This window comes from Pyrus communis, chromosome 7 (assembly GCF_963583255.1).
Source record: "Pyrus communis chromosome 7, drPyrComm1.1, whole genome shotgun sequence".
Lineage (NCBI taxonomy): Eukaryota > Viridiplantae > Streptophyta > Magnoliopsida > Rosales > Rosaceae > Pyrus > Pyrus communis.
In genome coordinates, this window is record NC_084809.1 from 24,921,654 (window position 1) to 25,064,979 (window position 143,326).

A 143,326-nucleotide genomic window follows, 5' to 3' on the forward strand; every position below is an offset into this window, starting at 1 on the left:
GAGAGCTTGTAGATGCTTTCTCTGCCGAGCTGAGGAGACGTCAATTTCACATCGGTCCAACCCTGAGACACATAAAAGATACGCATCTCAATTAATCAGAAGAGAGAGAGAGAGAGAGAGAGAGAGAGAGAGAGAGAGAGAGAGACTCACCCAGGCCCAACTATCAGGCTTGAGAGGTTGGTAAAGTGGTTTGACAATGGCGAAGAAACGGGCGTTGGTGCTGAGTACAAGGCCTGCATTGGGTCTCTCCAGAATTAGGTAACCTCCAGTCAACAACACCTTCCCTGGAGCTGAAGCAACTCTGTAATTCAACAAGAAGCAATTTCCAAATCAACCAATCAATCAATCAACTTCCTTTCTTTCTTTCTAATTCACAAAAATTCATACAAGAACAAATATTTGATTCAAAATCCAAAACTTACACGGCCTCCATTGCAATTGCAAACTCAGATTCTCTCTCTCTAGCTCTCAAGTGTGAAGTAGGTTTCTTGTTCTCTCTCAGCTATGAGTTGTTGGGATCTGAATTTTCAGTTGCTGCTGAATGAGATTAAAGAAAATAAATATTTCAAAATATTTGGGTAGAAATTCAAACAAAAGCCCAAACGGTTCTACTGATACTAAAATGCCTCCGTCTTCCATGGAAGAAATTGAAAATTTAAACAACCCATCAAAGCAGAAAATTACGAGGGAGAAAATCAAATAGTTACCTGAGACCCGAGGAGAGAGATGCAGAGAGACTCGGGAGAGTGCGAGAAGATCAAGTTCTAAAGTTGCTGGCAGGGAAGGTCGGTGGTGTGCGCGAGGGGAGAGTGAGTTTTTTCTTTTTTCCTTCTTACTTTCAAAAACACTGGCATATACCCCACCTTCTGTGTAAAAATAATTTTTATTTTTATTTTAAAATGGGAAGAAGAAAAGGAGAAAAAAAGAAATTATATTTTTACTTTTTTTTAATTGACAAAGAAAATTTTATTAATGTAGTTTAGATTATAAACCGAAAAAGACATAATTAGACCATTTTCAAAGATAATACCAAATCCTAGTGAAACATATGTAAAAAAGTTTGCAAATAACAATAAATTATAATCGATATGTCAATTTTACGTGAGTTAACATATAATTGACGTAATTAAATTTAAAAAATACAAAAAATAGTCAAGTGAGCTTACTTTGACTAGCATGAAGCAAGTGGAGATGTGAAAAATCGCGGTACCTCTTTTTGTTCTGTTTTGATTTGCCTTGTTTTGCTTTGAGAGCCCTCCAAAGCTGACCAAGTTTCGATGGTTAGGTTAGGTATCAATATTCGTTTTCAACAAAAATAATAATAAAATGAAGGGTATATTCATCGCAGTAGAATTTAGAGAGGGAAATGCACCTTTTATTTATAATCTTCCCCCACTAGTAAATAGATGGTACAGATGTACTCAAGTCTAAACATTTAAGAGATAAGTGGTGAGTCTTATCTAGGATGTTGATACATAATATTGGATCGATTTTGGACCAACTTAGATTCGGCCTTGAATCGCACAAACACATTAGAATACAAAATCTTTCGCGGTTCATCCCAAATTGAGGTTATGTCAACATTGGTATATGTATGTATCCACATTGTAAATATGAATTACATTGTACAAGAGGTTGTTGCCAAGACTTGAACAACCAAACAAAAGCATTAGGGGATGAAGGCACGAGGAAGAAAAGTTGCTTTGTAATCCATGGGTAGTGACGGGTTACAAATACCATTGTACTATGCACTTGAATTCGAGATTAGGAATCCAGTCCGTGTGACAATTTTTCTTTTCAAACATGGGCTGGGTTACAAGTCCAATTTAATTGCACGAATGAAGCATATAGCATACCATACTTTTTCGTTAAGTATGTCATGGCAAATGTAGCATCTCCAAATTCATTGTACTTGTATGTGTCTAAATACATTTCTTAATCGACTTTCTTCATTAAATCAAGGGTTTTTATCACAAATGGTCCTTGAAATTGATCATCACCATCAAGATGGTCTATGAACTTGAAAATCAATCAATGTAGTTCATGAAAATAGGTGTCGCAAATCAATGTGGTCCTTCTATCACAATTATGTTAAAAATTATGTTAAGGGTTGATGTGGCACATAAATGGGCCTTACAAGGTTTACGAATTTTTATCACAAATGGTATTTGAAATTGACCCACATCATCCAAATTGTCCCTGAAATTGACCCATACTATCAAGATAGTCTCTGAAATTGAAAATTGATCAATATTATCCTTAAAAATAGATGTCGCAAATCAATATAATCATTCTACCACAATTTTGTAAAAAAATTTATTATATGCTGATGCGGGTTTAATAATTAATTAAAAAAAGTAGTCTAAGTACCTTTTAGCACAATGATTATTTTTTTTCTTATAGTAGGGCCTACTACTAAGAGAAATAAATTCTCAAAGGCATAAAGGCTTAACCAAGGCCTAAGAGAGGGTGTGGAAATAGTTTTCAACCAACAATAGACGCACCTCGGTTATAACCTCATTATCTCAAGGAAGACTTTGTCGTTCTTTGTATCACCAAACTATCAGGGAAGCACCGAACAAACTCTCCAAGATTAAGGTTGTGAGGATGTTGATCACTTAAATGTTAAACGGTGATGTCCCAGAAGTTGTTGCCAATCGGCCAAGGCATCACCACAGGTGATCTCGATCCTGGTTCAGTTCGGTGAAGGGTGTCGAAGTGTATAAAGATGGGTGTATTAAATTTTTTCTTTGAGAGAATAGAGAGGGTAGAGAAATGTGGAATGAGATCGGAGGTGATTGTAGGACTAGGTTTTTAGGTTGACAACTTTTTTATTAACTATTGAATTATTAAGCCTATTTGTAATTTTTTAAAAATTTAATTAGACTTGTGTGACCCATTTACATGTCATATTAGCACATAATAGATTTTTGACAAAATTGTGACGGAATTACTACATTAATTTAAAACACTTGCTTGAGGAACTACATTGATTATTTTCAATTTCAGGGGTTATTTTGATGTCGCATGTCAATTTTAGGGACTTTTATGATGTTGTGGGTCACTTTCAAAGACCTTTTGTGAGAAAAAGTGACTAATGGGGTCATTTATGTGTCACATCAGTACTTAACAGAATTTTTAACTGAATTGTGACGAAAGGACCAAATTGATTTGCGACATCTATTTTCAAGGACTACATTGATTGATTTTCAATTTTATGGATCATCTTGACATTAAGAGTCAATTTCAAAGACCATTTATGATAAAAATCCTTAAACCAATAGCATAGTAAAAATTTGAATTTTGAGCCTGCATTCAAAAAAATGAAAGGTTTGTGATCAATTCAGAGACTTCCTACCTATAGTCGGAATTGCCCATTTTATATAACACTTGACAAAAATTATTTCTATTAAAAGTCAATAAATACCAATGTCGTTTAATCAATCTACTATTAGTAAATAGATAAGTAAGTTATAATACATGTATCAATTTTTTTTATATCTTTTTATATAGTTTAATAAACAAACGATCTTAGATTTCTAGAATTTGTACAATTATATCTGTCCGTCGGATGATGATACTAATAAATACTCATCTTTCTTCTTGTTTTCTTTCATTGGATCTCATCGATTCTAGTCAAACACAAAGTCGAGGGTTTTTCTTGCCAATTCCGCCGAACCTTGCAAAATTTCAAATACTCAAAGGTCCCAACTTGTGTTGCATCCGAAACAAACAGAATGGCGGTTTCACTCTCAAGAACTCCTCAACCCTGTGTTGGACAAATCTCAATCATGAACAAGTTTCACACCATCTCATCCAAAACCCTCCGCAGTTGCAATCCCCTTTTCAAGCCCTGCACTCAAACCCTCTTCCTCAGCTCCCAAAAACCCAAAACCAATCTCCAATATCCTCCTCGCAACACAATGCGATGCCTTTTCACCGGCATCGTCGAGGAAATGGGCCGAGTCAAGCAACTGGGCACCGCCCAAAACGGCGGTTTCGACATGAAAATCGGCGCCAAAACCGTTCTGGAGGGCGTTCACCTCGGGGATAGCATTGCCGTCAACGGAACGTGCCTGACCGTGACTGAATTCGATACCCAGTTGTCGGATTTCACAGTCGGGCTGTCGCCCGAGACGCTTAGGAAGACGTCTCTGATCGAGCTCGAATCGGGATCACTTGTGAATTTGGAGCGGGCGGTGCAGCCCACGAGCCGAATGGGCGGGCACTTTGTGCAGGGTCATGTGGATGGCACAGGGGAGATAGTGTCCATGGAGCCCGAGGGCGATTCGCTGTGGATCAAGGTAAAGGCATCGAAGGAGGTGTTGAAATATGTGGTGCCGAAAGGGTTTATAGCAGTAGATGGAACTAGTTTGACTGTGGTGGATGTGTTTGATAAAGAAGAGTGCTTTAATTTCATGTTGGTGGCTTACACTCAGCAGAATGTGGTGCTTCCGTTGAAGAAGGTCGGGTCGAAGGTTAATTTGGAGGTTGATATACTCGGGAAGTATGTCGAAAGACTTCTCAGTAGTGGGTTTGTTGAGTCAATCAAATCTTCATGACTCATAAGGTACTACTTAGTTGTAGTTTGTTTACTGCAATCCTGAATCCTGATTCGGTTTCGTGTATTATTACATTATGTAATGCATACTTGTTCTTGTATTCTTTCTCGTTCAATAAAAATTGAAAAGGTTATTTGCGTAAGAGATTCAGATTTTAAGTGGTTCGGATTGATTTTTAGTGGGAAGGAATATTGCAGTTGTAAGTTACGAAATGTGTAATATGTAGGAGATCATCTTTAGCGTAAACATGCCTACATTTATCACAACAGGCGAACAAGATTACCCTTGAGGTCAATGAAGATAATTCAAGTGTTGTACTGGTGTTTGAAAACAACGTACTGGATAGTGCATCTTTAACAGATCAGAAGCCACCTGATACAGTTTTGAAATGTGGAGTTCGCTATGTTGAAATCTTTTTTGCTGAAGCTCTGATGGAAATTTGTTCTTTCTTTCTTGTGCTTGGCTCCTAGTCTGTATAAAGCTACTAAATCTCTCTATTTCTGCCAATTTGGTCAATGGTTTCATGTGCGACATCTACAACAATTGTATGAGCTTGGGACAAAAAAAAAGAAAGAAAAAAGGAATGCAGCAATTAATTAGCTTATAAAAAAAATCAATCAATTAGCTTCTTGTGCTTAACTCCTTTAGTGGTATCAAGTGTTTTACTGTTTCCGCTCATTTTCTTTTCAAGGTCATCGCCTCTGTGGGTTGTACACACTTGTGATTGGGATAGTAACTGAACCAACTGGTGGCTGTAGGAATGCTGTTTGGAATTTTGGCCATTTTTAGCTTCTCTTTTTTGTTTTTTTATTGGAAGCGTATTTAGGTAGTGTTGCACTTTGGATAGTTGTTATATCTCGATTTTAAAACTTTGTTGTGTCATTGTTAGAGTTGTATTCTATTGATTGCTCTATATACTAATTGGATTATTATAGTTTTATGAAGTAATAAAAGTTTTGTTGTATCATTTTTAGGGCTTTATTGTACACAGACACATGCATGCCCTCACACGCACATAGATTTTCATTCCTTGTGTTTTCAGCACCAAGGGCAAAACTGTAAGCCTCTGATGGTCCTCAAGTGTCTTTGGGCATCAAATTGCACAGTAGAAAAAACATTCTGCAGTAGTGTGATGAAGATCTCGTTCTTGTATAGCAGTAGGGCATGCGATATAAATTATGTTAGTCGTGTAGCTCCCGTTCTTGTATAGCAGGCTGGTTTGGAATTTTTCTGTGTCAAGCTTTTACTCAAAACCAGTTTTTGATATATCATATACCCTCAAAACTCTCATCTTCCTTTTTTAGAAACTTAAGTATATTGTTCTCTAGTTTTCTCTTTACAGTGATTAGCGGGAGAAATTATTACGTGGTGTTCTGGATTACGGAAAATAGGTGGTTCCACCCAATTAAAATATTGCGTGTGTTTGTTTGAAGCTCAATGGGAGAAAGGTCACCTCTCTGTTGAACGTCAAGGGTTGAGGTAAGTTTTTTTCGTCCTAGTGTGTTGATTTCTTCCATCAGCTGATCTATGCTTTAAGTAGTTTTCAGACACAATCTTAAACACCAGACACGCCTTAGGCTAAAGGTTTGGCTCCATGAGCCAGTAAATCCAAAAGGAATGAATATTGTCTAGTATTTCTTCTACTAGTGGTTCTATTCTCCTTCCTCCCTGAGTACTGAGGTCTGTATCTTGTTCTGCTTTTCCTGCAAATTGAGCACCCAACTCTCGTTCGTAGTGCTTCATGACCAATTTTAGGCCTTTTTTTTTCAAATGAAAAACTTTCTGCTTTTAACATCCTCCAATTCTCTCCTGTCTTGGTCATAATTTTAGGAACAGCAATGGTATTTGTTCCCAGGGGAGTGACTGGCTCTTTATTGTGTTGTAATGGGCCGACGTGCTGTGTAAATTTTTGCAAAAACTACATTTGTGAACAAAGTCTTATGGGACTTGATTTCGAGAGAGTCTGAATAGCAGATCTCGATGTGAAATAGCTCGAACCAAGAATCACCATTGTTAGTGATGGCCTGATGGGGAACGTCGTCATCGCTAACTTTTCTCATAGTAGAGAGCAGACGCAGCTTGCCCAACATCAAGTTGCCAAGTTGGAGGTGGAGGGGACTCAGCTTTCATGGGGATATCATTCTACTTCACTTAGTCCACTTGCACAATTTGCCAAACCAACCACTACATTTCTCCCCATCTCAGCCGAAAGTGAGAAACAATGACAAGTTCATCATTCCAACCAAACAGCCGGTTCTCCTCTTTGTGAGCGTGGACGGATGAGTAATGTGCCAAAGATTCAACATTTCAATATAACATTTAAACAAAGAACGTGCGTGCCATGTGGACATTTGGTACACTTGTACGGTATTTGGTTGAATTGGGCAGGTTAGTCTGACTCCAAATTTAGTGGATATGGTGATCTGATCTCTCTCGTCTCCATGTCGGCAAGACTTTAATTTCTTTTTGTTATCCATACACCGGGGACTTTAAATTTGATTATCTGCTCCATATTTGAATAAAGATAACAAATATATAATTTGTCAAACATTTTGTTGTAAAAAAAATTATCAACGTTCTTTTTTTTTCCCTTCAAAAAAGGAACCACCTGATGATTTCGTTACGAAAATCCACCATTCTAGGAGCCAGAAAGACTCACACAGATATTTCAACATTCTTTTAACCGCCATCGTGTGATTCACAAATAAAAAATTATCAACATTATGCACTTAGGTGCAGCCATAACACCTTACAATCTACTCATGTTACAACACATATTTTATATACCTTAAACAACATTAAACTCGACTATACGTGCAATGGGGGTTGTTATTATTATTATTATTATTTTGGGTGTGCAAGAAACTTTGATAAGGTTGCTCTACAAAGAATTCATACTTTTGTGATAGGTAGCAAACCGACGTTGTAGTCAGCCTTTTCACGACGATGACAATGAAGTGTGGTAATAAAAATGATTGTTGGGGCTAAATTAGTAATTAGAGTCGCAACCTCCAAATTGTCAACCCACTCCGCCACCGCCCACTCTACACATCCCATTCCAAACCCAAAGATATAGGCCTATAATTTACTAGTGAAACAAGTGGCGCTTGCGTGGCACAATCTGGGACGTACACGTGGCCTGGCACAGTTGAGTGCGACTAGAAAAGATCGGCCTATGAGGGCTAACTTCGTCTCCATAACATCAACATCGACGTGCCGAGAAAATACCCAAACATTGAATGACGCATTTACCAACTTGCCCCTCCATTATTCTTGCCTTTCTGGATCGACTTTCCCCCCCTCTTACAAAACTAACCCTATCCTTTCTTTTCTTATGGGGTTTCCTTGATTCTTTTTCCCTTTAAAGTTAATAAAATAATACACACAATATTACATCCTTGATTAACTCTTGTTTTTGTCTCTAATGTAGGATTTTATTTTGGTATTTGTAAATGGATAAGAATAAAAATAAAAACATATTTATCATAATTAGTCGCAAGATCTTATAATTAACACAAAATTAAACATTTAAGTCAATTAGGAGATAATCTTAATCTGCTCCCACAAGAAAGACACCCAACTTATTTGCATATGCATATTCATTTTCGTCAACTCTCGACAGGTAAAAGGTCATGATCTTAATCCCTTAAGCTTGATTTTTCTCTATTGATTAAATTTTATATGAACAATTACATCTTACATCTGAACGTTAAAATGTTCGAACTGTGAAAACATTTACATCCAAGGCTGACGATATTCCAACGATAAGAACCTCCCTAACGAGTGGTCAGGTGCATGTGCAAGTTGGGGTACAGTTGAGGTTGAAGATATACACAACCCAAGTGGTGCAGGTGGAGCCCCTTATTGCTTCTTCCTCGGACCTCAGCGACATGACTTTACACATCGAAAATGTTACCCACGGGAGGGCATTTTAGACAATTGCAAACATCTGAAAAAGAAAGGTAAAGAGGGCAAAATAGGAATTCCAGGCCCAAGTTGGGACATGGTTGCCGCGTAAAGGCTCGAAGTTAACAACGACCAGCAGTAGCAGTTGTATATATGTGCCTGCCGTCGAAGCCCCTCCAACTGCCCACTCAACTTTCTCTCATTCATTTTCCCACCAGACAAACAGTCAGTCTCCCAACTGCCAGGCTCTCCATATCCAATCAACCTTCCAACTAGCTAGCTACCTTATACTCGTCTCTTCCAGTCATGAAGAAGCCAGGCTTTTTAGCGGTCTCATTCGCCGCCGCTTCGGCCACTGCTCTCTCCGTCTCCGCCACTCCTTCTTCTTCTTCTTCAAGCTTTGTGTCTGATTCAACCATGCGATTTTCTCACCAGGTAATTAAATAATCTTAATTTGAATTCATGGGTTCTTTTTGTCTTTTCGTTTTCCATGCTTCGTAGTTAGTATTCAGCTTTAGATGCTCTGCTTCTATTTGCCCTGTTCTGTTTGGCTGCTGAGAAAAAAAAATGGAAAACGACTGAGGTCTGGGATATTTTATTACTTACTAGTTAACCTTAACCAAACGAGTATTAGAGAAACAAAATATACGCTGGTTGTTAATTTCTAATTTTATTCATGAATTTCTGCTATATTTTGCCTACTAGAAATGTTAGGGACTCTCAAAATGAAATTCTTCTTACATATTAACGTTAAACTGTGAAATTGCAGAGAGTTCATAGAGAACTACACTTTTCAGAGTTCCCTCAGTATTTCTCTTGTGTCTACAGCTTGATATTCTTATTTCAATAAAAAAATCTGGACACATTTATCGACATAGTTTCGAATAGAGAGGACTGTATCATTGTTTGTCGACTCCACTTGTCTTAGGAACTGTTTGTTAATTTTGTGTGTTTAAATAATATTATTTGACGTGTTTATACAATACTGTAATTAAGCAGGGATAAATCTATTGATTTTGTAGGAGACTGGGTGCAAGAGAAATCAAGAAAAATCGTCGGCTTCGACCGAGAAATTTGCGCCCAAGTTCGATGGGTTGAGATTTATTGAAACGCTGGTTACTGCTCATAGATAAGATTAGGCGGCCTCTATTTTCTATATGTTGTAATCTAAATATTTTTGTCTCCTTTGATGATTTGATCCAATCTTCCATCTCGAGAAAACAACTTCAAGATTGGATTTCGATCCTTTTGGTAATGGGATGAAGTTAGTACTAAGAACTACTACTTACATGGTACATGAAAAATATTAGGTTGCGTGTCAATAATACATTAGATGAGAATAAATTTATTTTGTATTATTGACATAAAACGTTAAGATGATAATGGGTTTATGCCAAATAAATCCTCTTAGAATTAAAAGAATTGTAACTGTACATTTTCGGGCTGCCCTTATATATTTACGTGGAAATTAATATAATATTTTTGACTTTGTTTTTCTAGTCTTAGTAATTCTAAAGTCATTTTTCCATTTGATTTTTTAATACAAAGATATCCTTACACTAAAAATGAGGGAAATAAAATTGTTATCCAACTCGTTACTTACATAATCAAATTTAAAAAATTTCATTTATTAAAAATTAAAAAAAAAAACTTTTAAATTGAAGTACTAAGTGTCACTAATTGACTAATGATTTGATGTCAAAGGATATGTGGTGTAGCTATTTTGATTTTTAATGAAATGATGTGGCAGAAGATAGTGTATGTATTTATTGGTTGTATTCTTCCCAATTCATCCCATTCTATTTGGATTAAGACACAAACTGTGGGCAAAACATTATCTATATTTTTATCCCCATTGGACATGACTCATATGTCACCATTTCCGGTGCAAGAAATTGCGTCGATCACCATCATTGTGCCCGAAGTATTTATCCATTGGTCCGAAAATTTCAAGTCATTGTTCAACAGCGACTTAAAAAAATAATATGCAACTTTTTCATCTTTAGTTTTGTACTGTTGTGTGAGTGATCATATGTTTTTTTTACATATATACACACAGTAAAATTAGAGAATTTTGAGAAAATTGATCGGACATGTTTATAGTGTGAGTTTACAATTACTCAATATGTTTTTTTGTAATTTTTTTTATTAAGTTCATTGTTGTACAGTGACACTCAAACAGAAAAATTTGACCGGCTAGTTGTTGGAAAATTTGGTCAACCGGTCTAAAAGAAAAGTTGGTAGGTCAAAAAAACGTGGTAGGATTAATTAGTGTTGATCATGTAAATTATTTTGAATTACAGTATGTATAGGATTGTTTTAGTTGACTTTTACATTAGTACCTAAACTAAAAACATAGTATTTTAGCTAAAAAATTTCTTAACCCATAGTCCAAAGCAGCTGTCAAACTAAAACTGAGGAAGTTGTTTTCATGTGATATATATTGGCAAGAATAACACTCTCTTAATATATGGACCACGTATATGCAAAATATGGATGAGATGCATCGTACCAACAAGTGGTGTCATCAATTTCATGTGTTTTAGTATGAATGAACGGTATAAAATTATATTTTAAAGATATATAATTAATAAATAGGATAATATTTGTGTTTCCTTTAGACTAACTCCAATGGTGGGCTAAAAGCCAAATTATCCTCCAAAATTCCCCCCCAAACCTACTCCAACCCAAGGGGAAATTTTGGGCTAAATGCTAAATGCTAAACCAATGCCAAATCCCCCCCAAAATTTAGCCCAGAAATCAAAGTGGACTCCACCCAATATTTATCGGAATTTAAATTTTTTTAGATTAAAATATTCATAAAATTAATTTACGATAGTCTACATATTTATTTAAAAAAAATTAATTTAACAAAAAAAAAAGCCTAAATTCATTCTTTAATAATCCCGGGCTAAAATTTTAGGCTAGAACGGTTGGAGTAGAAAAGCTATTTCTGGGCTAAAAGCTAAATTTTTCGGGCTAAAAAATTTGGTTTTTAGCTCAACCATTAGAGATGGTCTTATAGGGAACTTACTTGTTTTCTGTATATGATTAACATCTCTTCATCGGACAAACATGATAGCATCCATATGGTGGCTATATGTAAAAAAAATATCCATTCATTACGAAGGTTCTCTACCTTAGTAAGGATAGGTGGTGTAGGTTATCGTGCGGCCAATTTTCGTCAAATACTATTTGTGTTTAATTTTAAATAAAAAAAATTCAAATGATTTATGATCTTACGATGCACGATGAACGGTTAGGATGTGAGGATCCCTAGGATCCCCACAAAGAGGATCCTCATCCAATCAGAATCGTTCACTGTCTTTATTATCATCTAAAGATCATATCTGCAAAAACTCATTTAATTTAAAGATTCTTTAGCCATTAATATACATCAAACAGATAATGATCAATCATAAAAAAAGCTATTTGATACCAAAATCGCCAATCTCACAAAACAGGAGCTAATTGCAAAGTGCACCATTAAAATTTGGTGTCACTTTCACAAAAAAGAACACAACTTATTCAACTAGTTGTATATTGATTCATTGAATGACCATTTTTTTTTTTTTGAAACACCATTGAATGACCAATTTAGCGTGAGGTCATGCCACGTTTAGCCAACATTTTCTTTGTGTGAACCCAACAATCCTACCTTTTGGAGATCTGCTTTGCTTATTGCAACTATTAGGTATTTGACCAGGCATGCACCGTCCCATCCGCTTTGCATTATATTTTTAGTATTAAAAAATATTTTTGCACAACTTTTTTTCTTTTTTAATTATTGAATTGAACTGATCAAAGAAAAATTAAAAACAAGCTTTATCAAGCATGTTCTTATTTTAAGAAAATGCAAAGAATTTCTCTTGCTTACTTAGTACAGTTAATTCAACCATCTTATTAAGTCCTTAACACATACAAGAAAAAGAGAAAATAAAAAGCCGTAAGTTTCTATACCAGCGATTTATAGTCTTATTTTAAACTTTTGTTTTAACAAGATCATCCTGGTAAAAAATATGGATAAATGCAAATTAGATATTTAAATAAAAACTCTTGAGCAACTAGTGTGTGATCAAGATGATGTGCTAAAACGGGCATATTGCATTATTTGAAAGTAATTTCATTGACTAATTAATACTGAAGGAAAGTATAATATTGGTTACCACCAAGCACCAAAATCTGTCACCTTTTGGAAGCAAAGGTATAAAGCACTTTAGGTATTGGAGGCTTTGGAGCTAAAGTTTGACATGTAAAGTATATTATTGGTTACTACCAAGCACCAAAATCTGTCACCGTTTGGAAGCAAAGGTATAAAGCACTTTAGGTATTGGAGCTAAAGTTTGACAAGTAGATTAGGGCTGGAAAAAAATCCCAAATTACTTGAACCCGACCGAAAATTCCTGAATTCAAAATCAAAAAATCCTGAAAAGTTCGGTAACCCATATCGAAAAAATCCTATGGATTCGGTACGGGAATTGGGACTTGGTTTGCAGATGTTCGGTAATCCCGAACCGATTTGTATGCATATTATACATTTATTTATCATATATTATATATATTAGAATAAATTGTAACCGTTGGGTAAAAGACCTCACTCTCTCTAATCTTTCAAATGTGTCAGCACTTCCTCTCTCACTCAGACGGCCTGCACTCTTTCTCTAAACTCTCAAATATCTCCGTACTCTCTCCTTTCCTCCTCAGCTATGTCAACAAACTCAACACTCTCTTTAATCTCTCGAATTGTCTCTACATTGTACTCTCCTCCTCCTTCTCCCTTTTTGAGCAGACTCAGCACATCCGACCGACCACCACACCTTTATGACTCCTCCATATTCCAGATCCAGGCTTCCATGGTTCCACCTCGAACGACCTCCAAACCGAAGCTTCTCTAATATGATAATGAAGGTGCCAAGATTCATGAAATTACTGGACCTTGATTTTGATTTGGATTCCAAAATTGAGAAGGTTTTGAACTTTCAATTTGGAGACTTAGAATTAATGAAAATCCCCTTATTTCAATTACTGCTTGATATCTTTGTATTTGGCTTTCTGCTTTTGAATTTTGATCGAGGGCTTCTTCTATCTTTGTATTGTTGACTCTTTGAATTTTTAGGGTGTGTCTGCAAATTTGGGATTTGGGATCTGTGTTGATTCGATCTTCTAAATTAGGACTGCAGTCATTCCCTATCCCGAATCGAAAACTGAAACAATTTCAGGAATCCTGAAATTCGGGAACACCAAAATTTTAGTACGGTTTCGGGTTTAAGAATTGCATCCCGAAAGGAGTTGGTTTGGGATTTGGGCTTTGGGTTTCGGTTCGGGATCCCAACCCGAACCAGTCCTAAAGTAGATGACCAATTTTAGATTTTCGTTGAGGAATTTAGCCCTCACAAAAATATTCCAAACGCAACGATATGCAGTCACCCAAAAAGGATGATGAAAAATTGCACTCGATTTTTTCCACAAATATTTAATTCGTTTTTCTTTTGGTAAGATATTATCTCGAATTCTTGGCATACTTTTATTGAATGCAGACTACACCCAGTTTATGGGGTTTTATTTGACTGGACTAGAACTGGGTTCGACTATTTAATACTAGTCTCTATTTTTTTTTGAACAAACGATATTATCTATAGGCTTAGCTTTACAATGGGCTAGCAATAATGTAGCTTAAATTCACCTTTAGTGAGGATTGAACTTAAGACCGCTCACTTACAAGTGAAGAAGAATACTACTAGACCGTAATACTATATGACATTTAACAATAGCCTTTGAGTCTTGGACTAAGATTAGGTTCATTAACTGTAAGACATATACTCAACCCAGTTCATAGATCACAGATATGCCATTGAATCACGAAATATAAGAACAATGTTGCAATACAAGGATAAGGAGAAAACTTACCTGCAGATCTCATTGCAGAAGACGAAGCCATTGCAGCTTTGAAACTATTAGCCTTCTCCTCTTTGACAAAACACAATTGCTCTCCAAAGAATAGGTCTTTGGAACGAAATAAGCAGAGAGATTGCAAAAGCAGTGCCTAATGTTCATACATATACACATCGAATGTCTTCCTAACATATTCTCCTATTATAATCAGTATAGGAGATAATCTTCCAAAAGATATCAGCACAAGCAAGAACTTCAAACCAAATACAAGGTTAAGTCCGAATCCTGAGACAATTCTCAATACTAGTAATCCCAAATAGAATAGGATTACTGCAAGCTTATCAACAAGACTTTTCCATACACTATAACCGGTCCAATATGTCAAACTCATACTCACACTTTAACATTCTCCCACTTGAGTATGTGAAATGACAACTAGTCCTTGAAAAATGGAAGTGATCACTAAGTCTAAGTTAATCAAAACTTGAACTCACATTCAACTATACCTATGCATCTCAAAGCATGGAGCTCTAGAATCTCATCTGCACATCACATAACTAATTCAAGAACCACAACATACTCAATTTGCATTATGCAATCATGTGAACAAAAAATTCCAGTAATGTCCAAAAGCATTACTTCCACTCATTTAAGCCTATCTCAACACAACAAAGTTAAGACACTAGCTATTAGTAATGAATATCATCAACCAACCAATCTCACAAAAGAACAGAAAAATGATAGCTTGAAAGATGCTTCAACAAAATCACAAATCGATTTTCTAGCAAATAAACTGTCATTCATAAAATCATGTCTTCTTGAAAAAATTAATCACCTCAAAAGGAAAAATTGAATAACTAAAGAAAACCAAAATAAATTAAGCTAGAGAACTGACTAACAAGATTAAACCAGCTTATTAAAAACCATACAATAACTTATCTTCTCAGAACTGGTACTTCTTCAAAAACCATAACATAAGAAGCATCGTCAGCAATCCCAAATCTTCAATAGCTTAATCACTCCCACTGATCAAAAGATTCCAAAACTCCCATCTTGCCAACATGGCCTTTGAATACATTATTTGGAAGTGCCTTGGTTAAGGGATCTACTATCATTAGATTAGTTGATAGAAAAAGTATCTCAATTTCCCATTTCTTTGCAACTTCTTTGACTTTAAGGAACTTCACATCCATCAATCTAGAAACTAAGGTTCTTTTGTTATTCTTCGAGAAGAACACAGCTGCACTATTATTACAAAACATCTTGACAGGTCTCTTCACATATTCTACAATCTTCATCTCGGTGACATAATTCTTGAGCCAAACAGCTTGTTTCATACCTTCAAAACATGCTACAAACTCTACTTCACAATTGTTTGTTTAGCACTTTTCCATGAAATAACCTCTTTAAACAACATGAAAATATAGCCACCAGTTGACTTCCTCTCATCTACATCTCTTGCAAGATCCGAGTCTGTATAGCCTGTTATTTCCAGTGTATCATTTTTGTCATATACCAACATGTCTCTTTATTCTCTGTAAATACCTCAAAACCTTCTTTGCATAAACCCAATAAGCCTCACCTGGATTTGCTTGAAATCTTCCCAACAAACCAAAAATAAAGACTAAGTCAAGTCTGGTACATACATTGGCTTGCATAAGACTACCAACCAATGAAGCATAGGGCTTCATCTTCATTAGTTTAATCTCATGTTCACTTTTAGGACATTGATCTTTACAGAACTTATCACCCTTGTTGCAATTTTCCATATTAAACTTGTTAAGTACCCGATCAATGTAGCCTCTTTGTGACAAACCAAGAAGCTTTATGTTTCTATTTCTCACAATTTCAATTCCTAAAACATAATGAATTTCTCAAGATCTTTCATTTCGAAATTAGCACTAAGAACAACTTTTGTTTCCTTTATAACTGAATATCATAGCTTGCAAGAAGAATGTCATCAACATATAGGATCAGAAAAATGAATTTCGATCCTTTGAACTTGAGGTAGATGCAATCATCCATTTTATTCTCAACAAAGCAATATGCAATCATTACTTGATCAAATTTAAGAAACCATTGTCTTGAAACTTGCTAAAGTCCATAGATTGACTTACTAAGCTTACATACCATACTTTCCTTCCTCCTTTCAACAAATCCAGTAGGTTGAACCATATAGATATCTGCCTGCAATTCTCCATTCAAAATTGCAGTCCAAACATCCATTTGATGCAATTCTAAATTATAAGTGTTATTAAAGCCGTGATAACTCTCATGGAATCCTTGGAAGAAACTGGGAAAAATGTATCATTGAAGTCAATGTCTTCCTTTTGAGTGAAACACTTGGCAACTAATCTTGCTTTGTATCTTTCAATTCTACCTGTAGGATCCCTTTTGGTTTTATAAACCCACTTATAGCCTATAGGTTTAACTATTGAAGATGAAGTCACCAAAGCCCAAAGCTTATTCCTGTACATTGAATTCAGCTTTTCTTCCATTGCTTTCTGCCAGAGAACCATTTGTGCATTTTGCATTGCTTGAGTATAAGTTATAAGGTCATCTATGTCTCCTAAATCAAACTGTCTTTTGTAACTACACATAATCTTGTGAAATAGCCAGCTTCCTAGTTCTACCAGATTTTCTCAATATTGGCTGAAGTAGTGTATGGTTTGGTTCTTAAACTTGTTGCTCTTCATCTTGTATAGGTTGAACATTATTTTGAATAACTGTTTCAGAAGCTGCCAATGAAGTCACAATCTCATCCATCTCATGACCTGAGTCATTATTGGATACTGGTAGATTAGGTAATATTGGAACACATCCATAATCTAGATGTGATGAACTGTCATGTTGGTGATCTATTTCTTCAAAATTGAAACTGTCTTGGACCAAATCAAAAACATCATCTTGCTCAAGGAATGCTGTAGTATGGGTTTCTTAAATTCGAGTGTGTGCTCGAGGACCATAAAATTTGAAGCCCTTTGACTTATCAGAATACCCAATGAAGAAACAAGAATTGGTATTGGAATCGTGTTTTCTTTCATTAGGGTTGTAGAATCTGGCTTTAGCCTTACATCCCCAAACATGGAAATGATTGAAACTAGGTCTTCTTCTAATCCGCAATTCAAATGATGTTTTAGGCACAGCTTTGGAAGGTACTCTATTCAAAATGTAATTGGCAGTCTTCAGTGATTCACCCCAAAAGAAACCAGGTAATTTTGATCTCGAAATCATGTTTTTTACCATCCTTATCAAGGTCCTGTTCCTTCTTTCTGCCACCCATTCTGTTGTGGTGTACCTGGTGTTGTGTATTGGGCCACAATGCCTTGTTGCTCAAGAAAACTAGCAAAAGGCCCCTTCTGTTGACCTACTTTTGTGTACCTGCCAAAGTATTCTCCTCCTTTATCTGATCTAACAATCTTAATTACCAAGTTTAATTGTTTTTCAACTTCACACTTAAAAACCTTAAAACACTTAAGAACTGCAGATTTTTCACTTATAAGGAAAACATGGCTATGTCTAGAGAAGTCATCAATGAAACTCACAAAATATGAATTACCACAAATGGTTTTAATTGGAAAAGGTCCACAAACATCAATGTGTATGATTTCTAGTAGGTTTTGACTTCTTTTAGCATCTAACTTCCTAACATTAGTATTTTTCCTTTTAAACAGTCAACACACTCGGATGCATTTTTGAAATCAACAATAGGAATCAAATTTAGCCTTGACAACTGACAAAATCCTATCTTTTGAAACGTGTCCCAATCTTTTATGCCAAAGAATAAAAGAGTTTTCAAAACCATACATTCTTTTGGTAGTAATGTTCAAAACATGCAGAAGATTTTTCTTTATTGTGCATTGTAACTTCCATAAGTTGTCATTCAAAAAAGCTTTTCCTATTAATGAACCCCTTTTGAAAAACTTAATGCAGGTTTCATCACCAATGAAAACATACTTTTGACTACTTTTGATGCAGAAATCAAATTTCTTCTTATGGTGGGAAAATATAGAACATCATTTAATTGCATTATAAAACCAGTGTCTAATTTGAGTTTAACTACCCCAATAGCTTCAACATGCACTTTTGTTCCTTCCCCAACATAAACATTAAACCACCAAGAATTAGTTATATGGACTAATGAACCATGCAATGAATTAGTTATATGGACTAATGAACCAGTATCAAACCACCAAGAATTGACATGTATTTTAATGAGATTCGACCTCCTCACAAATATAGACATCAGTTCTACCTTTAGCGCTTAACCATTCTTTGAAAATCTCACAATCATTTATATAGTCACAATTGGTTTTACAGTGGTGACATCTAACTTTTTCAATGTTCTTATTTTTCACATTAAGGTTGTTAACACTTAGAGGAGAAAGAATTCTTAGCAGGCATCATAGATTTATCAACAGGTTTAGATTTAGAAGATTTACAAGGATGGAAATTCTTCCCTTTAGCAGATTACACGAAATTGACAAATTTAACTTCCTTGCCCTTCTTTTGTTTTTGTGAACTTTCCTCTTGCACGCATTGAGCTATAAGTTCATCCACTATCCAGCATTTGTCCTGATTGTTATAAGATACTTTTAGCTTACTATACTTCTGAGGTAAGGCTTGCAGGATCATGAAAACCAACTACATTTCACCAATTTTGACATCCATGGAGTTGAGTTTTTCGGCAGCATCTGTCATTCTCATTATGTGATCCCTGATTGAGATTGCTCATTTAAACTTGTAAGTAGTGAGAAGTGTCATATATTGTGCAATCTCATATTTCTGTGACACCTTGAATTTTCCCTTAATTGCCTTGAGATAATCAGATGCTAAGTCACACTTCTTGATGCCTTCACGCACAGTCTCAATCATTCCACTCTCCAAGATTGAGAGTGCAACCTTGTTTGCTCTTTTCCACCTTTCAAATTCAACATTTTCAGCCTTTGTGCTTTTATCATTGAGAGGTGTAGGTTGTGGAGTGTCCATTGCCATATCGTACTCATTAAGTGTCAAAAGTAACTCTATTTCTCTTCTCCACTTCTTATAGTTACTTCCGCTAGTGAGTATTGGCACATAAGACAAATTAATGGATTTGACTGAAACTGTAGAATTCAATAATGAAATCAGCAAATTGAATCTTGAAAGATCGATTTTCTTCCATTTCACCCCAAACTTACACCATGAATCAATTGAACCATATATATGACAATCTCTTTAAGAATACATGTTCAAGAGGATGGCCAAACAATCACATCACATGCAACAAATTCTGTTTAGTTTTTAGCATAATATTTTTCAATAGCAACGGAAGCAATTTTATTAGTTAATAATTGAAAACTTTCAAGTTGATTCAGCAATATTCGTTTGTAATTATGATTTTCCATAACTCACATTTGTCTAAATCTTGCTATCTAACTCAAATCTTTAATATAACAAACACAATATTTGAAAATATAAATTTTATAAAAACATACCTCTCTAAATCAAGCACAAGGATTTTCAGTATCTGATGAGAATCAATGGAAAAGAAGAAGATTTGTAGCATTTCGCAAAGAATGAGAAGCATGAAAACTTCCCAGCCAACACAACTGAAAAGCAAAGAAAGAAGAAAGCAAAGTGCATAGGCTGTTAACAGTAAAAAAATTTAAAATTTTATAATAAGCAACGACTCTTTTAGCAAAATGGTGTCGTTTATATCTTTAATTAAAATGATTTAATTAAATTTTTTATTTTTTATTCTTTTCTTGGGTTTCGACAGTTCATGATGAACACCCATGTATTACTCATCAATTCTTGAACAAATTTTTCGAATTCAATAGCGACTATCAATTAGGCTCTAATATCACATGTAAGACATATACTCAACCCAGTCCATAGATCACAGACATGATATTGAATCACGAAATATAAGAACAATGTTGCAATACAAGGATAAGGAGAAAACTATTAGCCTTCTCCTCTTTGACAAAACACAATTGCTCTCCAAATAATAGGTCTTTGAAACGAAATAAGCAGAGAGATTACAAGAGCAGTGCCTAATGTTCATATATATACACATCGAATCTCTTTCTAACTTATTCTCCTATTAGAATCAATATAGGAGAAAATCTTCCAAAAGATATCAACACAAGCAAGGACTTCAAACCAAATACAAGGTTAAGTCCGAATCCTGAGACAATTCTCAATACCAGTAATCCCAAATAGAATAGGATTACTCTAAGCTTATCAACAATACTTTTTCATACACTATAACCGGTTCAATATGTGAAACTCATACTCACACTTTAACATTAACAACATGTTGAGTTGGGGTTATCTTTCCCTATCTGGGACAATCTGATGTATTAAACGTGCCCTTAAAAGTATAATCGTTTGAGGAAATCAATTAACAAAATGACTATTTAGTTTCCACTTTGATAGTTAAGTGAGTTCTCATTTTTTTGTTGACTTCAACAATTTTGAGTTGACCCCTCGAAGTAACACCCTTACTCTCGACCTGGAATGCAAGAATGCACAATCTCTCGACATGAATGAATTGTATGCACTGATACCATGAAAATAAATTAGGGGAACTTGACGAGGCTGAGAACATTATATATTGTAGTCAAGGATTTACATTCATTATATGAAATATATTCTCAGGACTTGGGGTCCGTTTGGTACACATGATTTGATTGGAATGAAGAACTCTCAAATTTTAACTCATACTGAAGGTGGAAGTGAGTGGTTTTTCATTTGGAGGGGACTAGAGGATGATTAACTATGAAGAAAATCCAATCATATGTACCAAACGAGCCTTTAATGTGATCTCTCGTGGATTAATGGAAGTTAGATTTAAACTTGAGATGTAATTTGGGTTTTTCATATACAATGGCAATTATGCATCCTATAGGAAGCAAAAGAACTTGTTTCATACCAGAATTAGTGATAAACTGCCAAGTATATAACAAAATTATACTATTTGGGCAGTTTTATAATTAGAGATAAACGTTCAAAGCATACAAATTTTGGGGGGGGGGGGGGGTCAGGTAGGGTTCTTTTCACACTTGACTTGACACCAGCTCAGAACCTATAAAAGGATGATAATACAAGCAAGGTAGCAGTTAGTGTTAGCATGATGGAGTGAGTAGCTGATATGTGACTTCTGCTGTTCTTCTGATCAGATTTCGGTGCCTCAGCGGGACATGCGAGACCTTCTTTCCCTTCGCGGCATTGAGATGCAAACAGACCGGGAGGGTACTTCCCGTAAATGTTTATGTAGCTGAACATGGTTGAAGCACAATCATTTTTCAAGTCATTGATTTCATTGGTAAAAGGACAAGCAAAATCCTTCAAAGCATCACAGCAGCTCTTTGCTGGGTAGTTTGGTCCTTTGCACTTGCTTGTAATGATTGTGTAGTTCTGATTCTCAAAGTTCACAGGACAATCTGCAGATAACCCAACAGAATACAAAACAAAAGAATGATGACCGCAACTTATAGAATGCCGATGAGACATGGCATGGATTTTATAATAGTACTAATCCTCATGTGTTGTTAGGTTAAAGAAGGATTATAGTTATGTTTTTAGTGAACCAAGGTTTTAAAATACAAAAAATTGTCAAATTTAAAAAGGAGATAAAAAATGCTTGATGAAATTATTTACGTGAATAGTCAAAAAATTACTAGAGAGTTTGCAACTTGTTTGTATTAGATATATCTATCATCGCGTAATGTTTAACGTACAATTGTTTAAGACCTTCTCCTAACATAAAATTAGGAATGGGAAATAATCCATGAATACAAGATTTGAAAAATCTCTCACTAGCAATATGGTAAGAGCTAGTTTTCATACTCAAACACCGATAATCAACGATTTCAGTGAGATTTTCAAGTTTGCAACGACTCCGATACTAAAAGGAAGAGAGAGATTCTTATTTAAGATTCCAAATAGAACAGATAACAGGACAACTAAAATTCAGTGAGATTTATTTAATGCAACAATGAAGCTAGTGCCAGTCTATTTGTTCTAATTGTATTTTGTTTGATGAATTGTCGTGTGTATTTTGGTTATTAACTAGTTATCTTGATGCGGAGACAAATAATATCACGAATACATACAAAATTGAACGTTTCTTGGTTATGTAATGTTTGTTGAACACAAAAGCATAGTTATTTATGCTTATGTTCCAACCTTATCTTCTGCAATAGACAACCACATTTTCGTAACCTATATATTCAACTAAAATTATGCATGAGGTGACAAGAACTAAGAGAATTAGAACATCCAACTCAAAACCAATACGCAATCAGTTACATTGGTTTCTCCGACGTTGGATAATACTCTTGACAAGACAGACGAAAAATATTAGCAAATTTATCAACGGTCATATACAAACGCATTTTTAGCACATTGAATTGATGGGCATGACGAACAAATTAATTATTTGAAAACTAAAGAAAATATGATAACATAAAATAGGTAATTAAAAGGAGAAATTAATTGTAATTACTTACTTTTTTGGGCCTGAAGAAGGGCACGTCCTCCGGTGGATGATCCACCTGACTCGAAGATATCATCTGCAACATTTATACAAAAATAATTAGATGAAATTGAATTGAATAAGTAGAAAGGAAATGAAAGAAGAAAAAGAAGAAATGAAAGGGGAATTACAAGAGAGAAAGGTGGTGGAGGAGGCAAAACCCAATACAAGGAACAAAAAGAAGAAAAAGGGTTGAGATGAAAACGCCATTGTAATAATAATTTCAGAGACCGCAGCACCAATGACCTATGTCAAGTGGTCGTCGTCGATCTCCTGCCTCTGGCGCCTCTCAGTCTCAAGTCTCAGCCCCACTTTTCCCCCCTTCTTTTTTGGTTGATGGTTTTGGTTCCCTCTATTTCTTTCTCTCTCTAGGTTTGTCTGTTTGTTTAAGGGAAGAGAGAGAGAGAGAATTGGAGGGAGGAGAGAAAAATGCTGCATGAAATTTTGGGGGGGGGGGGGGGGGGGCGCAAAAGTGGCAACATACACCACTTCTATAGGTTGTTTTTTTTGTTGTGACAGTGTTCTTTCCATTAAGGCCATCTCAAACTAGGCCGGTCAAAGGATCATAACCTAAAATATAGCCATTTTGACATAAAATCTCCAATAAAATGCTGGGCTAAAATCCAGCCAAATGGCCACGGGTTGGTCAAAGATAGCCAGCCAGTCAGCCCGAAAAGTTAGGCCTAGCTATGCTGTTAGTTGACGTTATGTAGCTTTTTTTTTAAGACGAAATTAAAAAAAAAAAAAAACAATTAAAATCTTTTTTTTTTTTCCAATAATTACCTAAGCCATTTCTACACCCCTTCTCACATCTTTTTCACCCTTCAATACTATCTTACTTCATTTTAATGTCTAAGTTGTTAAGATGCAAGCAAAATTAAAATATTTATCAACATGAAACTTAAAACAACATTTAGTGATAAGTGACACTCAAAATATGTCCGGAAATCTTATTTTAATATAGTAGTTTAATTCAATTAACCAATAAAATTAAAGAACAAACTTAAAATAATAGAGGGTAAATTACAAAAAACTACCTCAACTATGGGTCGAAAGACAATCTCATACTTCATATTTGAAAAATGACAGTGTCATACCTCATCTTACAAATTCGTTTCAATGTCATACTTCGTTAGTTTTCTGTTAAGTTTGACTGTTAAGTTATGAGCTGGCAGGTGTGGGAACCATATCCTTACCCAACTAAATTAAAAAAATTAATTAAATACTAATATATATATATATATATATATATATCTATATCTATTTCAACAAAAAAAAAAACTAATAAATATAGAAATCATTTAAAAAAATTATTAAGAAAATGTGGGACCCACCCTCATCCCTTACCTTTTCCTGTCCCCTACCTATTTCCTTCGAAGATCTTCGACCTAAACAGAGGCCCAAGACCTCTCTTCCTCCAACACCCCATCCAAACCCTCACCCACTCCTCTTCTGATCCCTGCCAATCCCAAGACTCTTACCACCACTGCTCTCAGCCACCCTTAACTGCATCCCACCTCTGATGCTGACGTCATCCATGTCCTCAGCTATTCCAGTTGGTTTTCGCCGGACCACATCCACCACTGTGAGGTCCAATTCCTCCCGAGTTCTTCGATTCTCAATCCTTTTCGAAAAACCCTAGCCTCTACAAGTACTACCACAACACCATCGTCGCCGAATCCAAGGTCGTCAACCCTTCTCGGAAGCTTACCTTCACAGAGGCCCGCAAGTCTCTAGTTGGCGACATCAGCTTCGTTTAGAAGGGTTTGATCAATTACATTCCTTCTACGCTCAACAAACCCCTCAAGTGGGAGGACAACAGCAAGGCCGCCGATGCTTCTTCTAATGAAGGCGGTGAATCCCCCACCGGCGGTGCCAAGGAAAGCCCCAAGAAAAGGACCTGCAATGGCTGCAAGTCTGTTTGCAGCATTTCCTCAACTATGGAGATTTGAAATTGCCCTAAGAAGAGGACCTGGAATTGAGGTTTTCTGTTTGAAATTGGCTTGGAGATTTGAAATTTAGGGTTAGGGTTTGGGGGGAATTGGGTTTTTCTATTTGAAATTGGGGAATTAGGGTTAGGGTTTGGGTTGAAGAAGAGAGGGGGTTTTGAAACAGAAAGAGGGACAAAGGTAAGGGACAAGACGAGTGCGAGTGGGGAGAGGGACAGAAGAGGGATACCACATCCCAAATGGCTTGTGGGCCCCACTAGACAAGAAAGGGCCAAAGGGCCAACCAAGCGGCCCAAATGAGCTAGCCAACCGGCCCCGAGCTGGGCTAGAATTCAAAAAGCAACGGTCAGTTAGTCGTTATATTTGAATTTTTTATTTTTAAAAAAATTTGTTTAATTATAGGCCTGGAAAGTATGTTTGGTTGAATGTTTGGGTGTTCTTTTTATAGGCTTTAGCCGATGTGGGACTCCCACCCACTTCCTCTTTTTTTTTTTTTTTCTCTCTACTTCATCTCCCACACCCAATGTGGGACTTTCCCACCCACTTCCGTTTTTTTTTCCTACTTCCTTTTTTTTCTCTACTTCATCTCCCACACCTAATGTGGGACACCTAATGTGGGACTCTCCCACCCACTTCCGTTTTTTTTTCCTACTTCCTCTCCCACAGCCTATGTGGGACTCTCCCACCCACTTCCCCTTTTTATTATTATTATTTTTTTATACTCTAAATAAAACCTCTCACATTTGACTTGAAATATATAAGTTGTGTTTTTAAAATTTAAGTTGTTGTAGTTTTTGAATTTAAATAATAAATTATATTTAGCCCTGTAGCTTTTGGTTGGATATAGTTTTTAGTTACAGGGTTAAAACGGGTCATATGACTCTCGGTTGGAGATGGTAAGAAATATGACCATGCACTATTTATTAAAATAGCAACTTCTTGAAGAAGAACTAGAAGGTTAAAACGAGCCATCAGGTTAACCCTCGGTTGGAGATAAACTTTAAGTTTTGCTGTTGGGCCGCTCAAATATGAGAGTATAAAACGGTATTCTCCCTTTCCTATCCCCCGTCATATCATCCAACACTTTCCTTTCATGCCTTACTCAACACACTCCCACATCCGACGTTCATCTCTCTCCAATGTCGATCCACACATTTCTCTCTTCAATGTCGACCATAAATGAATCAATCGCTATATATTCTTCGGCTCCAACTTCATATTGCCGGACGCCGGTCATGTCACGGTGGGTGCGTTGCCGGAATTCATGGGCTTGAGGGCTGACTGCCTCACAAAAAAATCGCTCGCTTCCTCCATTTTCTAAAAGCCCGGCGTAATCCATCAGCTGTCGCCATTGTTTCCCACGCTTAGGACACCACTATCGATGGTAAGCGTCCCCCTCCCCCCGCGCGCGCATTTAAGTTTCCTATTAAAAATGTTGATTCTTTTAGTCGTGTTATTTTGGTTTGATGGTGTGTTATGGTGTTTTGGAAGTAATGTAGCACAATAAAAACAAGAAAGAAAATTGAAAGGGATTTTAGGGATTGATATTAGCTTTATGCGCTGTCGTTTTGCTTGATTGGCTGCATCTTTGCTCCATTGTCCATTCCTAAGCGCTGCTAAATGGACCTTTGACAATTTTATGTCATTATTTCTATGGATAGTTCAATTAAGTGGCCCCTATAAAACATACAAATTATGGGCTGATTATCTGTACCTAAACAAAAATGTCACCCCCATTTCATAAGTTGTAACAATTTTCAATATTTTCACCCTTGCTTCGGACCATAAAGTGGAGCAAGTCGTGATCAAATGAAATATCCGATTGTAAGTGTTATTATCTAAAGTTGATTGCGTTTGAAGAATTTTCCGCTTAATAGTATCAATAGTAAAACAAAATTATGTATCGGGCTTTGATACGAGAGTGTTCTCTTATTATGTTTGATATTATTGTGCAAGTTTCATAATTCCTATCTTTTGACAGATTATGAATGATAAGCTATTTTCAACCCTTGCCAACTTAGGAAGCAAACAGAGTTTGAATACTGATGTATTGTCCCAGTCCTTTTTGTCAAAATTAGTAAATCTAGATAGAGGTGTTTCTATGCATTGGCATTCCTTAATCAACGATAAGTTAATATATATATATATATATGTATGTATGTATGTATTATGCATATATCCTTCTGTCTGTAGAGAATGCAGAAACAGATAAGAAAGGTGCATGTAACCATACGTATTTTTTATGTACTATGCAACCCCCAAACATTCCCCGAACCAGAAAAGGTCTATTTCCATCCTCTGAGATTTGTCTCTTTCCTAAGTTGTAATGGAAATTGCGATAACTCTGTTGTAGGACTTCCTCAATGGCTGAGGCAAGGATCACTTGGGCAAGTTGATGCTCAAAGACCAATTCAAGTCCAACATTTGGGTCAGGCAGGCTGTGGGCCAATCCAACTTACCTTCCTTAGGTTTGTGTCAAATAAGAGTTGCGAAGGTTGGAAATGTGGGCAGGCTGGACTAACAACTTTTATACAAAGTGGATGCTCTCATTGTCCATGAGAAAATATGGGTTTGTTGGTAGAAAACCCCGTGGAACGTATGTCTCCCACTTCGCTAAATGTAAGTATTCTTTATCATTAAATAGTCATGTTTTGGGGTTCCATTTCAATGCTACGTAGCATTAAATGCAACGAGCATTGAATGGTCTGGATTCATGGGACCATAATAAAAGCAATAACCCAAACCAATCCAGGCCATCAAATACTCGTAGCATTTAATGCTACATAGCATGGAAAATTTTCCATGTTTTGATGAAGATGTGCATGCATGTTTTATCACTAAGATGACCATGTTAAGATGACGATGGTGTTTGAGATCATTTAGGATCTTAAAGAGATTAATCCCATTCACTATCTAAGAGAGTCTGTAATAGGGATGGTCCTTCATGCAGGTTGGATTAGGAACAAGCAAACCATTAGATTTTGAGGAACCTTAGTCATTGAGAGTTTAAAGTATATTGTCTGCTTCTTAGAACTGCCAATAAATGAAAGTATCGGTAGAGAAACTGGCCCTAAAATACATACTAGTTAGTACAAACCCACACATAGACAAATGATTATGCTTCCATTTGGCAATTCAGATCTTTCCTTGATGGTTGGTTTAAAGGAAGCATTACATGTAAACTTTTGACGTTCAAATCTGTGTATCCTGTCAAATATACCCTGAAGTTATGACTTCTTAGTTTCATCAACCAACTGGCTTAGTACTTGTGTGATGCATGTGTTTAATGATATTTAAAAACAGCTAGCATATATTATGGTAAATTCCTATTTGATAAGATAAATGTGTACCATTTACATGCTGGAATTTTTTTAAAAATATAATTTCAGTAAATTTTTACATAAAAAATTTAATGTGCAATTGTGCAACATTGATTTAGTATACATATATTTTGTATGTGCGTTTGTGTAGCAGATGCCTTACATTGCTTTTGCAGTTTTTGGAAGGCATTGTATGCAATCGATTTCTCAATTTATCAACTTTCCAGTGGGTGTTTCTAGATGAAAATTTCTTATAAGTTGTGCTGTCTTTGTCCTACTTAATCGGAAGCTTCTTTTGTCAAACATATTTCCTCATTTAAAATCGATAGCCTCCAATCAATTCCCACAATGCAACCTGACAAAAATATTTTCTACCACTGTGCCAAATGCAATAATTACATGTCATCTGGCCTTTATGGTGGTGAAAAGTCATACTTGTTGGGTTTAAAGGACATGAAAGAAGATGCGGTTGGAATTTAATCTCTCGTGATTATTATATATGAGTTTGAAGTCATTTGATCAAGTATTCAAATATATGATGAGTTGTTCTCCATCAAATTTTATCTCATCATTTTTTAACATCTCTTACATCACATTACCACTAAAATCGGAATTGAATTTACCCTTTGAAGTTTTCAGCATCACCTGATCCATCGTAGAAAGTCAGAGATCTCAAATTAATTTTTAAAGGTCTTTAGACTTCAGATGAAGTATATCAATGTGAGGTTTGTCACACGTGATTTGTTTAAAATTGCAAATTTTTACACTAAAATGGTGAATAAATGAAAGAAAGGGTCTCAAATTTATTCATATGTGATTGGAAATGATATTTTGTTCTTATTTGATATAGTGACATGTGGAAAAAAAACTAATACATGTCCTTATATTATTGGCATGGGATGCCATGTGGCGGTGAACCCGTGCCATGCAAGTCCTTCTCCCAAACTTGGCATTCGGAGTGCCCCAACTATCATGATTTTCATCGTCGGTGAGAGAAGGGACACGATAATTGGTGCTGCACCTAAAATCACATTAACTAGCACCATAGAGAAATTTTTGTAGAGCTGGATACGGAAACCCTTTGCAAGATTTCTGTTTGTAGTATTCTTTTCCTGTTGTTTTTCTTGTGATGGTTACTACTTGATTAGTTTTTCAAATTCAGAAGCTTCTTTTATCTCATTTTTTGTTGATTATATTATGTGTGTTGATCATCTGTGTTAGTATGCATCTCAAACTTCTCCAATAATATAGCCTCGCAGAAAAATTCTTACCCCACTAAAGTAGTAGAGATTTTATAGGGTCAAGTTCTGCAACTCTGAAAATCTTCCACATAAGACCCTACTATGACCCGGGTCCTGCCTTTATAAGCTGCTTTTTTCATATTTTCTACAAATCTAGAACTCTTTGAACTTGACTTTTCTTTTGAATCTAGAAGCTAAAACTGAACAGAGACCGTTCTTTTGAGTCATTGTTTATACGCACGCTGATGTCTTTGATCTGAAGACTAAGACTGTTTCTCTTGTATATATAGATTCAATCAAACTGAGGACTTGATTCCTATTGGCAGCTGAATTATAAAGAGGAAATGGGGTGGAAGGAACTAGTTGGTTTGTTCTCTAATATAAGAAACAGGAAAGAAAGTCTATATGAATATGGAAACAACACCAATGTATTGGTCTCTGTTCTTTAATTTCATTTATAGCAGCTATTTTGAGAACTATTTATCCTATTGCAGTCATTTTGTCGTTCATTTGAAAGTCTATAAAACTACAAATATTAATGTCATTTAAATGAACTCAAATCAGGAGTGTTTTCTATGTATGTATGTATTGTGCATGTATCCTTCTGTCTGTAGAGAATGCAGAAACAGATAAGAAAGGTGCATGTAACCATACGTATTTTTTATGTACTATGCAACCCCCAAACATTCCCCGAACCAGAAAAGGTCTATTTCCATCCTCTGAGATTTGTCTCTTTCCTAAGTTGTAATGGAAATTGCGATAACTCTGTTGTAGGACTTTCTCAATGGCTGAGGCAAGGATAACTTGGGCAAGTTGATGCTCAAAGACCAATTCAAGTCCAACATTTGGGTCAGGCAGGCTGTGGGCCAATCCAACTTACCTTCCTTAGGTTTGTGTCAAATAAGAGTTGCGAAGGTTGGAAATAAGTGGATGCTCTCATTGTCCATGAGAAAATATGGGTTTGTTGGTAGAAAACCCCGTGGAACTTATGTCTCCCACTTCGCTAAATGTAAGTATTCTTTCTCATTAAATAGTCATGTTTTGGGTTCCATTTCAATGCTACGAGCATTGAATGGTCTGGATTCATGGGACCATAATAAAAGCAATAACCCAAACCAATCCAGGCCATCAAATGCTCGTAGCATTTAATGCTACATAGCATGGAAAATTTTCCATGTTTTGATGAAGATGTGCATGAACGTTTTATCACTAAGATGACCATGTTAAGATGAAGATGGTGTTTGAGATCATTTAGGATCTTAAAGAGATTAATCCCATTCACTATCCAAGAGAGTCTGTAATAGGGATGGTCCTTCATGCAGGTTGGATTAGGAACAAGCAAACCATTAGATTTTGGGGAACCTTAGTCATTGAGAGTTTAAAGTATATTGTCTGCTTCTTAGAACTGCCAATAAATGAAAGTATCGGTAGAGAAACTGGCCCGAAAATACATACTAGTTAGTACAAACCCACACATAGACAAATGATTCTGCTTCCATTTGGCAATTCAGATCTTTCCTTGATGGTTGGTTTAAAGGAAGCATTACATGTAAACTTTTGACGTTCAAATCTGTGTATTTCAAATATACCCTGAAGTTATGACTTCTTAGTTTCATCAATCAACTGGCTTAGTACTTGTGTGATGCATGTGTTTAATGATATTTAAAAAAAGCTAGCATATATTATGGTAAATTCCTATTTGATAAGATAAATGTGTACCATTTACATGCTGGAATTTTTTTTTTTAAAATATAATTTCAGTAAATTTCTACATAAAAAATTTAATGTGCAATTGTGCATACATTGATTTAGTATACATATATTTTGTATGTGCATTTGTGTAGCAGATGCCTTACATTGCTTTCGCAGTTTTTGGAAGGCATTGTATGCAATCGATTTCTCAATTTATCAACTTTCCAGTGGGTGTTTCTAGATGAAAATTTCTTATAAGTTGTGTTGTCTTTGTCCTACTTAATCGGAAGCTTCTTTTGTCAAACATATTTCCTCATTTAAAATCGATAGCCTCCAATCAATTCCCACAATGCAACCTGACAAAAATATTTTCTACCACTGTGCCAAATGCAATAATTAGCATGTCATCTGGCCTTTATGGTGGTGAAAAGTCATACTTGTTGGGTTTAAAGGACATGAAAGAAGATGCGGTTGGAATTTAATCTCTCGTGATTATTATATATGAGTTTGAAGTCATTTGATCAAGTATTCAAATATATGATGAGTTGTTCTCCATCAAAATTTATCTCATCATTTTTTAACATATCACATCTCTTAAATCACGGTACCAATAAATTCGGAATTGAATTTACCCTTTGAAATTTTCAGCATCACCTGATCCATTGTAGAAAGTCAGAGGTCTCAAATTAATTTTTACAGGTCTTTAGACTTCAGATGAAGTAATGTGAGGTTTGTCACACGTGATTTGTTTAAAATTGCAAATTTTTACACTAAAATGGTGAATAAATGAAAGAAAGGGTCTCAAATTTATTCATATGTGATTGGAAATGATATTTTGTTCTTATTTGATATAGTGACATGTGGAAAAAAACTAATACATGTCCTTATATTATTGGCATGGGACGCCATGTGGCGGTGAACCCGTGCCATGCAAGTCCTTCTCCCAAACATGGCATTCGGAGTGCCCCAACTATCATGATTTTCATCGTCGGTGAGAGAAGGGACACGATAATTGGTGCTGCACCTAAAATCACATTAACTAGCACCATAGAGAAATTTTTGTAGAGCTGGATACGGAAACCCTTTGCAAGATTTCTGTTTGTAGTATTCTTTTCCTGTTGTTTTTCTTGTGATGGTTACTACTTGATTAGTTTGTCAAATTCAGAAGCTTCTTTTATCTCGCTTTTTGTTGATTATATTATGTGTGTTGATCATCTGTGTTAGTATGCATCTCAAACTTCTCCAATAATATAGCCTCGCAGAAAAATTCTTACCCCACTAAAGTAGTGGAGATTTTATAGGGTCAACTTCTGCAACTCTGAAAATTTTCCACATAAGACCCTACTGTGACCCGGGTCCTGCCTTTATAAGCTGCTTTTTTCATATTTTCTACAAATCTAGAACTTTTGAACTTTGACGTTTCTTTTGAATCTAAAAGCTAAAACTGAACAGAGACCGTTCTTTTGAGTCATTGTTTATACGCACGTTGATGTCTTTGATCCGAAGACTAAGACTGTTTCTCTTGTATATGTAGATTCAATCAAACTGAGGACTTGATTCCTATTGGCAGCTGAATTATAAAGAGGAAATGGGGTGGAAGGTACTAGTTGGTTTGTTCTCAAATATAAGAAACAGGAAAGAAAGTCTATATGAATATGGAAACAACACCAATGAATCGGTCTCTGTTATTTAATTTTATTTCTAGCATCTATTTTGAGAACTATTTATCCTATTGCAGTCATTTTGTCGTTCATTTGAAAGTCTATAAAACTACAAATATTAATGTCATTTAAATGAACTAAAATCAGGAGTGTTTTCTATGTATCCCTAACGTGGCGTGCCCGATTCTAATGGAAACATGAGGAACCCTTTCAATTTTTCTATTAGAGTTGGAGACATTGTGTCTGGCACACCAAGCACATTTTGCTAAATAGATTGTGCACAAAACTAGATCGTTCTTTTTATCAAATACTAGCAGGTATGGGTTAGGAAAGGAACATGCATTATTACTTTGTTTTTTCTTTTATTTGTATTTGATCGATTTTCTAATCTAATATATACTGTGGGGAGGGGGATTCGAACTTGGGTGTAGAGAGGGAAGCATATTGTTGTAGCTAACTGTGACTATGGCCAAGTCTTCTATTACTTTGTTTGCTTTGAGTATGCCAAAAGTAGTCAAATGAGTCATATGTAAAATTACTAAGGTGCGCCTTTGTGTGATGATTTAGGGAATTCTGCCATGGATTTTACCAGTGGATTGCTATCATAACTGAGAAGCCATAAGCTGCCTCCTTTTGCTGGAAAGAAGAGGACGTTGTGAATAAATCACAGGTAATAACAAGTTGTTCAATTTTTTTTTCTTTCTCCTCTGGTAATGGGGAGGCATCTCACATATTTGAAAATTGTTTGGGCATACATCACAATCACAGCCAGTCAGCCTTATCTTGAAAGAATTATATAGAGATAATAATAAAAGTAAATCTAACAATGTGGAGACGGCATTGATGTGCCGGAATTAATTAATCGATTGATAATCTTTCCTTTATTAGAATTTTTTAATTGAAACCCCATATCTGAATACGTGCAACTTAAATTGTTGAATGGCATACCTTGTGACATCTTACCAAGTCCAATGTCAGATGACTAAAATGACGTGCGACCTCTAATAATTCTCTATTGATTTTGTTGATTAGTGCATTTAGCCCATATTACTCTTACGAAAAGAACCACTTGGATGTCTTGTCTGTTGATTCTACATAAACTCTAAACAAAATATGAGTGTTGCTGAAGCTCACTCGTTTAATTGGTGGTTTGTGTTTGCAAACCGAGAAAAACTTGTGTAGGGGCAGCCGGTTCACGTATACTGCCCTACTGCAAATTAGAAAACTTTGTGTAGGGGCATCAGACCGTGTGCAAGTCTCACGAAGCACACAATCACTGTATTTTGGTAATCCCATCCGACCTCACTAGTCTCACCCCCTTAAGAGCCGTCCAAATGCGGCAGCCCTACTGAATATTTTCTCGTAAAATCTGGGCTAGATTGATTACATTACTTGCATTTGTAAGTAGCCACTTGGATTGCACAAAACTACAGGCTAGGTTAAATTTCATGGAAAAGATTAGCACTGCTTTCTACTGTTTGAAGCCGCATCCGCTTGTGTATTAGAAAGCCAGCTAACTAGGTAGTAGCACCTTATCTGTTTTTGATATATATACATATACAATGTGTTGTGTGGGGGAAACATTGACAAGCCATGCAAAACCCAAAACCCAAAACCCAAAGAAAAATTAGTTTAACGTCAAGTTGTGAAGTTGTTGATTGGTCTATTCGATTAACCATTTAGAAAGACTAATGCTAGGTCCTATATAACAAGCTAACGTATTTTTTGATATTATGATGCAGATTCACAGTACAATAACGTAACATGTGGACCCATTGAGCACCATAATAGGTTAAATCGTTCGACATGATTATTCGGGATGCTGTGAGTTTGAGGAGGAAGGTCCTATAACCACCAGAGCATTCCACTGCTTGCGATACAAACAGATAGTTGCGTGCAAAAGTTCTTATATTCCGAACGAAAAGATAGAGACAACGTTGTTAACCAACTTTGGAATGAAAGGGAATGAATGATTTTGCAAATCAAGTGACGCTCTTAATCCTATAATAATCACATGATTGTCCATAATTAAGTGACTTATAAATTTATAATTCGATTCAAATACATTCGTATACGCTATGACGTCCCTGGAACTTGGATTGGAGATGTGGCGCTTCATTTTCACCACGCAATGAGCTTATCAGGTCTCACCAATATGTCTTTTTCCAACGAGATTGAGGGATATTTTACATGTTTTAATTACTCTCCACCAAATCCAAAAACTAAAATTCAAACATTTGTTGAAATTAACTTTTAAAACAAAAAGCCACACGGATGGACTCACAAAATGGGAGATAGGAGGCCGGCACCGGCAACGGCAACGGCAACGCACCGGGCCGATGGTAACATTTCATTGTGGTTTTTCCTCTCTTTGTTTACACAACCGATGCTTTATTTATTTTTTTGAAGAGAACTAGTTGGTGGCAAATTTTTTTTTTTTTTTTAAAAATAAAAATAAGTTCTTAAAAATATAAAACTCAAAATAAAACAAAGAAAAAGTTAATAAAGGATCAAAATCAGTATTTAATATTATACCCAACTTTAGTGAAAAATTACTTATTTAGGGATTATAATCTAGTTTCCTAAAAGAGAATCTGAGTTTGTTGCGTTTAATAATGGAGTATGGCAGAAAGGGTATTAACTAATAACTACCGGCCGGTGATGAGTACATTACTGTATTCCTTCACATAATTATATAAATAATCTGCACGTTAAAGAATAATAAAACAATTCCTCAGAGTCAGCCTCAGAGTGCAAGAGAGAGAGGGAGGAGGAAAGGATATTCAGCTGGGTCGGCGGCATAATTTGGGGCGGGAGTGGTGGTGCCACTGCCACCTCCTTTCCCAAGTCCCTACCTCGTGTAAATCCCTGTATAGTAATATTATAGGTGCAGAGAATATGTCCCCATTATCATACATTAGTGAATGAATCATGATTGAGTTGTTTGAAATCAACTTGTGAGTTATGATTAACATGTTAATTAAGTATTAACACATTACAGGCTAAAGACACTTTTTCAAAGTGAGACTCTCTAAGAACTTAATTTCTGCTATCACAGTTTAACATTGCTTTCCGTAGCAATGGTGCAAAAAAAACATAAGGTAACAAAGAGTTCATAAAAAATCTTAATTTTGAAAGAATCTCTTTAGAATTTTTCTTCTATGGAGTCAGTGAATCATGTGAGAATCAGTTTATTATATAATTTATTTAAATGACAATGTTATGTGTTGCATGTTATGGCTGCAGTAATCCGGAATTATTGCTTCCAATTGTCGTTTCGTCCATCCTTGGAGAAATAAATCTTATATTACTATTTACATTATGCATTGAATACAAAATTAATAACCATATATCTAGTTATCCTATCTTTTTCATAGAATTGCGGTCTGGTATTTTTTTTTCTTTACTCATATGTAAAAGGTCTTGCGTACAACTTGCATCAAAGTTAACATATTATATTTACATTGAATTTGAATCTAATCAGAATGAAATAATATGTAAATTTTTCAGTGTAGCATTTCGTAGAATAATCGGTGGGCTGTAGTTAGAGTCTAATTGCATAGTTATCAACAGATGTCGATAACTTTTGAGGAAGTATGTTGACATCTCTCTGAAAAGGTATGTCAACAGCAGCTTACGGATAGGGGCTGCCGGGTCTCAATTAGGAATTTTGTAAAACAACTTATATGCACAACTTGGTTACGAATAAGATAACATTAAAAAAAAAAGGATAGAATAACAATAAGGTACATTTATGAACAAGGCAAATGAAGGAGACAGAAGAGAGACATGGTCTGCAGTTTAATAAAACTTCATGCATGAATGATGGTCTTGGAAACACGACGAGTTTGCATTGCAACCGCAACAAATTATGGGATAATCCGGTTAATTAAGGGAAAATTATAAATAAATGGAATTTCATTCCTCTGGTTTATGCATATTTTAATTAGCTTGAACAATGGCTAGAGAGTTGCAACTTTTTCAAGTCAAACAAGTCAAATCAAGTTGCTCGTGCTAATGCTCTAACAAAACAACGAATATGAATCAAATTGTCTTACGATTCTGAACTCAGCTTGGATACCACTTTAGCGGCGAATGTGTTGAAAATAAATCTCATATCGATAAGATGAGGGATTTTGTATGTGCATATAAGTAGTTGGGCTACTATTTATATTATCATTTGGTTTTATGGTGGAATCTCAACTTTCTTTATGGTATCTGAGTGTGTTGTCACGCATGTGAAACCTAACAACCATACGTACTTGATGTCGCCCGAGTTGACGGCCATACGTACTTCATGTCACCCGAGTTGTGTTATCCACATATTAGGCTTGAAAATTTACCACATATAAAAAGACGTGTTGAGAATGAATCTCACATTGATAAGATGATAGACTTTGCATATGCTTACAAGTACTTGAACTATTCCTTATATTACCAATTAGTTTTATAATAAAACCTCAAATTTTTTAAGAATATGCCAACTATTAGAACATACAACAAGCCTAGTTGACAATGAGTTGATATTAAGGTGTCAGAATCTTTCCGTCAATGTGAGCTCTTGAATAAGACGAGCACGTTGTTCCTAAAATATTTTTCAGTCGGCAATGCCGGATCACTAATGCCGACACCATCCATTCGGCACTGCCGGATTCGGATTAAGAACCTCGAGTTCAGTTGAACAAAACTTACCCGCAATTTTGTTTAGGATGATTTTGGATGATGTAGTTGTCGTTGGGGTTGGTGCTGTTGCAAACAGGTGGGCCCTCGTCAATGCTTTTAGGACCACCACCAGTGTCATGTCCACATGTATTCTTCTAGACTTTCAACTCCAACACACAAAAAGTAACAAATGAGGAGACATTTTTATTTCTGTCTTCCAGAAGGTATTCAAGATTCTCGGCTGATCTCTTGGCACGTGAAACTGACCTCCACTTCTGGAATTGAGGAGCAAAAATTTGTTTCCGGTTGGTTCAAATTAAAGCGATTGTCAATAAATGGTCTGCTCGATCATTAACTTTTGAGTGGTCCCATCTTCTAGAAAGTCTATTTTATTGAAGCAATTTTTCAAATTTGTTTCGTAGTCCCTTTTACTTGGTTAATGTTTCCTTCTACTCCATTTTTTATTTTTATTTTTTTAACAATAAGCGGTATAGTGAATTTGTAACACATCCGGTCCTAGTCTACATTCCCCTACCTTGTTTGTTGTCTTCTCAATACACTTATCTTTACACAGTTCGACACCCTTCATCGAATTGAATTTGAATTGAGATCACCTTTGGTGACGACTTGGCTAATTGGCAACGACTTCTAGGACATCACCATTAGCATTTACGCGATCAAAATTCTCACAACCTTAATCTTAGAGAGCTTGTTCGGTGCTTCATTGGTGATTTGGTGACTTAAAGAATGGAGAGGTCTATCTTGAGATAATGAGGTTATAACCGAGTTGCGTCTATTCTTGGTTGAAAATTATTTCCAAACCACCTCTTTGACATTGGTTAAGCCTTGTGCATTTGAGAATTTATGGAAATGATATCTATACGGAGTAGTTCTTACTATAAGAAAAAAATATTATATTGTGCAAAAAAATATTTAGACAATTTTTTTAATTAATTATCAAACCTACATCAGTACAAAACAATTTTTTTTTTACAGAATTGTAGTGGAAGAATCTTATTGATTTGAGACACCTATTTTCAAGGATTACATTCATCGATTTTCAATTTTTGGGACCATCTTGATGGTGTAGTCAATTTCAGGGACCATTTGTGATAAAAACCCGTAAATCTTGTGGGACCCATTTATGTGCTAATCAGCAATTAACAGAATTTTTAACAGAATTGTGACAGAATGGCCACATTGATTTGCAACACCTATTTTTAGAGACTACATTGATTGATTTTTATTTTCATGGACCATCTTGATGATGAGGGTAAATTTTAAGGACTATTTGTGATCAAAACTCTTATCCAATTGAATTAAAGTTGAGAGATCATTGCTACAATTTATTTCATTTGTAATAAAAATTCGGAAAAGGATCCAGCGATGATCATTTTCCTGGGAATCTCGTGATTGTGTCTGTTTATCATACATCGTGCAGTTAGAAATCATGTAAAATTTAAAATTTAAAATGAAATATAAATAATACTTAACAAAAACTGACCGTATGATATATAATGAATGGACACGATCATTGAATCTTCCGGATTCTAAGAAAAAGAATCCGGCGATGATCATTTTCCTACAAATCCAAAAGAGTCGCTTGTCATGGATCTTTAATTGCCGGATGACCAAGAGACCCATGGACTTTAGCAAACACTGGTGTCGATGCGGTCAATTTGGATCCTCTCTTGAACTAGAGGATCCTCTTGACCAATCATCGTGGGCCGCTGAATTTTTATCCAACGGCTACAAATAGGGAGTTCCTTTAAAGTTATAATGATTGTAATCGTTAAATAAAAATCTAACGGTCCACGATGATTGGTCAGGAGAATTCTCTCTATTAGCTCAGGAAATGATCCAAATCCGTAAGTGACTAGTTGCAGACATGACACATGGTCGTATAAGTCCATCCTACACTATAGCATGGCACCCATTTCCACTTAAATGTAGTGCTTCTTTCTTGGTGATTTCTATTCCCCAGCCACTACCCCAAATTCCAATATTATATATGTCTAAATCATCTAGAAGGGCCAATCACATCTTCACGGATTCCTGTTACCTGTCGTGTTCTTGTATTGGTCTCGGATGTCGGTTGTACTCTGCTGCTACGTGTGGCTGTGATAAATAGGAACTCACTTTAAAATTTATAATAACTTCAACTGTTAGATCAATTTTTAATAATACGAATTTTATAATTTGATGGATTAGGAATTAAGAATCTAAAGAGGATTCCTTTCCCCTTTTTTTTCCTTTTTTTTTTTTTCTCTTCTTGATATCAAATCATGCAACAAAAAGAGTAAAAACCAAAATAGTAAAAAGCGTAAAAAACGTTAGGTGTTCGTTGGACCGTAGATAGAAGTGTAGCTTTTAGGTATTTAGATGGAAAAAAAAAAAAGACAAAATAAAAGTTATCTATTTTTTTTAACAAAAGATAAGGAAATGTGCTTACAATTAAACTGTAGTACAAAACAACAAATGTTATTGATTTTTTATCTAAATAAAAATCATAAATTAAATGAACGCCTAAGCAGATTTAAGTTTGTTTTAATTTTTAAACACCTAAAATGAACCCTCGATAGCTCGCCTAAGTGAAATTTTTTAAAATAATGGTCAAAACCCTTATCAGACAAAAAAGAAAAGAAAAAAAAAAGGACAGAATCGGATAAATAAATAAAAGATAAGGGTAGAGTGGGAATCCCGATTTTCGTGTAGCAGTTACGTTAACGGTTAGCAGCCCCCCTGGTTGGTCTGCGGCTGTGATCTAGCCTCGAGATTTGATCTACGGTCTAGGTTTGGTCATTAAGAATAACACTGTATAAGGGCGAGTCTCACCTCTATTGAGCAATGTATTAAGATTTAGATCGTCTCCATGATATATGCATATCATAAAATTGTAAAAAGAGTCACGTCACAATGTTTAACGTACGTACGTTGAAACCATATCAGTCTTTCTTTTGGTGAATAGATTCAAAGCTCTAATGTTGATAGGGTAATGTGAAATTATTTAGTTGATTAACATTTACGATTTTTGTTTTTAAGGAAAATTAATGAAAAGAGCTTGAAAATTTTAAGTTTTAACGATAATGACAAAATAAATGGTAAAGTGAATAATACAAAGATTAATTTTTTAATGTAAAAATATGATTTATCGTTAAATTGAAAAATACCGAAGCTTTTTAGTAAGGTTCTTTTTCTTTTTTTAATGGCTTTGAGAAAGAGAAACAACGGTATAAAAGGCGTTGTCTTGCTTCCCCGGCCCGATGACATTATATATACACTTAGCACTAGTACTTGGTCATCAACTACTAAAAAACCCCATGCAAAGTAGTCAACTACGTGGAGTTTGCAAATTGTTCAAATTGTTTTCTCTTCTAACCGCGAAAACGATATCACTTGGCGTCCTATTTGATGCAACTGTGCATGCAACATGCAGGCAACAATTGTTCGACTTTATTTCTTAATTTATTTTGTATAGAGGAAAAAAGCATCGTCCGAAATTCCCAGTTGTGCTTTATATCGGTTTAGCGATTTACTCTTTGCGATTCATGCAAAATAATTCATCAACATGGTTGGTTGTACTGCGTATTTAGACTGGTATTTACAAAGTCCATAGACATGGATACGGAAGCTGTTCAATTGGAAGCACTTTAATAAATCCTAAAACTGCTTTTATATATACTTCTTCTTCCTACTCTTCGTGTTTTTCATTTTTTCCTGACCCTACAGGTTGGTCTTGGCCCTTGCCCATTGGGGATTGATGGGTTGTTTGTTTATTTATTTGTTTTGTCCTCAGAGGTGAATGATGATAAAACACTGTAAAAGTATCCGAGAAACTCCTTTGTATACGTACGTATTATTTTATATGTAATAATTTTTCCTTGCTTCTAGATGATCGGTGCTAAAGAAGTCAAGTTCCATTTAATTATTATTACGTCGGTGTACTATAGTTTATTCATACAAATATTAAACTGTTTACCAACTACAAAAGTAAAAAGCTTACGAAATTGAATCCTTGGGAATTAAGAATAATTAATACTGAAACAAATCAAAACTTGAACTTAGTAATATGGTAGATGAGTGGTACCGGCCGAAAGAAAAATTAACATTGTCACATAGATCTTCAAATTTGCATTTGATATTTTTCTTTTAACATCTCCATTGGCCAAAAATATGCCTTTCCTATAATTTTAATGTGCTTAATTGAATTAACGTTTGGATTTAAGTCTCAGACGGATCATTAAGACCAAAAGATGTCATATCCCAACCATTTATAAGGGCTGAAGTTCATATGTGACATTTCTCGTTGACCTAAACCTAATTAATAAATAAAAACTCGTTGACCTAGTCTAAAACAAAAATTAATTAACTCTTGATATATTCCTAGGTACGAAAGATTATATTGATCTAGTTTGTTAAAAAAAAATAAAAAAAAAAGTTTATATTGATCTTAAACTAAATTATTTTTCCCCCTCAAAACAATGAATATCTCAAACAACGATCCGAACGCCAATAGGTTCAAATGCTCTTGTATTTTTCCAAAGGAAGATGGTTTTATTAAGAGCAACTCTAGCATATCAAGGCCCCCTAAGGCAACAGGCAATTGAATAGCCTCCAGTGAACAATAACCACCTTAATGAACAATAATTACCTTTTGTATCTCCACCCCTAAACTGAATAGCCATGACAATATGCAATAAAATATTAGTATTTTTTATTGTCTAAAATAATAAAAAATAATTTTATTTCAAATTTTGGATATGATGTTTAATCGGTCTCATTGTATCACGTTTCATTAAATAAGAAATTACAACCCAAAGTATTTGAGAAAATATAAAATTATGGTGTAAGGTGGAAGATAATGATAAGATATTTATAGAAAAATTAAATTTTTTTCAGATTTTTTTATTAATTGTTTACATTTTTTTAAAATTTTTTTACATTTGACGTCAGCCATGCATCACAATGGCCTTAGGCTCTTGGGCCACCGATTTGAGCCGAGCCTCTCACTCGGGCCCCCCTCCCTCAGTCCAATCGCCCGCATGGGCTGGAGTAGGGAGAGGGAGGCAATTAGATGAAATCCTTGCCGGTCCATCGAGCTATGCACACCGGTGGAGCTGCTCTAAGTACATTTTATTTGAATTATAGGTAGTCTGTTCAAAAGTTTTTCTGTCAAGGAAAATATATCAGCATAAAATATAAAAAATGTGTCAGTTAATACAAGTGAGAAGCCAAATTAAACCGTCATTTAGATGAAACATGCATTTGTTTTCTTTTTAAGAAATATATGCCACGAGGTTTGTAGTTCAGTTGTTTAGTATCCACCTTTGTTTAACAAGGTTTTGGGTATAAGCAACTTTTTGGTGTGTCTAAAACATGATTATGTGATGTTACTATGTCACTCAAATTATAACATGTGTATTTGATTTTATTAATATCTTTAAAAGTGAGACATATTAATTACATCGTCTACTCTTACTATAATACGTAAAATAACATAACACATAACTTGTGTTCATGGTACTCTTACATTTTTTTTCCCGGATTCTCAATCTTCATTTTTGCTTATATCCATACAGCTTCGAGGAACTTTCGGGTCCCAAGAAAATCTACATTAAGAGTTAAAAGTTGAAAGGGATGTGCTATCCACACATCTTATTTTACTTCTCACACATCCCTTAATAATTTATATCCGTTGATCTTCTTCAATTCATCCGATTAGACGGTTGAAAATTAAAAATATATGTGAAAAGTAAAATGAGATGCTATCACACCCCAAGTTGAAAACATGTAGACTCAAGATTTCTTTTGTCACGTTGAATATTCTTCTTCTTCCTTCGTCCGAGTGAGTGGACAACTTTGCCACTTTTGGTAACACAGAGGAAATGCTCAATTGATGTAGACAAATCACCAACACAAGATGATTAAAAAAATAGAAATAAACAGATAAAAATATGCAAGATTACTTTCTTAATTTTAAATTAATAGCTCTAAATGTTAATGAGTTCTTTCGTGATTTTATTAGGGATATTTTGGTCCAGTCAAAACATTCAGCTGCTTTCGAATTGAGTACAATTTCAATTTCATTTGATTTTTTGTTACGTCAGTTTTGATCTTGAAAATAAAATATATTTAAAATTCTTACATTTAAATTTTAAAATTTTAATCTTTAAATGCCTTTATCTACAATAAATCTTATAGAAAAAAAAAATTTTAAAACTCGTTTGCAACAAATCTTGTAAGTTCATCAAAACTTAAAAAGAAACATTGTTTGAGGTAGATAAAAAAAAAAAAGTGTATGTAGTTAGATATTATAATTAATCTATGACAGAGGTAGATTATAAAAGAAATGTGACATAGATAGATCAATAATTTGTGTTACTGGTAGATTATGAACAAAAACATATCATATAGATCTGTACATGAGAGATGGATTATAAAAAAAAATGGTGATATGTAGGTAGCTAAAATACAATAATATGTAATAGATTTAGAATAAAAAAAATATAATGGTAAATTAATAACAAAACAAATTGTGGAAAGGTAGATTAAACCTGTGATGGGGTTAGAATATACAAAAATTAACTAGTTCGAATAAAAATATTTTCCCCTGCACTTATCAAATGATAGTAGTCAACATATAGCAATGATAAAAGAGGAACGACCATCAAAATTAACACAACAAAAACAAAGAAGAAAATTATAGGCCTTCTCAACCGAGTGGATAAGTGTGCAAGCCTTATTCCTCTCGGCTTCATCGGAATTAGCCGACATGTGGTTTCGTTCTCGGAGTAGTTTGGTTTAGCTAATTTTAATTTAGTTTAGTTCTATCGTCTCGCCTAGCAAGGTATTGTGTGGTTGGATATGGTTTTTGCATTTGAGTGATGTGTGATGTGGTGTCGTCTACCTATGATGACTTTATGTGGTTTTGCTTTTGCGATGACTTTATACGGTTCGCTATTTGGCGGTGACCTTTTGCAGTTGCCGATACAAGTCTGTTATACCTACTACCATCTTGTGAGCCTATGACAGTTTTTGTATGGGTGACATGTAAAGTTTTCGTTCATGTGGTAGCCGTTTAGAGGTTTACTATTGTTGTCATGTTTGAGAAAATTCACCTCCAGATTATTTTCTTGGTTAGTGTAATATTATACGCACTTGGCACCTATGTATTGTTTGAGATGATTAATAAAATACCATCCTATCGTTGCTTGTAAAAAAATATAAAAAAATTCTCATCTTCCCAACCGATGAACTCAAACAATCTCTCTCTTCTTCTATGCCATTTCAATACGACATCTTTCTCTATATTTATTTATAGATTCTTGAAGAAATGAGGAATTTGAACCTTTGAACTTGCTTCTTGCTGGAGAATGTTTCATAAATTTTTAATTGTAATTTTCTATGAGAATCTATTCAAAAAGTTGGTCCTCTTATGGCCGCCAATGGCCATATAATCCATGGTTACCGACTGGAGTTTTTACGATTATTGCCTCTGAGTCCATTGGGCATCAGAGATGAGACATGTAGAGAAGAAGAGAGAGAGAGAGAGAGAGAGAGAGAGAGAGAGAGAGAGAGATTGTTTGAGTTCATCATTCATCGTGTTAGGGTTAAGAGAGGTTAGAAAAGAGAGAACAATTTCAACATCTTTACTTTTATTTGAGTGGACCCAAATAAGAATATTAATTGCAGGATAAAAAGGACATGTGTTCAGCAAGACTCGTTTTTGAGACGAGTCTACCTAACATTTCTTTTTAGTGAAACACAATTCATACACAACAAAATTACATTAAACTTGTACATGTAAGATTAGTGTAATATTATAGCGTTGCATGCATATATGATATATCACATATTTATAAAAGTAAATTATGTTTCATATGACTTTTATCCGCAACTTTTCTATTATTATGTGTCACTAAAGCCCTACAATCACACAAAAAACCAAATACTCATATACATTCATATTTTGTTTTGTTTGCAATGCTTATTTCTTTGAAACGACTCAGAAAAAAAAAAACAATGAGTTCAAATTCGAATCACTAAAGAACTACAAACAATAAGACAATAATTTTTATTTTTTCCGTTTGACTAAAGAACGGTAAATTGAGTAAAAAAGCATTGCTTTTGATCTCTTTTATATCTATGACGTTGTTTGAACCAAGAATTGTAATTAATTGCTATGAATAATTCATACATAAATTACAAAATTGCATAAAGGAATATTCAATTTTTTTTTCCCCGGATACTCAATCTTCATTTTTGCTTGTATCCACACAGCTTCGAGGAACTTTCGGATCCCATGAAAATCTACATTAAGAGTTAAAAGTTGAAAACATCTAGACTCAAGAGTTCTTTTTTCACGTTGAATATTCTTCTTCTCCCTTTGTCCGAGTGAGTGGACAACTTTGCCTCCATTGGTAACATAGAGGAAATGCTCAATTGATGTAGACAAGTCACCAACACAAGATGATTAAAAATAAAAATAAAAAAATAAAAATATGCAAGATTACTTTCTTAATTTTAAATTAATAGCTCTAAATGTTAATGAGTTCTTTCGTGATTTTATTAGGGATATTTTGGTCCAGTAGAAAAATTCGGCTGCTTTCGAATTGAGTACAATTTCAATTTCATTTGATTTTTTGTTACGTCAGTTTTGATCTTGAAAAAAATATATTTAAAATCCTTAAATTTAAATTTTTAAATTTTAATCTTTAAATGCCTTTATCTACAATAAATCTTATAGAGAAAAAATAATTTGTGTTACTGGTAGTGTCACATCCCCGCCCGGGTAGGACCGCTTCCCTGACCCGCTCCACCACCGTAGCACGATATTGTCCGCTTTGGGCTTACCATTCCCTCACGGTTTTGTTTTTGGAAACTCACGAGCAACTTCCCAGTGGGTCACCCATCATGGGATTGCTCTAGCCCCCTTCTCGCTTAACTTCGGAGTTCCTACGGAACCCGAAGCCAGTGAGCTCCCAAAAGGCCTCGTGCTAGGTAAGGATGGGAATATACATTTAAGGATCACTCCCCTGGGCGATGTGAGATGTCACAATCCACCCCCCTTAGGGGCCCGACGTCCTCGTCGGCACACCACCGCCAGGGTTAGGCTCTGATACCAAATTGTCACATCCCGGCCCGGGACGGTTCATTTCCCGGGCCCACTCCACCACCGTAGCACGATATTGTCTGCTTTGGGCCCCGACCACGCCCTCACGGTTTTGTTTTTGGGAACTCACGAGCAACTTCCCAGTGGGTCACCCATCATGGGATTGCTCTTAGCCCCCTTCTAACTTAACTTCGGAGTTCCTACGGAATCCGAAGCCAGTGAGCTCCCAAAAGAACTCGTGCTAGGTAGGGATAGGAATATACATTTAAGGATCACTCCCCTGGGCGATGTGGGATGTCACAATCCACCCCCCTTAGGGGCCCGGCATCCTCGTCGGCACACACGCAGCCAGGGTTAGGCTCTAATACCAAATTGTCACATCCCGGCCCTGGTGGGACCACTTCCCGAGCTCGCTCCACCACCGTAGCACAATATTGTCCGCTTTGGGCTTACCATTCCCTCACGGTTTTGTTTTTGGAAACTCACGAGCAACTTCCCAGTGGGTCACCCATCATGGGATTGCTTTAGCCCCTTTCTCGTTTAACTTCGGAGTTCCTACGGAACCCGAAGCCAGTGAGCTCCCAAAAGGTCTCGTGCTAGGTAAGGATGGGAATATACATTTAAGGATCACTTCCCTGGACGATGTGGGATGTCACAGGTAGATTATGAACAAACATTTATCGATATAGATCTACACAAGAGATGGATTATTAAAAAAAAATGGTGATATGTAGGTAGCTAAAATACAATAATATGTAATAGAGGTAGAATAAAAAAAGGTAGTGGTAATTAAATAACAAAAAAAAATGTGGAAAGGAGTGGAATATACAAAAATTAACTAGCTCGAATAAAACTCTTTTTCCCTGCACTTATAAATTATAGTAGTCAACATATAGCAATGTATAAAAGAAGAACGACCGTCAAAATTAACACAACAAAAACAAAGAAGAAAATTATTGGCCTTCTTAACCGAGTGGATAAGTGTGCAAGCGTTATTCCTCTCGGCTTCATCGGAATTAGTCGACATGTTGTTTCGTTTCTGGAGTAGCTTGGTTTAGCTAATTTTAATTTAGTTTAGTTCCGTCATCTTTCCTAACGAGGTATTGTGAGACTGGATATGGTTTTCGCATTTGAGTGATGTGTGATGTGGTGTCGTCTAGCTAGGATGATTTTATGTGGTCTCATTTTTGCAATGATTTTATACGGCCTCACTATTCGACGGTGATCTTTTGCAGTTACCGATACAAGTTTATCATAACTACCATCTTGTGAGCCTGTGATAGTTTGTATGGATGACATGTGAAGTTTTCGTACATGTGGTAGCCGTTTAGAGGTTTACTATTGTTGTCTTGCTTGAGCAAATTCACCTCTAGATCATTTTTTTGGTCAGTGTAATATTATACGCACTTGGCATCTATGTATTATTTGAGATGATTAATAAAAAAACCAACCCATCGTTCGTTGCTTGTAACAATATATATATATATATATATATATATATATATATATATATATATCTCACATCTTCCCAACCGATGAACTCAAACAATCTCTCTCTTCTTCTCTGCCATTTCAATACGACATCTTTCTCTATATTTATTTATAGATTCTTGAAGAAATAAGGAATTTGAACTTTTGAACTTGCTTCTTGCTTCTTGCTGGAGAATGTTGCATAAATTTTTTATTTTAATTTTCTATGAGAATCTATATATTCAAAAAGTTGGTCCTCTTATGGCTGCCAATGGCCATTCAATCCATGGTTACCGACTGGAGTTTTTACGATTGTTGCCTCTGAGTCCATTGGGCAGGAGAGACGAGACATGTAGAGAAGAAGAAGAAGAAGAAGAGAGAGAGAGAGAGAGAGAGAGAGAGAGAGAGAGAGAGAGAGAGAGATTGTTGAGTTCATCATTCATCGTGTTAGGGAGAGAGGTTATAAAAGAGAGAACAATTTCAACATCTTTACTTTTATTTGAGTGGACCCAAATAAGAATATTAATTGCAGGATAAAAAGGACACGTGTTCAGCAAACTCGTTTTTGAGGCGAGTCTGCCTAACATCTCTTTTTAGTGAAACACAATTCATACATAACAAAAGTACATTAAACTTGTGCATGTAAGATTAGTGTAATATTATAGTGTTGCATGCATACATCACATATTTGTAGAAGTAAATTATGTTTCATATACGACTTTTATCCGTAATATTTCTATTATTATGTGTCACTAAAGCACTACAATCACACAAAAGACCAAATACTCATATACATTCATATTTTGTTTTGTTTGCAATGTTTATTTCTTTGAACAACGACTTAGGAAAAAAAAAAAAGACAATGAGTTCAAATTCGAGTCACTAAAGAACTACAAACAATAAGACAATAATTTTTAATTTTTCCATTCCACTAAAGGATGGTAAATTGAGTGAAAAAACATTGTTTTCGATCTTCTTTATATCTAGATCGCTGTCTGGACTAAAAATCGTAATTAGTTGCTATAAATAATTCATACACAAATTACATAATTACGTAAAGGAATATTCAAATTTGAGCTAGAACAGAGAACCAATGCTTTAAGCTAGTTCGACCAAATTCATACACCAACTACAAAACAAGGTTAACAAAAAGAGAAAAACAGACAATAACATAATTCAATGGAAAGAATGAATAATAAAAAAATTAAAAAAATAAAAGAAAAGATTTTTAAAAGAAAAAGAAAAAAAGGATCATGGATGGGTGCCACGTATGTGAGGGAAAGAAGGAAAGGGGAAGGATAAGGGAACCGCGCGTGAAGAGCAAGGTGGCTGGTGGATTTTATAATTTTTTATTATCAAATAATGGTTTCTCGAAGACGCTGTGTTTTGTCTCTATATATATCCCTCTCCCCTCCCTCTTTCCTCCTCATCTTTCACCTTCCCATTCCCTTCATCCTCCCTCCCTCTCCAGTCTCCATATTCCAAGACCCATTACTCGCAGCGCTCTCTCTTCTCTCTCTCTGTTTCTCCATCGACGCTGTGCTTCCAAAAGCTCACAGAGAAAAGAAAAACCTCCAAAAACCACCTCTCGCATCTTGCTGGTATGCACTCAACTTCCCTCTATCTGTTCCTTGTTTTGTTTGTGGGGTTTCCTTCTTTGAATGGTTTTTCCTCTTGGGTTGTTGTGTTTTTGGATTCTCGATCTGATTAATCGCCCAGCGATTTCAGCTCAAGGATCAAAAGGGATTCTGGCCTCTTCTTTTTTGCTTTGGGTTTTTGTTGATTATATGTAAAGCTGGATTCTGGAACTCAATTACTTGTACAAGAAGAGCAAAAAAGTAACACAACTTGCATAAAGCATTAGCTACTTTGATCTGTCGTGTTTTAGGCTGCCTAGTTCACGTGTTTTCTCAAACAAGATTGTCTCTACTAGTCAACCTTAAGCATTGGCCTTTCTGTTCGTTTTCGATTACGATCTGGTTTCTGAACGTTTCTGCTCCATGAACATGGAAAATATTGATTAAATATTGAATAAATATTTGAGAGAGAATTTAAAATGTTTTTGTTGTTTAAACCCTTCTAGAAGGGCTGCAGATAATTGATAAATATACTCGATCTGATCTTACTGTTTGGTTTAACTTTTCTGTACTAATTTGATTATTTATATATTGGTGGTGTTACTTTTGTTTCAACTTTACCCTTTTTTTTTTTTTTTAATTTTTTTATAACTTTTGGTCCAATGGTTTTTAATCGCGTAAATTTTGATGCTTTCTTGCTGCCGTCTCGTTGCCATGATTGATCATTTGAAGTCCTGTTGATTGCATGTGGGCATCTTTCTCTAGCCCTTCGCAAGGACGGCGTTGAACTTTCGTTAGAAGCTGATTTTTAGACCATGTTTCTAACGTTCTTGTTTTTCCATGTCTCAGATTTACGCAGCTCCCAAATACTAGTTTCTCGATCGCTTAAGATGGCTACAGAGCAGCTTTTTCCAGAGGTTGTGGCTCAAGATAACTCCATTGGACAAGATAAATGTTCCTTTGAAAAATGGAATACCGTATCTGATGGAGTCGCGGACTCTGACAACAAATCCTGTGGCACCTTCGACTGCAGCATCTGCTTAGACTCTGTGCAGGATCCAGTGGTCACCCTCTGTGGTCACCTCTACTGCTGGCCTTGCATATACAAGTGGCTTCAGTTCCAAAGCCCGTCTTCTGAAAACCAAGATGAGCAGAAACAGCCCCAGTGCCCTGTATGCAAAGCTGAAGTCTCCGAGTCCTCTCTAGTCCCACTCTACGGCCGAGGACAAACAACCAAACCCCCAAAGCCCTCCAAGGGCAAGGCTCCTCATCTTGGCATAGTGATTCCGAGAAGACCCTTTCGTCCTTGTGGGGTTGACACACCGCGATCAGCCCGTACCCCCACCAGTCAATACGTTACCCCGCAACTTCATCATCGGAGTTCTCCTTACGGTTCACAACCAAACAGTCCCCTACAAGAACCAATGAATAGTCCTGGCATCGCCACAACCGCGATCAATCCAGTAGCTGACATGTTTGGTGAAATGGTATATGCAAGGGTTTTTGGCAACTCGTTAACAAACTGGTATACCAATTCGAATTCGTATAATCTGGCGGGGAGCGGTAGTCCGAGGGTTAGAAGGCATGTAATGCAGGCTGATAAGTCGCTCAGCAGAATATGTTTTTTTCTCTTCTGTTGCTTTATGCTGTGCCTTGTTTTGTTCTGAACAAATTTTTACCTCCCTTGCCTGATTGTACCCCTGTAAAAATGAGTAGAAAGATTATATGAAAGACGTGCGGATTCAACCAGATGAGTGTGTTGCTAATTTCATGTCAATGGTTGAAATAGTTTCTATCTTCTTTTTTTTCTCTCGTCGCACGTTTAGGAGAAACCAGATAGCTCCGGAGTTCCGGGTGTATACGTCTGGTTACAAGGCAGATTCTCTACCGCGTTATTGAATTGTTATGCTCCAACATAAACGCTACAATGTAGATGTCTAATTTGGAATGATTAGATTGCAGTTTTGGTTGGTTTTGTTGTTGTGATGAATGCGGGAAGCTAATTCTTGCTTGATTGGGATTAGCTTTAGCTTCCGGGGAAAGAACGAAAAAGACAGAATATCCAACAAAAATTAACATTTAATTTAACAAATTTATTGTTCAACAAAAAAACATAAAAAGAAAAGAAAAGAAGACAAAATATTATGTAGAAAAGAAGCATTCTAGCCAAGTTTTAACTTGAGCTTGGGAGATTTCTATTGGTGAAAACTACGTGTTCTGACGTGTTCTGATATCCGACTAGAACTTCATTTCTTAACAATTTTTTTTGCACACTTCATTCCTTAACTATTTCTACTGAAACACATACATTATCGATAATATTTGATCATGAATAGTGCGGATTCATTACCTTAAGCACACGTCACTGTATATGAAGACTACAGATCCGCACATTGACTAAGTTATGTACATGTGGTCCATCCAAATGACATAATTCATGAGAATTGTGACCAATTGAGATGGTTAGATTTTCTTATATTAGCTAGTTTATTACCATAATTATGCTTCTTCAAAGTTAGTGTTGGAATTGAGTATTTAGATTGACCTTATAATTTCAATCTATAATAATTTGTGGTGCTTTGGAATATAAAAAATTAACGCTTAAAAACTTAAAATATCTGATACTTAGAAGGATCATAGAAAATCCTCTAACTCTAATCCTTATCCTTATCAAACCATCCGACGAGGCATGTCCTTTTCTTTCCACCACCTCTTTTCAAGTTTTCAAGTTACACATAGGCCCACCCATTTGCAACACAACCTAAAGCAAAACATACATACTCGTGGTGGACCTAAACATCAAGGGTGTTACCAAGAAATTATTTTGGTAGTTTAGTATATCATGTAATATACTGATGTGGTTCATAAGTTTATTAAAATTATAATATATGTACAAACCAAATTCTCATATGAAAAAATTACAGTTACGTCACGTGGTGAATCAGATACATACAAGAATTCTTCCGAGGGATAACCAGGTGGCAGAGAACCCTATAGGAAAAGTAGTCGACTCGTTTTGAAAGCCTTCAGCGACTTTGGGTAAATGACAAATCTACGCTTGGATGGTGCCAAAACCAAAAGGGCCACCAGTGGTTGTGGGCAAGGATATCACGGATGAGCACTTACTACATGCCCAGTAAGATGACAACCAAAATATTAAAAGACTTCTGGATCTAATTTGTGCTCTACAAAAACCAAAAACATAAAAGAGTTTTCTACCAGTGTATATCGAGAAGCCATGATGGCCCAGCGACTTGCTGAAATTCACGTTGAAATACAAAACGTAGAAAATGCTACTCATGATACACGAAGAATGTTAAATTTTATCTAGATGCATCTTTGCTCCGCGAATCTAGCTGTTATTGAAGAAAACAGACGAAACTCACAGAAGAAGACATTAGGCAGATGGGGACGCGAGACCAGCATGCATTGGATCACCATAGCGAAGACGGAATTTTGAAATTCCTTATCCCCACTGAGGGAAGTAGCTAACCTAAACATACGTTTGTCTTCGGAGAAGACATGTCACCTAACAAACTTTTTTAACATCATCAGTGCTTGCATATTACTCTAGAATTATAAGAGAGACGGGGCACAGGTCCACTTTTAGCAACATCGATATTGTTCTTAACTTGTTAATTACCACCTGCACAATTCGTCAGGTACAAAGATATTGTCCTCAACTTGTTAATTACCATCTGCACAATCTGTCAAGTGTGAAGTTTTATCACAAAAAACCTCGGTGTTAGTTGGAGTGATGTTAGGATATTTAAACTATTTTTTTCTCAGAGATACGGTTGATGTGGAATATTTCATCAATTACTAGGTGTGTGATTTTATTACAAAGACCTAAGTGATTCTAGATGCAAATTTTCTTCATGTAACTTGTATGTTGTTTGTTATATCTCCGGTGTGTGGTTATATTCTCCAATACAAGACTATTGTTAATGCATCAATCACATTATTAGTGCTATTTTGTTTTTGGTTCTTGTTTTCGGATGAACAGAATCAAAACCAATTGTGACAATGTGGCATATGAATCATTTTTTTCAGTCCCACCGGGGATAATAGAATTTGAGACTTATGAACAGTTGTTGCATGGTCACCTCAACCAAATTCCAACATAAATCTCTAATATAATTGCAGGCCCAGCTTTGAAGGACAATGATTTCGATTTCTGGCAAATGCAAGGATTTCAATTCAATGCAAAGTGGTTGAGAGGATTAAATCATCCGTTCATCACTTTATTCTTTCCGCAATATGTTATCCGCACATTTCTTTTTATTTTTTATCTGGTTGTTGAATTAAATAAATTAATAAAGATGAAAGGGTAGAAGTTAATATGGATGTGTGAATGGCACTACTATTTTTATTTGACTAATATATGACGTCATTTCTCTTTACATGCAAATTAAAATACAGATACACGCACGCGCGCGCACACACATACTTAAGTTAGTTATTAAAAGTATAAGAAGAGAATGATTGCTCATATGTTTGATTTGTGTGTAAGAAGAAATAAAGAGTCTTAAGTAAAAAGTAGCAATGCAAAAAACATACGTCCCTCAATAATTTTAAAAATGTGTCGACAACATATCCATATTCTTATTTACGACTATATTATTTAAACACAAATCCATTTGATAGCGATCATCAAAAACATCTATTTTAGAAACGTAAGTGGATTGTATAACTGGAGTAAAGAAGTTGAAGTATTTATTGTGACAACAATTTTGAGTCTAGTGGGGTTTGGACCGTTTGATGTGCATTTGGAATCTATGGCGGTTTATGTTGCCATTTTCTCGTTCCCTCATTTGTGTTCGTTGCTTTTTCTAAATGCTATATCAGCCTAGAGTTTTTTTAATAAATCGATAACCTTTTTTAAAAAAAAGTAAAAATTTACACTAAACAGAGAACACTTTACATGCACAGATAGATTATTATGTGATGCTTCGTACCAATAAGAACATGTAGATAAAAAATTCACACATTTTTTTTTATGGCAAGACGTTACCGTAACAGTTTACTCGTGTCATATAAATTTTTCTCCACACAATAGTCCAACTTTAATAAATTAGTATCAAATTTGTTATAAACAAAATTCTAATCTAAAATCTCTGTCTTATAAATAAAAATAAATACGACAAAATGACTGCTTTTGAGTGAGTACACGATGATTAGCCATCCAACACTGATTTCGTCAAATGTCAAAAAATCACATCAATCTTATTTTTTGACTTACTGACCAAATTGCAGACTTTGATCTCCATGCAATAATGCCACTGGACCCGCTCCCCATTATTTCTGAAAGAATTTTACATAATTTCTTAACCCTGTTTTCCTCATCTTCTATGGGCCCCGGTTGTGTTAATTAAATGAAAACCTACGTCCAAGATGTTATTGTAACGGTAGCATAAACCAATAAACGCGGTTTCATGTTAACATGTTAAAGTACACGAATGAGAATCCTCTCCGGATTCTCTTTGTAAGGATCTTGAAAATCTTCAAATCGTATCTGTTTATTGTTGATCGTGCAATCAATTTTCATCAGATACTATTCATATTTAATTTTAAATACGGCGTCCTGCAATAGGCTTAGGACATCGTCTTCCCGGCATACCAGCTTTATATTAGGCACAGATTTATCTGCATCATTGGATATCCGTAGTGACAAACACCTCATATCATTCAGTATTTGCATTCTCTGAATCATTAAATTAAGCGCTATTGTGATTTATCCGAATGCGATTCTAACTTCTGTAAGTTTTAATTACAGAGCATGCATAAGATTATATGTTATAAGAACCAATTACGGACAAGAGGCAATATACGTTGTAAGAACCGATAACGAACAACAGGAAATGACGAAAAGAACAATCCACAGTTCATTTCCTCTTTCGCATTGTTCTTGATGTCAGCTTATTTTAAATTTTTGTGGTTAAATGAAAATCTGTACAAACGTACTTAATGCACCTGAAATACAACGATAACACGAAAGAGAACAAACCTTCCTTTCGCTCTGCTGAAAAAGAAATATGGCGTGGACGTTCGCCTTTTGTTGGTTATAGAACCAAACACCCCCTACAGAATGAAAACTGGTGCTATCAACCCCTCTGCAATAGTAGATTTCATCAAATCCTCCCAGATGACTAACCTCTTTCAATTTATCAATGTCATAACCTTAGATTCATCATAGGTGTAATCTTCAACTTTATCATATGAAGTGGTTGAAAGATGATCACTCCCTGTCAACAATCTCAAAAGTTCTTGTGATACTTCCCCATCTCTTCTATGAAGTTCACCAATAACATACTTATCTAATTTATCACACAAATCAGCTGAAAAATGATCTGTTTCTCTAATTAATCTCAAAAGCTCTTGCGCTACTTCCACGTCTCCCTTCTCTTTCAAGTATTCAAGACATGCAACCAAAGTTAGATGATTGAACTTCCATCCTGCTCGACTTGCTAATATTGCTTTTTTCATTGTTTCCACTGCCTTATCCATTTGACCATTCATATGATATCCGGTTGCCAAACGAGTCCAAATGCTTGCATCCAGCTCCTTACCGCTCTCTTCAAGCCGCTTTATATATAAATCGGCCTTCTCCAAAAGACCTTTCTTGCAGTATGCAGTGATCAGCAAGTTGGGAATTCGAATGTCAAAGAGCTTGGCCACAGATTCCCATTCCTCCACGATCATCTCAGCACTATCAATGTCACCCAGCTTTACTAATGAACTTAGCATACAAAGATAGCCAGAATTGTATAATCCCACCATATTTTTGTACATATTCCAAATACGATAAACCTCATCTTTATTCCCAATAGTAGCATATAAAGTGAGGAGGACTTCATAAGCAAATTTACTTGTTTTATTGCTGATGAGCTGCTCTGATCGCCTAAGCATTGTTGAAGCCTTCTCTAATAAGCCAGCTTTCAAGAACCCATTTGCTGCAATAACATAACCATTCCAGTCTACATTGACCAAAGGATCGGCTTCTATCTTCATTAAAAGCTTTTCCATTCTGTCTATCTCAGAAACGGCTGCATACGAATTCAATAGAATCTTCAATGTGTAACTGTCATAATCAATGCCCTTTTCTTCCATCTCCTTTACTAGAATATCTAGTTTTTCATGTTTACCTATCTGAGAATAGAGGGTCAGCACAGCATTATAAGCTACTGATCCCTTCAAATAACCTAACTCGTTCATCTTCTCGAAAATAATCTCAGCCTTTTCTGAAGATTTATTCTCTACATAGCTGAATAAAAGAGCACCATACACCTTGAAGTTTCTCAGTTGGTCTGGTATGCTATTGAAGTACGCCTCAGCTTGTTGTAGGCCATGAACTTTTGAGATCAAATCTAGCCGAACTGCAATGTCTCCCGGAGTTAGATACTGGTTCCGTGCATCACTCATCCATTCTGAAATCTAAAAGAATAACAGTTCAGGATCTTCCAGTTTTATCATTTATTTTATTATTGGTCACAATTCAGGGTCCTGTTTAATAACATGCAGAACACATACTATCAACTTGAAATGATTTGAGTTGATATTGCTTAAGCAAAAGCTTCCTAAGAATTCACAAGCACATGACCAGAATCATCTACCACGGTCATCAACACACAAGCATTCACTAGCATCCACAAAAGGAACTACATCATTATGGATTTGTGCTTCATATTATTACGTTTTCAAAGCATTGTCTTGAGAAACTTTACAGGCTGAAACGTGTGAATTCTAGTAGAATTGCATTCTTAGCAGAGTGATGACAGTTGAAAGTTATAAATATCACAAAAAGAGAGCATCTATCGGACACAACCCAAGTACACTTGAAAAGTATACTAATGACAACCACCCTAGAGATGATAATACAATCCAAATCTAGCAGTGTAAAACATATGTGCCAGAACAAGGTGTTGCTTTTACGACGCTTGTTCTTTAACCTCTTGCTAAATGGCAGTCTCTTTATTTGATAAGGAAACAAAGTGTTGTTTTAATGAAGCTTGTATTGTGTATACCCTGTATGGTACACGTAAACCGCACTCATCATATCTGCTTCTCCATCCAAACAATGTTATCTTTTGCTAAAAACGATTTAACGAATTCTCCGAAAATGATTATGGGTTATCAAAGTTCATTTCACAATCAATTTTCATGTCAACAACCTGCACTGTATATGCAAATTAGCTCAAACTTGTGAAATTTTATAAATTGGGTTATCTATATTCCATCATAATCTTTTCTATACGAATATTTCTACAAAATTTATTCTCACCGGATTCTGTGACTGAAATCAAAGGCTATGATTGACTCCATTTCACATTCATTCCATTTTCTATGACAATATCATACAAAAACTAGCATAAAATTTAAAAGTTATTTTTCTTTTACCTGGAGAGCGTGTCTGTAGCGGCGATATTTACGGAACAGCTTGATGAAACTCTGGAGTTCCCATTTCTTTACACCTCTCCCTTCTTCCACCCACTGATTGAGAATCGGTACAACGGAAACCCTAGGATTTCCGGCCCGGGAGATCCTAATGTACAAAGGCTCAAATGGGGGTTGGGAGGAGGCCGCGGCCTTAATTGAGCAAAACAGTGCACGAGAACTCCCAGAAATGGCATTGACACGCCGTGGATTTGAACCAAGAAGCTTAATCATCGAGCCCTAATTTCATAGAGGGTTTGGGAGAAATTGGGAATTTATGGGTTTAGGGTTTAGCAGTGGACTATGCTATCTCGACTTTTCTCATGTTTTATGTTTTCATGTTTGAGACTTCACTCCACATTTTACGGTAAACCGTCACTCGGCATATCATGTCAATAATATAACAATGTGTCAATTTTTTTTTTGTTTTTTTTTTTTTAAACAAATGATATTTTATCTACACTAAACGAGTGAGGAAGTATGGGCGTGGGCTAAGCCTTAGGTTAATAATAATGTGATTCAACTTCATCTTGGCAAGAATCGAACATAAAACCTCTCACTTATCAATGAAAATAAATACCACTAGACTGTAGTACTAAGTGACGATAAACTATATTTTTTTTAAAATGACTTGAGAATGAAAAGAAGTATAAAAGCGTATGGTAAATTTTAATGTAAAAATATTATAATTGTGTATAATGACAAAAACAAATATGGTAGTTGGGATGACCACAATGATGGTTGTGGTAATGATGATGGTTACGGTGGTAGGTGGTGGTGGATAACGGTGATGGTTATAGTGGCAATAGCAGTGGCCGTGTAGTGGTAAATTATGGCAGTTGAGAAATCCCCTCATTCGTCAGGCACACCATTTTACAAATGTTGGCTCCACTTCCCGTCACACAACACCGACTCCAATTTATGCTCAGCTCCACGAGGAACTAAGCATCCTTTTTTGGACTCCCCGGCACAAATGGAGATATCACAATCTGTACTTACAGTAAGAAATGTGAAAGTTCATTCAAACTGGCGAGTTTTATGACTGCTGCCATCATTGTTACATTATTTACGATAATACAAACTGTTTCTTCGTATGTCATAGTAAGTGGCAAATCAATTCATTGAATTGTTAAATGGTACTCGTTAAAACCCATTTAATTTAAATCACCATTATATATAAGTGTGGTTGGCAGTGGTGACGATGGTGTAGGTGAAATCAAATTAAATGGGTATTAATGAGTATCCATTAACAATTCAATGAATTGATTTGCCAACAAGCCGCCAGCTTCCAACTGGTTTTCCAGTTTTGTTTTCTCTCAATCGCTTTGACAAGTTAGAAACTCTCTATTTGTTTCTGTTTGAAATAAAACCAACTGATATGCTGGCATGTTATGCAAGTTCGCAATTTCGCTTCCATTTCAGTCTTACCTTGAAAATAATGCGCTTATCCAACTGAAGTGGAAGCGAAACTGCGAAGATGAAATTCATCATTTTAATTGTCAACACAGAGAGAAAAATGCATTCGAAAAACAGAAGATTACACTAATGCACAGGTACTGACAGATAACATCAAGGATTCAAGGTGATATTAGTCACTACCTAGAAAACAATCATAAAGGATTTGCACCAAAACGCTGAGACCTCTAACTTATAAGATCGTAAGTGGGAGTTAAAGATTATACAGTACATTCATATATTCAATTTAGGCGGTTAGCATTGATGTTATTTTTATGAGATTAACTTGCGCTGAGTTGTTTCAGGTGGAGAGAGGTCTGAGAACAGGCATATAAACCAAAACTAATAGATCACCTATAAAGATCAGATTACTTTGACGTCTAACCTGAGTTCATGCACTGCATAATTTATCAGATTACAACAAAACAACTCGAAAGATTTACGATTAGAAAACCTAGAGATTGAAATGCGACCCATCATCAAAGGACAGCAGAAAAGTAGAAAGCAACTAAACTTATTTTTTCTTAAAAAAAAATCAACTATGCTTTCTGTAAGCCATTTGCAGCTTAAAAAAAAATCAACTGTGCTTTCTGTAAGCCATTTGCAGCTACCATGTGAGGAAATAAGTTCTCTACAGGACAACTACTGTAGTTTGTATAGAAAATACAAAAGACAGGTTGGAGTTGAACATAAATTACAACAAAATACTAACATGTAGATTTATAAAACACCGATAAAATTGAAAGGCGTTAACAATTAGGATGACTTACTTGATAATATAACCATAATAGTGAGACCAAGTACAGAATATCCCAACTCTAGTAAAAAAATTGAATTGTTTGACAACATTACTTGATGATCTGCAACCGGCTCGTGTCTTCATGAATTTGATGTGAATGTGAGATCTAGCAAGAAGAAAATTCCCACTGGAGTTGTTTAGCGATTGTTCTAAGGAATTTAAAGTTCTGCTGAATCTTTTGAAACTTCTCCATTTCTCTCACAATGAGAGGAGTTCCAAAAAGCTAACTTGGGCTTGTTTCAATGACCTTATATGCTTCTTCATCAGCAGTAAACCCATCCACTTTCATCTGATCAAGAATTATAGCAACTGATTTTCCAGCTGCAACACTAGCCCTCAGAAGTCTGTGATACAAATCCTCGGACAAAGGACCCAAGTTTTTTAGTAAACTTATTATCTCTTCAATTCCTTCAATATCTCCCTGCCCTTCCAAATAATCCAAACAGGCCGTCAAAGTTGGGGAATGCGGCACCCAGCCTCGCCTACCAACTGAGAGTGCCTTCTTCAACATTTCAACTGCTTTAGGCATTTGCTGCTTCTCTGTATAACCTATTGCTAACACATTCCATGTGCTGGCATAAGGGATTCTTCCTTCCGTGGCCTTGTTTACAACTGATTCTGCCTTATCAAAAAGACCCCTTTTGCAATAGGCAACAAGAAGCCTGTTCAGCACCCGAAAGTCGTATATTTTGCATTGTGACTCCCATTCCTCAAATATCCCTTCAGCCCCCTCAATATCATCCAACTTTGCCAGAGATGAGATCATGCAGCCATATGGTACATCCACTGGTTCATTCGATGGCTTGTATGTATCCCAAACTCTGTAGAGCTCCTCTTTATTGCCAGTACTTGCATAAAGAGTCAGAAGAAATTCTACTGATTTCCTCCCTTGCAGAGGCATCAATCCCTCCAGCATCTTCAGCATTGAAATAGCCTTCTCTGTTAACCCGACTTTTAGATACCCATTTGCTGCCATTGAATATATTTTCCAGTCGACAATTAAGTTTGGGTCTTCCTCCATCCTATTTAGGATAGCTTCCATCCCAGGCATGTCAGATGCTGCAATATATGCCATCATTCGATTTCTCAATGTGTACTTGTCAATTGGAATTCCATTCTCTTCCATTTCTTGCATCAGTATGTTGATCTTCTCATATTGTCCATTTTGGGAGTAAAGATTGATCAACATGTTGTAAGGGAATGAGGTTTTTGCCATACCCATCTTCTTCATCTTCTGCATGGTCGCTTCCGCTTTCTCAACAGACCGCTCTTGCACATAAATGCATAGAAGGGCGCCATATGCGTTAAGCGATTTTAAACTTTTTGACAGATTGTTGAAGTAATTTTCTGCATGGTCTAGTCCATGAACTCTGTGGATTAAGTTCAATCTAGCAGCAGCATCACTTGGAGATAAATCAAAATATCTATGATCCGTCATCCATTGGGATATCTAAATAACAAAAGGATGACACAGAATAATTAGAAGCTGGCAGCCTAAACATATTTTGGAAAGGCTAGATTTAATCTTGAGCACAATTCAACGACTGTGTGGTAAAATTCCAAAACAAACCCTCCATGTTGTTATTTGATAAATACAGAATCGTAAAAATGATTGAACCAAAGATATGTCATCTCATATGACTAAATGAGGAAACTATAAATTCATTTCATCTTAAAGTGACAAACTAGAACAGATTAGAATTGGACAGGTCCTTTCGGTTATTTGGCGACACTGCAATCTATCATTTGTAGCACCCAGTTCAACAAATACATATTGGATCTTGTGGTTCTAAAATTGTCCGAGATTTTAATATCTAGATTGCAGATGCCTTAATTTTCCCCCCCTAAGACAATGCTGACACCTGAACAACATAACATTCGCAATCAGATGACGAAACTTGCAAAACTGCGAGAACTCCGAAAACTTTCATGGACCGGGGTTGTCTACGACCCATTACAGACGAAATTGAAATAAGAAAATGTGATCACTAGGATTAAAATTCTGGAAGTCAAAAGTAAAGGACTGTCACATGCTAAGAGAGTTAATTTTGATTCAACAATTATAGCATTGAATGCAAACAAATGAATATAAACATTGAATTTGAAATCCCAATATTTATGATAAATAATAAAACCTATGGATACATAACAAAACAAGTTGTAGCAACAACAGCAACAACAACAACAACAAAAAATGTCAACAAAAGTAAAAATAAAAAGAAAAGAAAAGAAATTGGGAAGTGGGTAAGTAAGACATGAACCTCAAGAGCGTGATTGAAGCGTCTAAAGTCCTTCAAGAGCCGAACGAGCGACTGAAGCTGCTGCTTCTCAACAGCCTGACCCTCACTGACCCATTGTTCCAGCACCGGCAGAACTGAGGCTTTTGGGTCTCTGATGACCTTTATGCGGTCATGGAGAGAATTCGACCACGAAGGCGAAGGCGAAGAAGAAGAAGAAGAAGGGCGGATTGAATTGAAAAGAGTGTAATTTTTTCGAGGGTTTTGAAGGGAGAAGGAGATGAGCTTGCTCATGCAATTAAGCTTCATTCTCTCTCTGCTAAATGCTACTGGGGAAGTGTGACTTGGGTTTTGGGGGTTTAAGATCCCTTCAGTTTCTGTTCACAGGTTCAGAGGAGTCGGGACAGGAATAAGGGCAGAAGATATCCTCCCTTGATAGGCCGTGGGCTGATGAGCCCAAAATTTTCAATTGATCTTTGTTGCAACTCCAATGACCCAATATTTTTGCTCATCAGCGTCTGATCTGAGAGATGTGAATCATCCAAGCCACATTAGCATGACGTACTTCTTCTGTTTGAACTGGGGTTTGAAACCAAACTTCTACTCAGGAGGATAGATGGGGCGATTCAGATGAGATCCAATGTAGATCCAACTTTCAACAATGAGCCCAGTCATTTATACTATGTTTGAACGAGTAAAATAAACTTAAAATTTGGATAAAAATAAGAATTTATAAAATGACACATGCTAATTCCATTGTTCGGATTAAAATTTCTTCATGGAAAAAAAACTTGGAATTTATGACCTCCAATTCATAAGTTTAAATTTCATGTAAATAGGTGTGTCATTTTTCAATTTCTATGAGTGAGAGTTTAAAAATAAAAAATTATGTATTCAACTTCCATTGTTTTTTTAGATTAACCAAACAAAGAAATTCACAAATTCTACAAAATAAAATCTTATCATTTCAATTTTCGTCATTTTAAAATTCCTTAATAATCTTAAATTTCCTTATCCAAATAAAGTGTTATGGAATTGTTTTTTGTTATTTTCGGAGTGATTTCTATGAATTATTTCCTCGTGAACTCTCCTTTTTATTATTTTATTTTATTTTATTTATTTATTTTTATAACAATGGAGATGGCTAAAGGTCCTAAAGGAAAAAAATGGTCTGATTTGTTAAAAGATTTATCTCTAACCGATGACTGAATCATAATTTTATGGAGTCCACAAAGCCATTATTTGCCCAAAAGGGCATAAGGCTAGCAAAATGTGGCCCCCCTCTTAGCCCTTTTCTTGGGAGTCAACTCCTCAGTTACAATAATTGATTTAAATTTAACGACTAGATTTGAAAGCATCTAACAGTAATTTTATTAAATCAACTAATAAATTTAAAATATAAACATAAAATTAATAAATTATCAAGGGGCTATTTAGCCCCTTCGTGAAGATAAAAAATGAGTATGGCCTGACAATGTTCATATAAAAATAATTTTTTGCAGGCTATAATTCTGGACAATGCTATATTTAGCCCTTTCAATTGAAGATAACCTAAGGAGGAGGTTTGGGGGGGGGGGGGGGGGGGGGAGGGTAGGTTTAGCCTCACAACGGGCTACCAATAATGTGTTTCAAATTCGCTCGTAGCACTAAGTGACATGAAACCTCTCACTTACAAGAAAAAAAATACCATTAGACCGTAGCACCAAGTGACTTTTATTTAAAATCTTTAAATTGAATAAATCATAATAGCAGAATTAGCGTACAAAGGATTTAGGCTACATAATCACGATACATAAATTGGAGTGTGTAAATCATTCCCCCCTCTTTATCAAGAGTAATACAATTTTTTTTTGCAATCAACTTGTCTTATGTTTTTTCTTTTGTTTAAATAGGTGTGTAAATCATACCACTGATGGATACCTCTTCTTTTATGTTGGAGCTCTCAAATACAACTGATACATAAAAGTTTTCACAAAATAGGCAGAGTCATGTTATAAGTTGCAGCCTGGAATAAGTTTGAATAGAGATAGCACAAAATAATACACTACTTGAAACGATGAATGATGAATACATGCCGTTTAATACTTGAAACGTCGATGCTATCTGTTAAATGCAGTACAAAATAACATACATACCTAGATACGAAAACATATATTGAAATTCACTAGTGTCCCCCAAATTGAATACAACATATATATCATTTATGTACCTGTGTTAGCAACAGGTATGTACAACATATCTCATTAAGCAAACTAATCCAAACTATCCACAAAAGCTAACTGTCACCACGCCACCACACCGGAACCCGAAGCCAGTGAGCTCTCAAAAGGTCTCGTGCTAGGTAGAGATGGGAATGTATATATAAGGCTGACAGGATCCACTCCTCTGGGCAATGTGGGATGTTACAACCACCTACGCCTGTCTGTCCACTCCCAAGTCCTACTCATATGAACAACATGAGGCCGAGTGCAAACACACATGCCACCGTGAACTACATACAGCTACATGGTTTCCCAGTATTCTCGGCACCAACTCTATTCAATCTGCTCTGTAGAAACGCAGCAACTTCAACGGTTTCACCTTTTCCTAGCACAAATAAATCGAAAGACTAAAACTTGAATTTTCTATTGACTGTAGTTAATCTCAATTTTAAAAGGAAATCAGGTGCAGTAACCTACAGAAACCTCAATTCCTTCTTCAGATTGGGAAGGGAAGTGAAATCCCGTCGAGCAATTCTCCAACATTTCAGGACTCTTCATCCATGCTCTACGTGCATCACTCACCTTTATCTTATACTTGAATAGCTGTGATACAGACAAAATCTACGGATTAGACTGCTAAGGTCATTTCCCTGCCTAGCTCACTTTGAGAATCATAAGTGAGTTTTCTGAAAAGCTGGATATCACGTGCATGCTCTGTCACATTACAGGCATGAAAAATATAATAGGTTTGGCTTGCCAAAAATTAATAATGAAATCTTTCGTCCTTAATTACCATTCCCCAAAACCAGAGAAGTAGTTTTCATGTATTTCAAACTTTAAGTTAATGTAGAAACTCGAAGGAAGCAAAAAACAAAGGAAAAGTATAATATAGTAGAATTCAACTACGTAATTGTCGTGCAATCTGAATACCTGAGACAAAGGGAGATTTGGTTTCTCCAGGTCATCGTTATCTATTAGGCTACCAGTGCCCTGACACTCTGGGCAGAATACAGAATTCATTTGTGAGCTCAAAGCTATCAACTGATCATCTTTTCCATTGCACTTAGCTGCAGTTTTTCTCCTAGATCTTCTCCTGACTTTTGAACTAGCGGACTGATTCGTGATCATCTCAACTTCACACAAAAGTATCCAGTGTATAAGGCAGGAAGTATGAAACACGTGAAAAGCCTGCATGTGCATAAATAAAAAATGATGCTAACTACTTTCTTTTGAGAAAGAAAGATAAAGAGAAACAAACTCTCTTGCGGAATTAAATACATAGATTTACGATATTAAAAAGATAGTGGGTCAAGATGGGTGGGGGTGTGGAGGACAGGAAGAAAAAGAAGAGGATGCAAGTTGTGGGACTCACCCCATTCACATTTCGACTACTGCAAGCGAGCCTTCCTGTCTTCAAATTTATGAGAGTGGCTACATCTTTCCCAGGAAGCATCTTCTGTTGACAGATATCACACATTCTGCCTGAAGCTAAACGCTGTTGCCGTCTTAACTCTCTCCTTATAGACTTGTTAATAAATCTTGTGTGCAGAAGATCATCATACCGTTCTAAAAGCAATCTTGACGTTGCACCGCTGGAAGCAGATGAATCTTCCCCACATGAATCAAACTGATTACTTAGAGATTCGCTAATATCCTCAGGGTCAGAGAAGAATTTCTTTTTCTTACCGCTGCTGCATTCACCATTCTCTGTTTCTTCTGTAGGACTGGATGAAAGAAGCATCTTTACATCGTCAAGTAATCCCTTCCTACCTAAATCAATATTGTAACTGAAGGTAACGACCGCAAAGTCATGCTCAGGAACCTTGAGCAAAACATTGCTATCTGTCCTTTTCCCCAACCATTCACACCATATTCTACTAATACAATTTGACAGCTCATCCTTCTCGAGGAGCCTTGCAGCAATTTGTCCAAAGCCTACCTGCTTCACTTCTATGTCAGTAATTTCATCCCTAAACAGAATATGAGGAATCGCCACGGAGGAGTTCGCTCCATCAGAATGCTCATTACATTCATGACCATCAGCACCAAAATTCCCATTGCCATTAGATATCAAATTTTCCCCATATTTGACAACAGCAAGATTGTTTTCATTGTCATGAGACTCTATAATCTTACATTTATTGCCATCTGGAACCACCAACTGCTTATCAGTCTCATCTGAATTATGAAAGAAAACCATACCGTCGTTAAAAGGCCACGGGTTTGATTGCAAGAGAGTAACCTTAGCAGCAGCTAACCTGTCATTGTGAAGATTACCCTTCAAGTGATCAAACAGCACCTTATCACTATAACATGGCGCAAGGCACAAAGTGCAGAAGAAAATGAACTTTTTCCCCTTTTCTCGTAGCTCAACATATGTGTGCCCTTGTGACCTCACGTTGCGAAGAATTGTTCTTGTTGCTTGCTCTCTAAGACTACTAGCACTAGTCTTTGGAAATCCAACGTCCCACCTTCCCGCCATCAAAGTCTGCCGAAAACTAAGTTCAACTTCAAATGCAAAACCACCCTCAAAACCACCCAAAATTCAAGCTCAAATTCAAATATATCCACTGGTATCCATAGATGGAGAGCTTTCAACAACCATATGAAACTCGATTAAACTCAAATTACAAGAACTTCTTTATATTCCCAACAACTCAAAATCAAACTTTCCCTAGGGTTACTCAATAGGTAATAGCCCCGGTCAATTGACAATTCTAGTGAAAACCTAAAAAGCTCAAACCAGACAAGAATTTCTAGAAACCCTAGAATTCATATACGAACCTCCGTTCCTCACAAAGATAGACAGAACTTCCAAAAACAAAAAATATCCGAAATTCACCGAAACCCTAGAGTTTCCGTTCCCAATTCTTTAAATTCGAGGTTAAATACAGCAACACAGCAAGTACAACCCTAAAACAAGGAAAATCTAGAAATTAGCAGAAGAAACCCTAAAATTACATATTCGTAGCGTACTCTGTATAGGATCCTTGAGGAAGCGTGGAGTTCGTCGGTCGGATTGAAGCGCGTAACGAGCGATGAAGAGAAGCGAACGAGAGGTGGAGTCCTCCATGGCCATCTCCATTGCAGTCGAAGGTCGAACTTCGTAGCTGTTTGGAGAGGGAGAGAGTGGGGGAAATGGAATGGGAGAGAAGGAGGAGAAGGAAAGCAAGGCTGTTGAGATTTCAATTTCCAGATTAAACTAGTTTTCTGCTTCACGTTATCTTTTTTGAATAATAATTTGTGATGGTATGACATGATTTGTTAAAAATACGAAAGGAGAGGAAATGACAGGAAAGGACAGAGGTATATTCGAATTTCGGACAGAACGTATAAGAGTGAAAATTTTATTCTTTTTTTGTTTGTTTTTTTTTTTTTTCACAAGACGTAATTTGTGGTTAAGATCGTTTTTAATTCTTGAGTTAAAATTTAAAAATAAATTTTCTGCTTCAACTGTTCTGGGTTAAAATTTTAAATTATTAAATAATGAATATAGGATAATTTTCTCTTAAAGTAACTATTGAAAAAAAAATTATGTTAATTTAATTTTTTGAACATTTTAACTTAGAAATATTTAGATTTCAATAAATATTAAAAAGTCATTAAATCGACATTATGAAAATTGTAGAACATTATACAAGAATATGAAACACATTTAAATTTGGACCGTTAGATTATTTTTTTTGAACATTATATTTAATCATATTAGATTTTAGCCGTTAAATTTAATGAATTTATAAATATATAACTAAAAAAACACATATATGATGGGCTGATCCCTAACCCAAAGGGAATTTTGACCTAAATTTGTCCCAAAAATTAGTGTTGGGTTAAAATTCATATTTGGCCCAAGGAATAGAGCAAGTTAGGATAGATTTAGAACCTAATTTGAGTTGGTTTGGTATTAATGTGCTTTGAAAAAAAAACTGCTTTTGTTATGATGTGAGAATAAGCTCATTTTTGCTGCTTCACGTTTTCAGCTTTTTTTATCCAAAACTGTGAAAATAAGTTGTTTTTAAATGTTTACCAAATACCTTTTTGAGCTCAGCTTTTTTTATACCCACTTTTTATAAAAGCACATCAGTACCAAACTAGTACTTACTCTAAGAGTTGGAATAGATGCGTACTTTGTTTGGATTTTTTTATTTTAATTTTAATTTTTATTGCTAATTGCCTGCTTTTTTATTTTATCTCCACAACTTCTCTCCATCTTCCCTGATTTGCTTTGGCCCTTGATTTTTGGTCTCTTTATTTTGAGCCTGTGTTGAGTTTAGTTCAAAGCTTTGTCTTAAGTTTATGTCGGTGTTTGTCCCAGATTTGCGTTTTACGTCCTCATACTCGAATATTGCTTATTGTCATTTGTCACTCCTTTTCAACCATTAACCACTGTCAACATGTGAATTCGGGTTGCGTACGGCCTTTGGGTTTCTTGCTGGGTTTGCTTTCGCTTGATCGCTTTGATATTATTTGTTCTCGGTGCTGCCATCTAGGTTTTCGGCTTAGTAATTCTCTGTGATTTCCATTTTTTTTTTCCTCATCGTCTTCCTTCAAGAAAGAAAAAACGGTTTAGTACGAACGAACATAATGTGCATGTGCTCTTTATACATGAAATTATCAACATATATTTGATATGAAATCATTTTTGGTTATATTTGCCGAAAGTCTTTCAGGAAAAGGATCCTTTTTTCTTTTCTTTTCTTTTTAATAAAAATGAGGATTAGTTGTAAGGTTCACACCACATCGAACTTTAACAATCCAAACTATCTATTTTTCAAATTGTATCTCATAGATCATCCTTACAAAATATTAGCCAAATCGGAAATATTTAATACATCTAATTGAATTCAAAGAAATGAACGAATACTTTGTTATATAAGAAACAATGAAATTTGATCTTGACAATTAAATAAGCAAATGATTTCGAATTGAATTGAATTTTTGCAAGGATGATCTATGAATCAAGACTTACAATACAGATAGTTAGGATCGTTGAAATTCAATGTGGAGTGAGCCCCACACCTAATTCTCATTTTTTTCAAAAAATGGAGTTCCCTTTGCATAAAAGGCCTGTATATTTGATATCAAAATTTGCTTTCTTCTCACACATTCTCTCACTGTTGCTCTAAGAACATTTACAACATACTCTTCAATGCGACACTTGTGGCTTATGTTTTGTTTCTTGGTGCTTTGAGGCTCTCACCAAATCTCTGGTAGTATTGCATTTGCTGTTTACAAACCAATGGAAAATGGAACTTCAATAATCGTGTTACGAAAAAGAAGAAAAAAAAAAAAAAGAAAAAAAAGAAAAAAAAAGGAATTATTTCGTTTAAGGTACTAGGCATATGAAAATCAAACATCGGCACTACTTATCCGTACCTGGTCAGTTACAGATGGTGCCATCTTAGCCAGTGCTTGGTCAAAGTGAGATTCTTTTATCGTCCATGGAGATGCATCTGAACTCCTCTCAGGTAATGTCAATTTCTCTTCAAGAGCAGCCATAGCAGCTTCATTCATCTGCACCACTTGATACGTTAGAGAGAATCTCAATCGCATCTCATCCCCTTTTTTTCCTCCCCGCCAATCAAAGAGAGTCAAGCAAAACTCAACTCCAATTGAAATATTAAACTTAAACATCACAAACAAAAGAAAGAATAGAACAGATATTTAAGCATAGACGAACCAGTGCAGCAAGATCTGCTCCACTAAAATTTTCACATGTTTCCCTTTGTCCAATCTCCCTCAAATCTATACTTTCATCAATAGGCTTCTTCCTTGCAAGAGCTTTTAAGATCAAACCCCTTTCATCTTTTGTGGGAGGGGCAACATAAATAAGTTTACCAAACCTACCAGGCCGCAGAACAGCACGGTCCATTACATCGGGTCTGACACAAGGTATCACATATAAGAGTTGCAGAATGATATTCCTTCATATCAACTAAAACTGAATTATATCAACTAAACCTGAAGAATAAATATATGAGCTTTACCTATTAGTGGCACCAATTACAAATACACCTCGTCGCTGCTCTGCGCCATCTAACTCTATAAGTAGCTGCAATTGTAGGCAGTCAGTTCATTCTATTCATAAATGAATGAAAAACGAATAATTTTCTGGGCAGTCAGTTCCAGACTACCTTTGCAATTAATTTACCTGGTTCAGTAGCCGCTCAACAACCCATCCCCCTTCTTTCCCCCGCTTTGTTGTTAAAGCATCCACCTGTCAATAAGTGAGGGAAAAAGCTTTAAAAGGCTATGAAATGTAGGACATATTTTCCATGTCAAGATACATGAGGACATGAAGTGTAATGCACCTAGTTTCAAACAATCATCTGGATACCTCAGAAATTCAGTGTAATGTGTTCAGAAAGAGTGCTAAAACAAATGAGATATTAAACATCATTAGATAGATCTGTATCCTATATTCCTATATAAAAATTATAATTAAAAAAAACACGCACACATGCATTGTCCTCGTGTCTGATTTTTGTAAGTAGACAAGATGGACATCACATCAGTGTCAACACCCGGCAATAATGTAGATGCTCTCAACAGTATGTAGAAAGTTTAGTTAAATCAGTGAAATTAAAACAACTCCTGCTATTACACACCGTTCTCTCCAAGAAGGTTCCCCTGTAAGTTTTTACAAGAAGCTGCAAACATGTAGGTGAATGACACAAGAAGAACGCCAAATGTTCAGAAGGGTAATGTGCTCAAAAAAATTTCATTTGGTTGACTTCTCAACCAGTTCATTTGGAGGTCAGAATGGAAATATAAATATGGAGAACCACAACCATATCATATAACTTTGTGCAAAAGAAAATTTTCATAATGTCCTGACTCCTGAAATATTCCAAAGGTTTAGCTTTCTCAAATGATATGGTGATGTGAAATGAGGTTCATTCGAGCACTATGTAGGACCAACAGTTGTTAATGACACTCCAACGCAATCCTCTCTACATACAATTGAATCCAACTTCATCATGATAATCCAGTAATCTATTCCTTTATTAATTAAATGTTCAGATGAAATGATACAAGCCTACGGAAGCCGATAGTATTACTAACATTTGTCAATGACAGAATCACAAACCTCGTCAAAGAAAAGTATACACGGTGAGCATGTCCTCGCGCGACTAAACAATGTCCGAACTGCCAATTCACTTTCTCCAACATATTTATTCAAAAGTTCAGGGCCCTAACCAGTTAAAAAAGCCATGTCAACCAAATGGATCCTCTCAAATTATGCAAAAGCATACATTGAATGTCCACTGTTACAGCGACCTACATTAATAACCCAGTATTTCAATAACATTCATCGGGAAAAGTCAATGACCGACCTTAATGTGAATGAAATTTGCTCCTGCTTCATTAGCAACAGCCTTTGCTATCAGTGTTTTACCACATCCAGGAGGCCCATAGAGCAGAAATCCCGTTTCTAAATCTACTCCAAATTCCTGAAAGCACAAATCATTTCAAAATCATAATTAGCCACTTGACAGCAGACTTAAATAAATAGACAAAGGTACATGCAGGAGTATGAAGCAGTGACCCAACAATATATGCCATATAATACTAAATATTCACATATAGCATGTCGTGCGATACATTAATGTCTCAACCGAGGGTAATGTTTTTATTTAAGTTTCTAAAAGTTCAGAGTGTGTTTCAGTAAGAATTACATCAAATTTCTCTGATAGTTCTTCCTGGAGATAGTCATGTTTAAGCGAAGTGTGCAACTTTTTTGATAAAGTTAAAAACAGCTAATGAAAATGTTTGGCATTCTATTCTTTTCCATAGATTAGTAAGTTCTCCAAAACCTTGCCCAAGCAAGCCATTTCACCAATTGAGATATGTTTAAGGTGACATGTTAGGCTCTTTTTACTTGCAATTAGTGAACGGTATTGGCTTACTAAGGAATGTGACGCCATCCTGTAAATATTGTATTTAACTAGCCATAAATGCCGCAGAAAATATGTTCAGAAAGAAAATTGGGGTTAAAAGTACCACATACAGATGAAAAATAATTTTCTACCGAAGTATGCACCATAATCATTGAGCTATGAAGTGTGGAGAGTTGAGCATCATTATTAAAATTTAAAAGCAGAAGAAATGGTTAAGGAGATTCATGTTGATCATCAGTGATTATTTCCTTAGATCTTTTAGATCATAGCAAGCCATTCCAAGGCACAATTTTTTAAATAAAAAATATAACTTTCTTCTACAAACACACAATGTACTAGCCATTCCGAGACAAAGTTTTGAATAAAAGAAACAAACATCTTAATTTGGAAACACATACACAGAGATTAGGAAAAAAAGATAAAACAACAGAAAATGAAAATATGAATTACCTCATAGTTCTCAGGATATTTAACACGCCTAACAATATAGCGATCAAATTCCTGCCTTAAAAGATCTAACCCACCAACATCTTCCCATTTTACATTAGGAATTGCAGAGAACCCTTCTCTTTTGGACGAGGGCTGAACCACTTCAACTGCTTCCTGCAGAAATGAACATGATAACACCATTACCACGAGAAATTTAATGCACAAATAAGAATAACTGGTTTTTACCTCAATAGGTAACTATGTTAGTCAAAACATGGGGAGAAAGGGTAAAGGTAGTTAATTTTGGAATACCTCAAAATCAGCCATAGTAATAGTGAGCTTTTCCATTTCTTCAGGCAACCATGGTTGCATCCACCACTCTTCATTGCATTCTTTGTCCATAGTATCTATAGATATATCAGCCTTCCTCTTGTGTATAATCCTTTTCATGGCAATATTACCGGCCCTGTCAGCCAGGGCTTTCAAATCAGCCCCAACAAACCCTGGTGTAGACCTGGCTATTTTAAGAAGATCAAAAGAACCTTCAAGTTTTAGATTGCGCGTAAGTACAGAAAGAATCTTAACCCTGGCATTTTCATCTGGAACGCCTAAAACAATCTCACGGTCAAATCGGCCAGGTCTCCTTAAAGCATGGTCAACAGCATCAGGCCTATTGGTTGCTCCAATTACAAGAACATAGCCAGACTTGTTATCTGAAATTTGAGAGTTGGAATCTTCATCAGCCGTTTGTACAAGCCTATGAGATTCATCCATACAAGTCATTAGTTGTGTGACAATTCGCCTCTCCATCTCACGCTGCAAACTCTCTCTTTTTGAAGCAATTGCATCAATTTCATCAATAAACACAATTGAAGGGGCAGTTCTGTAAGCTTTAGAAAAAAGATCTCGTATATTTTCTTCAGATGCACCTACAATTTATGATAGCCATGGCAACATATTACAAATTACAATTTTACAACAAAAATTTCACAAACATAAGAACCTTAACAGTACAACATTTTTCAGCTTGAATGATTCAGTCATTGAAACTATGAAGTGAGTAATGCTAAAACCTGAAACACCAGAGACTACTTCGGTGGCAGAAATCTTATAGAAGGGAATGCCGGTTTCATTGGCAATGGCATGAGCTAATTTGGTCTTGCCACACCCGGGCGGGCCATACAACAGAATCCCAGACATTGGCCTAACTCCGAGCCACTGTGGTAGCTCTGGATGGCGAAGCGGCACAATCACCTCCATCTTTAGCTCCTCTATCACCTTCTCCAACCCACCCAAGTCTCTAAACCTCGGCCCCTCACTCCCCTTCACCTCAACATCTCTGGAAACCGATCCCTTAGCTTCAGATTCCCGAAATGTTTCTCGCCCCCCTTGCCCTCCGTTTCCGCTCATCAACTTAACTTTCTCACGACCAGGAAGCTCAATTTCTACATTCTTCTCCTTCTGGTCCTCGGGCGCCTTGGGCTTCAAGGCGCTGTTGGATCCCATATATGATGCTCGGAGGCTCGATTTCATCACATCAAACTCCGGTTCCACTTTCTCGCTATATATGGCGTCGTCCAATGTCGACAACGCCTCCTCCTCATAATCATCATCAGACGATGTAGATGGACGGTCACCATGGCTTTGGCGAATCCTTCTGACGTGCGCAGTCTCTATCCGCTGCAATCTCTCCTCCATCTTATTGGCCCTCCGCCGTCTCTTGGAATTGCTATGGTCCACTTCTTCATCTTCGTCTTCGTCAGCGTCTTCGTCGTCTTCTAGGTCGCTGACATGGATTAGGGTTTTGGATTGCTTGAAGGAAGGCGAATCTAGGGTTTTCTGGACCAACTTGGTGAAAGACTGGAGCTTGATGCGGTGGTAGTCTTTGTAATTAGTGCGAAGTTTGCCGACGATTTCGTCGAGAGAGGAGGAGCGGAGGTGCTTGAAGGTCTCCAGACGACAACGGAGAACCTTCTGCTTTTGGTCGGAGAGGGACATCCCTCCTCCGTCGAACTTTCTTCCCGTCTTCTTCATCTCTACTTTGGCTATGTTGGAACACACACAGTGAACTCGATTGAAACGTGAGGCGCGCTTAATTAGGGTTTATGGGTTTAGGTGGCGATCAAAACGGTGCTGTTTGGTGGTTTTGTTTATATAATTTTTATTTTGACTTATTTTTAACTACGTTTTTGAAATTCGATTTCGGTCTCACTTTAGTTCTTAAAATTCAAAGGTTGTCACTTTTTACTTCCTAAAACTCGATTTTGATCTCATTTTACTCCCTAAAATTTAATAGTCATCACTTTACTTCCTGAAACTTAGAATTTTATTGCCTTGTTTCTATTTTTTTGAAATAAGTTCATTCATTCAAAAATTTATAATTAGTAATTCTTCAAACTTCCCCCTGGAATAAATGAATAGTGAAAATGAACATAAATAATAAGGCCCAATTAGGGTTGGGTTTGGTTCAAAATGGTTCGGTTTTTTGCCATAATCGAAATCAAACAAAAACTTCGGTTTTTCCATGATTTTTATTTTTTATTTTTATTTTTATCTGGAGCTTGAAGCACATGCTTCCCTTCCTTGAGCATCCTCAGTGAGAAATCAACCTGCAACATGCCCTAATCAAAATATTTGAACTTCAACTGAGAAGTCAACTTAACTCATGCTTTTCAGTTTTCATCTCTGCATTACACAATATTATACAAAAGCTTAATACTTACAGATTGTAAACACAGTTGGAGCATTTGAGCGGAAACAAGAAAAACCCAATAGTAGAAAAACTAATTCAGAAAACACAAACAAAAAACTCAACCTAATTTACCAAATTAAAATCAACCAAAACGAAAAAAAATCAATCTTTTTTCTAAATTAATAGTTAAAAAAAGGTAGAGATTGTGAACCTGCAGAAGCAAGCATTGGAGGAGCAACAATGGCGGGTGCGCTGACAAAAAGTGTCAAGCCATTGCAGGGCCAAGTTGAAGTAATTAAACTCCTTCTGCCCTCATCCTCTACTTCCGATTTGAAAGGGGCGAGGGAAAATTATGGTTTGGAAGAAGGAATCCGCGAAGAGGACAGGAGAAGACTGGAGGGAAAGTGATTTGGAGGAAGAGAGGAATGAGAGAAAGAGACACAGAGGAAACAGAGAGAGAGAGAGAAAGAAAGCAGCGGAGGGGAGAGAGAGAGTGTTTAAGAAAATCAAGAGGTGGAAACTGAAATAGGAGAGAGTGACTGCTAGGGTTTGTAAACTTTAGAAATTTTACAAAGCATTAAAGATTAGAATACCTATAAATAACTTACTGGTACAATTATAGCAACACAAAACCTATAGTCAAGTTGGCTTGAAGCAAGTATCCTCAACCTAGAAGGAAGGGATTCGAATCCTCATGCCACCAGGTTTTGAGTATTTATAAGTGATTTTCATATATCGGTTCGGTTCGGTTTGGTCAGGTTCAATTTTCGAACCTCAAAAATCGAAATTGAACCAACCAGATTCGGTTTTATTCGGTTTGACAGCTTCGGTTCGTTTTTTTTCGGTTCGATTTTTTAGGTCTCGGTTTAGTTTTTGATCTTTTTTTTTCGGTTTTCGATTTTTCAAACCCACCATTTGGCCCAATATATGGTACAACGAAAGTCCCTCAAGTCTTTAATTAAGAGAGTATTTTGGCTGGAGACTTCAAATCCAATCTATGTGCGGGCTGAAATGACTAGATGTTGTCCAGAATCGGTACTCGACATGAGGCGGTGCTCAACGTGAAGCGATACTTAGCTAGAGGTAGCATATGTTGTGAGGCTGCTTGGTTAGAAACGGTGCTCGCAGCGAGGTGGTTACTCAGCCGGGGGTTATGCTTGTTGCAAGACAGCTCGACTCGCGACATTCCTTGTTGCAAGTATCCATCTATGTGAGTGTGCGCTTAATATGAGTTAACTCTCAACATGACTTGGGTCCGCTTTTTGGGTTTGCATATTGGGTTTATGTGTCGGGTGCGCAGATCGAGTCCACACATTGGGTCTTTGAGTCGGGGTCATAATAGGGTCTTTGAATTGCGTCCATAAGTTGGGTCTGTGACTCAGGGTCCGTGTAACGACCCGTCTTGAATTTTACATTTTAATTAGCTAAATTTACAAAAATATCCCTAATGACGAAACCGTTGACTTTCGTTGACTCTCGTTCTATGATATGTAAGAATTTTTCTTTCAATTTATTCACGTAGCACTCGTTGATACAAACATGTAGGCGTGGGCAGAATTGATTTGGAATTAAAACGAAGTTTCTACGAATTTTTAAACGTCATGGGCATTTTGGTAATTTCACAATAGGAGATATTTCTCCACTTTGGACCATCCACAAGCTGACACGTGGCAGTTTTACCCCATTTTCTGGGGTGTTCTTTTCTGTCCCGTGTGTGTAACATCCTACATCACCCAGGGGAGTGGATCTTGTAAGCCTTATATGTATATTCCCATCTCTACCTAGCACGAGGCCTTTTTGGAGCTCACTAGCTTCGGATTCCATAGGAACTCTGAGTTACGCGAATTCGCGTGAGAGCATTCCCAGGATGGGTGACCCACTGGGAAGTTCTTGTGTGAGTTCCCATAAACAAAACTGTGAGGGCGTGGTCGGGGCCCAAAGTGGACAATATCGTGCTACGGTGGAGTCGAGCCCAGGATGTGGTGGGGGCTCGGGCCGGGATGTGACAATTTGGTATCAAAGTCAATCCTTGACCGAAAGTGTGCCGACGAGAATGTCGGGCCCCTAAGGGGGTGGATTGTAACATCCCACATCTCTTAAGGGATTGGATCATGTAACCCTTATATGTATATTCACATCTCTACCTAGCACGAAGCCTTTTGGGAGCTCACTGACTTCAGATTCCATCAGAACTCCGAGTTAAGCGAGTTCACACGAGAGCATTCCTAGGATGGGTGACCCACTGGGAAGTTCTCATGTGAGTTCCCAGAAACAAAACCATGAGGGCGTGGTCGGGGACCAAAATTGACAATATTGTGCTATGGTAGAGTTGAGCCCGGGCCAGGATGTGACAGTGTGTCTCCTTCCCCCTTTTACTTTTCTTTCCATTTTCTTCTTCCCTTACTCTCCATCTTATCTCTTTCTTTCTCCCGTGCAACATCCCTTTCTTAACCGAAGAACATACACACCCATACATTAATAAACAAACAACAACACCAACCCTCCACCCTTCCTAGCCTTTATGGTGAGGTCTTGAACCAAAAATTTAGGAGAAAAACCTGTTGGAAAACCCTTTCCAGAGCTGCATTATGCAATGAACTTCTCCAGCGAATTCTGACCATTTCCGACTAAGGTAAGCCTTAAAATTGGTCCCTACCGTTGTAGATCGTGTCTAAGTTCATGATTTGTAAGTTTTTGGGTGGTTTTGGTAGTGTAGGAACTCGGAAAACACTAGGGAAGTCACTGTGCAAAATCTGGAATTTCAAAACCGTGGTCGTTTGGCCACGTTCCAGCCATTTTTTCGGCTAACTTCGATCCCCGTTAGGCCTCTCTTTTCCACATTCTGAACTACATTTTGGCTTTTGAATAACTTGATTTGGGCTTGTATCAAGCTCGGAATGAGCTCTTGAAGTTGGTGGAAATATCTGAAAAAATTACAGAAAGGCGAGTACAAGTGTACTTGCTGCACTTGGAGTGCACGCCTTCGTCTGAGGCACTATGCTCCATTGCCGTCCACAATGGAGACCACAGCGGCGCCGACGACTTTTTCAGCCAACCTTTATGTGACTCAACTCGACATGTGGCCTTCCTGGCAGCAATCCCATGCGGCGATGCGTGGGGGAACTCGAGGTCCCTTCTTAGGTTTTTCGACGTCCATTTTCTCAAATTCAATTATATAAGTAGGATTTTACTAATTGGTCCCTTTATATGCTTAGGTGCGTCGTTTAGTGACAATTTCATCTTCCCTAGTTCGAACGGCTTTTCGACCACGGAGTATTTATGAGTGGACCCTTTCTCAAATTGCATGTTTTTTTTATATAAAATATTAGGCTTGCAAGCATTTCATATTTCATGAATTGAGTATGTTTTATATTATGTAATTTATTTAATTCACTTTTATGAAATATTCTTGATTTGTCTATTTAAGGTTTATAAAATGGCATGTTTATATAAATCACGTTTATGGAATTTCTTATGATTTCAGATGATGAGGTTTTGGTATTCTACACTTGGTATGAGATTCTGGTTACATTTTTAGGTGCTTATCTAGTGGGTAATCATACAACATATACACACAACTTGAGTATGTATAAGTCTATAGCCATAGGACACAGTCAAGGAATAGTGAGATATTATTACATACTCCCAGCTTCACTGGCAAAACCAATGTCGGACAGCTTCACTAACGACGGCTAGTGTCGGTGTGTTATGTTATATTTCTTCCTCGGCGTAACTAGAGTCGTACAGCTTCACATTTGAGTGATGGGACCTACCGGATTTCTTCATTGGTGTAATCCAGTGTCGTACAGCTTCACCTTCAGATGATGGTTATGCCTTCGGGCAACTATGATACCCCTAATTGAGTACATCATTAATGTGATTTACAAAGGTTTTATGGATTTTCCTTTAGGCAACTATGTTACCATTACTGAGCACTGGTTTATAAGTACATGTTTTATGAACGTTTTCATGGCATGCTAGAGTTTTCAAAAAACCTATTATGTAATACTATATGAGTTTTCAAAACAGGGGGTTAGTGTGTTCAAAAGAAAAATGGTTTTACTTAGTATTATTATTATAAACTTTGGTCCACTCATCGTTTTGTTTTGCGCCCCCTTCAGGATTTAGAATCTAGGCGTACAATCCCGGCGTCAGGGCACTTCTGCATATGTATCTTCAAGTCTTCTTAGTGTAAGACCTATTCATTTGTTCGTACCTTTTTATAATAATTCTTTCCCATTACTCTTCATTAGTTGTATGCTCTTAACATATTTCCGCATTGGCATATTTCTTTCTAATTACATATTTTATTTGTATGCATATTTACAATTGTTTCGTCACCCTCTGGTGTCGGCTAGCACATGCCCATCATGGTGTTTGGGGATATAGGGATCGGGGCATGTCAGTACGAGCTTAAGAGTGTCCAAGCTTGTGGGTGTCCAATCTCGTCAGTGCCCGAACGAATAGGTGTCCGAGCTCGCAGATGTCCGAGCACATAAGTGTTCAAATGAGCGAGTATCCGAGCAAGTGGGTGTTCGGTCAAACAAGAGGTCACCGTTCCGACTAAATCTTTGCCACCATAAGTATATGGCTCAGTAATGTGAACTAGCATAATTTTTTTTTTTTTTTTTTAATTTTGGTGAAAAGTTGCTTTATTCCAACACAATAATTACACAAGAAAAGGCCCAGATGCATACACATAAACAAAAAGAATGACCTCAGAAGCAACTAAAAAGCCAAAAACATAGAAAATATTGAAACAAACCCTAGCAGCTTCAACTCGCCGTCGTCGGAAAGCCACTTACCAACTAATAGAAACAAATGTTCCCTGCACACACTTGAAAACGAGCAAAACAGAACCCCAAAACTAGAAGAAAATGGAGTGAAAACAGAACCCCAAAATAAATCCCTAAACACCGCCGAGCACCACACCGATAGCTACCACACATCGAAATAATCTTACGGGAAGAAGCAACCCATTAGAAACAGGGCCAACAAAGTGAAACCCAAAACGAAGGAAGCCAGTGGGAAAGAGCAACTCACTAGCAACAATGCCATCAAAGGCAATCCCAAGGAAGGTGGTGGTGTGAACACCCAAGCAAAAACTCTACACATTTTCTGGGAAAAACGCGAAAAATCACTGTACAAAGATGGAGAAACCAATCCAAGATGTGAAGTTGAAGAAGGATGGGGTAGATTAGGTGGAAGATAGAGTGAAATGTAGAGGAAAGTGGAAAAAAAATGAGAAAATGATGGAAAGAAGATGCAAAGAAATGGGAAAAAGAAGAAACGGCAAAATGAAAAAAAAAAAAAAGAAAGAAAAAAAAGTAAGAGGAAGGAAGAAGGAAAGTGGAAGGGAGGAAAGAAGGGAGAAAAAGGGGGGGGGGAAGTGGAAGGGATGAAGGAAACCAAGGAAAGAGGGGCTACAGACAGAGAAATCAGGGGCACAAGAAGTTGGAAGAAAGTGACGATCAGGCCCCTGGAGAGGGGGAAACAAAAGCTCAAGGAAAAGGAAAGGAAAAGAAAAGTGGAAAAGGAAAATAAGAGGACTGACATCGACCCTGGCCATAGCTAGGGTCGATGGCTGCAAAAAAGACGAAACAGAGAACACTCAAACACTGTTGAGAAAAGCTCTCACAAGGAGAGAAAAGTTGAGAACTACTATAATTTTGGTTCCTGGTTAATCGATCGCTGCTTTTCGAACAGTGAACTACTATAATTTTGGTTCCTGGTTAATCGATCAAATGCATGAGCATTGTCTATAAGCAATTATTTGTCAATGTGTACATATTGTGAACACTGTCATATGTGTATGCCTTAAATAGTGTGACTATAAAATTTCATGCTATAAAATATAATAACATAACATGCTGAATGCAGATTCAATAAAATGTAGCAGGTTACATACCATAGAATGTATGTGGTGCCGTTGCCATGTCCCATGATGAAACTGTTATATCAATAGAACATTAATAATAATTTATTTGTGTATTAGCATTTTATTTAATAAGAGGACAAGTCATAGAACTGTTATATCAAATTACACTTTACCACCTCAGGTTTGAGGTCTATTACAACCTTATACAACATCTTCAAACATTTCACTTTCATACCTCACGTACTATATTATTTCAATATAATATATCTGTTACATTTTCCATCCATTGATCAGTTAAGAGCTGACGTGGCAGTCACATTTGTGCCACGTAGCTGCCAAATTTGTGCCACGTGGCAAAAAAATAATTTTTATACATTAAAAATATTATAATATTGACCATATTTATAATGATTTAAATAAATAAATAAATAAAGCTCGAACAAACCCAGAAACCAAAAACCCATCTCCCACTCTACCTTCTCTGCTCTCATCGCAATCAACCCACAAAAGCCGACTTTACCCCTATCGAATCCCCATTTGACACTGTTGACGCCGTCGCCGATGACACCATAGACAATAGGGATGACGATGACGACAACCTATTTGTCCAATTCTGGGAATTCGACAATGCCCAGACACCCACCCTTCTGACCATCTTCCTTCCATCTCCCTGCACCTACCCTCTTCGCACACTATCCATCTGCCCATTCTTCTTCCACCTATCTGGGTATGACGCAGGCCTCACTATCGCACAGATGGGTTGGTGTTATCGAAGGTTGGGTAAGGTATAGAGGCTGCGGGGTGGGAAAAATTGGGTAAGGGGTGGGGTGGGGGGGGTGGTTGCAGTGGAATGGGAATAAGAGAAGAGGGCAGATGATGGGGGATAGGCTCGGGTGGGGAGAAGGGATGGGAAAGATGAATCAATTTGTGTTTTTATTTTTTTATTTTTAGGGTAAATTATTATAATATTTTAAATTAATAAAAAAAAAATTTTTTGCCATGTGGCACAAATGTGGCCACCATATCATCACTTAACGGATTAATGGATGGAAAATGTAACGGATGTATTATATTGAAATAAAATAGTATGTGAGGTATGAAAATGAAATGTTTTGAAGATGTTGTATGAGATTGTAATAGACCTCAAACCTGAGGTGTTAAAATGTAATTTACCCTAAAATAATAATTGAAAGAATCAGGTATGCGATTTGATCAACCTATGCCACGTCACTAGCAATTGTCAAGTATTAATAACAATAATAATATACATGGTGTAGTGAGTGTACAGATTAAAGAAAGTTTTAGGTGAATGTGATCAGCCTACCCATATGTCTATGGATTAAAATAATAAAAATGGTATGTGATGTGATATGTTTTTGGATTTGGATCCTCTCTTAAGCTAATGGAGAGGATCCTCTTGACCCATCATCATGGGCCGTTAGATTTTTATCCAACAGATACAAACAGGGGGGTTTCTTTAAAGTTATAATAATTGTAACTGTTGGATAAAAATTCAACGGTTCACAATGATGGGTTAGGAGGATCCTCTCCATTAGCTCAAGAAAGGATCCAAATCCTATGTTTTTGGTCAACATAATATTAAAATAATAAACAATGAGCTGTAATCGAAAAGATAGGAAGGTCTTATCTTCTTTGATGGGAGAGGCTAGAGAAGGAACGACATTGCCGATCTCGACAGAGACAGTGGTGGCAAGTTCGCCAACGTTGAAATCCAAATAGTATAGGAATTTGAAAGATCAGAGTTCCATGGCAAAGCTGCTCCGTTCGATTACCTTTGTAGTATATGCTTCTGGCCCATTTTCTAGCTGATTCGCCTGGTACTTGTCTCCGCTCCCACTCGAACCCTCTGTCTTATTTCCCCTTGTTGTTTTCATTCTCTGTCTCACAAAACGTCATCCTGGTTCATGAACCGTTACAGAAAAATGGGACGAAACTAAGGGGTTGTGCGCGGTGTCGCAGATGGTGGGGTTACCAGTGATAGTACGTTGGTTTTGGAAAGAAGAGAGATGCATGAGGGAAGCTACAAAGGTTTTATGGAAAAGGCAAAGAGGGGGTTTTGGGTTCTTAGGTTTTGTAGATTCACGATGAAGTGTGATGGGGTTATGAGGGTTTCACGGTGGTGGGATGAAAATTTAAGAAAGAACCGACAGCTTTTCGTGTTGATTTCCACAGACGGCGTCAAATGTTGATGCACAAAATTGACTAAACTTTGGAACAACGTAAAGTGTCAAGTTTGTGACCTTCGCTCATTTGCTTCAATCACCTAGTGATGATAGTATGTAAAGAGATAGTGATAGGAAAGAAAACGCAAGATATACGTGATTTACTCTAAGTCTGACTATGTCTAAGGAGTAGAGGAGTTCTCATTAATAGTGAAGGGTTTACACAAATACATAAGTTTAAGCATAATCATTATTAGTGGGTTCTAATGATTAGTTTCAATACAATAATGACATTAGAGATTAATTGTAAAAGAATGATCTTCTTTTATGGTTGAGGAGAGTCTCTAGCTTTTATATGTGGTCGATGTGGGACTATATGAGTTTTATTCTGACGTTGACATGTGTCATACTGTGATTGGCCGGGAGGCTGGAGGAAAATTCTTGAGCTTCGACTGGGATGCCTCAACACAAACCCCTTAGTGGATATAGTTTAACAATTGGTCAAGTATGGTACAAACAACCTCCATTAAGAATGTAAGAAATAACAAAATCAGTGGAACTAATGACAAGGTGGCTAGAGATGGAGGGAGAAGGGATGAATGTATGGACAATTATTAAAGAGAGTGGTGGAGAGATGAAACTCAGGAATTATTGTTGCTCGTTTTTCTTACTTTTTCTTTGTTAAATATGTATTACATTGTTTGAATTTTTTTTGTATTTTTTTTTTTGTTTTATATATGTGACACCATTTGATGGATATGTGAGCACGTCAGTTATAAGTGGGCCCTAATTATGTCACACAAGTAAACTTAATGGTTATTTAAGGGAATACACAAAAACATGTCAAAGTTGAGTGAATATTGAGTTTTAGGGAGTGGAGTGGCAACTTTTGAGTTTCAACGGAAAAAGCAGGAACTAAATCGAGTTCAAGAGAGCAAAGTGGCTAACTTTTAGTTTCAGAGGGCAAAATGGGATCCAAATCAGGTTCCAGAAGTAAAATGGTGATTTTTGAGTTTCAAGTAGTAGGATTGAAATCGCAAGTAACGTAGTTAAAAATAAGTCTTTTATTTTTCAATGAGTAATTTTAATGTGAATTTTAATTTGTGACCAAATTTTAAAGTTTTTTTTAGCAATGTTACCATTTAATATAATAAATATTTTTCACGTATTATATTTTTATATATTTTACTTATAGTAGAATATATTATTTTGTATTGGTAATGGACACGTTAATGTGACATATTGAAAATGATGTTTTCTGGTGTAATATTTTTTGCAAATGATATAGTGTTGATAGATAAAATGGGAGGAAGTAAATGCGGAGATAACTTTTGACGGAAAGTGTTGGAATCTAAAGGTGTTCGCCTAAGCAGGTCAAATACAGATTATAATTATATGAAGTACAACTTCGACGGAAATGGGGGCTCCAATGAGATAGGGATGAAGATTGGAGATCAAAAAGTACCAAAGAGTGAACGTTTTCGTTATGTTGGATCTATATTGCAAAATAACTTAGAATTTGATGAAGATCTCAACTATAGAAGATAAGCTGGATAGATGAAGTGGAAGAGTTCATAGGGTGTATTATGAATCATTGTATGCCATTAAAACTCAAGGAAAATCTTTATAGGAAGTCAATAAAGCCAACAATGCTTTATGACACGTAGTGTTTAGTGGTCAAAAAGCAATACGTCCAAAAAATGAGTAGTGAAGATGAAAATGCTTCATTGGATGTATGGGCATATAAAGATAAAATGAGAGAAAAACGGTTAAGATAGTTTGGACACGTGAGTTGAATACCTATAGATGGTTTGATTAGGAGAAGTGACTATAAGACGGAGGCTCAAAGCAAATGGGGTAGAAGAAGACCTAGGAAGACTTGTAAAGAGATCATAAGTATAGATATGAAGTACTTAGAGCTAATAGAAGACTTAGTGCAAAACTGAGCGCAATGACGTTTTAAGATTCATATGGCTGACCCCACTTAGTTGGATAAGACTTGGTTATTATTCTTATTATATAGTAATTATTACATTATGCCTTGTGAGAACGATATCTCCTCTTCATCCTTTTATAGTCGAAAGAATGGTATTTTCTAGTTAGTACGAAAAAGTTAATGAGAAGAAGAGGCTACTCCATTTCATGATCATCACATACTACAAGCCAGAATTTATAGAGGAGTCTCAACCTTTTTTTATTTTTATTTTTACATGTTGCCACCGAGAGGGATTTGTCAACAATGAAACTCGAATTTAGGTCTTAATCTAACGAAGATAACAATTCTTACCAGCTCAACCAATTTTCGTTGGCGAAAAAAGGTACTTCCAATACATTGTGCGATCGTTGAAATTACCTACCCATAGTAATCAAAATATTCTTAACAAGATATATGGGCATCTTCTTTAGTCCTAAATCGGCATGGAGTATGGGGTTCAATAATCTTTTGGTTGAATCTGATTCTGTTGTAGTAGTCACTCTAGTTTCAAGCTTGAATGGAGAATCATCCACTTGGCTTTTTGGTTTTGTCTTGTCGGATCTTATTCCTAACTTTAGTTAGTCTAAATGTCTCCGGCTAGAGCTGACTAAGCCTTAACTAAACGCTAGACAGCTGGTTACTAGCACAATTAATCTTAGGCAATTTACAATAAAAAACGACTCTAGATTTGCTTAAGTGCCCGCCTAGACACCTTCCTCTTTTTCAAGGTATGCATCAATTAGGCTAACTATGTGTTATTCTTGTTAAGTTTCGTGAAATTAACCGTGTATCAAATTTACAACCACATAATCAGCTTCAGCTGCCAAACACCCCCATCCCATGCATCTACTTTGCTTACCAAATTAAACGAATCGTGCTGCGGATGACCCTTTAATTGAGGGAATTTTTCATTTTTCTATAAAAATGTTTGGCAAAGCAGACTGAATAATTCTACATCAACAACTAACCATAAAAATTAATAACATCTCAACATAACATAAGCCCCAATCGAAGAGATTCAATCATTCAAAAAACGAAATTCATATATATAATCCAAATTATAAAAAACAATACAAAACCAAAAGACCACAAAATCCAAGAAAACAACCCAAAAAAATTAAAAAAAAAAAGAAAAAAGATCCAGATCTTGTTTACATCAAAATCAAGTCCTACAAATGGAAAAGTTAAAGACTGAAATAATCATCAGTATTAATCTCATAATTAGAAATAAAAAAGATTGAGATCGATCAGCCTCTGATGTGCTTAATCTTGAACCAGCCCTTCTTGCACGAATTTCCAACGATCCTCACTCCTTTCTTCACCAAGTGTTTCAGCTCCCTGGCCCTCTGCCTCACCTGGTTCTCAAACCCTGCCATTCTTTGTTTCTGCTTTCTAGAGAGAGAAACCACCAAAAGTTTTGGAGAGAGAAAGAGAACAGAAAGAGAGTAGAGAGTGGGGTTGGTGTGGGGGGTTTTATCGGGGGAATTATGGCGCTGCTGCTGCTGGAAGAGGAGCTGCTGTTTTTGTGTGGTGGATGCGGTCGCGTATTTTAAAATGGAAGGAACCGCGTGGGCCAACCCACATGCACACGTGGCGGAAATCTAACGGGGTGGGAACGGTTTGATCGTGTCATGCGTGATTAGCCGAAGTTAATTGCGAGATAAGAATAAGGATGAGCTGGTATGTGACATCTGTGGCCTTTAAATTTTAATCGACATTTGAAATGTGGACACCTCCTTGGGGGCCACTCAATTTTCATGGGACCACTCATTGACTTGGAAACATTTCAATGTGTCCCACCGTACATTATATGTCTTTATACAAGTAAGATTTTTGTGTTTAAAAATTAAAAATTATTATTAGTTTTTTAAAATTTTTATTTTACATTTTTTATAAGTGATTTTTCTTTTTAATTATAGATAGTTTAAAGTGCATAATAAGACTTTTTGAACGTTAATAACAATTCTTTAACAATTAATAATATAAAAAGTAAAAAACTTTACCACTTAAATAATAATACGTGCTGTATTATTTGTGTTGTGAGTAGAAGGAAAATTTTCTCCCTTGACTCGGCTGATTTTCCCCTTCTAGGTGCTTCTATTTTTTGTTTTACATGTGCATAATTGGGTCTGATCAATCCCTTCAACTTATTTTAATTGTAATCATTTTACTGTTTATAGATTCGTATTCTTTATTATAATGGTGGAACCATATATTTTTCTATTTTTGTCCAAAATGGTGGAACAAGATTCTCTCTGGATCACTTTTGTGTGGAACCTCTTGATGCATCAATCCGGTTCGTTCAAAGGAAAATCGAACGGTTAGAAGACTATCAAACTGAGAAGGGGCTGCGATGGTAGCAACGCCCTTGGATCCTCTGCCTCGTGATTGTGGGATGGTTGAGAAGGGGGTGAATGTCTGAGAAGAAGACAACGTCGTTGGGATCGTAGTCGTGATTGACCAAGTAGAACCGCAGAGGAGAATTGAGGAAAAAAACACAGCAGAATCGACGAGAAAGAAAGAAGAAGAAAATTTGAAGAAGTTGCAGCACAATTGTAGAGAATAAAATAGAGGCAGCATAGCAACAAAATCGTAGAGAGAGGAGAACAAACTTGTTGGGGGCAAGTTTTAAAATAGAGAACTTTAACGAAAAGCTTCCGGTACTGTTCATTTTAACAAAAAATCACGTTTTTACACTAAAATGTCAATCCTAATACTATTCACTTTATCTTTTATTTTGTCCTTATCGTTAAAACTCAAAGTTTTCAAGTCATTTTCATTAGTTTTCCTTTTAAAATACTAGGTATCAAACTTAACGTGAATATTATACGTTTTTGCCACTATATGAATTGAATATAAAATCTCTCACTTAATTAACTTCTCTGCCTTACAGTAAGTGGGATTACTATTATACATCTATCATTTACTCTTTATGCAATTGTGCTGAGCCAACCTTTATTTTTTGTATTTGCATAAACCCTTCTCTATTGGGGTTAATCTTATTTGTAGAAATTAATTTTTTTTTTTTAACAAACGATATTATTTACATTAAAGAGAAGATAATGGGTTAGCAATAATATGATTCAAGTTCATATTTAACGAGAATTAAATTTAATAGTTAAATTATCGTTAACATTTAGTGTCAGGTAACATTGGATATTCCATGTGAATTGTTAACTGAGCCACTGGCACACAGCTAGTCTCCAAACTACCATCTGGATAAGCATAACCAAACTAAATGGGATTGGTTGAGGCTTTTAATACTTTGAGTTCCATAAAATAATCATAGATTCGTAACACACTAATTGACAACATAAGTATATTATTATTTGAATACAACCATATATTTAATCTAATGAATATTGTATAATAATTTAGGATGGATTTCAATGTTTCAGAGATTCGAACCTAAGACCTACATATAAAAAAGAACATTATTAAATTGTAGTACTAAATGATGACATATGTATACTTTGCGGTTTAAAAAATTCTCATTTTAAGAAAGAAATTAAGTTAAATTGAAGAAAAGAAAGAAGAGGAAGTGGAAGAGGAAGATCTGAGGTACTTATGAGGATATGGCGGTGGTCGGTGGGATGGTCCGCGAGGTCATTGAGCATGACGAGAACATGGTAGGGAGTGGTGGGTGACTCTGGATTGGTCGAGTAGGATGACGCGAGAGACAAGACGGTCTTAGCAGTTCTCTGGCTTTTGGGAAGTCTCGCAAAGACCCTTTAGCGATCCTCTTAGTTGAGGTGAGTGAAATCTAATTTCATTGAAGCTAATTTCAACGTGTAACAAACACACAACTACTCTAAAATTAGTCCAATTTAGTAAAACCTTGTGACGTTAAACAAACACAGCCTAAAAGCACTTGTCAATCCAAATTGAGAACTTTATATTTTCATATGGGACCACGACTTTTGAAATTTATATGAAGTGGGTATTGTGGGTATGTTGTTTAATCCAAAATTTAAAATCTCCATTATTATAATGGAGGAGGATTCTCTACCCTCCTATTCTCATCTCCTTCCATCATCTCATCGCACACATTGCTTTTTGTCTTATTGTCTCTATAAAAGAAATCAATATAAGATGTTGACGTGATTTAATCGTGACCGTTCAAATAAAAGGGCATGGAAGGGTAAAGAGATTAGGAGGGCAAAGAATCATCCTCCTATTATAATTGAAATCTGACTGTAAACCAATTATATTATGACAGAACTTTGACAATAGGTACAACTTTGTTTGTTTTGGTAGAAAAATGGGCCAATTGTTGAAAATATTTGTGGGTTAATGAATGCCCACACAGTAATATTGACTAGGGAAATGAATAAGGATTGTATTTTCAAAAGGTGTGTGCTGTAAATTTCAAGGTGTAATTATTATGCTTGTTTGGAGTTGCTTTATAAATAGAGTGCTTGGTGTGCTATCAAAATAGACTTAAAAGAAGAAAAGATCAATAACATTAGTATCTATCCCTCCCTCTTTTATTCGTCATCCCTTTGTGTTATAGTTATAGTGTAATATTTTACACCTGCTTTGCTCCTGTTACTAGTAAAGGTTATCTCTCTAACTTTTATCTATTTATAACACGTTATCAACACGACTCTCTAACCATTTCTCATTTCTCTTTGCCGAAAGAAAAAAAAAAGTTTCCTCTAAGGATTTTACTGTTCTTCTTCTTCCTCTGCCTCACCTGCTGAATATACCCTCGCGAAGAACTGTTTGCACCATGCCTACTTCTAGTTCTCAACCTAACAGTTACTTATTTCTTTGATTTCTTGTTTGATGTAGCTCCTGACTACTAACCTAGTGTTTATTTATGTTAATTTTACTGCAATCCAAGATGGTGCGGTACAATCGCCCATCTTAAACTGCAAATTTAATCTTACTGCAATCCAAGATGGTGCGGTATCATCACCTATCTTGGACTGCAAATCTAATTTTACTGCAAATTTTAGGTGGAGCGGTATAATCGTCCACCCTACCCTGCATATTTAAATTTGCTTGCTATTTAGTTTTATTGCAATTTTAGGTGGTGCGGTATAATCACCCACCATACTTTGCGTATTTAAATTTTCCTGCTACTTGAGTGGTGCGGAATAATCGCACATCCTATGTTATGAAAATGGTGCGGTACAATCGCCCTCCTTATTCATCATGTAAATCTCGAGCCAGAAGTTTCGAGTGCTTATCATTTTGGCCTAAAGATCAAAATAAAAAATTTGTAAGAATCAGAAGTTCTAACATTACATACCTCCAGAATACATATTATTGCAAGTTCTTACACATCTCAGTTTTCTTTTAGAAAAGAAAATGACGAACTTGGCAAAACTTTATTTTGTTGCCTTGAACATTACTGAGAAGAACTACCTTACCTGGGTAGTGGATACCAAAATCCATTTGGAGGCAGAGAATCTTGGAGAAACAAATAAGGAGGAGAACAGTGCATCTTCTTAAGATTGAACAAAACAATGAGCTTCTGATGAAAAATTATCAGTCCCGACCTACTGGATCTGCATCATTCCCAGAAGTGAATGCTGCTTCTCTTGAAGTGAATGCCACACCCTCTGGTGGCAATAGTCCTAAATGAGGACGTGGCCACAGGCGAGGATGGTGGAATGGGAGGCGCAAGAATCATGGTTACAAGTTTCACAACCAGGTTTCAAGACATAATTCAGGCTCGAGCTTAAAAAATGTAAATCACCACAAAGGTAAAGCTCATATGAACAATGCTCATAAAACTCTAAAGGAGCCTGCCACAGGTATAGTGGCAATGGGCACTGGGCGCGTACTTGTCGTACCCCAAAACATCTGGTGGATCTATATCAAGCCTCTATCAAGGAGAAGGGTGTTGAGACCAATTTTCTCGACCAGGCTAAACTAATGGATATACCTGATCTAGTGTGCGACTTATCAGGGCAGTTGAACACAACACACCTAAATGTCTCGAACTTCAATGTAGAAAGGGGGAATGAAATGTACCGGTCCGACTAAATCATTTATTTTTAATGTACTAAACTTGTAGTTTAAAACAAGCATTTCAAATTCAATAAAAATGGCATTTAAATTTCCTATTATAAATTGCTTTTAACCATGATCCCCTTTACTCAGAAAGCATGGATAAAAATTATGGTCATTCTCAAAACATGAGAAATGACAGAGATATTTGTCTTGCATATAGCGCAACCACGCATACAATACTTCGAGATCGAAAATATTTCTTAAGATTGATGCTTACAAAAGTAAGGGTAACAACAATTTCAGGCCAACCATATGTAATTGAAGGCTCAGGGAAAGCCCAGATTATGTTACCAAATGAAACAATATTGTCCATACAGAATGCGTTGTACGCTACTCGATCTACTTAAAATTTGTTGAGTTTCAAAGACATATGTTTAAATGAATACCACATTGAAACAAAAAGTGCAAAAAATTTGGAGTATCTATGCATTACCTCCAATGATACCCAGAAGTGTATATTGGAGAAGTTGCATGGTTTGACGAGTGGATTGTATTATACATACATAAAGATAATTGAATCACATACTGTCATGAACTAGAAGTCCATTGATTCAAAAGTTTACATGCTTTGGCATGATCGTCTGGATCACCTAGGATCTACCATGATTCATAGAATCATTGACAACTCTAATGGACATCCATTATTGAGCAGACACATTGTTATCTCAAATGATAACTCTTGCAAGACTTGTTCTCAAGGAAAGTTGGTAATTAGACCATCACAACTAAAGGTTGATGCTATATCCCCATCATTTCTGCAAAGAATTCAAGGGGATGTTTGTGGGCCTATTTAACCATCCTATGGAACATTCTGATATTTTATGGTTTTGGTTAATACATCTACCCGATGGTCACATGCTTGTCTCTTGTCTACTCGGAATGTAGCTTGTGCGAGACTTCTTGCTCAGATAATTAAGTTGCGAGCACAGTTCCTAGATTACCTCATTAAGTTAATTCGACTTGATAACGCTGGTGAATTTACGTCTTAAACCTTCGATGATTACTGCATGACATTGTGTATTGATGTTGAACACCCTGTTCCTCATGTTCATACTCAAAATGGTCTAGCAGAGGCATTTATCAATCGGCTTCAATTAATAGCTCGCACTCTGCTCATGAAAACAAAATTGCTAGTCTCTATATGGGGACATGCCATCTTACATGCTGCATCATTGGTTCAATTGAGACCTATAGTCATCCATCAATACTCCTCAGTGCAACTCGTGTTTGGACATTAGCCAAACATTTAACATTTACGAGTTTTTGGTTGTGCTGTTTATGTGCCTATTGCACCACCACAACGCACTAAATTGGGACCTCAGTGCAAACTGAGAATTTATATGGGTTTTGATTTACCGTCTATCATTAGATATTTGGAACCCTTGACATGTGATATGTTTACAACTCGTTTTGCTGATTGTCACTTTAATGAGATAGTTTTCTCGTAAGCTGACATGGATTGTTCCCACTTTATCTCATTTTGATCCACGTAGCACCTAATGTGAAAATTAAGTGAAAAATATTATTCATCTTCAAGGTATTGCTAATCAAATGCCAGATGCATTTAATGATGCTATGAAAGTGACAAAATCACATATACCAGCTGCAAATGCACCTGTAAGAATTGATGTCCCTGTTGGACAAAATAAAGTGGTAGCAAAAGATTCATCTGATGCACGCCTGAAGCATGCTAGACCCACATGTTCAAAAGATTCAGCCCCTCGAAAGAGAAAGACAAGGGCACATGTACCTGAAGAAAAAATGAAATCATTCAGGAATAAAAAATGAATGACAAATCCATAATTCATGATTATGTACTTTCAGAAAAAGAAAATGTCCGTGATAAGACACATGTACCTGAAGAAACAGAGGTACATGAAAGTAAAAAAATCTCCATAAATTATGCTTGTACTAATGAATTGTGGGATTAGAATGAAATAATCATCGACGACATGTTCGCATTTGCAGTAGCCATTGAAATCATATTAAGTGATGATATTGAAGCACACTTTGTTGATGAATGCAAACAGAGACAAGATTGGCTTAAGTGGAAAGATGCAATCCAGACATTTTTAAATTCCTTGGAAAAGCGAAATGTTTTTGGACCGGTAATCCAAACTCCACTTGGTATAAACCCCGTGGGTTACAAATGGGTAATCATAAGAAAGCGAAATGAAAAAAACGAGATTGCAAGATATAAAGCATGACTCGTTGCATAAGGCTTTTCGCATAGACCTGGAATTGATTATGATAAGACATACTCTCCTGTAATGGATGCAATTACGTTTCGTTACTTAATAAGTTTAGTGGTTTCAGAAAAAACTTGACATGCAACTTATAGATGTCATCACCGCATATCTATATGGAGAATTAGATACTGACATATATATGAAAGTCCCAGAAAGACTTAAGTTGCCTAAAACAACTAACAAACCATGAGGTATGCTCTTAATCAAATTAAGGCGATTGTTGTATGGGCTGAAACAATCTGGACGAATGTGGTATAATCGTATCAGTGAGTATTTGATCAAATAAGGGTACACCAAGAATGTCATTTACCCTTGTGTGTTCATTAAGAAATCCAACTCTGGATTTGCTATAGTGGCAGCATATGTCGATGATATAAACCTAGTTGGAACCTCTAAAAAACTCAATAAAATTGCTGAATATCTGAAAAGCGAATTTGAAATGAAAGACCTTGGAAAAACAAAATATTGTCTCGGCTTGCAGATCGAGCATTGTGCTAGTGGAATTTTGGTTCACCAATCAGCTTACATTGAAAAAATCTTGAAGCGATTTGGTATGGACAAGACTTATCCACTCAACATGCTAATAGTCGTTTGTTCTTTGGACATTAAGAAAGATTCATTCCGTCCAAAAGAAGATGATGAACTGGTCCTTGGTCTAGAAGTACCATATTTAAGTGCAATAAGTGCTTTATTGTATTTAGCACAATGTACTAGACCAGATATAGCTTTTTCAATTAACTTGTTAGCAAGGCATAGCTATGCTCCAACAATTTGTCATTGGAAGGGAGTCAAAAATGTATTGCGATATCTTCATGGGACAACAGACATAGGTCTATTCTACTAAAAGAAATCCACAAATGACCAGGTCCATATTGGATACGCATATGCTGGTTTTTTTTCCTGATCCGCATAAAGCCCGCTCACAAACTGGATATGTGTTCAATAATGGAGATACAACAATCTCGTGACACTCAACAAAGCAAACATTAGTTGCTACATCTTCAAATCACTTAGAAATACTTGCTTTATATAAAGCAAATTGTGAATGTTGTTGGTTAAGATCAGTGATCCATCATATCCGGAATTCATATGGTCTACCTTCAAAGATAGACACTCCAACTGTCATCCATGAAGATAATGCAGCATGTGTTGCCTGAATGAAGGAAGGATTCATCAAGGGTGATATGACTAAACACTATCTCCAAAGTTTTTCAGTACACATGAGCTTCAGAAGGCTAAAGTTATTGACGTCAGACAAATCCGTTCCAATGAAAATCTGGCAGACCTGTTCACCAAAGTGCACGTTTCAGAAGTTAGTGTAAAGTATCGGATTACGTCGACATACCAATTAGATAAATTTGAAAAATACGGAATCAGGAGGAGATGCATATTAGGAGGAGCATCCATGAAACATGCATGTTGTACTCTTTTTCCTTCGATCAGGATTTTTCCCACTGGGTTTTTCCTATCAAGGTTTTAACGAGGCAACATAAGCATACTTAACACTATATCAACAATCCAGGTAAAGTTGTACTCTTTTTCGTTCGCTATGGTTTTTTCTCATTGGGTTTTTTCGAGCAAGGTTTTAACGAGGCAACTGATGTTGATATGTGAGCATCCAAGGGGAAGTGTTGAAAATATTTGTAGGTTAATGAATGCCCACATAGGAATATTGACTACGGAAATGAATGAGGATTGTATTTTCAAAAGGTGTGTGCTGTAAATTTCAAGATGTAATTATTATGCTTGTTTGGAGTTGCTCTATAAATAGAGCGCTTGGTGTGATATCAAAATAGATTGAGAAGAAGAAAAGATCAATAACATCAGTATCTATCCCTTCTTCTTTTATTCGTCATCCCTTTGTGTTATAGTTACAGTGTGATATTTTACACCTGTTTCGTTCTTATCACTAATAAATGTTATCTCTCTAACTTTTGATTATTTATAACACCAATAAAGTATATTAGTGGAGAATCTTATCTTTAGGTCAGTGGTTTGAAAAAAAACAAACTTTATAATATTTATTTCAGAATGTGGATGCTAAAAAAAAGGTGCAAAAAAAGAGAGGCTGGCAAATACAGATAAGAAGAATATGATGATTCCTTCAAACTTCATTTCTGTTGCAGAACATAATTGTGACTTGTTGAAATCACCATGGCCATGGCCCCATTGAAACTTCATCATAACAGCTTCAAAATAAGGGGACATACAGCTTCCTTTTCGGATGTCACTTGACTATTGATGTCGGGTAATATTAGGTAGATCAATTTTTTAGATTAAATTTATAAATTATGTGATGTGTCACTAATAAAAAATAAGCATGTTAATCAATATTTAAGTAATATTCAATCATCAACAACTATGTCATATGATTTATAAAATATGATATAAATAAAAGGTCTGCCTAACACTACCCGCTTCTGTTTCCCCTTAATCCTGTCGTCACTTGATTGATGTCATCTTTATCTGAGATATGCGAGTCTGAGGAACCTACAGCTTTTAGACAAGCAGCTGCTAGTCCCCATTAGCAAAAGGCCATGAACATGATGCTTTAAAAACTCAAAAAATTAAGAAAAGTGGTTTATGTAGGAAGTAAATGGGTTTACAAAATTAAGAAAAGCCCTGAGGGTAGTATATCCAAATACAAGGCAATAGTATAACAACTTTGTGCATCACCACATAGGGAAGTTGATAGTGTCGTGTTTAGAAAGCAAGAATGCTCCTCTTGTACAACATCTTTGTGAGTGCGAATCCGATCTTGTTGGAAAAATACTTGCAACAGAAAAGAATTTCACCTTAGAAGCTGATCCCAAGCGGCCAACAGTTCCCGATGAGCGTAGATCCCTGCCCAGGATGGGAATACTGGACACTTGACGCGTATATCCAACAAAATCATTCAACATAAACAAGTGGACTGGAAGAGTTGAACGCTAAATCTTGAAGAGACAAAAGAAAAAGAGTACGGAAAACAAAATCTTAGAAGAGTTTTGTACCGGTTTATGTTCTTGAAGCTGAAATTCTCAAATATAGTGAGTTAATTACAAGGGTTATGAAATTGAGCGAGAGCTCAGGACAAGAATGTTATCATTAGGGTCATGGCGTTGTACAGAGAATGTATTAAGATGGGACAGCTCAAGTTTCCAGTCCAACAATAAGAGCATCCAAGTACACATCCAATGATGAACAACTGTAAGGAATTCTCACCAGATAAGTGAGCTGCACTAAAAATAGCCGAGCTTATCAAAACTGCAGACTGCCATTTCGTAGTGGACAAAATTGACGCCAATAAAAATCCTCTGTAAACAGTTTCTTCCAGCACGGGAGTGATAATGCAGTATACGAGAACACAAGCAGCTTGTGAGATGTTGCTGCTCAACAAGATTTCCTTCAGAACAGGGTTGTTTATATCCTGCAACGACACGGTGTAAAATAAGTTACTTGAAAGAGAACAGCATCTTCCAAAACATTGTTAAACCACCGATCTATTCATTTAGAGAAACATGAATGAGATGTAATAAGAATTTGACAATGGAAACATATTCGACTTGTCTGATGCAGATTTGAAATCATTTTAACTTAGTACCAAATCCTATTTCTAATCATAGAAGCCCTATATGACCCAAACTAGTTAAAACCAAACCAAAGCCAATTAAAAGAGTAATCTCAGCCACTGTTTAAAAGCAATATGGACCACTGGATCATTCAGTTAGTAAAGATACTTCGATGGCTGTAGAGCGAAAGCTAGGCTAAGATATTTGTCAGGATCTTTCAAAGTTATCTTTGGCTTATTTTGTTTATTATCATGAGCATTGAATCAATTAAATCCATTCTTCTGTTATCATTCGCCGCTACCTAACACCAGCCAACATAAAAAATGCTGAGATTATGACATCTTATTATCTGAAACATGTTTTTACCAAGCCATCAGGCCATGTAGCAAAATATATGCATCCAGGTTTCTGATTGCGGTCTTGTTTTTGGGAAGCTTACCTTTGGTTCACTAAATATGATAATAAAAACCAGAAAACGAAGGCAGATAAGTAACAAGTTTATTCTGCCAACCTTGGGGCCAACGACTCTATCAGCAAGTAAGGAAGTTAGGAAAACCAACATGAACAGAAACCCAAATCCTACGACAGATGCCAACAGCCAGCTCCTCTCTTTTGATAGTTTTTTAGCTTTGAAGAAATCCACAAACTTATATTGTGGCTTGGCAGTACTCTGCAGAAGCAGCAGAGCCGCAATGAGCTCTAGAGTTTGAGCTCCAAGCAATGATATTGCCTGCACTACCAAAAAAAATAAAAGATCAATCGACAGTGTGCAAACTGCATACTTACTAATGCAAAGTCAAGCTTCTTAAAATTGAGAATTGCAAACAGTTCCATGTGCCTTCATAGCCATGCTCCCTTGAAACAAAATGAAGCATAGTTTGATGCAAACAGTGGAAAGGATAAGCTAATTGATTACGCAGCGGTTCATCTTCATCATCCTCTATTCACAGCATATGCCAATCCATATCAAAGCAGAAAGTGGAACAACTTTTACATCCAACCCCTAACAGACTACATCTACACTAAAATGCTAAATCATGAAAAGGGAAAGAAGATTGACTGGCTTTTTGCGCACTCTTACCTGTAAATCACAATCTAACACATATAGGCGAATGATTCATTAACAAATATGTCTGTACGCAAGTGTCAATCCGTGAACATGTTCTATAATTTTCCCTCACAATTCCCATTCTTCCAAGAATCAAATACTGTCAAGGCCAATACGTCTCAACGATGATAACAAAAAATAAATGAACAGGCTCACCTCTGTCTGTGGATCAAGTACAGGTTCATGCAACAGATGAGCAACCACAGACAACCCTCCAAAACTCAGAGGGATGTGCAAACTGAACATATAGAAAGCCATAGTGCTCCACACAGTTCCATTGTCCCATGGAGCATCTGCTGCCAGTGCCGAAAACCCCTACAATTTACAATCACAAAGAATCATATTTCATGTTTTTGATAAAGTGATATTCTAAACTACTTTAATCTACATGGAACGGATTCGAACTTGGGTGCAATGCAACAATGAACCCAAAAACATATATTTCACCCCCATTTGACTGAACATACTAAATTTCGGAGACTCGAAAAGGAAATTCACCCGAGAAGAGGGTTCATGGGTGCTTTCAGTTTTGTCACAAAAGCACTTGAAACAATGTTTGGAGCTGCATAAGAAGCTGGTGGATTTGAACTTGGTGCAAGAGAGAGAGGTATGGGGAGAAAGAGAGGAAGTTAGGGGATTGGAAACATGTCCTCCAAATCCAATGAGTTTTTCAGGTGCTGCAGGGTATACAGTTGCAGGATGCCACAGTCGCCACTGACATTCTATCATTCTGTTTCTCTTCCCCCAAACCTATTGGTTTTTCTGGTTTTCGTCGCCGGAGCGCATCCGATTCCCGATAATAAATGGCTAGCGGCTAGTTTTTGTTTATTTAAATTAAAATGAAGATGGGATTAACAAGTGACGCTTTGGCCGAGTGGTTAAGGCGTGTGCCTGCTAAGTACATGGGGTTTCCCCGCGAGAGTTCGAATCTCTCAGGCGTCGTTTCAATTTTTTGTTAGAGTTGAACTTGATTCTGTATGTTAGAGTTGCATTGGTTGTACTTGATTCTGTATGTTAGAGTTGAACCAAATTCCAAACTAATTCAATACATGGTCATTCTGCAATGCAAATATCTGGATAGTTGAATAAATGTAGACAAGGATACAACTTTAGTATTTAATTTTCTGCATGTCTTGCATATTTGTTTCTTGTTTCTCTTTCCATCTGTTTTTATTTTTTGTGTTTTTTTTTTTCATTGTATGCGTACGCATTTTGGTTATCAATAGTCCAAGCCTCCAAGGTCGTTTATTATCCAAGATATATGCATTAGGTTCCTGGAATCTTGTTGGCCGCGTTAAAATTACCTTTGGGGGAGGTCTATTCGATATCCAAGATCCGCTCAGCCACAGTTCGGGCAAGTCATATTGTTTTAACAGGTTCCGTAAGCTTGGGAAATTTCAGAGAAACAACGGAACTGCAGTTTCTAGTTTCTGGCTAGGAAAAAAGAAACTTAGGGGCCCGTTTGATAACCATTTTGTTTTTAGCTTTTAGTACACTTTATGGTTAGAAATGAAGGAGAAATACAAGGAAGAAGAAAAGATGAATAAGGATAGAGGAAGGGTGGTGAGAAGGATGTGGAAGAAATGCACATGGAATGATACGCAATATGAAAATAAAAAACCAAACAATTTTAAGTAGGTTTTCATTCTGATGTCATTTCATGTGCATTTCTCCCTGCTCCTTCCTAAGTCCTACCACACTACATCCTCCACTGTTCCATCCACTATCACTCTGTATCTAGTGACAAGTGACAAAACCAAAAACTAAAACTAAAATGATTATCAAACGGGCCTTAATTTATAGTTTCACCCCATCCCACTATGGAGTCCTGCCTCTATCCCTGTCTCCTGTTTAGCTTCAATTTGTGAATTTGTTCCTCAACTTGATGATTATAAGTTGCATCCTCAGATTTGTTTTCTTTTTGTTGAATGCCATAGAGCTGCATGTAAAGTTTGTTGTAGTCCTACATTATCCGATCTAAGTATGTCTTCAGGCTTAGATGTTCTTCTGTAACCTCATCCATTTTGGCTCTTGCACATTCAAGTTTACAGTCATATATATGTAGAATGTTAAAAGTTGGGTTAAATTTGGCCGCAAGCTCAAAATATGCTACTCTTCAGCTGTGCTATTCCTGGATTTACTATAATTTTGATTATGCGCTCTTAAGATTTTTGTTTGTTTATTTACTTTTATTTTCATTAGTGTTTTTGGAAATCCTCAATTTCAAAATAATGCAAATCTCTTTATACTGTGCTTCTTTGTTGGTTACAATAAATGTAACTATTTTTTTCGTTTTTCATTTGAGAGACTCTAAGAAAAGACTTAGAGTACTTGGATCAAACGGAGGACATGACACAAAACTGAGCGCAATGGCGTTCTAGGATTCATATAGCCAACCCCACTTAGTGGGAAAAGGCTTTGTTGTTGTTGTTGTATTTGAGAGCCATTTTTTATGCTTTTGAAGGTGCTCTGTGAAAAGTGTTACTACGTGAATTGGTAACAAATAGTGAAAAGTAGCGTAATAGAAGAATATTATGCCACCATTGTGCAATTTTTTCACATGCTTCTGCTGACATACATAGGAACTTGCAACAATCATGAGTTGGATTTTTGGTGTACGTGGCGACTAGGGAGGCAGCTAGAACACATCAAAGTAATCCAATAAAGGTGGGCTGTTGGTGCTCAAGCTTTCCGCTGAATTTTGTATCAACTGCGTAGTCTTCACTCGTCAAGTATATAGAACAATAAAAAAAAATATGTCGGAGGCTCTCTAAACAAAGATGATTCTCACAACGCAAAAGACATGTACAATAGATTTATATGTCCAGTCTATAAACATTTCATACACAATACACCACAATGGTCCAAGTCCATACATACAAACTACAAAACCTCCCTTACTTTGGAAGGGGCATTGGCAAGCCAGTTTGCTTCAATCGTGCAAGCTTGTAGTGATCATTCTCTTCTCCAGCAAGGTAGACAAGTTCATGCACATGTCATTTGCAGCGGACTTGTCAAAAACAGCCTTGTTGGTACAAAGATCCTGGGTATGTATTTTCTCTGTGGGAGCATTATAGACGCCAAGAACATGTTTTATCAGCTTGATTTGAAATATACTTTGCCTTGGAACTGGATGATTAGAGGGTTTACATTCACGGGTTACTTTGATTATGCCTTGCTGTTTTACTTTAAGATGTTGGATTCTGGAGTTTCACCCGACAAGTACACTTTTCCGAGTGTAATTAAAGCTTGTGGTGGTGTGAATAATGTAAGATTGGGCAAAGCAGTCTATGATACTATCCAGCTTATGGGTTTTGGAATTGATATATTTGTGGGCAGTTCTTTGATTCAACTGTATGTGGACAATGGTTGTATCCAGGATGCATGGCACTTGTTTGTTAAAATGCCTGACAAAGATTGTGTTTTATGGAATGTTATGCTTCATGGCTATGTTAAAAATGGAGAATCAAATAATTCAGTTAGAATGTTCTTGGAAATGAGAAGTAGTGAAGTTAAGCCAAATGCAGTGACATTCGCTTGCATTTTGTCTGTTTGTGCGTCAGAAGCTATGATTGGTTTTGGTACTCAACTTCATGGGCTTGTTGTTGCTTGTGGGTTGGAGTCGGATTCTCCAGCGGCTAATACATTGTTAGCAATGTATTCTAAATGCCAGTACTTCTCTGATGCCCGCAAGTTGTTTGATATGATGCCTCAAACTGATTTAGTGACATGGAATGGAATGATATCTGGTTATATACAGAGTGGGTTCATGCTCGAGGCTTCACGTTTGTTTCAGGACATGATATCTACAAGTGTCAAACCTGATGCAATCACATTTGCAAGTTTTTTACCTTCTGTTGCTGAACAAGGAAGCCTCAAGCAAGGTAAGGAAATTCACTGTTACATTGTAAGGCACTGTGTGCCTTTGGATGTGTTTTTGCAAAGTGCACTTATTGATGTATACTTCAAGTGTCGGAATGTGGAGATGGCGCGCAAAATTTTCAACCAAAGCACCAGAACAGATATTGTCATGTGCACAGCTATGATTTCGGGGTTTGTTCTCAATGGGATGAATAGTGATGCATTGGACATTTTTAGATGGTTACTTAAACAGAAAATGAGACCAAATTCTCTAACAGTGGCAACTGTTTTACCAGCTTGTGCTGGTTTGGCTGCTCTGAAATTCGGAAAGGAAGTGCATGGTAACATCCTCAAGCATGGGTTTGATGGGAGGTGTTATGTGGGTAGTGCCCTTACAGACATGTATGCAAAATCTGGAAGACTCGATCTTGCTCATTGTGTTTTTCAAAGACTGACTGAAAGGGATGCTGTTTGTTGGAACTCGATGATAACAAGCTTTTCCCAGAATGGCAAACCAGAAGAGGCGGTTGATCTATTTCGTCAAATGGGGATGGGAGGTGTCAAATATGACTGTGTAAGCATTTCAGCTGCGCTATCTGCATGTGCAAATTTACCAGCATTTCATTATGGGAAAGAGATCCATAGTTTCATGATTAGAAATGCATTTAGCTCTGATCTGTTTGCTGAGAGTGCACTTATAGACATGTATGCCAAATGTGGAAACTTAGATCTTGCTCGCCATGTGTTTGACATGATGGAAGAGAAGAATGAAGTTTCGTGGAACAGCATCATTTCTGCTTATGGGAATCACGGTCGCCTTAAGGAATCTCTTGTTCTATTTCATGAAATGTTGGGTAATAGGATCTTGCCTGATCATGTCACCTTTCTTGGTATATTATCTGCTTGTGGTCATGCAGGCGCAGTTGATGATGGAATTCTCTACTTCCGTTCCATGATTGAGGAATATGGGATCCCAGCTAGGTTAGAGCATTATGCTTGCGTGGTAGATCTGTTAGGGCGTGCTGGACATTTACATGAAGCATTTGAAACAATAAAGAGCATGCCATTCTCCCCAGATTCTGGTGTCTGGGGAACAATGCTTGGAGCATGTCGGCTCCATGGCAATGTTGAGCTTGCAGAAGAGGTATCAAGATATCTTTTTGAATTGGCGCCTCTAAATTCTGGCTATTATATACTCTTATCAAATGTACTTGCTGATGCTGGAAAATGGGGGAGTGTGCTTAAGGTTCGAACTCTGATGAAAAACAGAGAAGTTCAAAAGGTTCCTGGGTACAGTTGGATTGAGGTGAACAACAACACTCATATGTTTGTTGCAGCAGATGGGAGTCACCCAGAGTCTGCTCGGATATATTCATTGCTCAACAGTCTTCTTCTAGAACTAAGAAAAGAGGGTTATAATCCAAGGCCTTACCTTCCAATGCATCCACAAACGTTGGGGGTATAATTACTGGAATGTTTTAGCTTCTCTCCTACAATTGTGGCTACTTCAGGATTAGGAATGTGTTGCTGGCTTGTGAGTAAGGTAAGCCAGGGACCTTGTTGGCAACGAATTCTGCTATATCTTATTCTGGAAACATTTTCTTTGCATACTCAGATCTACAATTGTCACCTGTAATCAATAAAACAAGTTTTTATCATGTACTTTATTGCATTACTTGAGGCACGCCAATGAATTACTAAAAGGTTCTTTCTATCAAAACTACTAAGTTAAACATGCTTGGGCGAGGTAAACCATGAATGGTGGCCTCTTGAGAAATTTGCCATTGCACCCACACAATTTGTACTTTTGTAAAAATATAATCTTCCATGAGTAACAAGTCGAGTAAGTACACATTTCATGTCTTCCACATTCTTATGTGCATTATATAGGACACAGATAGTCGTGCATTATATATATATATAGGAGCATGAAATGATTTTTCTATGAAGGTATGTTGCTGTTTTAGTTTCCTTTTCTTGCAATTTTGTTCAGAGTCTTTTAAAGAAAAAGAAATAATCATTTAGAAAATAATAATAATTTCCTACAACATGGTTATTGTCATGAATAATTGAATATCTAACTTTGCGTGTGTACTAAAAGTTGTTTCTCTTTAATCATGCTATAGATCTGGAATAATTTTTTGGAAGCTTTGGGATTGAAAATTATTGGACCTACCTTTGTGCAGGAAATAAATCAAATTATTGATGCCCCATCAAATAGGGGCATTTAATCTGTACACGAGAAGGCAAGAGATGTTCACTGCACATTATTGAGTTGGTAATTGAATTGGAATAACATGTAAGCTTGTCTCCTTAGAAAAGAGAAGGAAAAAGGGCTTCAACTCTCAAATTAGAAATCTGAAAAACTACCTAATAATAGGTCCCCTCTTGATTATGCCTCGACTTTGAAGATAATTAAACAAATTGGTTTTGGAACCTTTTGCTGCTTACTTGAGGATATTCTCAGCTATGAAGGTGCGTTTTTATCTCCACTGGTTTCCAAGGCCAAGCTTTTTTCTTACATTGTGGTCAGTTTGATCATATATACCCATTTTTCTTCGTTGACAAATCGTTCCAGCTTGGCCAGATATATTATGTTTATTCCTGTAAAAACTAATTACAAGACTATACTTTTTTTCCCTCTAGATTATTACTCTGTTACTTTATAGGCAGAAAATCTGAGGTGTGAATCCTTTTTTCTGTTTTCTTTGGGCATATTCAGCTTTGCAGTTTGAGCTTCAAGTTGGTTTCTGTGTTTTGTTAACCCCTCTTTTCGTGTTATGTGACAATCTCTGGAAATTGTCACGATTTTGTAGAGTGGAAACAGCGGTTTGTTTTGCAGGAGCGGGGCAACCATGTGGTGGTTCCCTATTTTGAAGGTTCTGCTGGAGAATCCATTTACGGTTGTGGGTTTTGTTGCTGAAGATCAATTGGCTTACAGCTATGCTGTCAAAGCAACGTGTATATGGAGATCTGTCTGGTATGTGTCTCACCTATGGTTTAGGATAAAATACCAAAGAAAGACTTTTGGCTTTCCCATCCAGATTCCAGATTAATATCAATTGATAGATTCAAGCCTTCAACAACTGGAAAGATTAAATACTTGAGACGCCGATATTCGCTTAAGTTATATGATTATCAAAATCCACGTTTAGTAGCTTATTCTTTTTTTTAATATACCTGCAAGTGAAGGGAATGTATAAGTGGGTATTGTCATTTGAATAACTATTTGATGATGGAACCACCTCAACATGGATTCAGAATAATTATTTGATGATGGAACCACCTCAACATGATTCATTACGGTAGGGTTGACACGGGTTGGGCCGGGCTGGACATAATTCATTTTAAAATGCAACGGGGCGGGCCAGACCAAGTAATAGAAAATAAAAGAGTAAATTACACAGAATTACCTTAACTATTGGTTATTAACAGTTTCATACCTTGTCTTAAAAAAGTTTCAATGTCATACCTCATCTACGAATTTGTTACAATTTCATACCTTCCATAAGTTGTTTGTCAATTCCTTCATTAAAATGCTAATGTGGCAAGTGACGGGATCCCTTTTTTATTAAAAAATTAATTAAATATTTAAAAAATATTATTTAAAAAAAAAAAAAAAAAACCTCAGCCATCTTCTTCCCTGCTCCCACCCCCCAACCCAAAAACACAGCTCACCCAAAACCAGAACCCCCCACCCCACCAGAACCACCCCACCAGATCCCCAAAACAAAAATCAAATCCCAAATTCCCCCAATTTTCAAAATTCAGAAACCCACAAATTCCCCCAATTTTCAAATTTAAATCCCTTTTCTCCCAGAAGAAGAAACCCAGTCCCACATCTGTCGCCATCGCAGCACCCCACCCAGCCTTCACCCCCATGTACTCGCGATCCCCTTCCTTCCACTCGCACGCCCAGATTGTCGAGCTCGACCAGGCCATCATGAGCAGCCTGAGTCAGTCGGCCTCAGGCTTCGGATCCGGTTCCTCTGGACCACGTCGTTGGGGTTCGAGGCTCACCACCTTTGGCTCGCTTTCATGGCGCTCTCCCTTTCTCCCTTTGCCACACAATTTGGGATTTGCTTTTGGGGAAGAAAATGTGTGAGGAGAGAGAGAGAGAGAGAGAGAGTTGCGAGGGAGGTGGGGTGGGGTTCTGGGTTTGGAAGGAAGGTTTTAATAGGCATGGGGGGGGGGGACAAGTCGAATGGGAAGGGGATGGGGATTTTCCCCTGGGGGGGGGTGAGGGGGAGGGGTGTGGGGAAAGGGATCTGGTATGGGTTTGGATTTTTTTTTGGTTTTTTTTTTTTTTTTAAATTTTAATATTTAATTATTTTTTTAATAGAAAATGGACCCCGTCACTTGTCATTTTCTAATATTTATTTTTTTAATTATTTTAATATTTAATTCAGAAACCCACAAAATTCCCCTAATTCTCAAATTCAAATTCCTTTTCTCCCAAAAGAAGAAATCTAGTCCCTCATCCGTTGTCACCGCATCACCCTACCCAGCCTTCACCCTCACGCACTTGCGATCCCCCTCCTTCCACTCGCACGTCCAGATCGCCGAGCTCGACCAAGCCATCATTAGCAGCATGAGGCAGCTGGCCTCAGCCTTCGGATCCAGTTCCTTTAGATCGTGTCGTCGGGGTTCAGCGCTCACCGCCTTTGGCTCGCTTTCACGGCGCCCTCCCTTTCTCCCTTTGCCGCACGATTTGGGATTTGTTTTTGGGGAAGAAAATGTGTGAGGAGAGAGAGATAGAGAGAGAGGGTTGAGGGGGAGGTGGGGGTGGGGTTCTGGGTTTGGAAGGAAGGTTTTAAGGGGCGTGGGGGAGGGGGGAACGGGTCGAATGGGAAGGGAATGGGGATTTTCCGGGGGGGGGGGGGGGGGGGGGGCGGGGGTGTGGGTTTGGATTTTTTTGGTTTTTTTTTCTTCTTAATTTTAATATTTAATTATTTTTTTAATAGAAAATGGGTCCCGTCACTTGTCTAGTCAGCATTTTAACAGAGGAATTGACAGACAACTAACGGAATGTATGAAATTGTAACAAATTTGTAGATGAGGTATGACATTGAAACTTTTTAAAGACGACGTATAAATTACACTTTATCACCTCAGGTTTGGGGTCTATTTCAATTCCTTACAACATCTTCAAAACATTTTAATTTCATACCTTAAATACTATTTTATTTCAAAATAATACATCCGTTACATTTTCCATCCATTGATTCGTTAAGTGCTGACGTGGTTGCCACATTTGTACCACGTGGTTGCCAAATGTGTGCCACGTGGCAAAAAGAATAATTTTTTTAAAATTTTTTTTAAACTTGGAGAGAAAAAAAACCTGATTTAAAAAAAAAAGAAAGAGAAGCAATGATCCCCGCACTCCCGCCAGAAGCAAACCAAGAAACATCCAACACCCCCCCTCCCCCCCCCCCCCCCCCCCCCCCCCCCCCCCCCCCCCCCCCCCCCAATCCCAAAAAAAACTTGCAACCAAACCCAGAAAACTCCCCCTCCCAAACATAACCAGATCCAAACCCTTCCCCCCTCCCTCCCAAAAAACCTGGACCCAGTGCTCCCCGACGCATTGCCGAGTGGGCTCGTCGATTCGTCGATCGGCTCAGGCAACGAGGTATGTATTCAAATTTTAATTTTTTAGTGCTTGGTTGGTGGTGGTTTGAATGGAATTAGGTTTGCTAAGGATGGGTGGGGTTGTAGATAAGAAAAGGTGGGGTAGGGGTGGGGGGTTGCGGGGGAGGTGAGGTGGGGGGGGGGGGGTGGGATGGGATGGGAGGTGAAGAGAGTGGAGGAAAGGGAGGTGGTTGGGAGGCTTGAGAGGGAGAAGAGGGGTGGGGTGGGTTTCTTCGTTTTCAAGTTTTGTTTTGTTTTGTTTTTTTTTTTTTATATTGGTTTTAAAAAAAAAAAAATATTCTTTTTGCCATGTGGCATAAATGTGGCAGCCACGTCAGCACTTAACGGATCAATGGATGGAAAATGTAACGAATATATTATTTTGAAATAAAATAGTACTTAAGGTATGAAATTGAAATGTTTTCAAGATGTTGTAAGGAATTGAAATAGACTCCAAACCTGAAGTATGAAAGTGTAATTTACCTAAACTTTTAATAACACAATAATTGAGGTAGTTCTTGTAATTTATCCAAAATAAAACTTGAAACCGGACCTATCCCTGCCCATTTGAAACAAGCTGGTTCCTATTGGTCGATGAGTCCAATTTTAATTTTTTTTGTTTTTTGTCGACACAGAGTGGCGGCAGCCAGGGTGGTGTTCGACAAAGAAGCCGGCTCCTCCACCAACACCCTTCCGCCTTTCCCCCGAGAAAGACACTCCACTCTTCTCCAAAACCAACAAGCTCTCCTCCCACCCAAAACTTTTGTCAACGTCTTCATTGCCATTGTCAGCGCTGGCGTGCTGGTCTACCCTACACCTTCAAGAAAACTGGCTGGGTCTTGGCTCCCTCATGCTCTTCTCCATCGCTTTCCTAACCTACCACTGAAGTAACAACCACAGATCCAAATCCAAGTCCCTAAATCCCTAAATCCAAACAAGCTTAAGGCCATAACCCAATTACTTACTCTCTCTAATCCTCATTTTTAATCTACGACAACAGCATTTCCCCTCGCAACCATGTCGTCCTTCGACTCCTTCCCCAACGAAGACAAATCCCACGACCCCCGCTGCAACTCCCCTACCGGCCGGCCCTTCGACGACGATGCCTACATGGGCTACGACCCCGGCCTCCCTTCCCAAAACTACGACTTGTCGTTCAACCCTCCCACCCACCACCACGACTTCTCCTCCTCTGTCGATCCTTCCCCTCCCCTCCACTCGTTGTTCTCCCCCGTGGGTACAACAACCCCAACATTGATCTGCAGCTGCAGTCCCCCGAGGTCTACAGCTTCGGCATTTCCACCCCTAACCCGGAATTCGTGTAGTCTTTTGATTCGGCGGTGCCTGAGGACAATGGCGTAGGCGGGTGGCGGCGATGATGATGATGGGGACATTTTCGCCTCTAGTGAGCCGTTGCTGCCGCCGCCCGAGGAGATGCGAGAGGAAGGCCTTGCTCGCCATGAGTGGCGTCGGTGAGCTCAGATCCTAATTTGTTGGCTTGTAATCTATTATTATTAAAGATTGGAATTTTGAATTGAAGTTATTTACTTACAAAATAGCGACTAATTTTAACACGATTACATTAATGATTTGATTAAGTTGGATTTAAATTCTGTGTTAATAATGTTGTGCAATGTGCATGCATGGGATTCAGGGGCTTAATAGCATCCAGTTTAATTTGATTTCTGTATCTGTGATTCTGTGTTCATTACGTTTTTGGGGTCTGAATTAATGATGTCGAGATTTGTCCTTGTATTTGGTAATCGGGTTATGCCTGTAAATCGCATTTGCTATGTCTCAGTTTTGTGTTTGTGTGTGTGAATTTGAAATGGGGAAAATCAGCTTAGATCTTGACTGAATCATTGCATTAGTTTTTTCGTCTTTCCCGTTTGAATTTCTTCGTTAGCTAATTCCAGTCGTTGCTATGGGAATCAATGGCAAGTCACTGACCATCATATAAGATGGATGGATTGCAATGTCTCCTCTAGTCTTTAAAAGGAACCTAAGATTCACTTCTGCTTCACTGGATAGAAACTAGACGTCGTTAGCTGGTTAACCAAACAAAATAAATGTGTGTAAATATTATGTCATATTTTCTTTTCACTTTTTCATATGCACTGTTTAACGCATTGAAATATTTTGATATGACCTGTAGGCTTCAATGTTCTACCTCTTCCGTAATCCTAATTCTCTCACCCTCCCTCCCTCTCGCTTGCTTGCTTGTACATGCATGCATTCTACGATCATCATCAGTGCTTCAAATCCAAGACGTGAATTTAACTTTCTGTGCAGCTGTACCTGGCCAACCAACAGAAATTCCACAAAGAAGCTGACAAACATTACTGGAATGCAATAGCGAAGCTGATTCTTTGTGAGGTTCCTAATATTGAGAAGAAGAGAGGGAAGAAAGATCCTGACAAGAAGCCGTCAATTGTTGTCATCCAGGGCCCAAAACCTGGTAAACCGACTGATCTTTCAAGGGATGCAGTATATTTTCCTGAAGCTGAAACAGAAGCCTCTGCCACACATGTGCCGCCCCCACCTGCCAAAGATGGCAAGGATGCAAAGGGAGGAAAAGATGGAAAGGATACAAAGGATGAAAAGGATGCAAAAGATGCAGAGGGAGGAAAGGATGCCATGGAAGGAGGAAAGGATGCAAAGGAAAGAAAGGATGTGAAGAATGGAATTCACCAACTGCGGCTGGAACTGCAGCTGCAAGGGCATCTGTTTCACCTGCCAAAGATGTTACTGTGAATTGTACTCCTGGCTCATCAAAACCAGAGGCTCCTGCTGAACCAGAGGGTGAGCAACACTCAGAAACCACGCCAACTCCTGCCAAGTAATGACCCTTCATAATTTTTTTATTCTTTACATTATCTTCGAATCTACTGCTTAGAAATTACTAGGAAGAATAAACACAATCATTTGTCGATGATCCAGAGTCTGCATCATGGAATGCAGACTGCAGAGATTTTCTTCCTAACTTGCTCTAGGGTTTTGTAGTCTTATCCTTTTGAAATTGCACATGCTCTTATATTGACACCCAATTTATCGTGTAAGAACCAATTTTGTCCTTACAGTATTACCAATTATCAAACTACATAAATTTCCCAAAAAATGAAGTGTTGAATGATCATAAAATGAATACCAAATACTTTTACAAATTATCCAAAAGTTGAAAACAATAAATGGCCAGATAGTTCCAAATTGTGTAGTACTTTCACACATAAAAATAATCAATTACATCACTGCTTTATTTTATATAGAAAATAAGCAAATATATACAAACTCAAAAGGGTGATTATTTCATAACTTTGCCTGCAGTTAGGAAAGTCTTGTTCATTTTTAGGCCCTTGGGCGAACATTGACCGATTGGAAGGTTATGACTTCTGCTTGTAGTAGGCGAGAACACTATATACGGTTTGAGTGGCAGTAAGAATGAGAACAATGATGATCGCATTTGAAAGTGACCAGATTGATGATGGATTGTAGAGATAATCGTTCTTGATCCTTGCAAGCCAATGCCTTAGCCAACGTTTTTCATAATATTCATTCACTTGCCAGGTGAGTTGAGAGTAAAAGAAGGAGATGCGTTCAGTGTCATTGCAAAGCCTGTTGAACAAACTAACAGTGTCCTCCTTGCTCAACTCGGTGTATATAATTTGTTTGTGAATGAGAGAGTCTAAATCTTTGGTAGACTTGATAAGGTGGTTGAAGATCATGGCATAAGACAAAATGCGACATTCATGGTGCCTCGCTGAACACTGTTCGTAGGCTATGAGGTTTCTGTAGACAGATTCTGTCTGGACTTCAATTATCGTACGTGGAATTTCCATCACTCCATTTTCCCTGTTGAAGGTCATGTTTAACGGAACTTTCTCATCGGATACAAGAAATTTGACTCCAATTTCCTCAAGATGTGTCACTGGGGGAATAGGAGTCCAATAATCATGATGGTCTGTACTCAACGGTGATGATCCAACAAGCAAATCTCTTAGTTGGTCAAGAAAATGTCTGATTTCCCTCGTCTCAGTGGGATGAGGCCTAATGAAGAAATATGAGAGCCGAGACATGCTAATATTAAATTTATGCAGAGAAGGATCTCCTGGTTTTGCTGTGAGGTTGAATAAACAGTCGACAACTTTCCACGGAAGCTGGTTTTCAAGCAGCAACAAGTCCTTTTTAACTGCCGAATACACCCCCGGCACACTGAAAACAGGATCATCAATACCAGGATCTTCAAACGCATTATCCATGCGGAGGAACCGTATAATAAAGCAACCATCGACCACCATCATTTTCACAAACTCATAGCTATTCAGATCAAGCTTTTCGTCATAGCAGCTACGAAGGAACTCTTCTCTGCTTCTAATTTCTTTGACCAACTTCACCAAACTGGTGTCTGGAGTTGGTTTGCGGTCGAGGAGGCCTTGCAAATACCATTGCTTAATTTGTTCCATGTGTTGCAACTTTTTATTTCCGTGGTGATAAGGCCCGATTGAAACCATTTGTGGGACAAAAACATTTTCATTGTCCCTGACAAGTTTCTTAGGGACCCTAAATATGCAAGTAGGATTTAGTTCAGGACGTTTCACGGAAAGCTCTGTTTTGATCTGGGACGCAAAACTTTCGTCTTCATCTTCTTCGTTTCCGCTCAAAGTTTGGTTACCCGCATGACTTGTTTCTCCCTCAGATCTCTCTCCGCCCTCTCTTACTTGTATTACAGAGTCTTCATTTTCTTCGTTTCCGCTCAAAATTTGGTTACCCGCATGACTTATTTCTCTCTCAGATCTCTCTCCGTCCTCTCTTACTTGAATTGTGGAGTGGTCACCGTTTGCATTGCTCTCACCAGCTGAATCTGTCATTGTCAACTCTTTCCAGCTTCAAACGTGACTCACCTACTTTAGTATTATATATTAACCAGAACAAAAATTAAAATTCCAGCTGAACTACATTAAAATTTCAAAATTTCACTAAACAGATGTAAAAATGGATTCGGGACATCAAAATTAGTTTAGAATGAGTTCTGGTCAAAACCCGAAAAAGTTATCGCAAGGAATATAGAAATTCCATAAAATATTCTAGGAATATTCTTGTTGCCGAAATTTGGAAAACTCGCCATAAAATTCAGTTTGGTCGAGTTCCTGCGTAATCTTTAAATTGTATAACTTTGTCAATACTCAATGAAATTCAGTGATTCAAATATGAAAATCATATCTCAGAATGAGATGAACAAATTGATACCCTTCTCGGCAGTTAATTCTTCGTGGTTTGGTCGGAAAAACAGCCTGAAAGCCACGGATCTCTTTGGAAACTAGGGAAAGTTCGAACGGTTATAACTTTCTCATTTCTCAACGAAATTGGATGATTCAAAACAAAAATCATACCTTAGAGCGAGACGAATAGAATAGTATCCTTTTTGACAAGTAACTCGCCGTGGTTTGACCAAAAAATGGTTAGAAAAGTGGCGGCCCGTTTAAGTTTCGATCCCAACTATCTGAAAGGAAGTTCGAGGTGAGATTGGGTGTTCTAGGCTCGTGAGGAAGAGGCGAAGCTCATGGTGCTCTTGGTTTGGGTGGTGGTGGTCGGAAAATTTGTGCACCTTTTGTGCACAGTGCAAGTAGATTTTCCTGAAGCTGAAACAGAAGCCTCTGCCACGCATGATGCCACCTCCACCTGCCAAAGATGGCAAGGAAGCAAGGGGAGGAAAAGATGGAAAGGATACAAAGGATGAAAAGGATGCAAAAGATGCAGAGGGAGGAAAGGATGCCATGGAAGGAGGAAAGGATGCAAAGGAAAGAAAGGATGTGAAGAATGAAAAAATTAATTCACCAACTGCGGCAAGAACTGCAGCTGCAAGCGCATCTGTTTCACCTGCCAAAGATGTTACGGTGAATTGTACTCCTGGCTCATCAAAACCAGAGGCTCCTGCTGAACCAGAGGGTGAGCAACATTCAGAAACCACGCCAAGTCCTGCCAAGTAATGACCCTTCATAATTTTTTTATTCTTTACATTATCTTCGAATCTACTGCTTAGAAATTACTAGGAAGAATAAACACAATCATTTGTCGATGATCCAGAGTCTGCAGCATGGAATGCAGAGACTGCAGAGATTTTCTTCCTAACTTGCTCTAGGGTTTTGTAGTCTTATCCTTTTGAAATTGCACATGCACTTTTATTGACACCCAATTTATCGGGTAAGAATCAATTTTGTCCTTACAGTATTACTAATTATCAAACTATATAAATTTCCCAAAAAATGAAGTGTCGAATGGTCATAAAAAGACTACCAAATAGTTTTACAAATTATCCAAAAGTTGAAAACAATAAATGGCAAGATGGTTCCAAACTGTGTATTACTGTCACACATAATAATTAATTACATCACCGCTTTATTTTGTATAGAAAATAAATGGCAAGATGGTTCCAAACTGTGTATTATTGTCACACATAATAATCAATGACATCACTGCTTTATTTTATACAGAAAATAAGCAAATAAATACAAACTTAAAAGAATTTGATTATTTCATAACTTAGCATGCAGTCAGGCAAGTCTAGTTTATTTTTTGGGGCTTGGGCGAACATTGACCGATTGGAAGGTTACTGCCACTTGTAGTATGCGAGAACACTATATACGGTCTGCGTGACGGTAAGAATGAGGATAATGATGACCGCATTTGAAGCTGACCAGATTGATGATGGATTGTATAGATAATTCCTTTTGATCCCTGCAAGCCAACGATCTTGATAATATATATCCACAGATAGGGCGAGGTCAGAGTAAAAGAAGGAGATGCGTTCAGTGTCATTGCAAAGCCTGTTGAACAAAGAAACAATGTCCTCCTTGCTCAACTCGGTGATTATAATCTTTTTGTGAATGAGAGAGTCTAAATCTTTCCATCACTCCATTTATGCAGTCGAAGGTTATGTCCAACGGAGCTTTCTCATTGGCAAGTCCCTCGGGAAGCTCTGTTTTGATCTGGGACGCAAAACCTTCGTCTTCAATTTCTTCGTTTCCGCTCAAAGTTTGGATACCCACATGACTTATTTCTCTCTCAGATCTCTCCCCCTCCTCTATCACTTGAATTATGGAGTGGTCACCGGTTGCATTGCTCTCACCAGCTGAGTCTGTCATCGTCAACTCTTTCCAACTCCAAACGCGACTCACCTACTTTAGTATTATATATTAACAAGAACAAAAATTACAAATAATGTCAATACTTAAGCTGAACTACCAAATTTAGTATTGGAAGCTTACAGAAATTTTAGACCATGATAAAAGATGAAAATATGAGTTTACCCCTTGAAATTCATCTTTTTTTTTTGTTTTTTAATAAATAAACTTAAGGAAGTTGGGTGGACAGATGTCACTAAATTATAATAGTCACATAGAAGCCTCATTTAGGGGGGTGTATTCAATTGGAATTTTGAGAGATTTTAATTATTTTAATGAATCTAGAAGTATTCAATGAGGATTTTAAGTGATTCTTTTAAATTCAAGGTGTATTTAATTAGAATTTTAAGATAATTTATTAAAATCTTTAGAAATCCGAGTGTATTCAATTAGGATTTTAAAGAAATTCATAACATTCTAGATGTATTCAATTAGAAATTTATTTTAAAGAATTGGAGAAAGTTGAGGAATTAGAGGGAATTGGTGAGATTTCGTAGTGTATTTTAAGCATCCACAAATCTCACCTCTTCCCATGAGATTTTGAGGGAATTAAATTAAATTTTTATATGGAATTTCTATAAATCAATTAAACTCCATAAAAATCCATAGATTTATAAATCCATTAAAGTCTCTCAAATTCTCAATTGCGACAAAGATTTGATAATTAGGTTGAGTAATTAGATTTGTTTGACATAATTAGGGTTTTGTACCATAAGCTGTAAATATTTAAAATAATAACGCACTTATTTGTCTACATGACATCTTATTTTGTTGGTGTGTGGGGGAGGATCTCTAAAGAACCCTATATAGAACAGAAATTTCAATAAAAAAATGTGTGCGCAGTTGGTAGGAGAAACTCACCTGCAGGATGATCCAACTTTGATGCAGCAGCTACTGTTATATGTTATTGGAACCTTACTCATATGTATACAGAACATATATACATATAGTGGATGGAATCAAGAAACTTAAGAGGTCGAAGAAGGAATTAAACATATTACGTGCTGTCAAATTTGCAATGCTTCTTTTGAATCTGACATTTTTTGTGAGTGCTTTTTACACAACGATATATAGTAAATGAAATGTTCTGTGAAGCATTTTCCATTCAGTATTTAGATCGAGGTTCAACTTTAATATTATGCATATATAACCCCTTTTTTGAGAGGCCATGGAGCTTATATATTTCATTCAACACCAATACAGTACAAACAGAGTCTGGGCTCAATTGTTATTCAATTGTTAAAACTTAAAATGTTGCCCTCACTTGAAAATGTTTTTGGCTCCGTCCCTATTCTTAGCTAAAGCTTTTTGGTTTCTTGCAAATAACTTCTCTTGAGTTGGCAAAGTTCTAGTGGCGAGGAATAACACAAATAAAAAGTATATATTAAAACGATAAAGAGAGGCTTTTCGTTCTCTTATACCCGTTCTCCCATACCTCATTATGAGGCTATGCTCACCTTCATCTCCTTTAGTGTAAATAATATCGTTTGTTAAAAAAACAATCATTTGACAACTAATTTAATCACATTATTATTCACGTGCGAATAATTTTTTTAATAACCGGCATTACACGCCTCTTAAGATGTTTTGAACGTATTTAAAAATAGAGAAAATAATATTTAATGAACAACTGATTGATCACATTATTACTAGCCTATTGTGAGGTATTAATTATATATATATATATAAAAATAAATAACTATACAAAAAAATTTAATTATTAAAAAAAACATTGTTAAAATGCCGAAAATACTCTTGCCACATTTGATGCTTTATTTTGGGTTGCTTTTGAAGTTTTTTGTTTGAGGGGCATTTCTGTCCAATTATTTTTGGTGAAGCTTGTGACACCAAAAAACACTATTCATTGGACTTGTTGGCTTTATATATAAGATAATCCAAAAAAATTATGATCACTCACTGTTTGATATTAATTCATCAGTAGATGATAGTAGAGACATAAATTAACCACATCCAATAAGAGAAAGACACATGAGCTATATCCTTTTTATGACGTTTTTACCCGGGATGTCGTGAGCAGACCACAAACCACTCTAGGTAATGTGATGTCTGTATTTCCTCCATAAGGGACCGTGGCTAGTGCCTGCCCTATGAGTATTAGGCCTTTGGGCCTCAATGTATCGAAGGTGCTTCAAGCCCATGAAATGTCTTGCCACCAAGTCATACCCAACCCAATGGTAGCAAGAAATCGACTCTTTGGAGTCTCCCTTTAGGTATCTAGAGTGCCTGTGCTCCAACCAACAGGAATGTTCAAGACTATTAGCTGGCAGGACTGCGGAGACTCGTCTACGCAATCACTAACTTTGATTAAGTTGTTCACAATTACAGGCTCACCCCTGATCTAACAGTACAAATTTTTCCCTGATTAACAAAATGAGCACCACAATGCCACATTTTAAGCATGTCCGTACAGTACTGATTAATCCTTCACATGACAACGTAATATCATTTCATTATACAAATCGTCATAATCCAAATTGTTCATTCTCTTTATCATTTAAAGATCAACTTTTGGAAATTAGTTTGATTTGGAGACCGTTTCCGTTGGCAATGATGTGTAAATGAATTATTTTAAAGATGATTGTTAAATGATGAAAAAAATAATAAACGGCTCAGATTATAACGTTTGTAGGAAATAATGACGGTATTTGGTCGTGTAGGGAGAATTGCTTCTTAAAACAGAGTCATATATACCGAAATAAAGAAAAACAAAACCTCAAACTCCTCCCATATTCTTGCTTAATGGCGGCAGCTACAGGGGCCATCGTGGAGCTTCAGAGAAACTCTCCCAACTGGGCGACGATAGTGGAAGAAATAGTGAAGCTAGAGCGGAAGATTTTCCCGAAACACGAATCCCTTGCCCGAAGCTTTGACGAAGAACTGAGAAAGAAAAACAGCGGGCTTCTATATTACAGGGAACAACAAGTAGATGGTGAAGAAGTTGCAGGCTATGTCATGTACTCTTGGCCTTCTTCCCTGTACGCTTCCATCACAAAGCTCGCAGGTTTCAAATCCCTTCTTTTTTCTTCAACTTTTCATCCATGTCAGTTCGCTTTTTTGGGAGAAACCATGAAACCAATTAGTCAAGTATTAAATTGCAAATTTGGGCCAGTTTTTTAGATCACTAGATTCAACTCCCAAGTTAGAAATGCATGGTAAGGGGATTTCAGATACTCGATATGGTTTCGGTTTGCGGGAAGTGTAGACATGCTCATTAGGTGTTTGATGAAAGTACCCATTGAGACTTTAAAAATAAGCTCAATGCGCAAATGCTACTATTTGGAATTTTATCTTTTTGGTTCTTTTTTTATCGAATTTCTGGGAAATTTCGTATATGCGCCATTGTTTAAAACTTTAGAGTGCTAATTTTTTCCTTGATCTCATATTCACCAAATAGTGATTTCTTGTACGCATGTGGATGTTTTGTTTTCATAGTGAAGGATACTTGTCGGAAGCAAGGCTACGGAGAAGCACTACTGACAGCAGCCATTCAGAAATGTAGAACAAGAAATGTCCAGCGCATAACACTTCACGTTGATCCCTTGAGAGCTCCTGCTGTGAATCTTTACAAGAAATTCGGTTTCAAAGTTGACAACCTCATACAAGGTTACTACTCTTCGGATCGAAATGCCTATAGAATGTACCTGGACTTTGATGCCAGCTAGTGAAATACAGATGATAAATTAATCCCAAGATTTTGTTGTGATGTGATGTAGTGGCTCAAAACACTTTGAGTTGTGTACGGGATTGAGACCAATTCATGACCAACATGAAGGCATGTAGTCTGTCAATCTGTTACGATACGAAAAACTGCACAATTGAAAGCATTTTCTCAATCTGTTTTCTCTTAAACAATGTTATTTTGCTTAAGTTGCCACTTGTTTGAGGAAATGAATACCACTCTTGATGAAGCAATCTAGCCTTTAGATACGCTAATCTTGCCTCACTTTGCTGAGGTAATCTTGCCTGTAGTGTCAAGGTTTTAAAGCTTCCCTATTTCTTTCTTTCTTTCTGGGAGTGTTGTGTCACTATTTCATTATTTCTTTGTTTCTTGGTTTATTATTAGGATTAATTAATAAGTTAATTAATCATATGAGAAAGTTCATAACAGATCTTGAGTTAGTTTTGGACTTCAAGGCCCAATGGGCTTCAAACTGTCGATGTCATTAAGTTAAGTTGTGTGACAACTTAAATCACAAAGGACACAAAAGCCCACTAACTCAGAGGCCGGCCATAAGGCCATAAAGACTAGAGAGAGAGCTTAGGGTTTTTATTTTTGTTGGTTCAATACAAGGGACTATAAAGAGGGGTTATAAAAGCAGTTCCAGTGTAGTAAGGCCCCTCTAGGCATAGGCAACTCAATCCCCATAAATAAATAGTAATTGCTTGCAACTTAATCCCCTTAAATATTAGTATTTTTTATTTTATAAAATAATAAAAAATAATTTTATTTTTAATTTTAGATTATGATTTTTAACCGATCCCATCACGCCATGTGTAAGGTGAAACTCCATTTTTTATAATCAAAATTGTTCATATTATAAATCGCTCTATAAAGATTTCATCTGTAAAAAATCAATTACAACTAAGGTTGTTTAATCATTGAACTGTATAAAAACAAATGAAGGAAATTGGTAAAGCATTACGAACCGTTTATGTATTTGTTATAACAGATTAACTAAACAACCTTAGTTTTAGTTCATTTTTTACAGAAATGATCTTTACAGTGTGATTTATAATATGAACGTTTCTGATCATAAGTACAAAGCTCTGTTATTCGAACATGAAGAATTTTGAGTAAGAGTTCCAACTCATTTTTTAGTAGCCAAACATTGTTTGGAAGATAATGGTAAGGTATTTATAGAAAAAAAATTGAATTTTTTAAAGATTTTTAATTAATGTTTAATATATATTTTTTAATTTTTATTAACTTAATTAATCAGGAGCATTGGATTACAAAAAAATTGAAATCCAATCGTCTAGATTGTGACATGTGGCAATGTGGCTCAACGGTAACATTTCTGATTTATTTTTTTTAATTTTTAAAGCAAAAAACATGGACTGTTGATAAGAAAATCAAACGGTCCAGATTGCGTCACATCATCTGGCTGTTAGGGGAGATTCGAATTTTTTTGACTTTTGGAAATCCAACGGCCCAGAAAATATAGCCGTTGGAAATTCAACGGCTTAGAAGTAGCCACGCTGCTCCAAGGTAACAGTAACTGAGTGGGCTGCCATGCGGGCCCTACCTTTTGAAACATTGTTGAAGATGCACCTCAACGTGCGCTTGTTGTCCACGTGCATGAAGCACAAAAAAAAAAAAAAATAATAATAATAATAACGTGGCTGACGTCAGCCTCGTGTCATATTCACTCAGGTGCTCAAACCTCGGATTTTTGCTTAACTTCTTCCTCAGGCTTGCCTTGAGCCCAATTGCCTAACTGGGATGGAGTGTTTTTTTAGGGGAGGGGGGGGGGGGGGTGAGGCAATGGATTTCATTGCCCATCAATAGGGCAATTGCCCATGGTGGAGTTACTCTAACTTTGCTCATTTATGGTTTTGTGAGGGAAAATGAGAAACAACCCTCTCCTCTCTAAGAGGTCAGCCACCAAGGGAGAAGAACACTAGCATTTTCCCCTCCCTTGCTTACTTGTCTTCTCTTTACATCTATCTATAGTGTGGAGAAATTAGAGGTACCATCTTTTGGGAACTTTGGAGATTCTATTCCTCATCCAAGTCCAGGGTGTCAAGGGGCAAATGAATGAAGGCTCTCTCTTGGGTGATTACCTTTCGTCTATGCAAGGATGAATAAACAAAGATATAATGAATTCTCAACTCTTTCTTGTGTTGAGTCATGGTTCACCACACAACTAGGCTTTAAACTTATGGTTAAGATTTGTTTTGAGTGCATATGAATATGCTTCCTTCTTTTAATTGTTAATAGCTTTTGTGTATGTTGCTCAAATAATCTTAATTTTGCCAAAATATTCTTTCAATTCCTCCTACGGTTCTAATAAAATTCTATCATTTTTCTTTAGACTTAAAATAGATTGTCTAAGGCCTAACATGCTGAAATCACTATGAAAGACTGATGGGTATTTAGTTATAGAATAAATGAAAAGTGCACAATCCATAATTTAAAAGTACTTTATGACGTGGCAATTATGGGTGGCAAAAACTCTCTTTCACACATAAGGAACATTGCTTAGTTGAATTTTAGAGGAAAAGTACTTTCCAGTGGTAAGCTCGTAGTTTCAAGGGGATAAAAGCTCGATATCCAAGTAAAAACTCATCCTCTGAAGCAATAACATTAGCCACTTGGATCAGGGAATGAATTGAAAGAGAAAGGTACTCCAAAAGAAAGAAGCGGTTCTATAAAAGGCAGTAGAAGGGAAACTCAACGCAGCATACAAAAAGACTTCAAAGCTCTGGAAGCCTACTTTTCATATATTCTTTTTGTAGTTCAAACACTCTTTATATTTATAGCTCTGCTACCTTCCTTGTATTATCGATTTCTTGTATTGAATTTCCTTTCTCAAACACATCATGTACTTGCAAGAACTTCCCTAACTGGGGATCAGTCTTCCCCGAATAGGTTTAAATCTTACTTGATTGCTTGTATATATCATTTATCTTCAAGTTATTAACTTTCATGCAAGTTATTATTTTGTTGATTAAATAGTTAACTTGCCTTTACATTTCATTGCTTGTAATACTTTACTTTCCAAGCTAATTTGTCTCACTTTCTGTCTTTACATTTACATGAGAATTGCCAACTGACTTGAATATAGTTTGATCAATTTGTGGTTTTCCTTGGCATCAACATAAAGAAAATATAAACCAAGCATAAAAAGGAACTTAACATAGATTTAACCATCTAACACAATCCTTTCGATAATGAAGTTGAATTATCAAGGTTCTAAAAGACAATAGGTACTAGTCAGGCAGTAGACTGGGGCCTAGCGCCTAGGTGGGCTAAGCGGATTTAAGTAAATTATTATAAATTAATTATATACTAGAAAAATATGTTATTTGAAAAAAAAAAAAAAAGTATATGTGATGTTAGATTTGGATTTGGATCCTCTCCTGAGCAAGGGAGACGGATCCTCCTGACCCAAATACACGAGCCAATGAATTTTGATCCAACGGCTACAATTATTATAACTTTTAGAGGGATCCTCTATTTGTAGTTGTTAGATCAAAATCCAAAGGCCCATGTATTTAGATCAAGAGACTCTGTCTCTTCTGCTCAAGAGAGGGTCCAAACCCGTTAAAGTTTTAAGTACATAGTTTGGTGTCGTGACTGCGGTCTTAAAAAGAGGGAAACTTAAGTCACAAAAATTCTCCGTCTCTATTTTGGATTTCCAAAACAAAACAATCTAATTTTTAAGAATAAAATAATATAAGATATTTTGAATAAATTTGTATTTAATGTTTTTTTTTTAAACCACGTGGTGACCCCTCCACCACAATCACCCTCACATCATCCAAGACCCCAATCCTATATTAGACATAAAATAGTGTAAAAAAAAATATTAAAAGAAAATTTAATGATAAGAGTGTAGTGCGTGTTTGACGCATTGGAAAGCGGAAGGCCATTATTTAGGGGTTTTCAGCAGTTTTCTCTTTCTCTTCTCTCACTTCATCTTCTATTTTTCTTTTGCTTTGTAAATTTCCTCCTCCTTCTGATGTATTCAAGGTTTGCTCTCTGAATGTTCTGTCTCTCCTAGACTCCCTCTTCTCTTCAAATCTTCTATTTTTTGCTAAGAATACGATGGCTACTGAAAACGCAAGATGCGACGCCCTGACAGCAACCAAAGACTAGAGGGTTAGCATGCCGGGAAAAAAAAAAAAAAAACTACCGCCTTGTCCACCGCCTAGAGAGCGTCTAGGCTGGCGCCTAACTCCTACCTGATTTGGCCAGATGATTTGGTCCAAATCGCAGCGGCACTCCATCACCTAGAGCCTAGGTCGATTTTTAGAACACTATGAATTACTCGTGGTGCAAGCAAGCAACCTAAAACAAACAATCAATCAATCAATCTGTTGGTTTTGGCCAACGATAGCATGCCTATAATCATTACCCAAATCTAGTTGGTTCATGAATATCATTTTAACCCTTGAAACTAGTCTGTGCGATCTCAGCAAATGCACTTTAGTGTTGTATCATTACATGTTCAAACCTCAACATTGTTTAGGCATCTTCTTTTCAGTAAAGCACTTTTTTTTTTTTTTTAATTAATTTTCGTGTCAATATTATAAAATATTGTACAAAAAAAATGAAGTGAAATAAAAATTATAGAAAATTCTAATTTTAAGAGTCCCTTTAGCATTTCTCTACAGGATTACGTGGAGAAGTTGCTTGCTAATTAACAGAAAGGTGTAAATTTAATTTGAAAGAACTACATTTACATCTTATTTTTCATTTTCAAGATGTATAAATATGAGTTCTACTCTATTTCATAGGGTGAATGTAAATTTGAAATCTAATTTACTTTTCTTTCTTTAATTTGCGACCCACCTCCTTAAGATATTTTCTAGCCAAAATGGTATTTACATGTCGGGCGTTGGAGAGGGATTTCAGGTGAAAAAGAAATATAAAATGCCAATTCTAAAACATTTTTGCATCTCCTAACTCCTATTAGAATGAGCACAAAAGTTGGTGTGAAGTTGGGAGTGCCTTGACGACTCTCGGATGGAAGATGAGAGATCCGAATAAATAGAAAGTCAAAAATTAAAATTAAAGATAGAGTGATGCTGCCCAGGATCGAACTGGGGACCTTCAGTGTGTAAAACTGACGTGATAACCACTACACCACAGCACCCCTATTATTGATGATTTTATTATCGTTTTATATAAACAAAGTATTAAGGAAAACACAAAAAACAAAATTTTCATGGAAGCCGAGATCAATCCATCCAACACCAAAACCGAAAAATTCGGAAACCTTAAAATTATCAAAACTGAAACAAAACGATCCTCCTCTTTGGCGTAGCTTCCAATTTCAATTTTGTTGGGTCCCCCCCCCAAATTTTTGTAATTTTGGTGAGTTGGGTGGGTGGTGGGGGCAGCGGGCAGAGACGGACGGACAGGATGGGAGGGGTGGCGAGGAGCTGCGTGCAATTAATGTTGAAGTTGGTCAATTGTATGATTGAGATGGTAGGCCTGGCCATTATTATGTACTCCTTGTGGTTGATTAGGGCGTGGCAGAGGAACATGCCCCACTTCCCCCCACTTTTGGCAGAGGAACATGCCCCACTTTTCTTCTCATTGTCTTAGATTCTTAGACAATGTGTCTGTCAATTATTTCTTTGTTACAATTAGATATTGAATATCTTTCCTGTTTGGACGAATATTTGTGAGGGTGATATATGAATGTAGATCTAAAACACGAACGGTGAAGGAAAAATATTGTGGCGTGGGCTCAAACTTGTGGTTACTGGTTAGTGCCATATTAAGTTACTAGTTATTGCTTGAGCACTCCTGATAGTGGGAGGCTTGTGCATTAGAGAGGACTAGGAGTTAACTGACATTCAAGTCTAAAGTCTAACAATGATGATCAGAATCCACACTAATTGGCCTAAAAACAAACATTGTTCTGCGAAACCCCCTTTTGCTGAAAACTGTCATCACATTCACCTCCAGTGGACTTGTCCCCTCTTGACACCCGAAAAACCGTAAACTTTGCTTCCTCACGTTTGCTATGGAACAAACCAACTCAAATTTGCTCTCATTGACAATCTCCACTCCAACTCGAATCCATTCGTGAAATGATGAAACAAATCGTCAGCGTTTTCCACCTCCCCCTTGCACACTACACAACAAAAGGAGGAAACACTAGCGTTAGGGGGAAGAAACACTAGCGTTAGGTATTCTCCTTTGAGCCATGACAAGTGATTACCTCACCACGATCAATGATCCTAGCAAGAACTCATACCTTAAGTGGTACTTTGGTCTTCCAAGTGCTGGAAGACAAATAGAAAACAATTTGATTTTAATACAATTTGCATGCAAAAAAACTTGTTTCGAATTAATTTGCAAGTAAGAACTTTCAATAATCCAACCTCTAGATTCTCTTGTTAGGTCTAGACAGAAATGAAGAAATATGGTCTAACGAGGAGAGTGAAAAGGAAAGCTTCACAACCTCAGAGTCACTTAGATGTCTGCAAAAGATATAATTGCAATTGGTTGGAAAACAGGTTTTCCATGCATACTAGCAATAGAAATCTAGAAACATATGAAAGATCAACAGTCTGAAAGTAGAGGAACATAGGTGATCTCAAAATACATCTTCCCAGAGTCTGATCGTTAATTTCCCCATTTCCCTCCATGAAGTAGTTTCAAGACAAGAACGAATTAAATCCTTGAGAAATATCTTTTTTCATTGAACAGCAACTTGGACCCCTAACCATAAGTTCATAACCTCGGAATCCCAACCCTTGGCATGTAACCCGTAATTGCTTCTAATGACATCATCCCATAAAGAATCCTTCTAATGGTGTCATCCCATAAAGAATCCCTCTTCAACGAAAAATCTGCTATACAACAAAAAGCTTGTGATACTTTTACTATTTGTCACCTTCTCCCTTTTTGGCAAGGAGAGGGAGAAAAGCTTTATGATACTTGCAATGGTAAATACTTGTGTTTTATTACCAATTTGTTATAAGACCAGGTTTGGGTTCGTTTGCAATGCACAAGCATAGAAGGAAAAGAGGCCTGAGAAGTTGAATATTAGAGTGCACGATTAACAAACGAACAAACTAACTATAAACTAATATAATTTTATTAAGTGAACGAAAGATTGCCGTGACGGCTACATAATCTAAAAGGCTACATTGTGAATGACTTGATAAAATAAACTAATACAATCACTACTATATATAGTGAAAACTAAAGCAAATCCCTAATCCTTAACAGGCAAGAAACTCTAATATCCTTGGCCCACAAGAAAACCATAAACAATAATAAAATAATAGCTAATTTTCCAACGCCCCGTCAAACTCATGGCAATACACATCATGAGTTTGCCAACAAGCAGATGCGGATGCAAGCTCCGTTAGGCGGACACGACAAAGCAAGTTCCGTTAGACGGACACGACAAGACAAGCTCCGTTAGGCGGACAAGACAAGACAAGCTCCGTTAGGCAAACAAGACAAACGAGCAAGCAATCAAGCGAGCAAACAAACGGGCGAAGGAAAGTATTCCAAGTGGTGCAAGTGTAAGATTCCAATGCTAGTGCGAACGTCCAACCAACTTTTGAACAAACAAGCAAAAAATTCCAATTTTCCACTTATATAGTGTCATTGAAGTGGTCACTAGTTCAATCACTTGAGCGATCATTGTAGAAGGCAACAAGAAGCTACAGAGAAACAAGCCCAATAGCAGCATCACGTGGGCCTCAAAACCTCAAAACACAACAGCCATATTTTTTTTCCTTCCTTCTTTTTCCCTTTTTTTTCTTCCTTATTCCTTCTCCTGTTCTCCAAACAACATTAATAATGGAACATGCAATCTGGGTTCGCAGCAGCAACTCGATGTCGGTTCGAGAACAGTCGTGGGTCGAAGGCGGTCAGCAGTAGGGGCTTGGTAGGAGTAGTGGTGCAGGCGTGACTGGGTGGCAAGGCGATGACGCAGCGGAAGGTTCAGGCAGGCAGCGAGGTGTGGGTACGATGCGGGTCTGGTTCATGGTGCAGCAGAGTGCAGGTCAGAAATAGCGGCGGTGGCGGGTGGTGGTTGAGCAGCAGCGGTGGTGGATGGTTCTGCAGATCAGCACACGTGGATGGTGATGCGGGTTCGTGGCGGTTGTTCCGAGTGTAGAAGAAGACGATGACGTGAGGCAGCAAACAGATTCAATTTTTTTTCTCTCTTTATTTTTAAGCAACAAAAACCTAACTAGGGCACAACGACAGACCACAACGAAGAAGAGGAACGTGACAAGACAAACAAACTAGCTAACAAGAACAGATTCAACCCCGAAGGATCAAACCTGCTCTAATACCAAGTTTAATATCAGAGCGCACGATTAACAAACAAACAAATTAACTATAAACTAATATAATTTTATTAAGTGAACGAAAGTGCACTTTTTATTGCACATATATTAGGTCCACACAGTATTTTTTGTGGCTCAGTTTATAGTTGTCCTGGATTGATCTTGAAAAGTTAAATCACCTTCTCTATCTTTAAAACAGTCAGAAGAGAAGTGGAAGATTGCTGTATTGCATTGCTGAGGAGTGGAGTATATTGGTGTTTATATGGAACACAAATCCATAAATTCCCCTTGTATTCTGCTGTTGAAATCAGCGTTAACAAGGAACATAGACAACCTTAAGCTTACACACTCAACCTTAAATTAAGCAACTCTAACAGCCTGTAAACAGCATAAGGGTCTGTTTCTGAGTGCCTCCGCTGGAAGTGATTTTCCACAGTGCAATTTTGCTGATAGCACCGTTGTTAGAAATATACTTTTGTAGTTTTGTTTTCAAATTTTTTGTGCTTCTTGTAAGTACACTTGGAAGTGCCTCAAAAGTGCTTCTTAAGAAAGCTCTAAAATGGGCTTTATCTTGACCCAAAAGAACACTAGTTATAAATCAAAGAGTTTATTTCTCTTCATTCTTTTGCTGCTTATGCTTTTCCTTTTTTGTTCTATGATTTAAGTAGTGTATTTTTTTGTATTCTTTCCCTGTCAAATCAACGTCTTTTAATTATAGTTATTAGGCTTGCAACAGGGTCCTTTCTTTCTTCCCTTACAATTTGTTCACTTCTCATTACATATGTCATTATTAGATTCTTAATATTCTGTTAATGTTATTCATGTGCATCATTTCTTGACAATACTTATGTGCTTAGCTACACTTCTACTCCTATGAAGTATGAAGAGAGGTAGTAGGGGGAAAAATAATCTTCGTGAGATAGATATTGCTTTAAACGCTAGATAGATATTGCTTTAATTTCAAAAGGCATATTTTTCAAGTAGTTCCATCCAAAGTGGGGAGGTTGAATTATGAGTGCTATTTATCATCATAGCATATGGACTTGTCTCTCTGTGGAAGTTGATGGATTTTAAACTAAATTGTCAGCTCCATATTTGCCATATCTTTTCAGATCATTTAGATTCCTTTTGTTTTAGATGTTGATATTTATAAAACATTTGTAGAAATGAGTGCAGTTCAATGGGGCTTCACTTTCTTTTATTTTTTTAACTCTGTTATCTTTAAGTATATTTGACAAAACTGTTTGTGTTTTACCTTAATTGCTTACAGTACATGGTGTTTGTCTTCTTACTCTTCATGCTTGAAGCTGGAGTGACTGCTGACATATTTTTAAACCGTGACTGGGAAGAGGTATATCGAAGAACAGTGTAGTTATTTTTGTTTAATGGGTTAATGACTTAGAGAGAAGCATATTAACGATTTGGTTATAATGCTGATAATTTTTTGACTTGTGGCCAGGACTTTCCAGATGATCCAACTGGGAGATTTGATCAATTCTTGTAAGGTCGAACTTTGATATCTGCAAATGGATTGGCTTGTCAATCGCGTGTGTACAGGTCTCTCTCAACTTTCTTTTTGTGTACTGCATGTTTGTGCATGCTTGTTTGAAGAAATTAAAAGTTAAATGTTCAATGAGTCTCACTTAATGTCTTACCAGAACTAGTAGAAGCTGCAGAAACAGTCGACTGTCTTAAATATATTTCAGGATAAATCCACACCAATGCCCCTGAAACTTCGACCCATGTCTCCAGTGGCGGACAAAACATAGGCCCAGGGGGCGCTTGGTCCCTCCCAAAATTTCTTTTTGAGGACTGTTTATATTAATCTAGTTAAAATAGTTCCAAAATTCATTTTGAGTTGTGAGTTCCTCTACGTTCTCTTTGGTTTCTCACTCACTCATGTCAAAAACCCGATTTAGTTGCATATATTTTGTTAATATGAATGACTATTAGATTATTGATACAAGTAAAGAAAAATTTAGAGGACAGTGGTAAAATTAGGAATGTTGTAACAACTTGCAATAATTAGCCTAGTTTTTCCAATAAAAGTACTTGGACTTTTACAGCTCCCTCTCTAGTTCTTGACTTTCAGTTTGTGTGTTAAAATGGCTCCTGCCGTGGGATGCGCTATATTTTCCCTGAAAACTTGTCATGTGCTCGGCACTATGTATTCAAAGGTTTGTTCGTTTATAAACCGTAAATACCAATTGAAAGTTAAAATACACATAAGACAACAGTTTCCTCACATTTCTCTCTCCTTTCGCAAAAATGGAGACCAGGAATCAAGTTTTGTGCTGTGAGCTTGTTGAGGAACCAAAACCTAGAAGTTGATATTACCTACGGACACAAGATTGGAAATTCAACTCTACAATCCTCCATGGTATAGTTTCATTAGCGTGGCCACAGGCTCTCAAAATCCAATGCAAAAACTCGGGATACCATTTTAAAAGGTCAAGATTGGAGCGTGATTTGCATGTTTAATCATGCCCATCTATCGTTTCCTACAGGAGTCTAGTGTGTGATACAATCAAGTCTTATAAGGGCTATCTGGTTTGCAGATCATGGCCATTCCTTTACATCTTTTCTCTGTCCTCTTTCTGTTGAACGTTCGTTGTCTTCTTTTGCAGGGGCTGTCTTTGTTATTGGCAATGATACTCAAAGCTCTTGGGCCACATCCGTATTATGATAGTGATGATGAGTATGTTCCTGAGAGGGTTCCACTCCTAAAGAGTGCTGTTCTTCCACCTCCTTATGTCGTTGGTAACCCCGTATATGGTTCCAAAAGTGATTCATGGAACATAAGGATCAATGGCAAGGTAGAAACGTTCGATTCTTTGAATGGGCCATGTTCTATATCTGCTGCATTATATCTTACTTATTAAATCGAAGATCCTGATTTCGTTTCTCAATTCAAAAAACTCTGTTAACGCCTTTTCATCTATCTTGTTCTAATTCTTGTGCCTTAATCTTTGTTACTTTTTTTCACTAGAGTATCTATAAAAAAGAAAAAGATCCTGTCTGAGTCTCTAATGATTCATTCAGATCCTGTAGGACAGCTGAGAGTGTCATAAGTAGTGCCACTTTTATGGAAAGAGCACACACACATGGACATGTATACATATATATTGTTAGTATAAATGTTATATTTTGATTAGTAATACCCTTTTCAAACTGTGAAAAAGCCCGTTGATTAAGTGAAATCATGTCTTGTAACATAACATGCCCCGTAATTATCAGAATTTGTTTCGTAATGATATGTAGTATATAATATATTATGTATAATGTATATTTACAGTAGCAGGCGCCTTCGTGTGGGGATCCCCATTTGCAAGGATCACATTGTACTCGCATACTTTCACCGTGAAATGTGGTCCAGTAAATTAATCTATCCTTTTTTAAGGTCCTCATTGAATGATGATCCTTACAAAAGAATGGCTATAATCTTACAAGTGACCTGCAACTGCAAGTGGAGAGAAGGGCAGGGAGGTTGTGAACTGTAGTAAGGTTTTTGCTGCTAAGTTGGGTTGTCACCGCAATTGTATGGATTTTTGTTTTTGATTCTTTCTGTTTTTCCCTTTTCTAAATCAGACAAACAGTTAAATTGGTTGCATCAGCTCGGCTTCTACTTGTGGATGGATGGTAGTGTGGAGACACAATAAGAGTGGAAGAACTGGATCCGAAAAATGAGACATCTGATGTCGGTTGACCAATTGAGCACTGGAAGTTTTATAAACTCGAGCAGATGGAGGGTGGAATTAGTCACGTACGTACTTTAACTCTCACTGTATACCTGAAGGCTGAACCTCATGAACTGACAGTTCATCGCTGCGTTTCTGTATAGATTGTTAAACCATGCATAATATATATCGATTCATTTATAAGCTCCATTCAATCATCTTGTCAACTTTTGCATGTTTCATGTGCAGACATCCCCAATTTCAGTTAAAAGTTGTTTTTTTTTTCAGTTTCTTACAGGAACTTGGAGGTTTTTAGCAGTTGGATTTGCAAGTACTTGGCATGATTTCTCTGGTCATTACTTAATTTATCAATTTGCATAACTCCGTGGGAAGCATCATTATTACAGATGAATGGAAGACCTCTAATTTTGTTTAATTTTAAGATAATCAAGATTATGAATGTTGTGGATATTAAATCTTGAGCAACTTGCCGAAACATTATACAATTTACGAAGCGGGTAAACTACGGTTTAACCCCCAAAACTGTTACCCTAGTTGAAATTGAACTCCAAAACTATTTTTTGGTAAATTAACCTCCTGATTAACCCCTTACCGTTAGATTATGTCCACTATTTCGTCAAATTCAAGGGCAAATTAGACTTTTATCATTAATTATTACTTTTCAGTTGTACCCACCAATAAAATAATGTCATGTGGACACATAATAATTCAAAAACTTATAGCATAATAAGAAATATAAAGAAACCAAACGTTTACATAACAGATCATTTCACATTGTCATTACACATTATTATGTGTCCACATGTCATAACTTTATTAGTGATTATAAGTGACATGTAAGAATTGATGATAAAAAGACTAATTTGCCCTTGAATTTGACAGAATAGTAGACGGAATCTAACAACAAAGTGTTAATTGGCATATTTCAAATAGTTCAGGAGATTAATTTATCAAAAAAATAGTTCAAGGGTCAATTTCAACTAGAATAATAGTTGAAGAGGTCAAACAGCAATTTACCCTTTAGGAGGCACTACTGTATGACTTTTACATAGCCTTCCATGAAACCACATCTTTTTTTTCCTTTATTTTTTTCTAAAGTTTGGGGGAACATTAACGAAAAGCTTCCGGTACTGTTCACTTTAACGAAAAATCACATTTTTCCACTAAAAAGCCAATACTGGTACTATTCAGTTTACCCTTTATTTTGTCCGTATCATTAAAACTCAAAGTTTTCAAGTTTTTTTCATTAATTTTCCTAATATTTGGCAATTATTTAACATGTATTGTTTCTTTTTGATATATGGGATCAATGGATTTGAACTTGACACCTCTTATCATGTTGGAAAGCGAAACATTGTTGGACATGTTGTATTGTTGGACTTGTGAATCGTAACCGCAATAATGTACATGATTCAATCTAATTGATAGAAATTATTTACAACTTGACAACTTAACATGTTAAAATCTGTGTTAAGAAAAAGGGTCAACTACAATTTACACTCTTTAGATTTGAGGTACTCAACCCACAAAAAAAAAAAAAAAAAACAAACACAAGGTTTTAATTTTTTTACATTGCACTACAATATTTTGAAATGATATCAATTTATACCCAGTGTTTGAAATATCCTAGATATGCTCGATATTTCTAAGGAAATATCCAAAAATTCAGGGAACAATATGGAAAGAGGGGTTGAAGTCTAAACTTCACTCCATATCCACGATACTTCTGGAAATCAGTTAATTTCCTTGATATTTTAAAAAAATATTTGGTGTTTGCAGACAATTTGCAAGAAGTTTGCAGGAAATATCCATGAGCCTATGCATTCTTTATTTTTTAAAATTCTTTCTTTATGGTCCCAAGCCCGGATAAAGGAGGAGGGGGAGGGTGTCAGGTAGTCGACAGCTGGCACTCCTATCTTACGTCGAATCCTTGGGATGCGATCATACCAACTGGAAGTCCTCGTGTTGCATCCCCCCACAGCCAACCCCACCTAGTGGGAAAAGGCTTTGTTGTGTTGTTGTGTTGTTATGGTATTGGTTTACTTCAATAAAACTTGTGTTGTTTTCGTGATGAAAATTTCAATTAAGTTATGTATAATTTATTTTTTCTAGTGAAATGCTTTATTTTATTACTTGTCATTATAAGGAAGTTTTTCTTCTCACATATCACATATCTATTGTTTACACACTATCTAATCATTAATTCTTGATTCATATGTGTGTTGTGACTTCATATGACATTCTCTAAAAAATAATTTTAAATTTCCATGTTTTTCAGCAAATTTTCATCATTTCCATCGAAGGCAATCAATATCGATATAAGATATATCCTTCAATATTTCCACAAATTTGTCTATCGATATTTCCACCGATACCGATATTTTAAACATTGTTTATACCATATGTTTGTTTGAAAGTCTAGGCCTCTATTAAATATATGACAACCCATATGAAAGGGAAGAGGATCCTCTCCGGAGCCGGTTCCACCGGATCCTCCTCCTTCCTCTTCTTTCTTTGCAGGTTTTCGACCCCTGGAGTTGGCGTCGTGCTCCTCCGGAGTGGGCATTGGCCGGAGTCAACGTTGTGGCTTCCCCGGTGCTAGTTATCGAAAAACTTCAAAACCACACAGTTGGTGATGACTACTACGATGTTGTCGATAACTAGCTCCATGGAGCCCACGACACCGACTCCGGCCAACGCCCACTCCAGAGGAGCACGACCCTGACAAAGTGCAGAGAAAGAAGAGAAGGGAGGAGGATCCGAAGGCTCTGGTGGAACCGGCTCCGGAGAGGATCCTTTCCCATATGAAAGACCCATTTTGGGAATGGCATATAAGCCATACGCACTGTTTGGACTAAATTATGTGCTTGATTGTTGTTTTGGATACAAATAATTAATTTAAAAGAAGCCTAAGCTCATAATTAGGTGTTTTTTTTTTTTTTTTTTTTTTTTGTGTGAATGTGGTACAAATATAGCTTATATGTTAACTCATAAACAAGTTCCATGCTCACAATAGCATCAATTTGATGAAGGATCAAATGGTCAAACAATGCAAAGAACAATTTACAACATTTCAATTTTCTTCAACACTTGTAAACTTGTTTGGTATGATATTCAAAATCTATATCTAAACAATTAAAAAGAGAAAAGAAATCACCCTACAATAGCTCCAAAGAAAGATCCAAGGCCAGAGGAGAGGGAGAAAGACACAGATTTGGAGTGAGTGGAGAGAGAAAGCCTAGGATTTTGAGTTTAAAAACTAAATAAAAAAAAAAAAAAAAAACTCACTTTAGCGTTTTCAAGACGTAGGCCAATTTTTAAATAAGTTTTGAGTCAAGTTTTTAAAATACTCCTATCAAACAAGGGAGAATTTTTTATTATGACGGAAACACAAGTGGTACACCACGTGTTTTAATAGAAGTGGTGGGTAATTTTTTTTTATTTTTAAAGTTATTAACTTTTTAGCACACATATCCCACCATTTGTATAGTGACACGTGGTATACCACTCCGTGTACCGATCACACAGAAAAATCTCTCCAAACAAGGGATGCCACGAAGAAACAAATAAAAAATATGGTATATTTGATTTTAAAAAATAATGGAAAAAAAAAATCTCATGTATTCTTCTTCACCAATCCAATGAGAATACATGCATTAGGTTAGGCTGTCGTCAATGGAGAGGGGTAAAGGTTCAAAAGCAAATAAATGACTTGATTTGCCTAAAAAACATCTCTAACCGATGGTTAGGCTATAATTCTATGGATCATGCCAGACCATTATTTGGCTAAAGGGACATAAGGCCATCTCCAATCGAAAGGGGGCCAAAGGGTCATAGGCCAAAACATAGCTTGTTTGACAAAAAACCCATCTCCAACCAAAGGGGCTATTTTTTAGCCCCCTCAATAATTTATTATTTTAATTGAATTAATATGGTTAATTAAATTAAACTGCCATATCAAAATAAGGTTATCCAAAGATATTTTGAGTGCCACTTGTCGTTAAATGAATAAGCCTCCGAATTTCTTATCTTATCTTTATATAATCTCAATAATTTTTCGGATATGGTTTATTATCTTTGTATAATCTCAAAAATTAAAGGAAAGATTATTGGAAGAGGTAAGAGAATAGAATGTGAAGAATTGAAATAAAATGAGATAAGATAGTATGAAATGGTGAAAAGGATGTGAAAAATGGCTTAGGTATTTATAGAAAAAAAAATTAGATTTTTTTTTTAATTTCTTAAAAAAAAATAAAATAAATCAAGTTCCAATGGTAACTTGACGTTAGGTTATAGTTGCATGTGGGCTGGGCTAGGCTACTACAATCGAGCTGGCTTCTTTTGGCCAGCCCACTGGCCAGGTGTATGAATTATGGCCTGGTGGGGCCCACAAGCCCTTTGCCTGGGTCGGTCGGAGATGACCTAAGGCTGGCCAAATGTAGCCCCACCTCTTAGCCCTTCTTTGGTACGCAACTTCTCAGTTGCAATAATTGATTCAAATTCAATGGTTAGATTTGAAAACATCCAAATGTAATTTAATTAAATTAACCAACAAATTTAAGGTATAAACTTAAAACTAATAAATTATTAAGAGGGCTATGTTTAGGCCCTTCGGTTAGAGAAGATACATGAGTATGCCACTGTTTATTTAAAAATAATTTTTCATAGAGATATAATTTTGGACGGGACTATATCTAATCATTTCTGTTGGAGAAGGCCTTACCCTCCTAATGTACTTTTTATATCCAATGCTTCATTGGGTACTACTTCATTTCCAAAAGATAAAAGAAAGTCAGTGTGTTGCTGTTATAATCTTTCTGTTTGCTTTTGTAAAGAGGCATGTGCCAACAACTGTTGAACAAAGAAATTCAACTTAATTAAACCCTAGCAAAAGACTGGAAAACCCTGCATTAACTTAAAGTCACAAACTAAAGCACGAAAAAAGGGAAGGAATAAAAAGAAAACAAAAGGTAAAGCATTTAATTCCTTCTTTTATTGCAATGAGCTTGGAGTTTTGTTGGTTATAATTTACATAAACGTGCATTTGAGGTTCAATGTTCGATTCTCTTTCTGTAAGAAGCCTGTATATCAATTCATTAATAGTATTCATTCCTGCATACGAGATCATTTTTAACCCTCTACTCTAGAATCTCTCGTATCAAGAAAGGGTGAGGGGGCGGATTTATTTTTCAATTCAGGAAAGCATGATTCGGCTAGTCATTCTAAGGACACTCATGCCATGATCTTGAATATAATAAGTAGATTGGTTCTTCAATGTCAGAGAGATGAGCATTAAAGATAATAATTAGACAGTTTTTTTTTTTTTGTGGCATTTGCTGAATGGATTCATAAAGGATCTTCTTCTATACAGTTGCTACTTTTAACTACCAGAAAGTCATGCTTTATATATTAAACACAATCAACACACTCTTAATTATATAATTAGTAAGATTCTAAAAGATGGTAGACGCTAGTCGGGCGGCAGGCTGGGGCTTAGCGCCTAGGAGGATTAGACGGATTTAAGTAAATTTATTATGGGCGAGTTTGGCATTGTTGTGCTTTAAAAAAAAAAAAAAAAACTGTTTCTACTGTGCTGTGAGAATAAACAGCTGTAAAATAATATTGTTGAGTGTTTGGTAAATTTTTTTTTTTTTTTTTTTTTTTTTGTAAAAGTGCTTTTAATAAATAAAAAAAAAAGTGTCGAGTGTTTGATAAACTTTTATATAAATTGCTTTGAATATGTTAAATGACTAAAATAGACATGGTATTTAATATGATATAATAATTGTCAAAGAAAATAATGTAGGACAAAGATTGTAATTTTATACAACATATGGGGGTATATTTGTCATTTGAACATTTTAAAACATGAGCATTGCTTACTATGCTTTGAAAAGAAAAAAGCACTCATTTAGGAAGCATGGTAGATCTTTTCTACAGTCATTGACAACAGTTTAAATATAAAAAAAAAACATTTTTTTTGTTTTACCAAATACATTTAATGTTCCAGATTTTTTAATAAGGTTTTTTTTTTTTTTTTTTAATTTTTTTTAAAGCAACACAATCTCAAACCAACCCTATATATTGTATAAATAAATGTTTTTATTGTTTACACTTAAAAACACGCACATAATTATATTGGGATACATAAATTGCAAAATAGAATGACATATAAATTATAAAGTATTAGAACATATTGAAAACATGCATAGAATGAGTGTTCATCCAAGTATTCAACAAGTCTCTTACATTTTATTGAAAAATTAAAATGCAAAATAAAAGTTATTGTTTTTCTGTCTAAGTAAGAGTCGCGACCTAGATGGATTCAGGAGGGTTAGGCGGGCGCCTAGACGGGCTAGGCAGACGCCGAGACGGGCTATGTGTCATCCCACATCGCCCAAGGGAGTGATCCTTAAATGTATATTCACATCCCTACTTAGCACGAGACCTTTTGGGAGCTCACTGGCTTCGGATTCCGTAGGAACTCCGAAGTTAAGCGAGAAGGGGGCTAGAGCAATCCCATGATGGGTGACCCACTGGGAAGTTGCTCGTGAGTTCCCAAAAACAAAACCGTGAGGGAATGGTAAGCCCAAAGCGGACAATATCGTGCTACGGTGGTGGAGCGGGCCCGGGAAGTGATCCGCCCCGGGCCGGGATGTGACAATTTGGTATCAGAGCCTAACCCTGGCCGTGATGTGCCGACGAGGACGTCGAACCCCTAAGGGGGGTGGATTGTGTCATCCCACATCGCCCAGGGGAGTGATCCTTAAATGTATATTCCCATCCCTACCTAGCACGAGGCATTTTGGGAGCTCACTGGCTTCGGGTTCCATGGGAACTCCGAAGTTAAGCGAGAAGGGGGCTTGAGCAATCCCATGATGGGTGACCCACTGGGAAGTTGCTCGTGAGTTCCCAAAAACAAAACCGTGAGGGAATGGTAAGCCCAAAAGTGGACAATATCGTGCTACGGTGGTGGAGCGGGCCCGGGAAGTGATCCGCCCCGGGCCGGGATGTGATAGGCTAGGCAGACGCCTAAGCGGGTCTAGGCACAATTTCTTAACTTTCAAACACCTAAGGATTAATCAGGACTATGGCCAACCGCCTAGCGCCTAGACGGGTCCTAAGCGATGCTATGTGGAGATTTTTAGAATAGTAATAATTAGTTCTAATTAAGGGCATCTTTAGCTAGGAAATGCGTCGATGCCTTATTGAATTATATATTTTTGTACTAATATTTTTTTTGGTGAACTATATTTTTGTACTAATTTGTGTTAAAAGTTTTTTGTCTCTCTTGGTCCATGTTCCATCATGAACAAGCATACCAGCAAAATCAGCTAGAGCGGGAAAATGCCATCTTTTAAAGCATTTTATGATTTATTATTGTTTTTGTTTAAACTTTAGAGAAAGTCTCTGCACTTAAAGTTGGTCAAAGAATGCTTAATAAAAAAATTAGCAAAATCTTGTTTTAAGAGCACATCTGACTCTTCATTTGTTCGACGGATTGTACTCATGCTTCATATCTTATTGGAGATTCTATCATGGGGTTAGTCTTAATTAACTATTCAATTAGCGATAATCAAGGATGTTTCATTAACTAAAGAATATTATCTATTGGGTTGAGGGTATCACCACCACACATATACTCTAATGTTTTTTATGAAAAGAACAAAGTTAAACAAAAGTAATAAGATTCCTGATCGGATCATGGTGCAACGTGACTTTTTGGAGAAGCACAAGGAAGTGCTTCGAATTGTTACCTCAAGCTTAAGCTAGCTTCATATTAAAGCAACTAGTACCAAGTTTGTTCAGTTTGTAGAATGTGAGTATCCTGGAGTCTAAAGGCGAAGGAAGCATACGGCCAGCGAAAGAACTTAGCACCGTACTTACATGGTATGAGTAGTGGTACTAGAAATTAAGGGCACACATACTTACATGGTATGAGTACGAGTGAATGAGTACAATAATGAATGAGTATGAGAATGAATGTGTATAAGATAAACAACTCCCTATTAGTGTGATACCTCGATTTTTGAGATATCTCATACCCAAATCATATGAATAAGAATGATACCTATTTTTTCAAATTTCATTCCTCATAAGTAAACATACCTTAAGAATTGACAATGAATGAAGAAGCTTAAGTCATTTCATCAGTACAAGATATAGTATCAACACAATGACTCTTAATTGACATCATATATATTTCTATAATGCTATAGATTTTTTGAAAATATTAATAGCAACAAATTTATTTCTCAATCTTATATATAAAAAAATACATTATCCCTTTCTTTTTTTTTTCTTTTTTTTTTCATTTCTTTGGCCAAAAGGGTTCATGTGACAAGTTGATATACTGTCATTGGCAGTATGATAATCCTCGTGACGCACGCACAGTAGGATTCTTATTTGATTCATTGTGTTCATGCATGTGCATGTAGGGTCCTGAATATTTATTTTTGCAACTCAGCTCATCTATGATTTTTGTAGGCCGTTGGCTTCAGTTAATTAAAACTAGACGTTGGCATAACACCATATAGTTATAATTTAGCTACGTATTATTTGAACTTTGAACAAAGAAACAACAAATATATATCATGATCTCAATGCTCTCAACATAAATCCAAAGCATAGATATGTCGGTTGATAATGTATTTATATTATAAGAGTTTGTAATTCAGTTAGTTATGAATATTTTTATGTAAATTGGAGATCCCGAGTTCAAATTCTCTTTACAATCCGATTTACAATCAACACAAAATTCAATTCTTACTCGCATGTTAATACGACATAAAAGTAATATTAGTAGCTGATTAACTACATGGCCAGAGTCCTTCACATGTTTAACAGAATGATTTAAACAAGTGATCGTGTATGAAACCGGTGTAGATTTTTCTTCTATTTTGTCAACTAAGCAGCATTTTTCTTTGTTTTCGAGATGATGTTTCTTGGATCAATAAATATAATCGCATCGATTCAAGTGCTAGCTTAGAAAATAAACATGCAAACAAAAACCGTATAATTATATATCCATCATTAGATGCAAAATTGCTACTTCATCCACGAGATTACACGCATGCACATATTGAGACAAATAAACATCATCAACGGCAATAGTAATTCTAGCTCTTTAATTAGGGATTTAAAATTACAAAACAAGAAAATGAGGCCCTTCCTATTAGCATGTGTGGTTGGTCCAACTTTTTTTTGGTAAGTGTATATATATATATATATATATATATATATATATATATATATATAAGTTCAATCGATTATTGGCCTATTAATCGTGATTTCTCAAGTACACGTGCTTTAAGATAGCTAATAATATGGAAACCCTAGTGAGGATTCATTAGTAAAAGGGGTATTACTTGTTTCTACACTAGCAAATTTGACTAAAACCATATAAACTGTCAATTTGAATGGAAGTTCTCAAACGTAGAGGGCTAGTTCTTCTCTCCATCGGAAAAAGCTTCTTATCTAAACTTGTTAAAGACATGAAATATAATCAAGGTATACTTTTCTAACTAGAGGTTGAATCAATCATCAAAAGAAGAATTAGGCCAAAAATTGTTGGAAATGTGTCATAAAGCCAATCATATGATGATAGTTTACGACATTTCACATGTTAAACTAATATAGTTTTATATAAGGCAAACATTATTGTTTAAAGCCATCTCATATAAATGTTATATGCTTGAACAATAAGTCCAAGGAATATGTAAATGGAAGAATGTGATATAAAGAAGTTAGATTCATGAGACCATTCTCTTTCGTACACATATTTTAAACATTCCTGATCATAGGATTGCCAATTGGGCATTGACAGTCTGTTAAGATCAGCATGTGCTATGTCTTCTCTCAAAGAGAGTGACTGGTCTCGAGTCATTGGTGTGACTGACACTAAGATAAGTACGTAGGTGCTCAATAGAGAATGAGTCCACTGAATGCGATCAAGAAGAAGTTTTCATACTCATGACACCATATAGTTATCGTAGGCTGTTGGCTTCAGTTAATTAAAACTAGAAACTGACATAACACCATATAGTTATAATCTAGCTACGTATTGTTTGAACTTTGAAGAAAGAAACAATAAATATATATCATGATCTAAATGCTCTCAACACAACTCCAAAGCGTAGATATATATGTCGTTTGATATTGTACTTATCTTACAAGGGTTTGTAGTTCAGTTGGTTAAGAACATTTTTATGTGAATTCAGGATCCTGAGTTGAAATTCTCTTTACCGTCCAATTTGTAATCCGCACAAAATTCAATTCTTAATCGCATGTTAATACGACATAAAAGTAATAGTAGTAGCTAACTACATGGACGGAGTCCTTCACATGTTTAACAGAATGATTTAAACAAGTGATCATGTATGAAACCGGTGTGGATTTTCCTTCTAATTTGTCAACTAAGCAGCATTTTTCTTTGTTTTCGAGATGATGTTTCTTCGATCAATAAATATAAACGCATCGAATCAAGTGCTAACTTAGAAAATAAACATGCAAACAAAAACCGTATAACTATATATACATGATTAGATGCGTAATTGCTACTTCATCCACGAGATTACACGCATGCCTATATACATATACATATACATATACATATATATATATATATATATTGAGTAAAAAAACAGCATCAACGGAAATAGTAATTCTAGCTCTTTAATTAGTGATTTACATTACCAAACAAGACGATGAGATTTCTTTTAGCATGTGTTTGGTCCATAGACAATGAGATTTCTTTTAGCATGTGTGTTTGGTCCCATTTTTTTGTTAGTATATATATAAGTTCGATGCGTTATTGGCCTATCCACTAGCTTATCTCCAACTTGTTTGCTGAGATTTTTTAATGTGTTGGAATACGTCCCGGTGCATCAAGTGTTATAATACAAGTAATTAGATACTTGAGGAAAAAAATTCAACCGCTTATATTATATACTGAGCGAACAAAATTGTGTTTCCGGCACACCGAAAAATCTCTCACTTGTTAAGATAGGTAAGCCACAAATTTTGTTCGTGCACGGGAAAAATGTTGGGCCACACAAATTATAGCCAATAAATCGTGACTTCAGGCCGTGATTTCTCAAGTTATAACATGTTTCCATAGGAATGAAGGATTAAGTAAAGGAGTAATCGCCAAAGAAATATCATAATTTTAATTATTACTCATGAGTTCAATTTTGTTTGTTTAGATTGGTTTTTGCTTCTTATTAACCAAATAATTTTTGGTACAAGTACTTCATTAGCTTGATGTGCATTGTTGGTTTCAGCATGGCAATTTAAGCTTTTAGAGGCTAATGTTTGTCTAATATGGTATTAAAACTCTAGTTCTAGGAGGTTGTGGTCAGTCTGAAGCCTCTAAACCCTATCCCACATATTTTCAGTTATTTTCGCTAGGCTGCCTTGTTTTGGTTTATTTTCACGTTTAAGAAGCACATGTACGAGACATAGGGTGTTAGCATGCATTGTAGGACACTTTTTTTTTTTGGGGCCTAGGTTTTGTCTATCATTTTCCTTCTCACAATTGAAAAACGTCTCAAGTTCGAATCTTTATTTAGAGTGTTGTTCCCATACGATCCCTTGGAGGGAGCAAATCAAAGTAGATGCTAGGTCAAGATGCTTCCCAAAACAGCTCCCCATCGATAAATGAACTTCAATCGCATTATCTAAATTTCAACCACGCACCCCTGTCCCAATTAGTGTAGTAGTTCATAAGTTCTCTCCATACTCGTTTGTTTTCTTTCTTTGCTTAGTTTCATTATATTCCCCCCTCTTTCATGGCAAGGTGGCCAACTGCCTACCAATATCCCAAAAATTTCCTAACCGTTTATGGGGTTTTACCCATCTAGAACTGAGCAAGGTATGGTGAGTAACAAAATGGGAGATTAGCGATTGAGTGATAGTTTGATTGTTTACATACGTTGAGAAATATGTTTTTTCTTAAGATGATGCAAGAGATATCATCTACTTAAACCATATTTTGTAAACCACATGTTGTGGTGGGTGATGAGATTTGATTTTTTCTTCGTATTATTACAAAAGGAATATAACCATCAACCGACACATTATATGGTCTACCCTAAATGGTCTAAAACATGATTTTCCTAGCATTTTTTTTCTTGTATTAACAACGAAATCATAATGCTACATGTTTCATAATATAAACTCGTCATGAACAATTATAACTTGTAAGTTGTAATGTTAAATTTTATGATCAATACTATTATGGTTTTATTTGAAAGCGTCTTCCATGT

At 36.6% G+C, this 143,326-nt stretch overlaps 13 protein-coding genes, 1 long non-coding RNA gene, 2 other non-coding genes and 1 pseudogene across 22 annotated transcripts in view; 8 read left to right on the forward strand and 9 right to left on the reverse strand.

Moving 5' to 3' along the window:
- LOC137740170 (phosphomevalonate kinase, peroxisomal-like) overlaps positions 1-863 on the reverse strand; it is a 4,848-nt gene extending 3,985 nt beyond the window's left edge. Inside the window, exons 1-4 of one of the 3 annotated variants that reach the window (XM_068479988.1) lie at positions 708-863; positions 423-534; positions 151-301; positions 1-62 (exon numbers count right to left, since the gene is read on the reverse strand). The exon at positions 1-62 is cut by the window's left edge and continues 36 nt beyond it. In XM_068479988.1, the coding sequence (XP_068336089.1) occupies positions 1-62; positions 151-301; positions 423-433 (224 nt within the window). In that variant the 5' untranslated portion in view covers positions 434-534; positions 708-863. Of the gene's footprint in view, positions 63-150; positions 302-422; positions 538-707 lie in introns of all 3 variants that reach the window. The other 2 variants (XM_068479987.1, XM_068479989.1) reach the window with 2 other exon arrangements.
- Positions 864-3,617: 2,754 nt separating this feature from the next.
- LOC137739681 (riboflavin synthase-like) lies at positions 3,618-4,726 on the forward strand. Its single transcript, XM_068479343.1, has one exon. The coding sequence runs from the start codon at positions 3,738-3,740 to the stop codon at positions 4,560-4,562; it is 825 nt and encodes a 274-aa protein (XP_068335444.1). The 5' UTR covers positions 3,618-3,737; the 3' UTR covers positions 4,563-4,726.
- Positions 4,727-8,645: 3,919 nt separating this feature from the next.
- Positions 8,646-9,763, forward strand: LOC137738660 (uncharacterized). The gene is made up of 2 exons (XM_068478134.1): positions 8,646-8,903; positions 9,491-9,763. The coding sequence occupies exons 1-2, from the start codon at positions 8,775-8,777 to the stop codon at positions 9,599-9,601; spliced, it is 240 nt and encodes a 79-aa protein (XP_068334235.1). The 5' UTR covers positions 8,646-8,774; the 3' UTR covers positions 9,602-9,763.
- Positions 9,764-21,333: 11,570 nt separating this feature from the next.
- Positions 21,334-23,202, reverse strand: LOC137738756 (GPI-anchored protein LLG1-like). The gene is made up of 3 exons (XM_068478231.1): positions 23,016-23,202; positions 22,859-22,921; positions 21,334-21,790 (listed from the first exon to the last, which is right to left on the reverse strand). The coding sequence occupies exons 1-3, from the start codon at positions 23,092-23,094 to the stop codon at positions 21,426-21,428; spliced, it is 507 nt and encodes a 168-aa protein (XP_068334332.1). The 5' UTR covers positions 23,095-23,202; the 3' UTR covers positions 21,334-21,425.
- Positions 23,203-25,922: 2,720 nt separating this feature from the next.
- Positions 25,923-34,714, forward strand: LOC137738710 (uncharacterized). The gene is made up of 6 exons (XR_011069048.1): positions 25,923-26,217; positions 27,187-27,452; positions 30,169-30,403; positions 32,621-32,686; positions 33,315-33,417; positions 34,490-34,714. It is a non-coding gene; the product is annotated as an uncharacterized lncRNA (long non-coding RNA).
- Positions 34,715-49,433: 14,719 nt separating this feature from the next.
- Positions 49,434-51,317, forward strand: LOC137739726 (E3 ubiquitin-protein ligase RMA1H1-like). The gene is made up of 2 exons (XM_068479409.1): positions 49,434-49,592; positions 50,418-51,317. Exon 2 carries the CDS (start codon positions 50,459-50,461, stop codon positions 51,233-51,235), a length of 777 nt encoding a protein of 258 aa, XP_068335510.1. The 5' UTR covers positions 49,434-49,592; positions 50,418-50,458; the 3' UTR covers positions 51,236-51,317.
- A 4,151-nt stretch (positions 51,318-55,468) lies between these two features.
- On the reverse strand, positions 55,469-58,340 carry LOC137740802 (pentatricopeptide repeat-containing protein At2g20710, mitochondrial-like). Of its 2 annotated transcripts, none has more exons than XM_068480602.1 (2): positions 57,966-58,340; positions 55,469-57,002 (listed from the first exon to the last, which is right to left on the reverse strand). In XM_068480602.1, the coding sequence occupies exons 1-2, from the start codon at positions 58,233-58,235 to the stop codon at positions 55,728-55,730; spliced, it is 1,545 nt and encodes a 514-aa protein (XP_068336703.1). In that variant the 5' UTR covers positions 58,236-58,340; the 3' UTR covers positions 55,469-55,727. The 2 variants fall into 2 exon arrangements, with proteins under 2 accessions (XP_068336703.1, XP_068336704.1); XM_068480603.1 differs by having other exon boundaries at positions 55,469-56,995; positions 57,966-58,103.
- Positions 58,341-60,027: 1,687 nt separating this feature from the next.
- Positions 60,028-62,865, reverse strand: LOC137740826 (pentatricopeptide repeat-containing protein At2g20710, mitochondrial-like). Its single transcript, XM_068480634.1, has 2 exons — positions 62,517-62,865; positions 60,028-61,705 (listed from the first exon to the last, which is right to left on the reverse strand). Exons 1-2 carry the CDS (start codon positions 62,799-62,801, stop codon positions 60,479-60,481), a joined length of 1,512 nt encoding a protein of 503 aa, XP_068336735.1. The 5' UTR covers positions 62,802-62,865; the 3' UTR covers positions 60,028-60,478.
- A 1,763-nt stretch (positions 62,866-64,628) lies between these two features.
- LOC137739182 (uncharacterized) lies at positions 64,629-67,957 on the reverse strand. Of its 4 annotated transcripts, none has more exons than XM_068478719.1 (4): positions 66,066-67,956; positions 65,624-65,881; positions 65,177-65,296; positions 64,629-65,078 (listed from the first exon to the last, which is right to left on the reverse strand). In XM_068478719.1, exons 1-4 carry the CDS (start codon positions 67,173-67,175, stop codon positions 65,031-65,033), a joined length of 1,536 nt encoding a protein of 511 aa, XP_068334820.1. In that variant the 5' UTR covers positions 67,176-67,956; the 3' UTR covers positions 64,629-65,030. The 4 variants fall into 4 exon arrangements, with proteins under 4 accessions (XP_068334820.1, XP_068334818.1, XP_068334819.1 ...); XM_068478717.1 differs by having other exon boundaries at positions 64,629-65,100; positions 65,171-65,296; XM_068478718.1 differs by having other exon boundaries at positions 65,171-65,296; positions 66,066-67,954.
- Positions 67,958-69,673: 1,716 nt separating this feature from the next.
- On the reverse strand, positions 69,674-75,119 carry LOC137739497 (cell division control protein 48 homolog C-like). The gene is made up of 10 exons (XM_068479083.1): positions 74,097-75,119; positions 73,336-73,952; positions 73,045-73,197; positions 72,031-72,147; positions 71,784-71,888; positions 70,845-70,910; positions 70,681-70,745; positions 70,374-70,575; positions 70,070-70,207; positions 69,674-69,918 (listed from the first exon to the last, which is right to left on the reverse strand). The coding sequence occupies exons 1-10, from the start codon at positions 75,055-75,057 to the stop codon at positions 69,859-69,861; spliced, it is 2,484 nt and encodes an 827-aa protein (XP_068335184.1). The 5' UTR covers positions 75,058-75,119; the 3' UTR covers positions 69,674-69,858.
- Positions 75,120-96,454: 21,335 nt separating this feature from the next.
- On the reverse strand, positions 96,455-99,440 carry LOC137740888 (uncharacterized). The gene is made up of 4 exons (XM_068480693.1): positions 99,182-99,440; positions 98,840-98,998; positions 98,087-98,305; positions 96,455-97,433 (listed from the first exon to the last, which is right to left on the reverse strand). Exons 1-4 carry the CDS (start codon positions 99,410-99,412, stop codon positions 97,092-97,094), a joined length of 951 nt encoding a protein of 316 aa, XP_068336794.1. The 5' UTR covers positions 99,413-99,440; the 3' UTR covers positions 96,455-97,091.
- A 103-nt stretch (positions 99,441-99,543) lies between these two features.
- TRNAS-GCU (transfer RNA serine (anticodon GCU)) lies at positions 99,544-99,625 on the forward strand. Its single transcript has one exon. It is a non-coding gene; the product is annotated as a tRNA-Ser (tRNA).
- A 1,527-nt stretch (positions 99,626-101,152) lies between these two features.
- LOC137740188 (pentatricopeptide repeat-containing protein At4g21300-like) lies at positions 101,153-105,142 on the forward strand. The gene is made up of 2 exons (XM_068480014.1): positions 101,153-104,087; positions 104,731-105,142. Exon 1 carries the CDS (start codon positions 101,487-101,489, stop codon positions 104,007-104,009), a length of 2,523 nt encoding a protein of 840 aa, XP_068336115.1. The 5' UTR covers positions 101,153-101,486; the 3' UTR covers positions 104,010-104,087; positions 104,731-105,142.
- Positions 105,143-111,510: 6,368 nt separating this feature from the next.
- Positions 111,511-113,037, reverse strand: LOC137740277 (UPF0481 protein At3g47200-like). The gene has a single exon (XM_068480129.1). It carries the CDS (start codon positions 113,035-113,037, stop codon positions 111,553-111,555), a length of 1,485 nt encoding a protein of 494 aa, XP_068336230.1. The 3' UTR covers positions 111,511-111,552.
- A 5,030-nt stretch (positions 113,038-118,067) lies between these two features.
- Positions 118,068-119,148, forward strand: LOC137738637 (uncharacterized). The gene is made up of 2 exons (XM_068478115.1): positions 118,068-118,372; positions 118,804-119,148. Exons 1-2 carry the CDS (start codon positions 118,111-118,113, stop codon positions 119,031-119,033), a joined length of 492 nt encoding a protein of 163 aa, XP_068334216.1. The 5' UTR covers positions 118,068-118,110; the 3' UTR covers positions 119,034-119,148.
- A 4,972-nt stretch (positions 119,149-124,120) lies between these two features.
- On the reverse strand, positions 124,121-124,193 carry TRNAV-UAC (transfer RNA valine (anticodon UAC)). The gene has a single exon. It is a non-coding gene; the product is annotated as a tRNA-Val (tRNA).
- Positions 124,194-128,635: 4,442 nt separating this feature from the next.
- On the forward strand, positions 128,636-133,724 carry LOC137740723 (tetraspanin-19-like; annotated as a pseudogene).
- The last annotated feature ends 9,602 nt before the right edge of the window (positions 133,725-143,326 follow it).

Excerpts from the sequence above, each read along its gene's own strand:
- LOC137738660 (XM_068478134.1), top strand. The coding sequence starts at position 8,775 with ATGAAGAAGCCAGGCTTTTTAGCGGTCTCATTCGCCGCCGCTTCGGCC. Across the intron at positions 8,904-9,490 it reads CCATGCGATTTTCTCACCAG|GAGACTGGGTGCAAGAGAAA; the intron begins GTAATTAAATAA and ends TTGATTTTGTAG.
- LOC137739681 (XM_068479343.1), top strand. The coding sequence starts at position 3,738 with ATGGCGGTTTCACTCTCAAGAACTCCTCAACCCTGTGTTGGACAAATC.
- LOC137740826 (XM_068480634.1), bottom strand. The coding sequence starts at position 62,801 with ATGAAGCTTAATTGCATGAGCAAGCTCATCTCCTTCTCCCTTCAAAAC. Across the intron at positions 61,706-62,516 it reads GCTTCAATCACGCTCTTGAG|ATATCCCAATGGATGACGGA; the intron begins GTTCATGTCTTA and ends TTTGTTATTTAG.
- LOC137738637 (XM_068478115.1), top strand. The coding sequence starts at position 118,111 with ATGGCGGCAGCTACAGGGGCCATCGTGGAGCTTCAGAGAAACTCTCCC. Across the intron at positions 118,373-118,803 it reads TTCCATCACAAAGCTCGCAG|TGAAGGATACTTGTCGGAAG; the intron begins GTTTCAAATCCC and ends TTGTTTTCATAG.
- LOC137740277 (XM_068480129.1), bottom strand. The coding sequence starts at position 113,037 with ATGACAGATTCAGCTGGTGAGAGCAATGCAAACGGTGACCACTCCACA.
- LOC137740888 (XM_068480693.1), bottom strand. The coding sequence starts at position 99,412 with ATGATAGAATGTCAGTGGCGACTGTGGCATCCTGCAACTGTATACCCT. Across the intron at positions 98,999-99,181 it reads CCCATGAACCCTCTTCTCGG|GGGTTTTCGGCACTGGCAGC; the intron begins GTGAATTTCCTT and ends TGTAAATTGTAG. Across the intron at positions 98,306-98,839 it reads TACTTGATCCACAGACAGAG|GCAATATCATTGCTTGGAGC; the intron begins GTGAGCCTGTTC and ends TTGGTAGTGCAG.
- LOC137739726 (XM_068479409.1), top strand. The coding sequence starts at position 50,459 with ATGGCTACAGAGCAGCTTTTTCCAGAGGTTGTGGCTCAAGATAACTCC.
- LOC137740188 (XM_068480014.1), top strand. The coding sequence starts at position 101,487 with ATGTACAATAGATTTATATGTCCAGTCTATAAACATTTCATACACAAT.
- LOC137739497 (XM_068479083.1), bottom strand. The coding sequence starts at position 75,057 with ATGAAGAAGACGGGAAGAAAGTTCGACGGAGGAGGGATGTCCCTCTCC. Across the intron at positions 70,576-70,680 it reads GTAATTGGTGCCACTAATAG|ACCCGATGTAATGGACCGTG; the intron begins GTAAAGCTCATA and ends ACCTTGTGTCAG. Across the intron at positions 69,919-70,069 it reads CACCATCTGTAACTGACCAG|CAAATGCAATACTACCAGAG; the intron begins GTACGGATAAGT and ends GTTTGTAAACAG.
- LOC137739182 (XM_068478717.1), bottom strand. The coding sequence starts at position 67,175 with ATGGCGGGAAGGTGGGACGTTGGATTTCCAAAGACTAGTGCTAGTAGT. Across the intron at positions 65,297-65,623 it reads CAAATCTCCCTTTGTCTCAG|CTATTCAAGTATAAGATAAA; the intron begins GTATTCAGATTG and ends TCTGTATCACAG. Across the intron at positions 65,101-65,170 it reads AAGAAGGAATTGAGGTTTCT|TCTTTCGATTTATTTGTGCT; the intron begins GTAGGTTACTGC and ends TTCAAGTTTTAG.
- LOC137738756 (XM_068478231.1), bottom strand. The coding sequence starts at position 23,094 with ATGGCGTTTTCATCTCAACCCTTTTTCTTCTTTTTGTTCCTTGTATTG. Across the intron at positions 22,922-23,015 it reads CTCCACCACCTTTCTCTCTT|ATGATATCTTCGAGTCAGGT; the intron begins GTAATTCCCCTT and ends TAAATGTTGCAG. Across the intron at positions 21,791-22,858 it reads CCTTCTTCAGGCCCAAAAAA|ATTGTCCTGTGAACTTTGAG; the intron begins GTAAGTAATTAC and ends GGTTATCTGCAG.
- LOC137740802 (XM_068480602.1), bottom strand. The coding sequence starts at position 58,235 with ATGATTAAGCTTCTTGGTTCAAATCCACGGCGTGTCAATGCCATTTCT. Across the intron at positions 57,003-57,965 it reads GCTACAGACACGCTCTCCAG|ATTTCAGAATGGATGAGTGA; the intron begins GTAAAAGAAAAA and ends TTATTCTTTTAG.